The sequence below is a fragment of the Grus americana genome, chromosome Z (assembly GCF_028858705.1).
Source record: "Grus americana isolate bGruAme1 chromosome Z, bGruAme1.mat, whole genome shotgun sequence".
Taxonomy (NCBI): domain Eukaryota; kingdom Metazoa; phylum Chordata; class Aves; order Gruiformes; family Gruidae; genus Grus; species Grus americana.
In genome coordinates this window covers 31,571,775-31,674,303 of record NC_072891.1, presented here as the reverse complement: position 1 = coordinate 31,674,303, position 102,529 = coordinate 31,571,775, and the positions used below count along the sequence as shown (strand labels likewise).

The 102,529-nt window shown below is 44.8% G+C and overlaps 5 protein-coding genes across 5 annotated transcripts; 3 read left to right on the top strand and 2 right to left on the bottom strand.

Moving 5' to 3' along the window:
- The first annotated feature begins 4,431 nt into the window (after positions 1–4,431).
- LOC129199482 (sperm-associated antigen 4 protein-like) lies at positions 4,432–8,179 on the top strand. The gene is made up of 7 exons (XM_054810021.1): positions 4,432–4,555; positions 5,057–5,153; positions 5,362–5,431; positions 5,998–6,098; positions 6,682–6,849; positions 7,217–7,306; positions 7,865–8,179. Exons 2-7 carry the CDS (start codon positions 5,094–5,096, stop codon positions 8,018–8,020), a joined length of 645 nt encoding a protein of 214 aa, XP_054665996.1. The 5' UTR covers positions 4,432–4,555; positions 5,057–5,093; the 3' UTR covers positions 8,021–8,179.
- A 20,424-nt stretch (positions 8,180–28,603) lies between these two features.
- AK3 (adenylate kinase 3) lies at positions 28,604–42,839 on the top strand. Its single transcript, XM_054809932.1, has 5 exons — positions 28,604–28,867; positions 33,190–33,309; positions 36,296–36,468; positions 40,871–40,989; positions 42,320–42,839. Exons 1-5 carry the CDS (start codon positions 28,720–28,722, stop codon positions 42,441–42,443), a joined length of 684 nt encoding a protein of 227 aa, XP_054665907.1. The 5' UTR covers positions 28,604–28,719; the 3' UTR covers positions 42,444–42,839.
- Positions 42,840–45,122: 2,283 nt separating this feature from the next.
- CDC37L1 (cell division cycle 37 like 1, HSP90 cochaperone) lies at positions 45,123–53,585 on the bottom strand. Its single transcript, XM_054809930.1, has 7 exons — positions 53,315–53,585; positions 51,607–51,888; positions 50,119–50,209; positions 47,880–47,995; positions 47,454–47,576; positions 46,821–46,976; positions 45,123–45,919 (listed from the first exon to the last, which is right to left on the bottom strand). The coding sequence occupies exons 1-7, from the start codon at positions 53,417–53,419 to the stop codon at positions 45,818–45,820; spliced, it is 975 nt and encodes a 324-aa protein (XP_054665905.1). The 5' UTR covers positions 53,420–53,585; the 3' UTR covers positions 45,123–45,817.
- Positions 53,586–53,962: 377 nt separating this feature from the next.
- Positions 53,963–72,954, top strand: SPATA6L (spermatogenesis associated 6 like). The gene is made up of 6 exons (XM_054811021.1): positions 53,963–54,164; positions 57,957–58,005; positions 58,895–58,936; positions 62,389–62,513; positions 65,402–65,479; positions 72,758–72,954. Exons 2-6 carry the CDS (start codon positions 57,996–57,998, stop codon positions 72,827–72,829), a joined length of 327 nt encoding a protein of 108 aa, XP_054666996.1. The 5' UTR covers positions 53,963–54,164; positions 57,957–57,995; the 3' UTR covers positions 72,830–72,954.
- Positions 72,955–75,532: 2,578 nt separating this feature from the next.
- On the bottom strand, positions 75,533–93,568 carry LOC129199355 (uncharacterized). The gene is made up of 9 exons (XM_054809689.1): positions 93,497–93,568; positions 91,485–91,592; positions 89,977–90,161; positions 88,412–88,454; positions 86,400–86,507; positions 84,892–85,076; positions 81,365–81,468; positions 77,806–77,999; positions 75,533–75,778 (listed from the first exon to the last, which is right to left on the bottom strand). The coding sequence occupies exons 1-9, from the start codon at positions 93,566–93,568 to the stop codon at positions 75,533–75,535; spliced, it is 1,245 nt and encodes a 414-aa protein (XP_054665664.1).
- Positions 93,569–102,529: the final 8,961 nt, after the last annotated feature.

Genomic DNA, 102,529 nt, shown 5'->3' with positions numbered 1-102,529 from the left:
CCACTACGCAAGGGTATGGCCCTACGCCCATTCGTGGCAGACTGATGTCAGCTTGGAAGCCTCAAGCTGATTGGGTCCGCCGTCACCCCTGTTACCCTGCTAAGTATAGCAAGAGGAGGCCTGAAGACCAGCGTAACGTCCCCCTCCCTCCAGTGGGTGCATCTTTGTGGGGAAAGCTTGGGCACTTCTGCTCTCCTTCCACCTTGCCTTTCCTCGTTTGCCTTTGAAGGTACTGTGGGAATAGGCAAGTTCAGGTGCACAATTACATTGTCGTCAGGCAAATTCACAGGACAGGGTGGGGGAGGTGGGTGGGCTGCTGCCCCGCAGTTCCACTGCCACTGTCCTCTGTTGGCAAGGAAATGGGCACCACATTGGTGCAAACGTCGTTTCCCATGGAAGCCTCTCTCAGAAATGCTTGGAAGAACAGCATCTGCTCAACTGTCTGCAAGAGGATGGCTGTAAGCTTAGAATCCTCGAGTGACTGAGGTTGGAAGAGACCTCTGCAGGCCATCCGGTCCAACGCCCCTGCTCCAGCAGGGCCACCTACAGCCGATTGCCCCGGACTGCGTCCACATGGCTTCTGAATACCTCCTGGCTGTGGTGGGAGACTCTACAACCTCTGGGCAACCTGTGCCAGGGCTCAGTCACCGTCACAGTCAAAAAGTGCTTGCTGATGTTCAGAGGGCACGTCCTGAGTTTCGGTCTGTGCCTCCGGCCCCATCACTGAGCACCACTGAAAAGAGCGTGGCTCTGCCTTTGTTGCACCCTCCCTTTGGGTATTTATGTCTAGGGATGAGGTCCCCGCCCTGTGCCTTCTCCTCCCTCGGCTGAACCGTCCCAGCTGTCTCAGCCTTTCCTCATCGGACGGATGCTCCAGTCCCTTCAACATCTTACTGGCCCTTTGCGGGACTCTCTCCAGTAGGTCCGTGACTGTCTCATACTGGGGAGCCCAGAACTGGGCACAGCACTCCAGATGTGGCCTCAGCAGCGCTGAGGAGAGGGCAAGGATCGCCTCCCTCCACCTGCTAGCACTGATATCTACAAAGTAGAATCTTCCACTTTTGAGGGACAGAAATGTGTTTGGGTTAGTGCTTAGGCACTGCTTAGAGGTAAATGCGGTACCTTGATTTGCTAATGGCTCTACCTTTGAAGAAGAGCCGAAAGACTGATGAAAAGCATGCTTTGCTAAAGAGTATCCTTCAAGAGCTGATAAAAAGGAAACATCCTGCCCCAGAGAGAGCTGGGTGATTGCCAGGGAGGCCTGAAGTCAACAAAAAGCAGCAGTAACTAGGGGAAAGGGAAAGGTGGCTGGGGGAGTTTGGGACCACCCATCCAATTAAAGGACTGTGCAAATTACTGCCCACACACCCTCCAGGAGCACGTTCGCACGGCGGGGAGGACGCTCTCTTTTTCTCCTGTAGGCGCTCACTCTCGTCACACCCCAGAAGGAGCCGTTGTGGTGTCCTGGGTGGTCCTGGGTCTTGTGGAGGATGGAGGCACGCAGCTGCCCCTTGGCACATGCCTGGGGCCGCTTTGGTGGCTGCAGCTCCCCGCGATGATGTGGAGCCAGAGGGGCTGAGCAAGTCAAAGCCCCGTGCAGCCCCAGCCCAGTGTCACCCAGACCCAGTGCCCCCTCCTTCCCCCATGGGGACCCTCAGCCGGCAGCACTGGCCCTGCCCGGGCAAGGGGGAGGGCAGGGGGCCTTGCTCAGGACCCTCCCCAACCCTGTGCTGCCATGCCAGACGCCCAGTGTCCTCACAGCACCCTGTGTCCCCATGCACGTGTCACTGAAACCCGGGAATAAACCTCGTAACACCAATGCGGTGTTAAAAGGCAGGCATTCTTTATTGCAGCGCTGGATGCACGGGGGATAGCTCCACCCAACATGCATGCCAGGTGATCACCAACACGCAGGTTATGTAGGATCAAAACATACATAGTCATTATTTTTCCAGGAAAAGGCAGTCCTATGATAATCATTTCTTAGAAGCCATTTCCATATTCTCCTCCCCGTCACGCATGCTCAGTGATTTGAGTCGGTGGTCCTCAAGGGGTCTCTGGTGGTCGCCAGTGGTCACGCACCCGTGTCCGCTGGGTGACCCTCTTCTTGCAGGCACGCGCAGTATCATTGCTGTAGGTGCACCTGTCCATAGCAATTTACTTCATAAGATTAATATTCCCGAACCCATTGTCCGTTTGGGTAGGGACTGTACATGGAACATAGCAGCATTGTACATTGCCGTGGTCAGTTAGCTTCATTACCTATTACCTTGGTTACACACTAATTATCTCAAACTGATTCTATAGTTTCTGTTTCACGGCCCCTATCCCACGGTTACACGTGGACCTCCCTGGTCCCCCCGACAGCTACAAAACATGCAGCAAACACCCTCCCTTCTCCAAACAGGCTGTGGTGGGTTGGCCCCAGCAGACCGACACCCAGCCAGTCCCCAAGCAATGGCTACTTTGGAAAGACTGTCTAGTCACAAATGCAAAACACAGCGCCTAGTGGGCGACGGGGTCTCTCCTCTGCCCCCCCCCCCCCCCGTAGCTCCGTCTGTGATGTCACAGCCACAACCTCACACCGTGCGGGGCCTGGCCTCTGTGAAGTCAGGGCTGGCCGCCCTGCCCCACGGCACTTTGGGCCACAACCTCCCGCCTGGAAGGAGCTCGCCGTGTCCTGGTGGCTTTGTGCCTGTGGCAGGCGTTCTCCTCCCGGCAATCGGTTTGGGGCTCTTGCCCAGGTGGCCTCCCCTGGACAGGCAACGCTCCTGTGGCGGAAGGAGGACACACGAACGTGCAGGGAAGCTTGATTTCTCCCCAAGATGAGGAGGACAAAGGCTCGTACAAGAGCGCAGGGCACTGCCCTGCCAAGGACGAGGGCCAGCTGCAACATGGACAGATGTGCAGCTGGGCCCACACAGGTCCTACGGAACAGGTACGAGGGTTTGTTCCTCCTGGGGACATCAGCTGGCGGGTAGGACCCACAGAGCCTAAAGGGGGACTGGGGAGACATGATGGAGAAGCTGGTGAGCGCTGTGGGCAGGTTGGCGCTAGGGGGTCCGCGGGTGGGGGAGTCGGGGTAAGAAGGGGCTCTTGCTTCTGCCCTGTCTCACCACGGTGGGGACGGCTCTTGAGAGGCTTCCCAAAGCCTGTCTTCTGGCCAGGGCCTTAGCTCGCGTGGCATGGAGATGGTGCAAAACAGTGCTCCGTCTTTCTCCTCCCATAGGCGCACCCTTTCTCAGGACGACCAGGACACCAGCTGGAAAGGGCCAGCACGCTGCAGCTGCCGTGCTGGAGAAACTGAGCGTAAGTTCAGTGCTGCCTGTCACCCCGTGCTTGCACCAAGCCTGCCTGGCTCCGCCGGGACCCACAGCCCTGCAGAAGCAGCAGCATCCTGCCCTGATGGAGGCCTGGGGCCAGCTCGCCTACATGACCATGGCTGAGCCGGCTACCATGTGCATGTCTTTGTGGGATACTGTAGTAACCACAGGGTACCCCAGTATGGTAGAGAGGCCGAGAGGCCAAAGCCTCGTCCACCCCCCGGCCCCCAGGCACGCCGTCAGAGCCTTGCCTGCGAAGGGATCGTGCCCGGCCCTCCGGCCCCCGCTCCCAGGGTTCAACCAGCACCCCCCTCTCCAGGGCATAACCCTGCCCCTGCCCCACAGGGAGGGAGTGCGTAGGCCAAATGCCCACCTCCCCGCGGGGGTCTAGCAGACGCGCTGACAGGCGTCCTCAAGAAGGGTCCTCAAGCTTTTCTCTGGTTTCTTTGCCCAGGGCTGGTCTTCAGTGTCACTTACAGCCTGGCGGTGGTCGTGCTCTCCCTCCAGAGGTGCCTCAGCACAGGCATCTCCATCCTGTGAGTACAACACGTGTCCGGTGTGGACGTGGAGGCTGGGGGTGCCAGTGGGTAAGGGCAAGCAGGGGGAGGCTGGAGGTGCTCCCCACCAGGAGACCCCCTGGCTCCACTATAAATTGCTGCCTCTCAACTGGTAAGAGAAAATCCCCCTGTGCAGGGCTCTGCCCTTGAGCACTGCTAACACCAGGACTCCCTCTTTTTCAGGAAGGACATCATCACCCTGAAAAAGGACAGGCTCGTCCCACTCCTCGTCTTGATGAGCCTAGCTGCTCTCGGTGAGCATTCGCGTGCTGTCAGCAGAGGCACAGAGGTGCGGGGTGCGAGCTTCAGCTTCAGCGTCAGGCAGAAGCACTGGAGCGCCCGTGGGGCTCTTCCAGCCTCCCGCCTTTGTGGGGCTGGGAGGTCACGAGATGCTCGCTGCACGCGGGGGAAGTGTAGCTGTGGGGTGCAAGGGGCTGTGCAGAGCCCTGAGGCCCAAGGAAAGAGTCCCTGCTTGGAGCTGCAACCTCTCTCTGCACCCTTTCGCCGTGTCCCCAGCCAGCCTCTTGCCACCCTGGTGCGGGAGGAGACAGTGTGACTACAGAGATCGGTAGGAACCCTAGTCAAGTAACTTTCTCGGTGATGTGAATTACAGCTGGTGCTTACTCCGGGACCTTGCTGCTCGTGTGGATGCTGCGGGCAAAGAACGTGCCACAGGTCAGTGGGACAGGAAAGGAGCGCTGCCGGTGGTGAGTGGGTGGGTGAATCACCCAGTCCTCCGCTTCCAGGCAGTGACCCACAGAAGCGGCAGCAGCTTCTGCTGTGCCTCCCCAGAGTTCGCCGGTGCTGGAAAGCCACGGCAGCTCTGGGACTCAGACGGAGAGCCTTTCCCTTTCAGGTGCTGCTGCGGCAGCCTGCAGGCGAGCTGAGGTCCCTGCGGTAAGAGCCCTCTCCTCTCTCCAGACCTGCAGCACGCTCGCTCGGTGGGGTAGCGGCAGGCGTGCCCATGCTATTTGCACTCACTTGCACAGCGCCCAGGGCTCGTGCCTTTGGCTCCTGCCTGGGCCTTTGGCTAAACCTGGAGTGGGAGGGAAGCACTCGCAAACCGGGGAAAGAAAAGGGGGCTCGAGCACCTCTGTCTCTGCTCCTCCCGAGCTTGGAGGCTCTGGCAGGGACTGGGCAGCTCTCTGACAAGATCGGCTTTCCCGGTGTCTGCAGGAACACGCTCGTGGTGTGGGGGCAACAATCCCGAGAGATGCAACAGCTGAGGGATGAAGCGGTGCGCCTGACTGCAGAGATCAGCACTGTGAAGAAGGTGATCCTCCACTTTGGGAAAGAGAGCTGGGACCAGCAGGGCGCTGCACAACAAGGCCATTCCTGGGCCAGTTGGTGGGCTTCTCCTGCTCAGCCCACACGCCCCTCCCTTTGCCAGGAGCTGCTGCTGGAGCTTCTCTGCTGTAAAGCCCCTTCTCCTGGCCAGGTCTGACATGGTCATTTCTTCTGTTCCTTGGTGTCTTTCCCAGGAAGTTCAGCAAATGAGAGAGGTACTGTCAGCGACCATGCGGACATCTGACTGGGCTCTGAAAAGTGCAGGTACGGACACACCTCAGGTCCAGGTGGGCAGGTCTCATCACACTGGGCTCGTGCTTGGCCTTGCCGAAAGCAGGCCCTGCTGCAGACTCTGCTCTCCAAGGCAGAGGGAGGTGGGACCAAATCACGGAGCCCAAGAACATGACTGTGGCCGAGCAGCTGCCTTGGGCTCACCCCAGTCCTGCTGTCAGAGCCCTCGCTGGTGCCCCAGCCAAGACCCTGACAACATTTCTGCCCTCTCCCTCTCTGCTGAGCTTTCCTGGGGAATGAAAGCGAGTGGCCAGGTCGTCCTTTGCTTTCCATGCAGCTGGGCCTTGCCTTGGGTCTGCAGCCCTTCCTGGGGGCGGGTGGGGGGGGGGGCTCGCTGTCTCCCAGCACCCGCAGACCTTCTCTTTGTGCGGCTGGGAGGGAGACGCCGTCACCGGGCACGGGGATCTCCTCGTTGCCGGGCACCTCCGAGGGCGCGGTGCTGCATGCGGGGCTGGCGGGCACCCTTAGAAATCGCCTGCAGCCACCAGGTCCTCCGAGCCTGGGGCCTCTTGCCATCAGCTGCTCTCTTCTCCCTTCAGGGTCTGCCATCGACCTGCAGAGATCGTCCAGCAGCTCGGCATGGCTCTGCAGGGTGTTTTGGTTCCTGTGTGCTCCACCCCATCTGGACACCTTTGTGCAGGTACAGTAGCAGAAACCGCCAGTGCTGCTTCTCTTGCCTCTTCTAAAGTTGGGGGCAAGTCCTGGGGTGTCTCCTGTCAGGCCAGCTGTATTGCTCAAGGCCATGGCACCAGTCCGGTGCCTGACACCTGAGGTCTCACATAAGGCTTGGCTCCCTAGGAATCAGCAGTTGCCATCGGAAAGGGGCTGAGCTGAGCTGAGCTCCCTACCCACCATCCCTGGTCGCTGCTGGGTGAAGAGGCTTCTCCTTTGAGACCCCATTTCCCTGCCACCGCTCTGATTGTCCCTCTCCCGATGGGGCAGTGGAGGGTAGGGGGAGGCTGCAGAGCAGCTGGCCAAAAAGAGAGGTTTCTTGAAAGCCCTGGCTCCAGTGCAGGGTATCAGATGTTTCCCACTGGCTGGCTGTTCTCCTCTTTCCCGGGATGGGAAGGCGGCTGGGCTCTTCCTCCCGCTTCCCAACGTGCCATTAATTTCGAGCACAAGCTCAGCCCGCAGGCGCAGTGCCACCTCTGCTTCTGGCTGCACGGGAGCGCAGCGGGCCCCATCCTGCCCTCGCGTTCATTGCTCTTGCCCTCTGTTTTCAGGCGGATGCTTCCCCAGGATACTGCTGGCCATTCCAAGGGTCTCGGAGCGAGGTGCTAATCCGGTTGCCCGCACCGGTACAACCGATGGCCATCACCATACAGCACGCCTCAAAGACAGCCTCTCCGCTGGGGACTGTCAGTAGTGCTCCCCGAGATTTCACTGTCTCTGTAAGTCTCTGCCGGGCACTGGGGGCTGGGACCTGGCCGCGGGGAAAAGCTGTAACGGGGACTTGCTGCTCTCTGCGCGTCTGCCGAGATTCGTGTGCTGCCAAGCAGTGCCGTTCCCTGAGGGGACATTTCAAGGGACATGTGGGGTGGCGTCACCCCTCCGAAGACTCCCTCAGCATGTTGTGGCCCAGGAGCTACAGGCCCTTGAGCAACACACAAGGAGGAGGCTCAGCCCCACCGCATCCTGCGCCGCCAGACCCTGCTGGAACCGCGGGAGTGGGGTGCAGATCACAGGCCCGGATCTGGCATGAGCGTATCCTCATGGTCGGGTCAAGCCTGACCTGCTCCCCTGTGCTTTATCTCCAAGGGACTGGATGAGGAAGGCGAGGACGAAACGTTGCTGGGGACATTCACCTATGCCATGCAGCAAGAGCCGACCCAGACCTTCCCTCTGCAGGTACAGTGCATGCGGGTGGGCAAGAGGCCAGGGCAGAAACGCTGTTTTGCCAGCAAGTGGCTTGTGGGGGGAGTGCGGACGGTTCCTGCCGGGGCAGGGGCCCAACCCTGCCCGAGAGCAACATTGGTGGGATCGGGAGGGAGAGTGGCATCTGGCAGGGCAGCAAAAGCAGAACAGAGACGGTGTTGGCCACACAGCTGTCTGGGTCCCTGGAGCTGCCTGGCTGCACCCGCCGGGCCAGAGGTGGCAGGGAGGATGCCCAGCACCTTGCCCCAGCAGCAGGACTTTCCCCGGGCCCCGCTTCCCTGGCACCAGCGAGCCTCAGGTTTCCACAGCTGCCCGCCACGCTCTCTGAGGCTGGGCGTTTGCTCTGCAGGGGCACAGGGGTCCCTTGCCACCTGGGTGGGAGAAGGGAAGGAGGGAGAAGCTGCCGCCTCAGCCAGAGTGGGAGCTGGTCCCGGAGCAGGGGCCCGGGATGGCGGAGGAAGACGCGCGGAGCCTGCTGTCTCTCTTTACACGCCAGGAGTGACACTTCTTTTTGCCACGGTTTCTTTGCAGAACGGGATCCCCAGAGCCTTTCAGTTTTTGAAACTTGGCATTCAGAGCAACTGGGGAAAACCAGGATACACGTGCATTCGTCGGGTGCAGGTGTATGGGAAGATTGCGGGAACGAATGCCATCAGCCAGACGCATGTGCAGACCTCCCCTAATTAATAAGAATTAAACAGGAAAATGGAGAAACAGAGCAGAGAGATGTGGCTGTTAGTCGGGTGCAGAGCAATGTCATTGCAGAGGCCCTCTCAAAGCTGCCAAGTTCTTCCTTTCGCAGGCTGAGGACTTCCTCAGGCTTTCCACTTTCTCTCCCCCACGGGGATGTTTCCTAACCGAGCAAGAGGAGACAATGCTCCCGTAGCCTTTCCTTGCCTAAGTGCCTTGACAAAATCCTTTGGCGTGAGGGCTGCCCCCCATATCTCGTCCCGGCAAAGAGTCATCAGAGCCTGGCAGCGATTTGGGGTCATGATCCCCACAGCACGGGCCCATTCCATTCAGGGGGCACCTTGGCACTGGGGATGGGGTCTAGTGGGGGCCCACATGGGGTGCAGCTATGTCTGGGACCCGTGAAGGATGTCTGAGGTGCGTGAGGAGGCCTGAGCCCTTCTGCTCTTTAAGAGAGGCACCGTTCCCCTGCCCTGAAACTCCCAACACGCAGCCAGCGGCCAGCTGAACGCTGTACACGCACACATCTGTCTTTGTCACGGGGAGATTTGCCCAGTTCGATTCTACGTCTTCGGCAGCCACTACGCAAGGGTATGGCCCTACGCCCATTCGTGGCAGACTGATGTCAGCTTGGAAGCCTCAAGCTGATTGGGTCCGCCGTCACCCCTGTTACCCTGCTAAGTATAGCAAGAGGAGGCCTGAAGACCAGCGTAACGTCCCCCTCCCTCCAGTGGGTGCATCTTTGTGGGGAAAGCTTGGGCACTTCTGCTCTCCTTCCACCTTGCCTTTCCTCGTTTGCCTTTGAAGGTACTGTGGGAATAGGCAAGTTCAGGTGCACAATTACATTGTCGTCAGGCAAATTCACAGGACAGGGTGGGGGAGGTGGGTGGGCTGCTGCCCCGCAGTTCCACTGCCACTGTCCTCTGTTGGCAAGGAAATGGGCACCACATTGGTGCAAACGTCGTTTCCCATGGAAGCCTCTCTCAGAAATGCTTGGAAGAACAGCATCTGCTCAACTGTCTGCAAGAGGATGGCTGTAAGCTTAGAATCCTCGAGTGACTGAGGTTGGAAGAGACCTCTGCAGGCCATCCGGTCCAACGCCCCTGCTCCAGCAGGGCCACCTACAGCCGATTGCCCCGGACTGCGTCCACATGGCTTCTGAATACCTCCTGGCTGTGGTGGGAGACTCTACAACCTCTGGGCAACCTGTGCCAGGGCTCAGTCACCGTCACAGTCAAAAAGTGCTTGCTGATGTTCAGAGGGCACGTCCTGAGTTTCGGTCTGTGCCTCCGGCCCCATCACTGAGCACCACTGAAAAGAGCGTGGCTCTGCCTTTGTTGCACCCTCCCTTTGGGTATTTATGTCTAGGGATGAGGTCCCCGCCCTGTGCCTTCTCCTCCCTCGGCTGAACCGTCCCAGCTGTCTCAGCCTTTCCTCATCGGACGGATGCTCCAGTCCCTTCAACATCTTACTGGCCCTTTGCGGGACTCTCTCCAGTAGGTCCGTGACTGTCTCATACTGGGGAGCCCAGAACTGGGCACAGCACTCCAGATGTGGCCTCAGCAGCGCTGAGGAGAGGGCAAGGATCGCCTCCCTCCACCTGCTAGCACTGATATCTACAAAGTAGAATCTTCCACTTTTGAGGGACAGAAATGTGTTTGGGTTAGTGCTTAGGCACTGCTTAGAGGTAAGTGCGGTACCTTGATTTGCTAATGGCTCTACCTTTGAAGAAGAGCCGAAAGACTGATGAAAAGCATGCTTTGCTAAAGAGTATCCTTCAAGAGCTGATAAAAAGGAAACATCCTGCCCCAGAGAGAGCTGGGTGATTGCCAGGGAGGCCTGAAGTCAACAAAAAGCAGCAGTAACTAGGGGAAAGGGAAAGGTGGCTGGGGGAGTTTGGGACCACCCATCCAATTAAAGGACTGTGCAAATTACTGCCCACACACCCTCCAGGAGCACGTTCGCACGGCGGGGAGGACGCTCTCTTTTTCTCCTGTAGGCGCTCACTCTCGTCACACCCCAGAAGGAGCCGTTGTGGTGTCCTGGGTGGTCCTGGGTCTTGTGGAGGATGGAGGCACGCAGCTGCCCCTTGGCACATGCCTGGGGCCGCTTTGGTGGCTGCAGCTCCCCGCGATGATGTGGAGCCAGAGGGGCTGAGCAAGTCAAAGCCCCGTGCAGCCCCAGCCCAGTGTCACCCAGACCCAGTGCCCCCTCCTTCCCCCATGGGGACCCTCAGCCGGCAGCACTGGCCCTGCCCGGGCAAGGGGGAGGGCAGGGGGCCTTGCTCAGGACCCTCCCCAACCCTGTGCTGCCATGCCAGACGCCCAGTGTCCTCACAGCACCCTGTGTCCCCATGCACGTGTCACTGAAACCCGGGAATAAACCTCGTAACACCAATGCGGTGTTAAAAGGCAGGCATTCTTTATTGCAGCGCTGGATGCACGGGGGATAGCTCCACCCAACATGCATGCCAGGTGATCACCAACACGCAGGTTATGTAGGATCAAAACATACATAGTCATTATTTTTCCAGGAAAAGGCAGTCCTATGATAATCATTTCTTAGAAGCCATTTCCATATTCTCCTCCCCGTCACGCATGCTCAGTGATTTGAGTCGGTGGTCCTCAAGGGGTCTCTGGTGGTCGCCAGTGGTCACGCACCCGTGTCCGCTGGGTGACCCTCTTCTTGCAGGCACGCGCAGTATCATTGCTGTAGGTGCACCTGTCCATAGCAATTTACTTCATAAGATTAATATTCCCGAACCCATTGTCCGTTTGGGTAGGGACTGTACATGGAACATAGCAGCATTGTACATTGCCGTGGTCAGTTAGCTTCATTACCTATTACCTTGGTTACACACTAATTATCTCAAACTGATTCTATAGTTTCTGTTTCACGGCCCCTATCCCACGGTTACACGTGGACCTCCCTGGTCCCCCCGACAGCTACAAAACATGCAGCAAACACCCTCCCTTCTCCAAACAGGCTGTGGTGGGTTGGCCCCAGCAGACCGACACCCAGCCAGTCCCCAAGCAATGGCTACTTTGGAAAGACTGTCTAGTCACAAATGCAAAACACAGCGCCTAGTGGGCGACGGGGTCTCTCCTCTGCCCCCCCCCCCCCCCGTAGCTCCGTCTGTGATGTCACAGCCACAACCTCACACCGTGCGGGGCCTGGCCTCTGTGAAGTCAGGGCTGGCCGCCCTGCCCCACGGCACTTTGGGCCACAACCTCCCGCCTGGAAGGAGCTCGCCGTGTCCTGGTGGCTTTGTGCCTGTGGCAGGCGTTCTCCTCCCGGCAATCGGTTTGGGGCTCTTGCCCAGGTGGCCTCCCCTGGACAGGCAACGCTCCTGTGGCGGAAGGAGGACACACGAACGTGCAGGGAAGCTTGATTTCTCCCCAAGATGAGGAGGACAAAGGCTCGTACAAGAGCGCAGGGCACTGCCCTGCCAAGGACGAGGGCCAGCTGCAACATGGACAGATGTGCAGCTGGGCCCACACAGGTCCTACGGAACAGGTACGAGGGTTTGTTCCTCCTGGGGACATCAGCTGGCGGGTAGGACCCACAGAGCCTAAAGGGGGACTGGGGAGACATGATGGAGAAGCTGGTGAGCGCTGTGGGCAGGTTGGCGCTAGGGGGTCCGCGGGTGGGGGAGTCGGGGTAAGAAGGGGCTCTTGCTTCTGCCCTGTCTCACCACGGTGGGGACGGCTCTTGAGAGGCTTCCCAAAGCCTGTCTTCTGGCCAGGGCCTTAGCTCGCGTGGCATGGAGATGGTGCAAAACAGTGCTCCGTCTTTCTCCTCCCATAGGCGCACCCTTTCTCAGGACGACCAGGACACCAGCTGGAAAGGGCCAGCACGCTGCAGCTGCCGTGCTGGAGAAACTGAGCGTAAGTTCAGCGCTGCCTGTCACCCCGTGCTTGCACCAAGCCTGCCTGGCTCCGCCGGGACCCACAGCCCTGCAGAAGCAGCAGCATCCTGCCCTGATGGAGGCCTGGGGCCAGCTCGCCTACGTGACCATGGCTGAGCCGGCTACCATGTGCATGTCTTTGTGGGATACTGTAGTAACCACAGGGTACCCCAGTATGGTAGAGAGGCCGAGAGGCCAAAGCCTCGTCGACCGTCCCCGCCAGACACACCATCAGAGCCTTGCCTGCAAGGGGATCCTGTCCATCCCCTGCTCCCAGGGCATAACCAGCATTTTTTTGTTTATGCAGTGAATTGTGGTTTACAGTTTCAGTCATGGGTCACCTCTATAGGCCATCTAACATGAAATGTCAGCTAATATGTCTCAGTTATATGTGGTGTATGAGAAAAAACCCTAAGTAATCGCAATGAAAATGGCTGGAGAGCAGATTACTTTTATTTATAGTTTCCAGAACTGCAGTTGTAGTATATGTGAAATGACTGGCACTCTTTGCTTCTGAGTAAATGCAGTATTTTATGAGTCTCTCAGCTGAGCCTCAGGGGATGTCTGTTCCATGGGTTCATACTCTGGTGGGTGAAAATCAGTATGTGGGTTTGATTTGTGGATTTAAATTATGGAACTTTTAAATGTCTTTGTACTCAATGTGAGATCAGTGAATGCATATTTAGGACTTTATGTTGAAAATAAAGTTATTCTGACAGTCTTAAAATCTCTAGCTACTCTAAGTTGTTCAAAGCTGGAATGCTAGTTAAAAAAGTCGATCAAACTGAAACCTGAGATGTATTTGCAATTTTCAAAAAGCTATTGAAGGAATGAGTTGCCTACAGCAATAAAACTTCTCCTTTCTGTAGGCCTAAAATACAACTTGTTTGGATTTCAATACAAAATTTCAGTGCTGTGACATAGTTTTGAACTTCTTTTTTCTTTTCTTTTCTTTTCTTTTTTCTTTTCTTTTCTTTTCTTTTCTTTTCTTTTCGTTTCTTTTCTTTTCTTTTCTTTTCTTTTCTTTTCTTTTCTTTTCTTTTCTTTTGTTTTCTTTTCTTTTCTTTTCTTTTCTTTTCTTTTTTCTCTTTTCAAATATTGCTGTCAGGTCAAGAGATCTGAGAAGTTTACAATCGATTATTATTCTTAATGAAGATTAAATCTGTTTCAGGTATATCTGTAGTATCTTGATGACACCCTATTTTTCTATAATAATCATATGCTTCTCAGAAATTTTTTCTTTGATGTGCCTTAAGTGCTAATGGCTGCACTTTCTACATATATTTTCCTGCTCTTCATGAATTGTCTCTATTAGCAGTGAAGAATGACTAGAACTTGCAATACTGGACAGAAACTCTTCATTCTTTGTCATAGCTATCACCTTCTATAAATAAATTACAGCTTCTTTGAAAGGAGTTGTAATAGAAACGAAAAGCCTGTCATTATATCATACAAAGTCTGTTAAGAGATGTTAATGCTGAGAAGGTTGATAGTTCAGAAAATAAGCATCTAACACAGTACTTTAATACTGGTGTAGGTTTGAAAGATGAGAAAATAAGGCAGTATGTTTTATACACAGTTTTGGTGCAGGTACTTTCCTTTAAGTTCAGTCCACTATAATTTGGTTGCTCCAATCAGCTGTTCAACTGTCTGGATAGCTGTCTTTTGAAATAAGTAGTAAATGATGCTCACTGTAAAGCACATTAAATGAGCATTTGAGAATTTTGAGAAAGTTTTACACAGCAGTCTGTCAAAGTCTTTAAAGTCATTAACATATAAGGGAGGAATACTGAAAATAAAGTTTTTGAGATTTTTATGCAAAAAAGTTGTATACTAGTGCAAATTGCCTAAACTACAGTCACGGGCATCCTCACATGTATACTGACCCTTGCTGTGTGATCCTCAGAGGAACACCTGACTAATACAGCTGTACATATTTGCTACTTACAGTAACAAACTCTAGGGAAGCAGAAAGGAAGGACATCTTGGACAGCAGAAAATTCAGAAAGGTGTATGAAAATGCATAGTTTTACAAAAGAGAATGGACCACAGTTTGACTTGAACTAGGGTATACTCAAGGTAAGTCATCTACCTAAAATTTAAGTTTAAAAGTCAGTTTCCCCAAAATGTAAGCAGATGATTCTGGAGAATCCATGCAATCCCCAGTCTGAAGTACTAAATTGATTTTCCTCAGTTCTGTGACAAGCTTATGAAATATGCCTTCTAAAAGGGACTTAACTGTATGGCTTTGACAGTTCCTGGAAAAATCTCGTTCTTACTAAGGATATGAAAAAGATATCAAAAGCATAGGGATCAGAGATACAGTCTTCATGTAGCTGAGTCACAAATTATTCCTGATATTCTGTGCATTGTTATAGGTTAAAATAATAAGGTGTAATTTAAAACATTTGGGAGCTATGCATGTATGTATCTCATAGGTTGATACATAGGTCTTCATCAGCATCTCATTCAGACCTGTTATTACAGACTGTGCCATACTTCTGTGATGATACAAAAAGAGTAAGTCGTATCAGCCAGAATTCCTCCTCCAGTTCTGGTTCATATTTCTTAAAGTCCCTGAATCAGAACACTCTAATTCCACCCAAGGCATTAATGGAGAGAGGGTTATAACTGTTGTTCTAAAAAACTGTCTTCGAAAAGACATAAAGTGATTTGAAATGAGTTAAAGCCCTCCTCTCTCTACAAGTACATGAGCTTGATACTAAAAATGTACTTCTGTATTATTTTTATAACAAAGCTCAAGAATGGTAGGAGATACAAAATGCTGTGACTTAGCACTGGCTCTGACATTATCTGCCAAGAAAGCTGTTATTGCGATCTGGGTTTAGGGAGCCGTTACTGGTGATGGTGAGAAGTGGACATCCAACCAGCTAGGAAAATAGCACTGGCTCCTATACCTCCCAGAGGTATACCTGCTGAGGCACGGACATTCCCGTGGCCACAGAGGCTTCAAGATGTACCTACTCTGGTGTGGATCTCTTCACGACCACAGACACTTCGGGGTGTCCTGCTCCCACATGGACTCATCCACAGGTCACAGTCCCTTCGACTCAAGTTCACACAGGAGTTCCAGCCTGTCCAGTACAGCAGCACAGAAACAGCAGCAATGCCCTGGCCATCTGCCAGGCCAGGCACATCGCCATTACTGTTATCGAAGTATTCCCAGGCACAGCACAGTAAGATGATAAGCAGCACAGCAGTACAGCGAGCAGCAAAAGCAAAAAGCAGCCACTAACAAGCATGAGACTCAAATATACAGTGAAGTAAGCAAGCCCCATCGCAAGGACAGGAACCTGCCAATTAATAGCTGAACAGCAATAACAGCTATAAACTTCATCTGGCACATTCCAATCAAATCTGTTGTCATTTCGAACTCATTGAGCCCCACATTGGGTGCCAAAAGGTACTGTTGTGGTTTAACCCCAGCTGGCAACTAAGCACCACACTGCTGCTCACTCACTTTCATCTGGTGGGATGGGTGAGAGCATTGGAAGAGTAAAAGTGCGAAAACTTGTGGTCTGAGATAAAAACAGTTTAATAGGTAAAGCAAAAGCTGTGGACAAGCAAAGCAAACCAAGGAATTCATTCCCCACTTCCCATGGGCAGGCAGGTTCCTATCTCCAGGAAAGCAGGGCTCCATCGGGCCTAATGGTTACTTGGGAAGACAAACACCATCACTCTGAACACCTCCACCTTCCTCCTTCTTCCTCCAGACTTATATGCTGAGCATGACGTCATATGGTATGGATTATCCCTTTAGTTGGTTTGGGTCAGTTGGCTCGGCTGTGTCCCCTCCCAGCTCCTTGTGCACCCCCAGCCTCCTCGCTGGTGGGGTGGGGTGAGAAGCAGCAAAGGCCTTGGCTCTGTGTAAGCACTGCTCAGCAGTAACGGAAACATCTCTGCATTATGAACACCGTTTTCAGCACAAATCCAAAACACAGCCCCACACTAGCTACTATGAAGAAAATTAACTCTATCCCAGCCAAAACCAGCACAGATTCTATGAAATATTTCAAGAACTGAATATAAAACAGAAAAACAGCAACCAAAGCTTGGAGCTATAAAAAAGAATATATTCAGCATTTGGAAGAAGAAGGATTGGATTTCCATTCGAATCTGATTTGAAATTACCTTTTGCTTGTAACAAACTCTTAAATTTGCTTTCCTGCTTTTTTGAAAATTCTGAAAATTTTTGCCCTGTTGTTTCTTGAATTCATAAAAAACACCTTCCTGCTTAGTTGCTTTGATCACGGTTCTTTTCTTAACATGGTAGATTTTTCACTTACATTCCCTCATCGAAAATTTTATTTTTCTTCTTTATGTAAACTCAGAGCAATCTCCCTTCATTTTATTGTCGGTACCTTCTTTTCCAAAGGATCTACATGCTAATGACTGGTAATCTACTGCATGAATCTGTTGAATTGTTGAATTCAGAACAATCGTGCATGGCAGGAGCAGTACTAATAAGGCATGCAATTTGCAAAACTGCTGTTACACACACAAGAGAAGGATCTTAACACTTGTCATCCTCCAAGCTTCATAGAGGCCACATAGAAGGAGCTTTGGTGAGGTTTAGCTGTCATGAAACCAAGATGATCCAATTTTATCTGCTCTAAATAGTTGATTAAAAAGTGAACAAGAACATGTATTATTAGCAATTAGGTTGGGGTGGATTAAAGTAAGTAATCCTAGTAAGATTTTTTTTTTTTTCCTGGAACATGATCAGTTAACATTGATCCTCTTGTTTACACGCAGTGCATTTGGAGGCAGAGGAGAGAAATGAAAATATAATCTGCAAGTGGTGCAGAGTCTAGTTGGAGGCCTGTAGCTAGTGGTGTGCCTCAAGGGTCAGTACTTGGTCCAGTCTTATTCAACATATTCACCAGTGACCTGAACAAGGGGACAGAGTGTAACCTCAGCAAGTTTGCTGACAATACAAAATGGAGAGGAGTGGCCGACACATCAGAAGGCTGCGCTACCATTCAACGAGACATGGACAGGCTAGAGAGCTGGGCAGAGAGGAACCTAATAAAGGTCAACAAAGGTAAGTGCAGGCAGGGTCTTGCACCTAGGGAGAAATAAGACCAAACACCAGTACAGGTTAGGGGTTGGCCTGCTGGGAAGCAGCGCTGCGGAGAAGGACCTGGGAGTCCTGGTAGACAACAAGCTCTCCATGAGCCAGCAATGTGCCCTCATGGCCAAGAAGGCCAATGGTATCCTGGGCTGCATTAAGAAGAGCATGGCCAGCAGGTCGAGGGAGGTTCTTCTCCCCATCTACTCTGCCCTGGTGAGGCCACACCTGGAGTTCTGCGTCCAGTTCTGGGCACCCCAGTTCAAGAAAGACAGGGAACTCCTGGAGAGAGTCCCGTGGAGGGCTGCAAGGATGATTAGGGGCCTGGAGCATCTCTTGTATGAGGAAAGGCTGAGAGAGCTGGGTCTGTTTAGTCTGGAGAAGAGAAGACTGAGAGGGGATCTCATCAATGGTTATAAATATCTAAAGGGTGGATGTCAAGAGGATGGGGCCAGACTCTTCTCTGTGGTGCCCAGTGACAGGACAAGGGGCAATGGGCACGAATTGGAACACAGGAAGTTCCATCTCAGTATGAGGAAAAACTTCTTCACTGTGAGGGTGACCGAGCACTGGAACAGGTTGCCCAGAGAGGTTGTGGAGTTTCCTTCTCTGGAGATATTCAAAACCAGCCTGGATGCCACCCTGTGCAACCTGCTGCAGGTGATCCTGCTCTAGCAGGGGGGTTGCACTAAATGATCTCTAGAGGTCCCTTCCAACCCCTACCAATCTGTGATTCCGTGACTCATTGTGGAGTTGTATGTTTCCTCATTTTAGCAAATATTGGACAATGTTAGATGTTTTAAGTGGATTGGATGGCACGCATCACGCCTGCAGCTCAAATACAAGACTACGGCCTAGGAAGCAAGCCTCTGTTAAATGAATACCGCAGTGAGACGGTGAAAGCACCGAGCGTCCGTACGGAGCAACAGCGATGTGGCTGTAGGGACATCTACAGACGGAAAGTGTTACAGCAGCTCTTAAACTGCCACTTCGTTCTGGCCACATTAAGGCTAACGGAGTTTCTTACGGGTACGGAACAAGCAAGTAGTGTGTGAACTCTGTGGAGATGTTCTGTGGTTCTGGCTGAATCCGTTAAGGACTCCTATTAAAAAAGAACAGAGTTACGAGTCACTGCTTTTTGAATATTATTTCACTTATGATGGCTATAGCAAATCTTCATTTTTAGCATGCAACCTATGTTCAAGTGTTGAAAGACAGACCCATGATTAGGTTTAGCTCTGATTGTTCTTGCTTATCCAGGTTAGAGTGACATGCATCATTTGCCATTCATGTAGTTTTATTCCTTCTCAATATCTTTCATATTAAATCTGATATTAGGTGAATTATACTGTTACATGCTTTGATAAACATGGATACTTTGCAGAGATTGGACACATGCCAGAGGAAACAGCATGAATTTGGAACTCCAACACCAGTATTCTGTGGGGTTTTTTTCCATTATTGGTAGTCCATTGGGATTGTGGAAACGTTATGTCATGATAACGATGCAAAGGATAATTCTACATACGTGCAAACTCTTAGTTTTCAGTTCATATGCACCCCTGAAGTTAGGTATCTTACTACTCAAGAAAATTCTATACTACTATTAGACCTGACCACAGTATGTTTTTTTTGGAAAACATGTTGAATCTAAGTGTAACAACTCCCTGTGTTCCTGAATTTCTATGCAGAATGATAGAATAGTTTGTGTTGGAAGGGAGCTTTAAAGGTCATCTAATCCACCCCCCCCTGCAATGAGCAGGGACATCTTCCACTAGTTCACATTGCTCAAAGCCCCATCCAACCTGGCCTTGAATGTTTCCAGGGATGGAGCATCTGCCACCTCTCTGGGCAACCTGTTCCAGTGCCTCACCACCCTTATTGTAAAAAGGTTCTTCCTTATATCCAATCTAAACCTACTCTCTTTCAGTTTAAAACCATTGCCCCTTGTCCTGTCACTAGAGGCCCTGGTAAGAAGTCTCCCTCTGTTGCCAGTTGCAGCCCTGTTCTAGAATATGACAAGAAAAGAGAGTGGGTCTTGTGCAGCTAGAATTCTGTTCTGTGATACGCTGAGCAGAACTAAGGGAAAACTGTGAGTGGGAGGAGGGTAAAGAACATATCTCATCATATCCGCTCTCACCTAATAAATCTATGTCCAGACTTGTCTGCACAAAAATTCTTAAAACATTCTTGATAAACTGGTCATTTGTTTTCCTGCTTGCAAACAAATAAATTCAGCCAATTCTCTGCATAGTTCCTTTGAGTTTCAGAATTTGGAGGGTATTTTGGAATTCCAGAGCAAACGGTGCCCAATTAACGATAATATTTAATGGAAAAGAAATCTGACACTTATTGTTCCCTATTTTCAGGGAACAATTTTGTCTCTTTTAATTTCCTTCATTTCCAGGCCTTTTAGACATAATTACAGCATAGTAGTTCAATAACAGTTTGCTATGAGGTTGTGGATATGGGACATGATAGAGGATGCACACTCCCACCGAAATCAAGAGGGTCGTCTTCTGTGAAGACCACTGCGTAAATTGCTTCCAGGTGCTGTTACTGGAGCTATGGAAGTTTTCCACTGCATTGTCTGAACTCCGTATCAGTAAACCCTTCGATTTGCGCAGAAAATGTCCAGTCCAGTACATCTAGTTCAAATGAGCTCTCTGCTCTGCTTCTTTTCTTGTCCTTTGTGTACTCCCCTGCTCTCCCCATACATATATTTTTAGTTCTGTCCATCTCATCCTTCTGCTGTAACTTCCAATGACTTGCTATCATCTGTTAACAATTTGCAAGTGTCTGTTTCATGTCAAGGCATGTGAAAACAAAATTGGGAAAACAGTCTTTCTCAAAACTGACTCACTCCACTGGCAAGCAGAATGTCCTCATGTAACTGAGGTAAGATACTTCTGAAAACAATCACTGGCAGGTAGACTGAAAAAACCACTCATCAGCTCGTATAACAAGTATACCTGTAATGAGCTATATCTGTCATAAAAGTATCTAATGACATAGAAGAGGGATTTCCTTCCCCTGAGAATGCCAGTAGCTTGTTGTCCTAGGAGTTCAAGGATTTCTGGAGTCAGGACAAAGGTTTTTATAAAATGCCCAGAGGTGCCACAGAGAGGCTGAATGGCAGGCCATAAATGTATAAATGTTGTGATCTGGACAGTCATTACAATTTAATCTTAGAATATTAAGCTATTACTGGTTTGCCTTTAATACTTAGGAAAGATGTCTATTTTCATGGAAGTAATGGTTGGAGAACATGACAATCTCCTGATGTTTTAATTGCTTGTTGAGATAAATAATACATAAAAGGTCATTACAGAAATTTTTAAGAGTGCTCTGCTTTCTGCCAATGTATAAGGCCTCCAAGCGTCCAAAAAGATAATGCTGTTTTCCAAATTTCTGGTGGTTCATGTATCTCCCAAGTGCTTTCACACAGGGTCAGAAACACAGCTATGTAACCTTTGTTTAATTTACTATCTTTTCCTATTAGCTGTATTTTGAAGGATGTCTAAACAATCTCTGATGAATGCTTTTTATAAGATTCAAGCAAGACTCCTTCATTACAAACTAGAAATATATCTCAAAAGAAAGACTGGGAAGACACAAATGTTTTGCAAACAATTAAAATAATGTAATTTGATCATTATCAGCTTGTAACTGTGTAGCCCTGTATTGCCATTTATGGCTTATAACAGGCCATATGCCTTGTACTGAGTTTCTAAGGCCTCAGGACTGAAGCTTGTCAGACTTGCTCCATCTGAACATTTTTTGGTCTGCTTGCAGCTTTGCTTTGGTTTGCTTCATTCAACTGTGACAGCAGTTTGCCCAGTTGGTGAGTTCTCTATGGCTAATTTATTTTTCTTTGCATCGTATGATGATACTTTGAAATAGGTTATAGTAACAAGCAGTTACACTGTCTGGAATGATATTTATTACTCTAATATGATGAATTAATGTAGAGAAATGCAGATCTGGTACAATACCGGAGCCTTGAGAAGAGCAGACATGGGATACATCTTACATAGGTTGACAAGAGATGGAGCACAGAGTTGGCACTGGAGACCTCACAGCTACAAACAATTCACCAGTGATCAGTTAGAGAAATGCAGACCTGGAACTGGACACAACTGTTTCTAGGGGTAGCAAAGAAGACAAACTATCTAATAGTATATGTGGAAGGCACTGTATATATTAAACTCAGATGTAATGTGGAGCTGCAGACTAGTGAAGAAAAAGCAAGGTGTAAAACTGTGTTAGCAAACGTACAAAAATAACTCCAAGTGGACCCTCAAGGGAGGAAGAAGAAACTGTCAGCATGAACATCATGTTCCTCCATTCCTCCTGGTGGAGGACTCCAGAGGCTGATCACTCACTGTAACACCCACCCCCTCACCTGAATGAGACCACTGACCTTGGGGTCTAGGGAAGGAGGGGAGAAGGGTGAACTGTAGAAACTAAGAAGTATGTGGAATGATTTTAACTGTATTATTATTATTGTTATTTTTATTATTATTATTGAAACTTTTCAGCAAAGACATATCCTTTCTCATTCTGTAATAATTACATCTGGACTAACAATAATTTTTTAATTAGGATGTTAAGGTTTCAATTATGCTAACAATAAATTTTTTACTTTATAAGTAAGATGTGTTTCATCTTTGTCATAAGTAAAGTTTTGAGTGTAACAGACCGTAAATTTCTGTCTCAAGAACATCAATTTCCTATGGAACTTAGAGTTTTGGGACAACGCTTGTTATGGGTAAGTGTTAATTTGCCATTCAGTTGTCTAAAATCAAGCCAACAAGTAAGGACTTGTCCTGGACATTCAGGGCAGTCAAGGGGAGGGTCTCTTATCTTTCTGCGAGCAATCTGTCTTCAGAACTATTTGCTCCTGAAGCTTGACTGGTTGGTCACAGATAACATCGAGAGGGATGGTAAGCAGAGGAATGTGATCATCTGTTAGATTAAATGAGCAACCTGTTGAATGTGGAATATCCTTAATGGTGTTTCTACAAAACCACTTTAAGGTACCCATTTAAGCAAGTATATCACTTAAGGAATTTTGAATTAATCCATAAGATTCTTCATGGCCCAGAGGCTCTGATATGTGAAATATAACAAGGTACAAAAATGAAATGTTTTTTATTAGAATGATCATCTTGTTCTGAGATAGTTTTGTAAGGTATTAAGTTAGCAGTATCTAGTTTATTGCCATCTCAATAAGGTATGTTCTGAATATCCTTAGTGATATGCATATAATAAGGGAAAGGAGACAGAAATAAGAACACTGAGTTCTGTTTCCAAGAATTAAGCTTTCTTTGATGAAACCTTTTAGCGAGTGCACTGCTGACTATTACTGCTAAACATTAGAGTACGTCAAACAAATCTCACAACCTGTATTGGCATATGTCCTGTATGAAAGATAACCCCTTAGAAGTTACTATGAAATGGTGGAGAAAGAATAGAAACAAGTCAGGTGTTTGCTTTCTGATCAGCAAAATTATGTATTTTAAATGAGGTACTAATGAACCAAACAGCTCAGTAGTAAAAAAAACCCATAGCAAAGAGTTTTTCTTCTATAGATGAAGAAGCCTGGCTTTGCATGATTTCAGCCTGGTCTGCTGTGCCATTGGTAAACAACAATGAACTCCTGACATCCTCCTCCTATTAGATTGTCAAGTAACTTTTTCCTTCTTTTTTTGTATTTTTGGAGAGGGAGACAGTGAGAAAATTAGGACCATGAAGATCCACTTGCAAGGTACGAAAATATAATCTGAAAAGTAAGCTCTTCGGCCTTCTCATGCATTTGAATACTTAGCATTAGGTAAATACTTTCTGGTGGGTATGTAAGTTCTCTGGATTAATTCTGCTATAGAGCAAGATGGAGATAGCAAGGAACTCGTTCTTTTTTCCAAGAAGTGATTGTGCATCATGTAGGTGCTATTCTGAGTTAACTCCCTAGCAGCTTCCTGTCCTCTTGGGGCTTTATTTTCTTCGTCTGTAGCTTGGCCATAATGGCTACTTATGTAGAACTATAAACATGAAGACTGCTCAGGTATGTCTACTTCATAGAATCATAGAATCATAGAATGGTTTGGGTTGGAAGGGACCTTAAAGATCATCTAGTTCCAACCCCCGCTGTGGGCAGGGACACCCTACACTAGACCAGGTTGCCCAAAGCATCATCCAACCCGGTCTTAAGCACTTCCAGGGAGGGGGCCTCCACAACCTCTCTGGGCAATCTGTTCCAGTGCCTCACCACCTTCACAGTACAGAATTTCTTCCAAATATCTAATCTAAACCTACCTTGCTTCAGCTTAAGGCCATTACCTCTTGTCCTATCACTCCATGCCCTTGTCAACAGTCCCTCTCCAGCTTTCTTGTAGGCCCCCTTTAGGTACTGGAAGGCTGCTATAAGCTCTGCCTAGAGCCTTCTCTTCTCCAGGCTGAACAAGCCCAACTCTCTCAGCCTGTCCTCATAGGAGAGGTGCTCCGGCCCTCTGATCATTTTTGGGGCCCTCCTCTGGACTCGTTCCAACAGCTCCATTTCTTTCTTGTACTGAGGACCCCAGAGCTGGATGCAGTACTCCAGGTGGGCTCTCATGAGAGCGCAGTAGAGGGGCAGGATCACCTCCCTCGACCTGCTGGTCATACCTCTTTTGATGCAGCCCAGGACACGGTTGGCTTTCTGGGCTGCAAGCGCACACTGCTGGCTCATGTTGAGCTTCTTGTCCACCAACTCACCCAAGTCCTTCTCCTCAGGGCTGCCTCAATCCATTCTCCACCCAGCCTGTAGCTGTGCTTGGGATTGCCCCGACCCATGTGCAGGACCTTGCACTTGGCCTTGTTGAACTTCATGCAGTTTGCACAGGCCCACCTCTCCAGCCTGTCCAGGTCCCTCTGGATGGCATCCCTTCCCTCTACACTATCAACTGCACCACTCAGCTTGGTGTTGTCGGCAAACCTGCTGAGGGTGCACTTGATCCCGCTGTCCATGATGCCAATAAAAATGTTAAACAGTCCCAGTACCGACCCCTGAGGAACGCCACTTGTCACTGGTGTCTAATTGGACATTGAGCTGTTGACCGCAACTCTGAGTGTGACCATCCAGCCAATTCCTTATCCCCTGCGTGGTCCATCCGTCAAATCCATGTCTCTCCATTTTAGACATAATAATGTCGTGTAGGACAGTGTCAAATGCTTTGCACAGCTCCAGGTGGATGACATCAGTTGCTCTCCCCTTATCCACCAATGCTGTAACCCCATCGTAGAAGGCCAACAAATTTGTCAGGCAGGATTTGCCCTTAGTGAAGCCATGTTCACTACATATTTCAACCTATATCCAATTAAAAAATGAGAATTTGCCCCTCAAATGTTTTTGATGGTATACATTTTTGAGGAAGAATTTGCAACTATAGTGTGTATATATGCTAGCCATCATTGGATATGTACTTTATGCCTATTTTTAAGCATGATTAATGAGGTATCTTGTTTAAATTGATATCTCTAGTCCAACCTATGGCCCAAAACAGGGCCAGACGGGGTTGCCTAAGGCTTTATCCAGTTGGGTCTTAAAAAAGCTTAAAGGGCTGAAACTTCCACTACTTTGGCTCCACTGCCTGGCTCTATGAATCCTGCCGCACCCCTTAGTAAAGAACCTGGCCCTGCCTTCTCAGTAACCTCCCCATTAGGTGTTAGAAGGCTGCTATTAGGTGCCCCTGAACCCTTCTCGTCTCCAGGCTGAACAAGCGTGGTTCCTTCAGCCTCTGGCAGTGCCTCTCTCCAGCCCCTGACCATCTTGGCCACTTCCTGCCAAACCTGCTCCAACTAATCAATGCCTGTCTTGTACTGGAGGGTCCAAAACTGGCCACAGCATCCAGATGTGGTCTAAGGAATGCCTAATAAAGGCGGATAATTGTTTCCCTGATGTAATGGCTGTGTTCCTGATAGTACAGCCCAGGACGTCACTGGCCTTCTTTGGTGCCAGGGCATGCACTGGCCTGTGCTTAGGTTGCTGACTTCCAGTGCCCCTCAGGCTTTTTCAGCAGAGCTGCTACCTCACTGGTCAGTCCCCAGCCTGTACTGTTGCAAGCGGTTAGTGCATCCTGGGTGCAGGACTTCGCACCTGCCTTTGTCGAATTTTGTCAGGATCCTGCTTGGCCTGTTTCTCCACCTGATCCTGCAGAACTGCAGTCCTGCCCTTGGGCCTGCCCACTAAGGTGTCATGGTTTGGTGTTACCTGCAAAGTTGCTGAGGGTGCACTCTGTCTCCTCCCCGGGATTATTTACAGATACTAATGAAGGCAGACCCTGACAAACTACACTCGTTAGCAGCTTTTCAGTAGGGTACAAAACTTTAGCTGTCACACTTTGACCTTGATTCTGCCAGTTTTTTACCCATCTAATTTCTATCCATCCACCCAGATGAGGTACAGAACTTATGTGAGTGACCATGTCAGAAGCCCTACCAAAGTCAGTATACTACTGTAGCTTCTTTCTTATGTAAGAAACCATTTTGGTGTAAAATAGAACACTTGGGAAGTAGTTACCTGACAGTACTAAATGAATTCTGTATCAAACTCAGAAGAAAGGATTTAGATCTCTAAGGAGAAGACATGACAGGAACTCTTCTGACAATTTAAGTCTTAACAAGCCTCTTCAAAGAATTTCTTATGCTTGAAAAAAATGCTGAGAGATTTGAAAGGCTGTCTATTGGAAAGAACATTTGGACTGGTTTAAAACAAGATTTCGATCACTGTTCAGCCACCATGACAACAACTTCAATAAGATCACTGAGCAAGAGTCAGGATTTTAACTTATACCTATATGCTACATATGTGAATAAGGCATCTGGTCTGTAAGCAGAAAAAGGTTAAATCAGAATACAACACAAGTTGTGTTAATTAATCATTGGTTACTGTGCTAATATAAGAATAATTAATATAAATATGATATGAATTAAGTCTGAATGAAGATGAACAAATGACATGTTCCAAACATCTAAATGATGGCTGCAGACAAATCACATGCATGTTTTAAAATACAGAATAGCTGTGTAAAACATTGTATATGAACTAATGAACCGATGACCTATTTCAATACTACAAATCCTCCCATGATTTCCTTTTCCACTTCTGAATATGTCACAACTGTTGCACAAAAGCACTAGCACAAGGTTTGGACTCTGGCAAATATAGCCAAACTCATTTATTTTACTACATTCTTTTAATTATATAAGTATCCTTTTTTTCCTGCAGGGGCCACATGTTAGTTAGAGTATGTGTGTGTGAGAAGTGCCTTTCTATCCACTTCCACCCCTTCTTTGTGTATCCTTTAGGAAGTTCAGACAAGTTTCTAAGTAGTCTTTAACAGTGAGGTTATTTTAGTGGTCCTCTTGTCACTGAAACCCGGGAATAAACCTCGTAACACCAATGCGGTGTTAAAAGGCAGGCATTCTTTATTGCAGCGCTGGATGCACGGGGGATAGCTCCACCCAACATGCATGCCAGGTGATCACCAACACGCAGGTTATGTAGGATCAAAACATACATAGTCATTATTTTTCCAGGAAAAGGCAGTCCTATGATAATCATTTCTTAGAAGCCATTTCCATATTCTCCTCCCCGTCACGCATGCTCAGTGATTTGAGTCGGTGGTCCTCAAGGGGTCTCTGGTGGTCGCCAGTGGTCACGCACCCGTGTCCGCTGGGTGACCCTCTTCTTGCAGGCACGCGCAGTATCATTGCTGTAGGTGCACCTGTCCATAGCAATTTACTTCATAAGATTAATATTCCCGAACCCATTGTCCGTTTGGGTAGGGACTGTACATGGAACATAGCAGCCTTGTACATTGCCGTGGTCAGTTAGCTTCATTACCTATTACCTTGGTTACACACTAATTATCTCAAACTGATTCTATAGTTTCTGTTTCACAGTCCCTATCCCATGGTTACACTGTGGATTTTTTCTGAGTTGCTCAGTAGTGTCTGTAGAGAGGCTGAACCTCAGAGTCCCTCTTTAAGAGGCAGATAAATTATTTCTGCTTTTTTGTACATGGTGACTTTGGAGATAAGGGTTAATGATCACTCTGACAAATCCAGTTATTTGTTGCATATTTATTTCATATACTACTTTCCATTTTCCCACAGATTTGTTTTAGAAACACTCAGATGGTATCTACACATTTTGTGGACTCGCATCTTTCAGAAGTCTGTGAAGTGTGGTGCTTAAAACAAACAGCATGGCTTCTAACATTTAAATGGCTTTTTATTGCCAAATTTTTTTAAGACTGTGGTGCTTTGGCAGACTGAGATGTTGCCCTGGGAACATTCATAAAGCCCTGAATGTTTCACTCTCTCCTACTGCATTCTAGAATAAAAGTATTACTAGGTTCAGTTATGGAGGTTCACGTTGCTCAGTGTAATAAGATTTATGCTCGTACTAAGATTTCAGTGCCTATTTAATTGTTAAGGTAATTTATTTTGGCAACTGGGCAGTTTTTGGGCTATCTACCCATTTTCATACTGTGGTTAAGTACCACATGTCCATTTGAATGTTTTCCTGTTGCTGTTGCAAATCTCTTGAAAAAGCATTGAAATTAAACAAGATTTTAAAATGGAAAGCTGAATTTCATTAATGTTTTGGCTTTAGTTCTGCTTTCTGTGAGACCACTTTTTCACGGTGGCCCTTCTGGCTCACAGAGGTTGAGATCCATCAGCATCTCCAGAACCTTTATCAGGAAGGCTCATTCCTCCTGCTGTGGACATGACAGTGAATACTCAGTAAGTAAGTGGTACAATTTTCTGTTTTGGTGAAAACACTGTGTTCTGCTGTAGCTGAGAATCACTGAATCGTACCTGTGGGAAGGGACCTCTGGATGTCATTTCAAAGAACACTCCTCAAAACAAGGCCAACCTCCAGCAGTTCACATTCAAGTATCTTAAAGAAAGCTCAGACCTGGCTTTTTCAAAATGCGGCTGCCTGCTACCATGCAGCTGGAACTTATTTGTCAGAGACTAGGAAGAGCAGGGCTGCTGCACAGGGGTGGATGAGCCGGGAGCTGAGCACAGCAGAGTCAACGCCTTCACCCGACAGCGGCATAGCACTTGAGCAGGGCGCTGACAACAACAGGATGTGTCAACAGCCCAGCAGTCATCAGGTGACAGCCAGGTAACAGCGCTGTCCCAGGTCAGTCTGGGAAATCCTCACGATAGTTCAGGATCGAGAGTGGGAACAGGCTGGGGCAGAGGCTGAAGGATCTGGGGGCAGCCGAAATGGGGTTCCTCGGCAGAGGGGTGTGGAGAGATTGGTCAGGGCCAGTTAGGGCAGTGATGCCCAAATGCTCTCTGATGCTTTACTTTCTAAAATGAGATTTGCTTTAGTTATCTTTGTTGTTGGTTTGGGTTTTTTTTTTTTTTTTTTTTACCTTCCCCCTTCCCGCTGCTTTTACGCAAAGGATCTTTCCTTCCTGCCCCTGATTGACAGCCAGAAAAGCTGCCATCGCTTTTCCTTGGGACGACCGGCCTCGGGTCTCCCAATCCCATCCCCCCTCCTCAATCCTCCCCCTCCCCTTCCCCGGTCCTACGGAGGGCGGCCGAGGCGGCGCTCCCCGGGAAGGCGGTGCTCCTTCCCGAGCCGCGCTCCGCCCGGCGCTCAGCGGTGCGCAGCCCCTTCCCGCAACAGCAAGCATGGTGGTACCGCCGCTGCTACGAGCCGTCATTATGGGGCCCCCGGGCTCCGGGAAAGGCACCATCTCCTCTCGGATTATCAAACACTTCGGGATGAAGCACCTCTCCAGCGGAGATCTGCTGAGGGACAACATGCAGAAGAAGACAGGTGGGAACGGGGACGGTCTGGGGAGGGGTAAAGGCGGGGGGGGGGGGGGGGGGGGGCGGCGGGGACGATCCGGGGCGGGCGGCTGCCCGCCCCGGATCGTCCCCGCCGCCTCCCCCCCCCTCCCGCGGGAATCGGCCCCACGCAGCGCGACAGGAAGCTCCCGCGTGACACAGCTTCGCTCCGCCGGGAGGGGGAAGGTCTTTCCCCCGCCCCACTCCTTCCCTTTCTCCCACGCACCCACGGCGCCCCGTCCGGGAAACCCCCGGGGTTTTCTTGAAGGGGGTTTGCTGCGCCCCGGTCCTACTTCTGTGTGTCCCCCCCGCCCCGAGGCCGAGGTTGGACGTCTTCACGCAGCTCTTCCTGGAGGCCAGAGGCCACCGAAGTGGGCCTCAAGGCTTCGGCAGATGATCGTCTAAAAGCTGTCACTTGGCATCCTCTTTGTAAGAGTGAACCGGGCGTATCGGGGGTTTATCCCGTTTTCTTTGTTTTGTAACACCTAATTGCTTCCTCATCTCGGTACTTTTCCTAAGCACCCAGAAGGCTTTTTTTGTAGGTGTTTCTGATAGCATTCCAGCTGAAACATCTTGAAAGGGAAAAATATTCATATTTTTGACAGACAGGATTCTGGGGAATCAGACTTTTCCAGATGTCCAATAAATAGCTAAAAGTGGAGGCACCTAGAATTACCAGCTCTTGCAAAATTAGAAGGCCTTGTCCCGAACTGGCAGGCATAACTATAGTGGCGCTTTCCAAAAACAATGGACAAAATTTTCAGACTGCTTACCTTGTGCCTTTTAAATTATTATTATCTTACAACAAGTTCCTATTGTGCTTAGGTTTTAGCATGGTCCGTGTTTGCATACAGAGTTGCTTGTATTAGATAATGATGTGAATTATACTTACTATATAGTCCTAGCTTGACCTCTGGCTCTCTGTTGAGGTGCCACAACCCCTCTCTCTGGTGGATTTCTGCAATGATGAAAGGTCCCCTCCTGACTTTGGCATCTGCTTTTCTTCATGGTGGGGTTAAAACCTTGTAAGAACCATTTCAGGTTGCATGTGATGAAGTGAGAGTATTGTTAGTTCCAGCATTTTGAAGCTGCAGAGAACTACATTCACTTGTAAGTGTCACTGCAATATTATGGTTAGGTAACCGGCAGTCTTGGGTTTTGGAAGCTTATGAGCATGTTTGAAGGTGAAAAATTATCTGTATTATGAAACCAGTTGTGATGTGATGTGATTTCCACATCTCTTTTCACACAAATTCTGTTTGCTCTGTAAGAAAATGACTTTGGCTAAGTTGACTGACTTTAGGACAGCTGATATCTACAAGTTAAACATTTGCTAGGAGCACCACCTGTGCAGGCATATCTGATCACATTCATGCTTCTGTTTGGTTGCACAAGTGTAAATTTTTATTTACAGAGGGTGACAAGACCAAAATTGTTGTTGTTATGAACTTTCAGTGTAAGAAAGACCTAGTGAGAAAGGAAGGTGTTCCAGAAGATGAAGGAAACATGTTATTTACTAAATACTTCAGGTTTTGTTCAGTATGTCTTGGAAGCAAGATCAAAGAGCACCAGAATCAAGCTGAAGGGTGTAAGAGAAGTGGAAACACCACATTGCTTGATTTAAGGAGGGAGCCATGAAGTAGTGGAAAGAAAAGTGATTCAGCAAAGTGTTCTAGGTGGGTTGGACAGATGAAAGAATGTGAAGGAGAACCAAGATGTGAAATGAAAGTGTAGCAGACACGTTAAAACCCTGAATGTGAGGAGAGAAGCCAGTGGAAGGTGTAAGAGATGATGAAGCTTGCTCTGAATTAGCTAGTGTAGAACTTACAGGAATCTGCTACAGAGGTTTTCATTCACTAATTAAGTCAGATGAAGCTGTCTTTTAATTTTATTGAAAGTGAGTCACTCATTGCAGAAATAGCCTCCAAAGGACTGAGATGAATACTAAGGTAGAAGGAGGAAGGAGGACTGAGAAGCAACTCAGAGAGCTTTGACAAGTGTAGTCAAGGTGATGAGTTTATGAGTTTTGATTATAATAAAAGTATCCTGCAATTTCCAGTTCTTTGGGAACTGTGTTAGGCCAAGTTGGACAGTTAAAACACTTGGAAAATTAAATACAATTAACAGTAATTATACAGTGCCATTTTTGGCATTTGCTGTCTTGTGAAAATGAACTTTGTCTGCTGAAAAGTCTGTTGAACATGTGAGCATCCTTAGCAATTTGCAAATATTACCATGTTCTGCTGCTTTGGAGAGTGGAGAGTCTGTGACCACCTCTCTTGTGCTTAGCAACCTGTTGTCTGAGTATAGCTAGAGGTTGTTTACCGTAATGTGGTTAGGACATGCCAGTCTTCTGCAAAACCATGAAACATGGATACCTGTTATCACCTAGACAGGAAAGAAACCTGTGTTGCCTTTAATTCCAAAGATTGCCATGCATGTAGTGGTTTCAGACCCAAGCTGAAAAAAACAGAACAAAATAAAACCAACAAAACTTCACAAAATCCTACCCCCAACAACAGGGGACAAAAAAAAAAAAAAAAAGCAGCTATGGTCTTGTAGACAAGCTTTTTGTCCTAACATATAACTATTCAGATACAGTTGTGCCTATTTTTTTCTTCTGTAATAGTGGTTTTCTAAACAACCTGAGGTTTGCAGAGAGAGGCAGCATGTTTCCAGCTCTGTTGATCTAATAATAGGACCTTACAGCTTGCTGTACTCTAAACCTCTCTGGGCCCAAAAGCTCATCTGTCTTTCCAAAGTACGTTGGTACCATTTTCTATCAACCTTGCCTTGTGTATATTCTTAGATCATTGTGGCTAGAGCAATGCTGCAGTGTAAATCAGTAACAGATCCAAGCATCAAGAACATGTTAAACTATCTAGATGTAATTTATTCCTCCTCCCAGCTTACTTTTGCAGGGTACGTAGTTCAAAGTGCACTAGAATAATAAAAGAGGTATGACTTGCTGACCTTGAAGAAGGGAGGTAGGGAAAAGAAGAGACACTTTGTACCCAGGTAGACTGTCACCTTGTTTCCAGTTTGGGGGTCTGACTCTTTTCCACCTTGTGAGAATTATTTGAAGCCTGACCAAGGTGCATAGTGCCTGTTTCTAAATGGTGTTCAAACTTTTCAAAGCCTGGCTATACATGTGAACATGCAGTAAGGGGAAATTGTCCCTTTATTACTTTTTTTTTTTTTTCCCCAGCACCAAATCTACTGTTTGCATTTCTTGAGGGCATCTATTACTTTTCAGTTGCCTTGTCTGAAGAAGGGCCTCTGTACTGTTGCACGTTCCAATACTGCACCAAGTGATGGGACTGGCATTCTTCATTCCTTTCTGCTCTAAGTGGTTATATCTTGTGTTGGTATGTCAGTCCACCCCATTTTCTCTTCTGTTTAGTTTACTGTAACTAGATCTGAATTGGCTGCGAGTAAAGACTTCTGCAGATCCACAATAAAATGAATCTAGCTGCTATTCTGGGTGACTTATGTAATTGGGTAATTATTTTATAAATGAAGGCCACAGAGACTTTGTGTGTAGGACACAGCCTAGGCGAATTAATTTCTTCCTGGCTGTGCCCATGGTTGGGGTGAACTGCAGCATGCTACTGCCTGTCATGTAGGAGCATGGTGCGATATCCGGAACTGTGATGTGTGGATGGCATTTTAGTGAGCCCATGGGCTAAATGACTGGCATTAAAGGTTAGTCAGTTCCATGGGAAAATACTAGTGTCTGTGTGCTCCCATAAATAGTTTACAACCTCTATAAACATCCTCTTGTAACTCTAGTAATCATAAAGATACATATCTGGCAAGCGTGTCCCACTGCATACAGCTCTCTTAAATGCCAAAGGCGTTTCTCTTTGTAGTGAAGTCATAAGTTAATAACTAGTCACTAAACTGAGAAAATAACTTCCTTGGCAGGAAATCTGAGGGCTGATATCTTAATGAACTCATATGCTTTACATTTATTCTTTTGAAGATTCTTTTAACTTTTAGTTTTTGGAACCTAATATTTCAAATACTTGCTAGTAAAATTATTTGGAGGGTGTGAGGATAGAGGTGTGCTGAATGCCACCTGTGTTGCCACCTGTGGAACTACAGACCAATCAAATTAATCTGATACATATTTGCATGATCAGATCCTAACTGATCGTCTGTTTTTGAATTTCAGCAAGCATACTGTCTTGTTTACAGTTTTACTGTTCTGCACCATCCTGATCAAAACAAAATTTTGCAGGCTTGTGGGCTTTTTTTCACTTGCTGGAAGTCAGAGATAGTGTAATGTGGCTTCTCTTACTTTCACAGAAGTTGGAATCCTTGCCAAGTCCTACATTGATCAAGGGCGTCTTATTCCAGATGACATCATGACACGACTAATGCTGAATGAGCTAAAAGGTCTAGATCAGTACAACTGGCTACTGGATGGTAAGTTAGCATATTGGATATCACTGTATATGGAGAGAAAATCTGCACTGGAAAGCTTAGAATGCTTTGGCCACTTTGTGGGTAGCCACACTCCAGTAGCCATCCTCAAGTCATAGTAACTGGACAGAATCTGTTGCCAGCTTGTTGTGAAACCTTCAGCAGCCAGCCTGCCCCAGTTTCTTTGGCTGTAAAATGCTTTCGGTGCATCCCGCCTTCAGAGCATTACAAGGATGTTTAATTCATGTTGAAAAGGGTAGTTCAACACTCCAGTAAAATTTCAAAACTAGCAATTCTGGTAATTCTTCTGTTTTATTTCTCCTTTAAAATATGCATTGAGAAGTTTCTATTTTCAAAGCCTTTTCTTGTTAAAATCCTTGGGGAATGCAACACTTCTGAAGAATGGGGTTGAGGGATTATTTAAATACAAAGGTAGGTATGTAGTGTAGCAACAAGGTAAGTATGCAAAGCAAGTACTGCAGCAGTGCAGCTTGTAATAAATCGCTAGTAAAAACACTGCTTAAGTGCTCTAAAAGGTCTCTTTCATATGCTCTTTGGTCCTGTTGTCTAGAGTGAATTGTTCTGCAATTCTGCAGCATAAGCTTATTGCTTCAAGCATTCACAGTAGAGAGAAAATGCATTTGCTACTGTCTTCATAAACTGAATGGTTCTTGTTACCCCAGCCCATGGGAGTACAGTTGAATGCGCAGCACAAAGATAGTGCTGGATGTGTGTGTTTTTGGATTCTAGTCACAACCTTTCTCAGTAGATAAAACTAAAAAGTTGTTGGTGTGACTTTTTATTTAGAGGGATTGAAAAATCCACACTGCTCTCTGCCCATTAGTGCTTTATTTTAATTGCTTCTAGTACAGTGATCTGTTCTGGTGGCTTTAGTCACAGTTACGTTCCTCCTTAGTGAAGACAAAGGGTTAATTCCCGCAGTGAACAGCACAATGAAAGCTAATCAATAAAGGAAAGAGCTGCAGATGGTTTTTTTCTTTAGTTCCAGGTCCTGTGTACACGTAGCTCCAGCCTTGTGGATCTGGATGTGTAGCAGTATAGCTGGGCACACTGGCAACTCTTAACAGGAGGATGGTGTGGAGACTGTAAGAGAATAAATAAATTTCTGCTGCATGTTAATGTGCTGCCTTCTTTAAACTTTTGGAGCAGAAATTTTGTTTGCATCAGCATTTGTAAATGAGACTCAGTGGATTACACTAGGGATAGCTCTGGCATAATCGGCTCTGTAGGAACAATGCTGTTTGGTTGAAATATGTTAACCAGAAAGTCTTCAGTTTGATAACTGCAACTCAGAACATAATAGCTGAGGTCAGCTAGGTCAAACTAAATAGAGTTGCTAAGCTGCTTGTGTGTGCACTTAGCCAAACAACCATTTCCACTGCTTTACCATAGGTGGCTTCCAGAGTCAGAGCAGATGTAGCAGTCCGAGTCGTGTGTGTGTGGGTATGATCTGCTTAGATTTATGTCCTGTATAATTAGGGCACTTTTCTGTATGTTCCTGGATTCTTCATAATTCATCACATCTTGTAGATTATTTTTTCTGTATCAAGAAAACACTCTATGTGGCAAACGCTGGTTCAATTTCAGTGAAATGCTTTTGTAAAGGCACTTTAATTTGTTGAGGAAGTTTCTCATTACTAAGTCCCAAAGCAAATTCCTTTTCCAGTTGCATAACTAAGATGTGTAGTGGCTGACTAGCTTGTCAATAGTAAGAAAGAACAGCAGTGCTGGAGTCCTGGCTGTCCCTCTGCTCTTAACATTTAGAAGCACTTCCATGAGGTAATGTGAATGAGAGAGAAATAGGATGAGGGCAGTTGATGACTATGATGTAAACCAGGTGCATCAGACTTAATGCACAAGCAAGACCTTGGTCTGAGTTAATCAACTCTTTCCTTTCGTGATGTGTTAGACAAGACACAGTAGCCTTAAGACTTTTTTTTTTTTCTTTTCTGTTGTAAGGCTGGTTCTTGGCTGGTTCCTTAGTCAGGCAATGGACTCGTCAGCCAATGTTATGCAAAGAAGAATTTCTTAAGTGTGTACTTATCAGTACTTGCCTTTATGGACAAGCGTTCTTGTATAGTATGACAAAAATTACAAGCTACTGAAGAAAATGAGACTGTGCATGAGCTTTGTGGGTGGAGGTATTATTCCTGTGAATCTCCAGAGCAATACCATGCTCTGCACTATCTTTGACTGCTAATGTGGTCAATTTTTCATTTTAAATTCTTTGTGGAGACCTTGATTTTCTTGTTCTCTGTTTCACCCCCTGACCCTCACGTACTTAAGCTTCACTAGATTTCTCTAGTAGTAACATGCGCCTGTGAAGGCATGCTACCGAAGCCATAGAGTTCATGGGGCAAAATGCAGTGTCTTTTAAGAGACAGATTCCTGTTCAGCCTCAGTGTTCTCACAGTCATCATCCCCAAGGATAGTTTGATGCACTAGACTTTCCAGAACTCTTTCTAAAGCTACTCTTTCATCTAAAATTAATCCTGGACTGCCTCTGGTAGATATATTTGGCTTACTGCAACCGAACAAAAAAAGGTTTGTAATGATCACCTCCTTAAGCCAGACTTACACAACTGTGGAAGTGAGAGTTGTCACAAATGTCTCTAGGTTGTTCCAGACTTCTGAGTGAACTGTCTGTAGCTTTTATGGTTCAAAATGTGTGTACAATGCTTTCATTCAATATAGTGGTATATAGTACCTATGAGTATGGGGTCCTTCTGCATTTATTTGTTACGCTTTTGGGAAGATGATTAACTTCTGAGGAAATGGAAGCTGGGAGGCATTTAACAAGTTAAAGAGCCATGACATACTGAAAAATACTTGGAAAATCTTATGTCTCTTCAACCAGTATGACAATGCTTTTTTTTTTTTTTTTCCTGTCTGATCATGATTTTCCCTAATGACTGAATCCAGGTAATTCTCACCTTTGGATTTTTATGGAGTTGTTTCCTTTAAAAAGGTTTCCCCAGAACGGTTGCTCAGGCAGAGGCCCTGGATAAAGAATGTCAAATAGACACTGTGATTGACCTAGATGTGCCATTTGAGACCATAAAATGTCGTCTCACAGCACGCTGGATCCACCCTGCTAGTGGCAGAGTTTACAATCTTGAATTCAGTCCTCCCAAAGTGCAGGTAAGCAATACACAATGATGTTGGCCCTAAATAAATGTTGCATTGCATTTGGTAATTGCAGTACAATATTGTTTATGTATGTTATTGCAAAACACAGTAGCTCAGAAGAAAAAGGCTTGTTTCACCTCTGAGGAGCGCAGAACCTTTCTGGTAACATCCTACCTCTCTTAGTGACCTGGCAGAAGCTCAAGCTGATGGACAACGTGTTTGTCCCCTGCAGAATGAAACACCACGGTGTTTTGTAAGTTGTTGTTAAAGCTGTTCACTGATTTGGAGTACTCTCAGTCTTGCACACTGGCATAGGAGTTGGGCATGTTCTTAGCCTGTTCTGTAAGTTTGCAGCCTCTGCAGTCCAAAATGTAGTTTCCTTTTCCTTCCTCCAGAGGACTCATTCTTTCTATCTAGGAAGTGCACTGAATCATCAGTCAGAGGAATCCACTTAACGCTTTCCCTGCATTTAATCAGGATGGGTTTTTTCAAAGGAACAGTTGTCATATTGCAAAATTAGACCTGCCAGTCAGGGAAGCATCTCAACAGATCAAAGAGGTTATGTCTTGAGATATCCTGAAGAAGAATAGTAAACTTGAAAATAATGATTGTGTATTGTTAACTTAAGATTTTTGAGGAACTCAGATTACAGATTCACAGATGGTAGGGGTTGGAAGGGACCTCTAGAGATCATTTAGTCCAACCCCCCTGCTAGAGCAGGATCACCTGCAGCAGGTTGCACAGGGTGGCATCCAGGCTGGTTTTGAATATCTCCAGAGAAGGAAACTCCACAACCTCTCTGGGCAACCTGTTCCAGTGCTCGGTCACCCTCACAGTGAAGAAGTTTTTCCTCATACTGAGATGGAACTTCCTGTGTTCCAATTCGTGCCCATTGCCCCTTGTCCTGTCACTGGGCACCACAGAGAAGAGTCTGGCCCCATCCTCTTGACATCCACCCTTTAGATATTTATAACCATTGATGAGATCCCCTCTCAGTCTTCTCTTCTGCAGGCTAAACAGACCCAGCTCACTCAGCCTTTCCTCATACAAGAGATGCTCCAGTCCCCTAATCATCCTTGCAGCCCTCCACGGGACTCTCTCCGGTAGTTCTCTGTCTTTCTTGAACTGGGGAGCCCAGAACTGGATGCAGAACTCCAGATGTGGCCTCATCAGAGCAAAGTAGAGGGGGAGGAGAACCTCCCTCGACCTGCTGGCCATGCTCTTCTTAATGCAGCCCAGGATACCATTGGCCTTCTTGGCCACAAGGTCACATTGTTGGCTCATACCCAACTTGCTGTCCACCAGGACTCTCAGGTCCTTCTCCGCAGTCCTGCTTCCCAGCAGGTCAACCCCTAACCTGTACTGGTGCTCGGGGTTGTTCTTCCCTAGGTGGAGGACCCTGCACTTGCCCTTAGTGAATTTCATATGGTTCCTCTTTGCCCAATCCTCTAGTCTGTCAAGATCTCACTGAATGGCAGCACAGCCTTCTGGTGTGTTGGCCACTCCTCTCAGTTTAGTATCATCAGCAAACTTGCTGAGGTTACACTCTGTCCCCTTGTCCAGGTCATTGACAAATATATCGAATAAGACTGGACCAAGCACTGACCCTTGAGGCACACCACTAGCTACAGGCCTCCAACTAGACTCTGCGCCGCTTATCACAACCCTCTGGGCTCTGCCATTCAGTCAGTTCTCAACCCATGTCACTGTCCACTCATCCAACCCACGCTTCCTAAGCTTGCTAGCGAGGATGTTATGAGACATGGTGTCACAAGCCTTGCTGAAGCCAAGGTATACAACACCCACTGCTCTCCCTTCATCCACCCAGCTGGTCACACCATCATAGAAGGCTACCAGATTGATCAGGCATCACTTCCCCTTGGCAAATCCATGCTGACCGCTCCCAGTAACCTTCTTTTCCTCCACATGCTTATTGATGACCCTCAGAATGAGCTGTTCCATCATCTTTCCAGGGATGGAGGCGAGGCTGACTGGCTTGTAGTTTCCTGGGTCCTCCTTCTTGCCCTTTTTGAAGACCAGAGTGACACTGGCTTTCCTCCAGTTTTCAGGCACCTCTCCTGTTCTCCATGACCTTTCAAAGATGATTGAGAGTTGCCTAGCAATAACATCTGCCAGCTCCCTGGGCACTCGGTGCATCCTATCAGGGCCCATGGATTTGTGGATGTCAAGGTCACCTAGATGTTCTCTAACCTGATCCTCCTCGACCAAGGGAAGGTCTTCCTTTCGCAAGACTCTCTCTCCTACCTCCATGGTCTGAGATTCCTGAGGGATGGCCTTAGCAGTTAAGAATGAAGCAAAGAAGGCATTCAGTAACTCCACCTTCTCTATATCCTCCATCACCAGGGCACCCACCTCATTCAGCAGCGGGCCCAGATTTTCCCTAGTCTTTCTTTTGCTGCCAATGTATTTGAAAAAGCCCTTCTTGTTGTCCTTGACATCCCGTGCCAGTTTTAATTCCAGGTGGGCCTTAGCCTTTCTCATTGCATCCCTACATTCTCTGACTACATTCCTATATTCCTCCCAAGTAGATAGTCCCTTTGTCCACATTCTGTAAACTTCCTTCTTCCCTTTGAGTTCTTCCAGGAGCTCCTTACTCATCCATGCAGGTCTCCTGCCTCCTTTGCTTGATTTCCTATTGTTCGGGATGCACCGATCTTGAGGTCAGAGGAAGTGGTGCTTGAATACTGACCAGCTCTGTTGGGCCCCCTTACCTTCTAGAGCACTCCCAAGCAGGTCTTTGAAAAAGCCAAAGATTAGCCTTAGTGCAACTCAGCTTAAGCTGCTTTTCATCCTTAACTAAATAACTTACCTGTCGTGTCATCACGTTTCACCTGGAAGCTCTATTAAGTTACATCAGAAACATAGCAGGCCTTGCAGTTTTTGGATTTCAGTGCTGCAGGAAAAGAGGCCTGCTGAAATAGCAGGCAAGCACTGGAAGCGAGCAACTGGAAACACTGTCTTTGTATCATTTAAAATGTGGCATTTTAAGTCATGGATATTTTAATTGCAGAAGAGCATAGACAAGCTGCAACAGAGAATTATCAGACCTACCAAAGAGTGCGCTTCAGCTGCAACAGCTTTGCTACTTGGCCACCCTATCTTCAACTAATCAGCACATAATAGATTGCACTATTTAAGTGAAACCACGGAATGGAGCTGAACAGCTGAAAGACAGTTGTCTCTCTTATCTAATAGACCTGCAAAATGTTTACACTCAACAGACCTAAAAGATTATAGCTATAGAGTTAATACAAGGCTGAAGGCTCCATATTTGATAGGTACAATCAAGGCACCAGTATGGCTGCCTGCACAGATGGTAGAAAGAAACATCTGAATGTTTAAATTATTGCATTATGTAAACATAATAAATAGGTAAATTTGACCATATAAATCCATCTCTAATATGATACAGATATTCTGGAACAGATTTTCTTCACACCTTCATGAACAGAGTAGCTTACTGAAGATTGACAGTTACTGAGTTTCTGAAACTGACTGACAGAATGCAAGCAGGAAAGGAAAACATTTTTGTGGTCTAATTGGCTTTGTACTTGCAAGATTACTCATGTTTCCACTCCAAATGTCAGCTTAAACTTGTATTTTGGGAAAATTCTTGAGGATGTAATTAGTACGGACGAAGGAGCAAAGAGTCCCTTTTATTTGTGGTGGGTCATATTCTGTCACAATGATTCAATGCATCTAAGTAGCAGCCAACTTTTATGCTACTGCCTAGTCCTTTGTAAGATACGCCAGTGATCAATAATTTCTTCACTCATTGCTGGTCTCAGGGCTTAAAAGCCTCGTAATCACTTAAAGCACTTCAATAAATTGGACATGAAATGTGCAGTAAAGTAGGAGCTGTCATAGGCACATTACGTCCCTACCTCTGTTTACTGAATCCTAGAAAAACTTCAGCTGGCTTTTATGTCATTTTCTGTACAGCTGTTGCTAAATGATAGCTCTTCAGTTTTGCAACTTAAAATCAAAGGGCCTTTAACTCCTTTCCTCCTTTCAGTATTGTCAAACAAAGGTCCAATTAGTCTCTTGCTTGTTTCCTGTTATGCAGGAATGTATTACCAACAATATTGTTTTCCTTCATATATGAAGGTTTTGTCTGTATATTTCCCATATTCAACGAATGTTCCAGAGGACAAATTAGTCAAGTTACCATGACCTGATGTTCATTGCCAATATGAAAATATTTTTAATTGATGAACTGGTTTACTGGAAAGTCAACGTCTTATATTCCAGATAAAATATGGGCAGTAGCCTTTCTCTTTATAAGCAGAAGACTAACTGGAAACTGATGATAATTTAAATAGAAAATTACACAAAACATACTTAAAACAGAAATAGGAAATATACACCAGTGTTTGCTTTTAATCGTGATTAGGGCATTGATGATATTACTGGAGAGCCACTTGTTCAGCGTGATGATGATAAGCCAGAGACAGTTACCAAGAGGCTGCAGGCTTATGATGCACAAACAAAACCTGTTCTAGAATACTATCGGTAAGTAGTAAAATCTATTCTCCTACATTAGCATAGTGAGGACCAGATCTCTTGAGTTACAGAGATACTGCAACAGTGAATGTGGTATGAGTAGCAGTGTATCCTTCATCAATTCAATAAGAAATCTACCTAGCAAAATGAGTATGTTTCTCACTGTTGAATGAAACCTATTCAGGAGTCTGCTTAGCAAAAGAGCCTTTCACTGCAGCCATATCTAGCTTTATGGAGTGCTATGCATTATTCAATACATTGCAGTACTGTTCTGAGCAACAGCTCTGGTTAGTAGGGTGACAGAAACAGTTCTTTTTCTGGGGAGATTTAACAGTATTTTCTCTTCCGGATGTATAAGTAGAAGCCCTCCTAACAAGGCCAAGGGGTCAAGAAGTGATACACAAATGGAAAAAACATTAATCAGGATTTAAAAGTGGCTGTTCTAAGACCAGGACTGTGATGGGCACAGCTAGCAAGACTCATTGGGAATAAGCAGCTATTTGAGAATACTGCTATTTGCCCTGCGGAACGATAAATTATTAGTTCTTTTAAGAGCCAAAATTATACACCAAGTTTCTCTTAATATAAAGCTGCAAATACCACATTGCTAATAATAGATAATAGTAGGTCATCATGTAGAGCTTTGTAGTCTTATCTTGCCTAGACAAAGAAATCAGACTCTCTTTGACAACATCCTGAAGTGACTGCCCTTCCTCTGTCTCCATATCCACCACCCTTCATTATGCTTTACCAAAACTGTTGAGAGGAAGCTGCTCCATCTTTGGGGTGGTTAATTTTTAAAGAAGGAGTTTTTCTGGACTGACAATGATTTACTTGACTCTGGTAGCTTTCTGAAGTGAAAATGCCTCAAAGCAGCACAGTAAGACATAGGCCTAAGCTATTGTTATTATTACCGATAACATACTTCACAGATAAAACTAGCTACTAGAACTAATTCAGAATAACTTGATTGTGCCTGGTTCACTTGCTTGTTCTGACGCACCTTCTTTGATCCTTGAGGTGTAACTTTACAATACCTGGGTTAGTCACAGCTGTTTGAATGACTGCTGTATAGCGTGTGCTATACAACTGCATTGCTGCTTCTTATTTTTACCCTTCGTAGTTTGTTACTCTGTGGACACCTGTCAGTTTTATGAACTGATGTGGCCAATAGCTCACTGTTTGAGGAAGAGAGTAATGCATGTCCAGCCTGCATTCCCAATGTTATGGCTGTTCTTGGTGTTAAATCACATGCCAGGACAATCCTAGAGTGAGGTGGAGATCCTGGAAGAATTAAACAATTTGACTTCTGTAATGCTTTGTTCTTTTTCTTCCTTAGGGAAAAAGGGTTATTGAAATCATTCTCTGGAACAGAAACCAATAAGATCTGGCCACATATCTATGCTTTCCTCCAAACCAAGTTGCCAGATGTGAGCCAGAAAGATGCTGCCACTCCCAGGTGAAAATAGGTGTAACTTCTACTCATCTGTCATAGCTCACACTTGATTACATGAGATTCAGCAATCAAGGATTTCTCTAAGTAGTCTACCAGACTGATCAATAATTAAAGTCTAACGTTGTCCTTAACTTACATTATGATAAAACTTTGTTGCCTGTGGTTGTCACTTTAATGCTGTATTTTTTTATATTAAATATACCTAATTTTTATAATATAGTAACTAACTTTAACAAAAGCAGCTACTCTTGTGTCTCTTATTCAGGAAATACTTGTTTCCAAATATTGACTGATGAAGGAAACACATTTCAGAACACAGCTTAATTATAAAGCACATTGATTGATTTACTCACTCATGAGATGTAGTGTGAAGCAATAAGGACATGAAAGCATGTTTCTTGAATGTGTGATTAGCTGGAGCCAGCCAGAAGCTGTAGGGAACCATGACCACCATTCTGCAAAAAGCCATTTCAGACCAGAACGGGCATATGTATAGGCTGATGTCATGGAAGACAGTCACCTTCTTTTAGCTTTGCTTGCACAGATGTTAGCTGATTTTGCTGGGCTTCAATGGGCTTGGATGATTGGCCTTATTACTATGTTTATATTTCTGCCCTCAGAGCAGCTATCTTGCAGGCATGAGAAACAAAGTTTCAATGATGTATTACACATTTGGTAAAGGCTCTGTCTTTGTGCAGCTGCACAAAGACTTTATTAGTAAAAAGACAGTGGATACTGAACAGATTCAGCATAATCTGGTAAGCCTGTAGCTAGATGATCTTGACTAGTGAATGCATCTTTTCTACTATCTTTGAAAAAACTTCTCATTGATGCCAGTGCCAGGATTCCCAGTGGTCAAATTATTAACTTTATCATACTACTGTAGGAAGTTTTACTGGACTGGTTTTCACGAGTTCATACTACTAATCATGCCTCTGACCAGCTCTTGTATTTATTTATTCACTAGATAACTAGAGTTAGAAAGCGTGACCTGTGGAGGTTTGTAACAGTCCAGCTAATGCACATTGCTGTTCTTCAGTGAACTCTCCTCGCTCTTTTCTCATGCTCACCAGATTGAGAGTTTCAAGAAGAGTCAGCAAAACCTGAGCAACAAACAACTCTGTCTAGGCAATGTCTGAAGTAGCTGTATCCTACTACTGCGGGTCCCAATCTCCTTTTGCAGCAACTGTAAACAACTGCGGAGCTGTGGTGCTAATGTACCTTGGATTACATTTGCATGTCCAACATTAGCATTATCAATATCAAGGCATATTTAAGTCTAAAAAAAACTGGTCACTGTAGAATTTCTAAAGCTTTCCCATTACTATAAATGAACAATATGGGCAGCAGCTATCACTGCAAGCACCACTTGTACTTTCATCTTCAGAAATGTCTATATGGAAGTTGTAGAGTGAGTGAGTTTAGAGATTCACTTGCTTAAAAAAAGTCATGGTTACAAAACAGTAGCTATCACATTACAATGAGAAACCCTTATGTGCTGCTTACTTCTATTTATGCATTTTTATTTCAATAAAAAGCACTATGCTTTTTTTTTTCCCAACCTATTTAAGTTTCAGTTAGCCGTAAGGAGAAGGGGGAGGGAATCTCCTTATGATTTAACACTTATTCCCATACTATCCAATTTTAGCCCCTTAGAAACTTAAAAAACTTTCAGTGTATCACAGGTTGCTAGATCAATGTGCTCCACTACTAATGGTTGCAATTGCAAGTCACTGTGCTACACTGCCCTTACTACCCTTGTACAAAACATTCAGTTAAACAACTTGAAGTTACTAGTTTCCCTTAGTTTCCCTTAACAATTAACTAATTATTAAGGAGGAGGCAGTGTTTACTTCATCCTCTCTGGACTATCTGTCAAACTTAAAAAAAATTACTACTGAAGCTGGTTATCTCTAATTTGCATGTGGGACAGAGCTGCTGCTTGCTCTTTATCCTCAGTCTGTCTGCAAAAGAACTGCTAGAGAACACAAGGTACACAAAAAGCTACTTCTGTCAGAGGATCTGGAGTTCTTACTTTTGCTACTGTGCACTAATACTCATGGTGGTATATAGTGCAGACTTAGACTTTTCCCTATCTCTGCCAAAGCTGAAAATTACTGGATCTCAGCACGGCTTTTGCCTAAATTAGCAACTGCAGGTAGACTGTGTTCATCAAACTATTGAAATCTAGATACCTTCCAGGCCTTACCTACAATCAGAACAATACAGTAAAGAGCCAAGAGTGTATACTGATACCATGATTTGAGATAACGAGCTGTCTTCACTGAAGTCTTCCAACTGCAGTATACATTTTTATAGATGTAACTGCTGTAAAAGCAGCAAGTTAGAAAAGCGTAGTAGAATCTTGTATTGCAGGGGTTTGGTAGAAAGCCTTTTCTAGAAATAGTATTTAGATTTCCAGCTCCTCAAACATGAGGCTTTTAATGATTTTCCGCTTTAATAGAGTTGGCAATGTCAGAAGTTAGTTTAGTAGCATATGAAATACCTTTCAAACCCCATGTGACACCTTACTCTATATGAACTGCAACAAAGCTTTTTTGCTTAAACTGAAACCTAGTTAGCCTAACCCTTGTACCTCATGTTCCCTCCATCTACTTCTCCCCATAATGAGATTTTGTTTAAAAAAAAAAGTGGTTAGCCTTATGAACAAGAAGAGTCAGACTCTTAGAAATTGTACAACCCAGCACTCTTACGTAGACAAGCATTGCTTACATTTTAGGACAAAACCAAGTTATGTTTAATGAAAGCACAATGTAACATTTAAATCCCCTTAACAGAGGTAGAAAGCCAGTGTTTTAATCTAATCCATTCAGATCTGAAATACTGATACCAGATATTGATTTATTGCTATTAGTGATAATGAAATTTGAGAGCTTATAATGTCAGCAAGGTAGCATGAATACAATTGTGATCTCCAATATTCATAGAGTAAAACATGTCCACATCTGTAGTAAGACAATAGCAGATTCTACCAAGAATCTACCGCTTCTTGTAAACATTGTATTTGTGCAGATTTTTTTCATACTTTAATTTCTAAAGTCATGAAAGGCAAGGTTAGTAGCAGAAAACACATCCAGTTTCACATTCGGCAATATGAGAACCCTGCTCTTCAAGGACAACCAAAAACCTAGCAGCACATTTTCAAACATTATTACAAGTTTTTCTGAATTACCCACCCTTCAAAATCCCTTCCCCACTAAAACCAAACAACAACAACAACAAAAATCTGACACCAAAAATAAAGTGCAGTACCCAGAAAAATAAGTGTCAAGAAAATAGCCATGTTTGTTTCTTTGAAAAAAAAAAAAAAGAAAAAAGAAAAAAGAGAAAACAGAGTACTTGGCCTCAGTCTTAAGAGTACTATACTGTGTCCATCATTTTGGATTCTTCTTCATCTCTTTGTATCACACAGTTTAAGCTGCAGGCATCTGTCTTTATGGAACCTTGTAGATCACCTGTATTCTGCAACAGATGAAAAACTGACAGCTTAAGTCTCCGAGGGAGGAGAGGGAGGAGAGGGAGGAGAGGGAGGAGAGGGAGGAGAGGGAGGAGAGGGAGGAGAGGGAGGAGAGGGAGGAGAGGGAGGAGAGGGAGGAGAGGGAGGAGAGGGAGGAGAGGTATTTTAGCTTAAGCTGGACTCTTCATGTTGTCTACCTTAAGATGACAAGAAATTGCTACAGTAAGGAAATAAGCTCTGAAAAAAAATAAATCAACCAGTATTATTTCACTGTGTCAAGAATTCTTTAAATTTGCTGGCATAGCTTGTATTTGGTCTCAATATTTCTAGCAACTGACTGCACTTAAAACTCAGCTGTTGGATCTTGCTTGAGAGATACTTATTTCAAGTAGTTTCAATTCTGTGCCCTTCCCCAATACCTAATTTTTATAGTCTTTCAAGTTGCTTCTTCATTCCAGGATGTGGCCATCACTAGTACTGTAACAAAAGACTTAAGTACCCTCAATTTGTTTTTATCATAACAAGAGATTTTCCTTAGGCTTGACTCACCTGAATGATCCCATGAATAGGATTAGTCCTTTTACACTGAAAGCTCATTTCACTGCTTGTGGTAAAAGCTGTGAATACAATTCTAGCATCTGATCAGTTTTATGATATAGTGTTTACTTTAGGCATGCAAATGCAAGGGCACTGAACTAACACATGCTTTTGACCTTATGCTGATACTTGCTGAATTCCAGCAAGTAAAAAGAAAGCCCATATATGCCTTGCATATTGCTAATGCTGCACGTTATATCCTGAGCTCTAGCAGTTCTGGAGCTCTTCATATTTCAGAAAGGCACAGCTTCTCAAGGCAGGATCTAATCCTACTTCAGTTAAATTAATTTATAGAAATAATGAACCTACCTGTGAAAAAGATGTCAGCTCTCCTACAAGACCAGGATTGACACTGAGATCATGTAGTAACATAGTTTGAAAGCCATGTGATTGTGAACAGATTCTCACTCTTGTCTTGAATGCCTCAAGTTCGTTTTTAAAAGCCTCAAAATAGCCTTCTCCTGTCTGCAAAGAGATAAATGAAATATTTGCACTTCCGTCTTCCCACATTTCTCCTGCATAGCTCTGGATTGCTCTATTTCAGTAACAAGAAAGGGACACTATTTTGGCCCTCGCTGTGAACTGCAGATGAAATGGATAGTTGTGACAATACATAGGTACACTGTGAAAACACAGGTGTAATCAGCCAAAAATCAGTCCTGAAACTGGTCTATGTTTACTGTGGTTATTACTTGTCTGTAACACCCCTGTTGTCCCGCTGCTGTACCTTGCTTCCTCTCTGGGATAAGCAAAATCCACTAAACTTTCATTTTCAGAATTATAATTACATCAAAATATTCCATCTAGAAAAGAATTGCTAACAAAGCACTTTCTCTTAAGCCTAAGACAGTCAATGAAATATTTAGCTTCTGATATGTTAGCAAGAAACCTTCCCTCGTACAGCATCAAGAGTTTCTCCCACCATTACCAAAGTTGACTTACTTTGGCTTTTTGGAAAAAGAGACGAAAACAGCCTCTTGGATCCACATTGCAGCTTCTGGCAATTTCTATAATAAACTGCATTACAACTGCTTGGTGTGCTACTTGCTCCATCAGAGCTCTTTTCTGGCAGGGAAAGAAAAAAGTTAAAGTTAGGATTTAAAGATATTTCCTGTGATTATATTTCTAAAACTCAGCAAAATATCCCTTTGTTCTAGTTTCTAAATAGATGAGAACTGACGCTCACAGAAGCAAGGGGACGGATAATTAGCTGTGACTAGACATATGTGACAATGCACTGTAGAATTTTTCTTCATCAGAGTGCAGAGCAGGTGGGTAAAACAGTTAAACAGCTAATCAAGTTGGTCAGCTTTTCTATAGTGCAAGTGGGAAACTGTATGCTTTCAAAGGATTTAAACATTTTCATACCTGTTCAGCTTCTAGATGAAAACACCACAACATGAGATATCTAGATGTTTCTTCACATACAAGATATGGGTGATCAGACAAAAATCTTTGACTATCATCCCATCTGCTCAGCATACCTAATAAGAGAAACATAGTTAAGACATTCTAAATTGATAAATTACTTAATGCAGCAAGGAAATCACTTGCATTAATTCCCCAGTGTATACAACATCTTTGCAACTCACTAACCTCAGAATGACAGCATGCAGCTAAATTTGGGGTGTTTACTTATATCTCTAACCAACGCTGAAACAGCATTACCAGAAGGTATAATCAGACTTTGAAGATACAAAAAGTAGATTTCTAACAGTCACCATTTCCTGTATTTTAATGCATCTCTAGCATCATTGGTAAGTTATTTTTAATCAGTTCTCATACATGCTAACAAAGTGGTATAGGTATCTTATTAGTTACATCAAGTAGTTTAAAGAGTTTATGGACAGTGATTTACATTTGGTGATTCTGACAAACACAAATCCTCTAAATGTTTGCAAATAAGAATGCAAAGAAAAGAACGTGTAATCTGTCAAAAATGAAAGTGCTTCTACCACAATTTGCCAGGTTTTTAGGAAATTTGAATTTGATTCCAGGAACAGCTTGATCTCAAAGAGCAAAGTCACATTAGTCTTGGAAAGTTAACTAGAAGATTGAATTGTGATAGCATGAAACTACCTTCATGTAAAGAGCTGAGTTTAAAAATCAGAACTCAATACTCAGAGCACTTCTTAAAATTGTCCTTCATGTATCACTGACAGTCAAGTCATTACTGGCAACAGGTACCAGATGTACAGCTTTACCCGTCTATCAGTGTATAATTATAACTGGGCTAAAGATAATTCAGTGGTAATGACCTAAGCTAATCTTAATTCTAGCAAACAAATGCCTAAAGAGAAGGCAATTGTTAATATTTCTTTTGGCTGTTTCAAGAGAGCTATTCCAATTAAGTTCTTTATTGCTTGGAAGCCAGAGCAGAATCCAGAAACAGGACTCATGCAATATGGCTAGCGAAGTCCACACTACTCCTAGCCAGCAGCTAGCACAGAACAAGAGACTTAAAAGAACATTAACGTACTGTCACTTTTTACAATGGACTTACATATTTTTAATTAAAGTAACAACATGGCTTTGAATTTAGTAGGTAAGAAAAGGACTGATGACATTCTGTAATACGGTTGTTTCTGTAACAGCTTAATCTGAATTCAGACAATAAAGTAATTTTGCCCAACTTTTAGCTAAGAAGCCTGCAAGAAAGCCCCTTTCTTTCTGCTGAAATGCACAGCAGGGGAGACCTCTCCTGATTCTGCTACCATTACACTTAGTAGTTAAGGTATTTGAGAGAACCTGTGCCTATCACTACTATTTGCATACTCTGACAGCGTGGTGCCTCAACTTGGTACACGCAAGGCTTGCTAAGGCTACCAGGGCTAGAAACCCTTTGAGACAGTCTAAGATCCCTAGAAGCCAAATAACTTAGTAAAAAATTAGTTTGTACAGACAATTGAATTTTTCCAACTCAGTCCTGTTTTTGATTGTTCTGGAATTCCAAATATGGCTATATTATACCATAGGCTGAAACCAACCTGTAACTAAGAATGGAAAGCACTTCAGAGAACCATCAAAATTTCACATTACTTTACAAGATCAGCTTTGTGCTTAATTGGGTTCAACAATTCTAACAGTGCTAAAGTGACACCTAGTGGATAATTAAATATTATTTTAAGAAAAGCACAATTCCATGCACACATACTCTCAGTGGGTGTTTACAGACATTTCTCTTTAATCAGTCATTACACTTCTAGCTTAATAGCCACCAGAAAAACGTTTATTAAAAGGAGATAGCTATGGACAATCCCAGATGCTTTTATACACACAACTTATACTTCCATGAAAGTCCCTGCTTTTTCCCACTAAGAGCAGAAAACGTTGCTAGAACTTTAGTTTTCAGGGCTTAAGCTCATTTAAGTATTAGCTTTTACATTTTATTTTTAATTTAAGTTCTTATTGGTCACAGGAACTAACAAGCTTCTACAGTTTACACCTTATTGTGTTTTGAAATTATTGTCTGTCCTGATAAAATAAAGCTGAACAGCCTGTTAGCCAGGTCTTTCATTTGTTAGCATTCATTCTGTACCATAAGGAGCAAACCTACACAAATTCTGTAGAAGTTTGAACCGCAAAATGTTGGAAAAAGCACACTCACCAAAGTGTCTAATCTTTTGTTCGTGTTTTTGCATAAGTGGTTCAGACACATCTTCATCTTCTATTTCTTTTCTTTTTTGATTAATAAAACTCTGAGGAAAAGAAAAATTGTACTGTCACAGAAACTCCAGACATACCTTTTTGTGATATATAGGAATATTATATTTTAATATGTTACTATTTAAAAGGCTATATTCTAATTTTAGAGTCATGTCAAACACTTGAGAAGGTTTTGTTTTAAAAAGTGCATTACCAAATAGTAGAGTTTACAAGTCTCATTATAGTCTACTGACCTAAGAACTCTCAGAAACTTCTGTCCTCAGGTAGGAACTTACTGATCTATCAACAATGACAATCACGTATGTTGCAGCCTGGGTGAAGCTAAATCAGTGAAACTATGAGAGGTGCTAGCTGTTCAAATTAAATTGTAAAATCAAAGCTGAGATTCTTCCATAAAAAAAAAGTTTGTTCTGAATAATCTGTATTACAGTAATTATTATTAGAGGCAAATGAACAGTTTCACATTTTAAGAATTTTGCATAGAGAAGCACACTCTTCAATTGAAGAAGCTATTGTTCAGCCCATTTGGCAACACTTGCAGTACATAGAATCTTAGAGCGGTTTGGGTTGGAAGGGACATTTAAAGATCATCTAGTTCCACCCCCCACTGCCATGGGCCTGGACACATTCCACTAGATCATGTTGCTCAAAGCCCCATCCAGTCTGGCCTATATTGCTTCCAGGGAGGGGGCAGCCACAACTTCTCTGGGCAACCTGTTCCAGTGTTTCACCACCCTCATCATAAAAAATTTCTTCCTTATATCCAAACTAAACCTACCCTCTTTCAGTTAAAAACCATTGCCCCTTGTTCTATCACTACAGGCTGTGATAAAAAGAAAAAAATCTCTCTCCTTAAGCAGTGAAAGGCCACAATAAAGTCAATAAGGGCTCCCCAGCCCCTTCCCCTCTCCAGGCTGAACGAGCCCAACTGTCTTAGCCTGTCTTCACAGGAGAGGTACTCCAGCCCTCTGATCATTTTTGGGGCCCTCCTCTGGACTCGCTCCAACAGCTCCATGTCTTTCTTGTACTGGGGACCCCAGAGCTGGATGCAGTACTCCCGGTGGGGGTCTCACGAGAGCAGAGTGGAGGGGGAGAATCAGCTCCCTTGACCTGCTGGTCACACTGCTTTTGATGTGGCCCAGGACATGGTTGGCTTTCTGGGCTGCAAGTGTGCATCGACGGTTCATTTCTAATACCTAGATGACCCATGCAAATTCTGACCCACACTTCTGGTAGAGAAGTGTCATCCAGATTTGTAGTATGAGTACAGCACGCTCCCTTTCATGAGGTAAAGTAAGAAAAAAAACCATTAACACATACTGTGGTTTTGTGCTGTACTGGACACAGAAGACACTCAAGACTAGTAACAAGCGGAACTAAAAAAAAAGAGGCTAACACTTGTTTTCATGCACACTGATATGAGTCATACCTTATTAAAAACCTCCTTACTAATAGGATCTGTGTTCCATAGATTTTGTCTTTCCCTCTGGTTTAGTGCTTCTTCTTTTCTTCTCCACTCCTCCTCTCTCCATCTCAACTCTGCAGCTTCAGTCTTTGCTTGAGCAAATTCCTGATCGCAGGATTCTGAATTATGCAGCGCTAAGCTACCAAGTTTTTGCTGGGCTTCTGCTAGGTTCCACGTGCATTCTACAGAATGTTTCACAAACTCTCTTTCTTTTTGGCAGGCTAATTCGATCCCTTGGCTGTATGTCTGTGAGGAAAATCAGACATTCTATTTATGAGGGAAAAATTGACAGTTTACAGTTTGTATAGGAGCAGACAGGCCTAAATCCCAAAGATAATGCACCTAGAAGGCACCTTAGATATGCAGCATTATATTCACAGGAGTGATGAAGCATGGTATTGTACAGCTAGCTGTTTTTTTAGAAAGAGATGGCTAATTAAAGCTGTCTTAACTTTGTTAAGTGCATTTGCAAAATCATGGATCATGTACTGCTATAAGTAATAGTCTCCAGACTGTAAAAATACTTTTGACACAGCTGAAACCCCTCTGGCTATCTTTGGGCTGCAATGCTAACAACAGCTAAAAGTAAGAATACTCTGAATATATACTTCTGAGAAAGAAGTATCAGTTTTGTGATGTCAGATCACAACAGTAAAGTAACTGCTGCTGCCTGCATTCCGATATGGATTAGTACCCAACAGATGGCCAACACCTTCCCTTGAATGGACAGTGAAAGTGGAATTTAAGTTACAAAGTGGCTGTGGTCCAGCACTAGCATATACTCCTTTTGGTCAAATCTATTGAGGAGATCACCATTCACATCTAGGAGAGAAAAGTGATCTCTTCGGCAGCAACATTTATATTACTTCCATGTATACACTGGGAATCCGCACTCAGTAACGTAAAAAATTATCCTCTAAAACATATGCCATGCCTTCCCACCAAGAGTGGAGAAAAACCATTCATACGCACTAGTTCCTCAGCCTTCCAGTGCCACATTACAAAATTTGTAGTGCTGGTAACCTCTGCCAGAGGGACATGAAGGACAACACAAGTTGTGGAAGATTATTTGAAGGAAACTTTAATGCAGGTACATCAAAGATCTTGTACCAACTTTGTTTGCAAATTGCAGCATTTTAAATTTTTTTATGACAAGATGAAAATATCACTGTTTGGAAAACTAATGTAATGGCAGCTTATTGCAAGAACACACAGAAATCCTGACAACGTATTTATAAAATGCCAACTTGCCCTAGCCAACAGAGAAACACACCGCCTATGTATCTGCTTTTTAGACATAATGATGGGATAACTTCAGCCCAGCTCCTTCCACATCACTTGTCAAACGTGCAACTGTTACTCACGGGTGCTGGCAGACACCAGACCCTCCCCCGCGGCGACAGCGCATCTGCCCCTCCTGGCGGAGCGGCCCCGGAGGCGAGGGGACACTTCCGCGCACCCCCGACCCGACACGCACCGAGCTCCGTGATGACCCACGTCCCACCGCTGTCCCTTCCGCGCGGCGGGCTCAGGCTGCGGCCGCGGGGCAGCCGAGACGCCCCCAGCATCGACTCGCTCCGCTCCGCGCCGGCCGGGACGGGGGAGCTGCGCCACCGGGGACGGGAAGCGGCGCGAGGTGCCGGGCGGCAAGGGGTAGGGGGCACGGATGTACCTGCACTTCCGACAGGCGCTGAGGAGAGGTGGGAGCCAGCCCCCGCTCCTCGTCCTCCTCCGACGAAGGGCCGCCGTCCCGGGAGCGCGGGAGCCACAGCGCCATCCGAGCCGCCGCCGATCGCCGTCCCCAGCCGCCCGCGGCTCTTACACACCTCACCGGAAGTGAGGCAGCTCACCACTTCCGGCAATCTAAGTGGACCGCCGCGCTCCCGCCCCCGGCGTCGTGGGGCGGGGCCTGCGCCAGCCGCGCAGGGCGGGGGCGAGGCGGCCCGTCCCCGGCCGTGCCGGCAGACATGCCTATGCCCATGCTCGTGCCTGTGCCCGTGCCAGTGCCCCGCGGTAAAACCGCCGCCGCAGCCCCCCGCGAGGCCTGGCTGCCGGTAGCGCGCGGTGGCCAGCGGTTATACCGCCGAGGCGCTGCCGCATGTCCCGAGTACCGTGTGTCGGGCCTCTTCCGCGTCGGCGGACGTCCGGGCACCTCCCTGGAGGCCACTGCAGGACGCTGACAAATTATACGTGTATATATATATATAAAAATATATATAATATACGTATTTTTTAAAAAATAAACACCACGCGCCGGCGGGTGCGTGCGCAGGAGCCGGCGCGCGCCCGGGCCTGCCAGGCGTTGCCGTGAAGGGCGCCGCCGGGCGCGCGGCCACCGAGAACGCCGCCGCCCGAGGGGGCGGGGCGGGGCCGCGCGCCGCGACCGTTGGGGCGCCACGGTTGCCGTGGCAACACTGGCCAGGTCGGGCCGGGCAGTCGTCCAGCCTAGTCCCGCCGCCGCCCGCGCGGGCCCACCGGCCCAGGTGCCGCTACCGGTGGTCGTCGAGCTGCAGGTCGACGCGGTGAGGCTGCGGCAGACCCGGGTGTCCGGGGCGGCAGGAAGGGATGGAAGGAGGGAGGGAGTAGCGGCGGGTCGCCACAGACAGCCGGTGCGGGAGGGCGGCGGGGGGGGCGATAAGGTAGAAACTTCTCATCGCAGTTATTCTGGGACTCTGAGGTGCCGCACAACAAAGCTACACATACATGAACAGATGTACATCTGTGAATGCACCTTTAGTTCTAGGAGCTCCTGGGAAGCTGTCTGGTTTTAATAGCTTGGTTCTCATCTGGGAATGGAAGTTAACGTAAAATGACGCCATACCTTTGTAGCGATAATACCACTGTGAAGATCAGAACGTGCCCTCGTTTTAGCCGTAGTTTCTCATCTGTGGGCTCTTCCTCCAAACAGAAGGCACTGACTAGTTCTTTGGGGTTGCAGGTATAAAGTCTGCTAGAAAGATTGTTAGGTTAGATTAAATGTGGAGGTTTTCTTGCTGTGAGACATTTATTTAATGAAGGGGACTACTGCTGTTGTGCAAATGGATAATGCGAATATGTTCATAGAATCATAGAATATCCTGAGTTGGAAGAGACCCATAAGGATCATCGAGTCCAACTCCTGGCTCCACACAGGACCAGCCGAATCACAGCACATGACTGAGAGCGTTGTCCAGACCCTTCCTGAACTCAGTCAAGCTTGGTGCTGTGACCACTTCCCTGGGGAGCCTGTTCCAGTGCCTGACCACCCTCTCGGTGAAGAACCTTTTCCTGATATCCAACCTAAACCTCCCCCGTCGCAGCTTCATTCTGTTCCCATGGGTTCTGTCACTGGTCACCAGAGGGAGGAGATCAACACCTGCCCCTTCGCTCCCCCTCATGAGGAAGCTGTAGGCCGTGATGAGGTCTCTCCTCAGTCTCCTCTTCTCTAGGCTGAACAATCCAAGGGACTTCAGCCTCTCCTCATACATCTTCCCCTCTAGACCCTTCACCATCTTTGTTGCCCTCCTTTGGACACTCTCCAATAGTTTTATGCCCTTTTTGTACTGTGGCACCCAAAACTGCACGCAGTACTCGAGGTGAGGCTGCACCAGCGCAGTGTAGAGTGGGACGATCACTTCCCTAGACCGGCTAGCAATGCCGTGCTTGATGCACCCCAGTATACGGTTGGTCTTCCTGGCAGCCTGGACGCGTTGTTGACTCATGTTCAACTTGCTGTCAACCAAGACCCCCAAGTCCCTTTCAGCATGGCTGGTCTCCAGCATCTCATCGCCCAATCTGTACGTATAGCCAGGGTTGCCCCTTCCCAGGTGCAGAGTCTGGCACTTGCCCTTGTTACACCTCATGTGGCTGGTGATTGCCCAGTTCTCCAATCTATTCAGATCTCTCTGCATGTTATGTTGTTCATAACAGGTCTTCTCATCATATGTAAGAAAAAAAAATGGTGGTTTTCACTAATTCATTTCCTTGTAGGTATCAAATGTTTCTCGTGTGTAATGCTAAGGTCTATGAAATCAGTCCCTGTTATATGAGATGATAAAAAAGGAAAGTGCAAAATACAAAATGAGAGAACTCCCAATGATAGATCTTAATCTGGGAACCTTTTGACGTTGACAGTAATAAAGCCAATGGCCTGCTGAGTCCCTTCTGAGATAGAGTCCTGCAGACTTGGACTGATGCCTATGTGTAAGACTGGACTAAGGAGTCTCATGTGAACATATTTTTTTCTTTCCTAAGGTTACATGTCCTGGTGTGTTTCTGCCTGAGAAACACATTTTTCTCAGTGTATGCATCTTGGGTAAACACAAAGAGACAGAATGCCTTCCTCCTGTTTTCCCTCTCTTATTTCATAAGACAATGTGCTTTGAAAAGACGATTTTCACTTGTTAGATGCCTTGGGCTAGAAAGTCTAATGTCTCAAGCCTTGTACAAGCAGTAATTCATGTATAATCTTATTTTTCTTTGCAATTAGTAGGTTATTCTTGTTTTGCATGTATTTCAACATAGTAAGATGAAGTATCAGGCCCATTCCTGGAATTTTAACATTTCTGTGAGATTTCAAGGTTAGTGGTTATGAGAGGTCATCTCTCACATGGACAGTTCTTACCTAATCTCAGTAATGGCAACAGTGTATATGAGGGTAGTTGAATTTATTCTGTTTCAGATGATTGTTCTGGAAGCAATATGATACCTCAATTCTAATATGGCTATTGTCTATCCAAGATTTTTGTCATTACAGCAGATGTGATATAAATGAAGATCCAAATAAATAATAGACAAATGGTTTTGCTGCCATTTTGCATGCCACACTAACACCTGGAACTAGAGAGAACAGGAATTTTCAGTGTGTTTTTCCTGTGCTTTACTGTATGCTCATTGGTTATGGTTCTGGTGAATAGTATTTTGTGTTTGAAAATTGTTTTTAAAAAAATGGTGTGAGACAGAAGGGCTATGTCTATTGACAAGCAAAACTACGCTGAAGCCATTGCAAACCAGGAACAGACCGTGTTTAGAGGAACAGTATCTTTCTTACCTATTTCTTTGAAATTTTTCTCCATTCTTTTCCAAACCACTCTTTCTACCTGTCTATTTCTCTAAAATTCTTTGCATCTGGTTCACAAGAGGCCTTCCTTGAGGGACATGATTACTTTCCCTTTCCATCTATGGCTATTATTGATACAAGTGAAAAACTATATAGTTAATACATCTGAAAGCTACAAAGTGTAATTTTCATTAAGGCCCGTACCCTTTACCTAGTCATAAGAGGAGCATCAAAGTAATATCATGAAGTAGATATTGTTAAATAAGTTCATCTTTTTTCTTGCCTCACAGTAATGTGTTTCTGTGCCTGTGACTTTCATTAGTAGGTGTTAAATAGCATGAAGCAACATATTTTCTCAGGGAAAACATGACTTTGCACAGCCCTCCTAAAAAAGGCTATTGCTAAAATACTGTCTGAAACCACTGATATCATTTAAAGAAGGATGTTGGCATATTTGAAAGAAACAAAAAAGCAAATATTGATAAAATAAGTGGGATGCAGCTGAGGACATTTCTTTAGATAGGTAGAATGTCCAGCATGAATGCCCAAGTAAAATCAGTGGTAAAGTTCCTGTTTACTTCAAAAGGGTCAGAATTTCAGTCCAAGGCGTGAGAAGAGTATCTTTGAGTAAGACATGTCATTGTAATAAAACACACAAGAATAGGCAAGTGCATTTGAATTTGTTTCTTAAAAGACATTTCATAGATGATATCTTAATTATTTAAAATTTTATAAGATATTAGGACAATCTTTACATAATGCATGAAACATACAGGAAGACTTCTTCACATGTTCTCATTTGTCTGTCATCCCTGTGGAAGATTACCCATGCTTTAAGATGCTTGCAGTTAGGACTTTTAATTTTTTTTTTTTTTTTGTGATCTGTTCTGTAGGATTAGCCAAGAATTCAAATGTTTTCCAAACATAAATTTCCTAATTGTAGTTGTGGTTCTGCTGTTTTACAGTTCATAAATTACACACAGAGTACTGTGAACATGATAATTTTTCCTACAAAGTTCTGAAGTTGATGCAGACATGGATGAATATGCAATTTCAGCTTTAAAGTACTTTTTCCAATACATCACATAACTTTAAGAATGTAAAGGACATCTTAAAGTACACAAACATAGATATATAGTATCAGTTAAGTTTGATTTCACTTAGTGGCAGCTTGACAAAGAATAGGGAAATTATTTTGAATATTGTTCCTATGAATGTTAGATTGTTAAGTTAACTGGTGTTACAATGAATTTGTCTACTTAATATTTTCCTGAAGGTGTCTGAAAGTGCTGTAGATCCTGCTGCAGTAGCTGAAATGCTTGAAAGTAAGTATGATTTTTAAAATGCTTGTATAATTTAATATCTAAAAATGATGAAGTAGGTCCATGTGTTCATGTAGTCTGCTTGTCTGCTTGTCCTTCTACAGTACGTGATCTAGTACACATTGTTCCCCTTATACATTGCTCTGAATTGAGCCATTTGAATGTCAGCCTCTAGTACCTCCTCTTGAGCCAATTACATGATTTTTCCATTCTTAGGCCGGGCTGTGTTCTGACACCTAGGCTAACCTGACACGGGCTAACCTGACAGATCTGCTTTTTATTTTTTCTGTCAGCAATTCTTTATTTTGAAGTCTGTGACAAGTCATGAATTTAATGACTAGGCAGTCTTTTAAAAGCCCAAATCTTATTTATTGTTTGTAAGGGGGGGATGGGGCAGAGAAAAAAAAATTGTAACAATGGTCTGTCTAAACTCAGTTTCATCATCGCAAGTACCCTTTGGACAGACTTTTTCAGTCATACCTACAGGAGCAGGTGTTGTATTAATTTAAAAGTTTTCATCCCTTAGCTTTAATTCAGTTGGCATTCATTTGTCCTTGCTGGGTCTCAGGTTTTTGTCCTTCTGGAGCAAGCCACTCATGTAAAGTCAACAGAAGGTCAAGTCAGAAGCCACTGACTGTCCTATTGTCCTATAAATCCATCACATGTCAACCACAGAGAGTTACCTTGTGCCGATATTTCTTTCCTGTGTGTTTCTATTCTGATATTAATAACACTAGAATAAACATTCCGTGAACCAAAGTAGAATATTGTTAATTATAATGGACTAGCTCTACATCTATCTTCTTTCTCTTCTGTCTTTTGTCCAGTCTTCCTTTGCTGTCCTTCCTCCAACCCTTCCTGTATATATTTTAATTTATTTTTCATCTTCCAGGTCATGTAATGAAGTTTGAATTAACTCAGCTCGTGTCTTCAGGTAATAGGCAAGTAAATGTTTTTCCACATGCTAGTTAATTTGAGACTGGAAAGTATATTAATGGGTGTTAGTTTTATGTCATGTCCTCCAGCTTTCTCTCTCTCATAAATTTCAGGACCTCCTCCAATTCTATTTCCTTCTACTCCATCATTTCCTATATATTCTTGGGTACGCATCTGAGGAGAAAAGAAATCCCTCTTCTGACTAGATGCATTGAAAAATTTGTTAGGATCAGTCATGTTGCTTTACTTTCTTTACTCTGATTTTCTTATTTCTAATAGTCTAGTTTGCTAGACTATTTAAATAGAACACAAATAATAATGTAGAGTTCATCTTGGCAGATAGTACTGTTGGTCTTCTACAGACTTCATATTGTGTGTTTTTATAAGATGGGAAAAAAGGCAAGTAGACACTGGGTGACAGATGAGTGCTGTTGTTAAGGTCTCTGATTATGGATCATTCTAAAACTGCAGGTAACTTGATAAAATTGGTTATGGTTTTATAATGGAAAATTCAAAATATACTTTATGTTCTTTGTGTAATAAATATTGCTTGCACATTTTGTATTTATTTCTCAAAATGTTTTGTTTTGGATATTCATCTTTCTCTTTCTTCTTTGCTTTTTGCTTATAAGGGTTGCTGATATAATAAAGGGTTATTTGTGATGTCATTCCAGGTTCAAAACCGTTCAGTGATACTGGAAAAAAGAGATACAAACACTCAAATGAGAAAATCTGTTGTTATCTCTACATCAAAGCCTAAACAAGGCCCCCAAAAAAGTGTGATCTGTGTTAGTCCAGAGAGTGTTCATCTTCTCATATGATTACTTTCATGCAAGCTTTGTGGGTATCACGTTGTCATGTAGTTAGGTGTAGTAATGCTTGTTTGTCCCCTGGGCATAGCAGATTTTCTGTGTGTGTGTTAGGACAGAAAAGACTCTTCAGTGATAACTTTAAAAGGAATGAGGCTGTTTTAAAAAGTGCTAAAGGATTTAATGGTCCTCTCAGCATATTCTGGCCCTGTAGAACACCTTTTCTTTGTTTTGTATAGTACCTACAGTTCTTTCATGACTCAAACTTCAGGTGTGTTCCCTTTTTTTTGGCTCTGCAAAAATATGTATCTTCGAGATTTTGTTTACTTTTTGTACAGTGGGATGTGTTGTCCTCTTTCAACTTTCTAAATTAAAAAATTATACAGAAAAACTAAGTATATTCCTCATGAGAGGAACCGGTGCCTGCCTATGTCCTTACAACATCAGAAGCCAGACCTCATTGGCAAAATTGACTATTTCCTTTCTTTTTGTAGTGTCAAAAGGTGACAAAAGAGTCTTTTCTGGTGATTTTAAAGCTGGGATCCATTAGCAAGACAGACCTTACAAGCAAAGATGAAACTTTGAATAGGATCAAAAGTATTGCTCTTATTATTAACTTTTTCTGAAAATTTTCTTCCTTTTGCCATTGTTTTGTCTAGAAATCCCCAAATTGCAGGGTTTGTTTTCAGTCTGATTAGAAGTGAACATGTGTCCTTGCCCCTGTAAAGACACAGCACCCATCCAAGTGAAGGCAGTAGCAGCTTTTATAGCATTGTATCCATTGTGGGCAGCTTAGTGTCTCATTTCCTTACCAGTATACCTTGTAGCTTGCCTCCTGTGGTGGGAGCTTATGAAAGTATCTTCTGTCTCTGGCTATGCTACCTATACAGAGCAGTGCTGACCTTCTCCATTCACTCAGAACACAGTTAATGGGGTTCTGAAGGAAGAGAAGACCTGGGGAAAAGTGTGTTGTAGGGCACAAGAAGATTGTGTTACGGTAACCCAGGATAGTTCATCTCCCCTATCCAAGTACGCACAGTCCCAAACACATCTTATCTTGTTGTCATGGTAACCTGGGATAGTTTGCTTCTTCCCATCTGACTCTGTAGACTCCCAAGCACATCGTATCTTGTTACAGTAACCTGGGATAGTTCACTTCTTCCTATACGAATATGCAGAGTCCCAAGCATGTTTTATCTCATCGTGATGGTAACCCAGGGTAGTTCACTCCCCCTGTCATCTGTGCCCACCTTTGCATAGGTGCCAATGTGATGGCCAGCTGCAGATCTCAGAATTCAGACACCAGCACCTGCATTACATCAGCGAGCTCACTAGTGAGCAAAACAGGATATTGCGTATGTATGATAGGTTAATCAGTGCAAGTTTTATTATCCACCCCTGGAGTGATTTTCTTTGAGCTTCACTCACAAGCAGGGTTCCACTGCATCAGGTCCCCATTTTGACTAGCATCGGTGTACTGGGGCTCCTACCGTGGTAATGCCACACTTTCATTAAAGCCAAAGCTTTCACTTGCTGAGTGTTGTGCCTTGTCCCTGAGGGATCTGCACCTGGTTTTCACTTGTAACATGGGTACTTACCCTCTCAGTTAGTAGGACATTGGTCTCATGCTGTGTGGTTGGATGGCCAAATTAGATGATGTTCATTTACTACATGCTGGCTCTCTGGAGGGAATACCTTTCAAAAGTAATGGTGACTATCTTTGCTGAACAAACATTCAAATGTTATAATCTCATATCAACCTTTTTTATTTTATTCCTGCAGGCAACTGATTAGAATAATTAGTTGTTTGCCCAGTGAGGTGGCTCCTGGTCATACTGAAAGCACTGAGAAATCAGCTGGGCCAAGATTTAGCATGCTGTATATAAACATGGGCATTATATATACTTTGTAAAACATGCATTATACATCATCTGTATATATCCTCTGTCATAGCTTTGGACATTCTCTATACTGTAACTAGGTAGTCTGCTGTCAAGCCTTGCAGTCATCTCCATCCCCAAAATGTTTCAGGGTACTGATGGCTGGAAAGTTAATGACAGCATCAAACTCCAGTGCTGCCATGCTAAGCCAAGTCTTTCAAAACTAATGAAAATGTAAATGGTTTCCCTCCCTTTTGCCCTCTTCATTTCATGTTCAGAAGACAAAGTAATCAGATGCAGCATAGTCAGAGCACTGGAGATAAAGTGAATAAGCCATTTGCTGGAGAAGCAGTTATTCTCAGTCAAGCAGGCAAAAATAAAATCTGATGTTGCTGTGTTCTTTCTTGTATACAAATACAGAACCAAATGGTTGGGTTTTCTGTTTTTCTGTGGTTTTGTTTGCTGTGACCCTCAGGAATGTGAACTGAAAGGTTTGCTGACACAGAGGAGGACAGTATACTAAAAAGGAACTGCTGTCTTAAACATTTCCAACATCAAATAATTCTACGTCATGCTGAGCGTGTGCCATTCCTGTACCGCTCTAGGCCTGCTAATGTCCGAACCACCGCCTATTACTGTATGTATGAGAGGGGCAGTATTCTGTCAAGGACATTTGAAGTTTCATTGCACAGCTGTTAATGAAAATTCCATGTAGCAACCTTGAAAGCTATTTTTCTATGGGTGTTTCTTTATTCTTTCAGTCGGGGATGACCTTGCAGTTTATGAAGAAATTGCACAAAACTGTCTATTCCCAAAGTGCAAACTGACTCCTACATATCCTGGTGTGGATAGAGAATTACTGATGAAAACTTCTCCTCATTTCCCAGTAAGTTGCCCAAAGCTGGTACTTATTGTATGTGTCTGAAGAAGGAAGGAATTTAGCTACTTAGTAGCAACTTTGTGAGTACTGGAGTTTGACTATTCCTTTGGTCCTCCTGAGTAGAGGGAGATGCTTATATGCTCTTTTGAATATGGAAGTGCCTCAGAGAATATACTGAGTACGTGCTATCCTAACAATTAATTTGTTAGTCACAGACAGTGAAAATGATCTCTCTGCATAGGCAGGTTAGAAGCCATAATAGCAAAATTTTGTGTTCAATTATGTACCTCCATCCAAAGGTTATGTGAAAGGGCCAGGTGCTTTAAAGATTTTCAAGTTTCTTTGTACAAATTGCCTTTGAGGATGCCAGCTTTCTATCCATTTTCTTTCCCTCTTGTACAGGCCTTGGTTTTTCACTCTGCCTGTTCTCACTCATCTCTTGGGAGTCTTTCATTTTCATAGCTTTGTAAATCCTTCCACTGCCCATTCTTGCTGAGGTTCATTGTTTCCTGAAGCAGCAATAGCAGCCTAAAATGATTATGTTTTCATCCCTGTCAATGTTTTGCCCGTTACCTCTTCCAATTACTATCCTTATCTCGATTTTTCTCGAGCCCCACGTTGGGCGCCAAAAAGGACTGTGGTGGGTTGACCCTGGCTGGAGGCCAGGTGCCCACCAGAGCCGCTCTCTCACTCCCCTCATTCACTAAACAGGGGAGAAAAGGCATAACGAAATGCTTGTAGGTCGAGATAGGGACAGGGAGAGATCACTCACTAATTGTTGTCACGAGCAAAACAGACCGAACTTAGAGAGGGAATTCATCTAATTTATTACTAGGCAAAACAGAGTAGAGGAATGAGAAAATAAAATCAACTCTTAAAACACCTCCCCCCACCCCTCCCATCTTCCCGGGCTCAACTTCACTCCCGGCTTCAACCTTCCCCCCCTCAGCGGCACAGGGGGACGGGGAGTGGGGGTTACGGTCAGTTCATCTCACAGTGTTTCTGCCGCTTCTTCATCCTCAGGGGGAGGACTCCTCTCATCGTTCCCCTGCTCCAGCATGGAGTCCCTCTCACGGGGTGCAGACCTTCAGGAGCAAACTGCTCCAGCGTGGGGTCCCCCACGGGGTCACAAGTCCTGCCAGCAAACCTGCCCTGGCGTGGGCTCCCCTCTTCACGGGTCCACCGGTCCTGCCAGGAACTTGCTCCAGCGTGGGCTTCCCAGAGGCCACAGCCTCCTTCAGGTGCCTCCACCTGCTTCGGCGTGGGGTCCTCCATGGGCTGCAGGTGGAATCTCTACACCCCCTCATCCTTCCTCCATGGGCTGCAGGGGGACAGCCTGCTTCACCATGGCCTTCACCACGGGCTGCAGGGGGATCTCTGCTCCGGCGCCTGGAGCACCTCCTCCCCCTCCTTCTGTACTGACCTTGGTGTCTGCAGAGTTTCTTACATCTTCTCACTCCTCTCTCCGGCTGCAAAAGCTCTCCCTCTCTAAGTGTTTTTCTTCTTCTTAAATATGTTATCACAGAGGCACTGATTGGCTTGGCCTTGGCCAGCAGCAGGCCCGTCTTGGAGCCGGCTGGCATTGGCTCTGTCAGACACAGGGGGAGCTTCTAGCAGCTTCTCACAGAAGCCACCCCTGTAGCCCCCCCGCTACCAAAACCTTGCCACGCAAACCCAACACAATCCCTCTCCCTGCATTATGGATTGGGTTATGCAAAAGAAGCAATGCAAATTACTTGAATTTTATTAACCTGAGTCCATCGCAGCTTAGAATAGAACACGGAGGAGCATCCTTCCTGCAGACTCAATGTTGCATTGATTCATTCAGAAAGTTCTTGTAATTACTCTACAAACTAGGAATGCCACTATTTCACATGAAAAGCTGGGGTTTTGTGCATAAATTGCAGGTATAGAAAATACTAGACTCAAGAACAACTAACTGTTAGAAAGTTCTGCCTAATACAAGAGTACTTTCTATAAATTTAAAACAGAAATTTAGAAGAAATACATGTTCTGGTTAACCAAATGTTACATTGTATGATTCTTTAACTTGGTCCTTAAGAATGGCAGTATCATATCATTTCTCTGGCTGGATCTGAGCCAGTCAGATGCTGTCCTCAAATCACCTATTCCTTTACCAATATGTCATCACCTTCTTTCCCTTCATATAGAGTGCTCATTTCTTTGCTTCTTCATTGCCACTGCTTCTGTTTGCTCCTCCTCTTTGCATAAGAGTAAGGGCAAATATAGTTTGAAGGTACTGTACTGTGATTTCTCTGTCACTCTTGTAGAAGAAAGAGGAACTGCTAGAAATGCACAATTCAGAGTTGAAGGCAAGTGAACAGATTTCTATTTTTTATTTTTAGTTAGAGATCATTAGTGTCTTTTACAGTATTTGTCATAGCATTACCTGCCTTGAAAGGCAAACCAGAATTTCTATTTCACACCATTTTGGAAAGTGTCCTGTGGGCCACCCTGATCCACCAGGAAGACTAATGTGCAAATGGAGCTGCTAATCAAATGGTAGAGAGCTGTGTATCTTCTCTGTAGTTCAAAGGATTCTACTCACCTTTCTTCACAATATTAGCTTTATGAGGAAATGCTCTGGGGCAGTGCTAGTGCCACAAGCATATGTTTTGATCTTGCTGGCCTTGTGCCTCATGCTGCCCTTCTTGCATGGTTTATGCCTATTAAGAGAGCAGACTAAAATCTAATTACTGCTTTGCATAGCAAAATTGCTTTACAACTGTTCTTTGCTTGTGAGTTTTTTAGCTGCAGTGCCTCTTTTAGTCACTGCAGTTGCAATGAAGGACTTGAAGTGTTCTGATTATAAGGGGGGATGTATATGCAGTGATTATGTTTTTAATCCTTTCCCCTTAACTGTTATTTTTAAGGGAATAGTACCAAAAATAGAGTTCTCCACAAGAACAACCATTACGGAGATTCCACTTCAGTACAGAAGGAAGAATTATGTAAGTATTTATGACAAGGATGCAGACCTGGCTGCAATTTTATAACCTTTGACTGAGTCAATTTGAGTCTAGCTTTTCTGTTGGTATCTAGATACCTTAGGCAGCAATGGTATGTAAGATTTAAGGCCATGCCAGGGGCCCTAGATTTTGCTGTAACAACAAAAAATCTGACTGAGTGAACCAAAGCCATCCATTTCTCAGTTTGTTATCTGCTATCCCAGATGCACTCATTTCCTAATTATTAAGGAATTTGTTCCAGGGAACGCCCACAAAACCAAATAATCCTTGCATTGCGTTCTATTGAAGGTAAGGTTTGAGCAGATAATGATCTCTTGATTTGACGGCATTTCACTGCCTCCTGTCTTTTGCTGACAGTGGTTTATATCTAGTTTTTACAAGTGCTTCTTTTTGCATGCTTTTACTTAGTGAATGCATGCTTCCCCTGTTTACCATTGCATCCTCTGATTCAGACTGAATTGCAACCAGTTAGTCCTCTTCTGAGAAAGTGCTAACAATGTTTTCTGTGCTTTGTTTAGTGGCTATATATTTAGCAGGTTATCTGTTGGATAATATCTTGCAGGGACAGAATTCTGTCTTCCCTGCTGGAACAAAACACTCATGGCACATGAAGTACTTTTGTACGAGTAACAGCTGCTGAATTTGGCCCCCATATTCAGGTCTCTTGACCTGAGAAACTTGCAAGGTTTACTTGAATAAGCTCCCACAGAAGTCAGGATTTCAAGATTTTAACCAAAGTTCTGAACGTTCTATGCTCACAAGTGCTTTTCTGAAATACTTCATCTTTTTCTGAGCTCTGTGACAGCCAGGGAACAATCTTTTCGGATTGAGCCCTAGTTGAGATGTTATACAACTGAGATAATGTGGAAGGAGATAGCATATATAACCCCATGCTGACTTCTTTCTGTTTTTTACTTTGCCACACACCAACACAGAATCACAGAGTCTTCCATTTGGTACATACAGAGATACAAATACTGGAATTTCTGCTTAGATCTTCATCTTTTTTGCAGGGAGTTGCAAATGGCTTGTCCCTGGTTTTACTTAGGTAATTGTACAACAGTGAATTACTCTGCCAGGACAAAACAGAACAAGGAATCAAAGATCTGCATCACCAAAACAAAGGAACCGATCACTAACACAATGCAAGGCATCAGTGAAAAGGGATAAAAGCTATGGAAGGCGTACAAGGTCCTTACAATCACAAGCTCCTTCTCTAAACACTAGGGACCACTTCTGTGAACTCTGCAGAGAAAATCAGCAGTAGCCATCAAGATGGAGCCTAGGGTCTACTGAGTGCAAATCAGAAAATGAGAACAAGCCACCATTTGTAGTCAGACATGTAAGTTCTAAAACTGCTGTGCTGCATTAAAAAGGTGAACTTTTGACAGTATTAATTTTAAAATTTTTGTCTGTCCTGTCTTGAACTACTAGATCACCAGAAGACTGAAGAAATTTAGCAACAAATTTGAAAATATAAACAGAAATGGTTTTTTGTTCAGTATGTAATTGGCCTGTCAAACTCACTGGCAGCTGGTGGAAATTAGGTCAGTCAGTTAACAATATTCAAGAAAGGAAAAGATACTACAAAGAATTCAAAGACATATGTAGATACTATAAAAATATAATACGTATTAACCCTCCCCTTTTCTTTTGGATATAAACCAATCTGTACATTTCTGTACTTGGTAAGGAATCAAGTGGGCAGTTTATTTCATATTTTTGACATAGTCCTTCTGCTTCCTTCTGAAATCTCTGGGACTGGTTGTACTTACTGACACGCCAGTAAACTGAGGTCCCTGATGGTATGGCAGTGATTGTCAGTCTCCATGGTTCTACTTATATCCATCGAAGTCTTTTGTTAGTCACTGAAGTTAGTGGAAAGTGTTTCTGGGGTTTCATCAATAAACCTTTGACATTAGTCAGTAGGGTGTTGCAGCTGAATGCTTTAAAGCACTAATAATTACTAGGGCAGTTTTTCTGACTGCCTGGTTTAGAGAGAAGGAAACAATGTTTCCCAGATGATCAATACTTCCAGGCTAAAGTGACAGCTATCTAGAGTAACTTAGGTTTGCTTAGGTCCTGATTTGTGTTCCACAGTCCTATTCCAGTGCTGCACCAGCCCTATATTTAACAGTCGTGTATTTTAAGTGTTTCCACAAATATGTTAATCTGGGACAGGTTACATTCTTTAAATCCAGCTTTGCATGAGAATCATGAAATCATTCCACTTGAGATGGACCTCTGCAGTTGTCCCAACCCCACTTGAAGCAGGTCCAAATAGATTAAGCTGCTTAAGGCCTTGTGCAGTTGAGTCTTGAATATTTCCAAGGACAGAGATTTCATGGCCTCTCTGGGCTGACCATGCTCATGGTAAAAAAAGTTGTTCTTGTATTTAATTGGAACTTACGTAATTTGTTCTCGTCCTTCCACTGTGTATCTCTGAATAGAGCCTGGCTCGGTCTTCTCTACATCCTTGCATTAGATGGTCACAGACAACAATAGAATCTCAGAATCACAGAATTGTTTTGGTTGGAAAAGATCTCATGAAACCATCTAATGCAATCCCCCTGCTCAAGCAAGGGCAGCTAGAACATGTTGCACAGGACCATGTCCAGTTGGGGGGTTGAATATCTCTGTGGATGGAGACTCCTCAACCTCCCTAGGCAGTGGTTTGACCAGCCTCACAGCAGAACAGTGTTTTCCTGTGTTCAGAAGGAATTTCATGGGTTTTAATTTGTACCCATTGCCTTTTGTTTTGTCTCTGAGCATGACTGTGAAGAGCCTGGCTCTGTCTTCTTGATTCCCACCCATCAGGTATTTATACACGTGAATAAGATACCCCCCGAGCCTTCTCTTTTCCAGGCTGAACAGTCCCAGCTCTTTCAGCCTTTCCTCATGTGAAAGATCCTCCAGTCCCCTAATCATCTTTGTGTCCCTTCACTGGACTTGGTCCAGTAAGTCCATCTCTTTCTTGTACTGGGGAACGCAGAACTGGACACAGTACTCCAGTTATGGCTTTACCAGTGCTGAGTAGAGAGATCACCTCCCACCACATGCTTGCAATGCCTTTCCTAATGCAGCCCAGGAGGCTGTTGGCCACCTTTGCCATGAGGTTACATTGCTGGCTCATGGTCAGCTTGTTGTCCACCAGAACCCTGAGGTCCTCCTCTGCAGAGCTGATGTGTAGCCAGTCAGTCCACAGCATGTACTGGTGCCCGGCGATATTTCTCCCCAGACGCAGGACTTTGCATTCATCTTTGTTAACCTTCATGAGATTTCTCTTAGACATCGTTTTGTCTGTCTGAGTCCCTCTGAATAGCTGTACAACCATCTTATGGATCAGCTACTCCTCCCAGTTTTGTACTGTCTCTGTACTTGCTGAGGGTGCACTCTGGGTCATTGGTAAAGATGTTAAACAGTATTGGCCCCAGCATTGACTCCTGGGATACACCACTAATGACTTGCCTCTAAGCCACTGATCACAACCCTCTAGGCCTGGCTGTTCAGGCTACTTTAATTCACTTCACTGTCTGCTTATCTAACCTGTACTTTGTCAGCTTTTCTGTGAGGATGCTATGGGAGATGGTGTCAAAATCTCAACTGAAGTTAAGGTAAACAACATCCACTGCTCTCCTTTCATCCACCAAGCCAGTCACCTCATTGTAGAAAGTTATCAGGTTGGTTAAGCATGGCTTCCTCTTTGTAAATCCATGCTGACTATTCCTGACTACCATCTTGTGCTTTACATGTTTGGAAAAATGGCTTCCAGGATTAGTTGCTCTATTATCTTCCCAGGAATTCTGGTTAGGCTGGCCAGCCTGTAGTTCCCTGGATCTTTCTTCTTGCCCTTCTTGAAGATAGGAGTGACATTTGCTTTCCTCCAGTCTTCAGAAACCTCTCCCAGTTGCCATGACCTTTCAAAGATAATCAGGAGTGAACTTGCAATGACATCATGCAGCTCCCTCGGCACTTGTGGGTGCAACTTCTTATGCCCCATGAATGTCGAGTTTAAGTTCTCTTTAATCTGGTCTTCCTACCATTGGGGTAGGTCTCGTTCCAGACTTTCCCTCTGGCTTCTGGGGCTTGGGATTGCTCAAGGACAGTTTTACTGGTAAAGATGGAGGCAAAGAAGGCATTGAGTATCTCAGACTTCTCCATATCCTTTGGTATCAGCACACCTACCTCAAACATGATAAAAAAGAATCACAGAATATCTCAAGTTGGAAGGGGCCCATAGGGATCATCGAGTTCAACTCCCTGCTCCTCGCAGGACTACTTAAAACTAAACCATATGATTTATAGCATCGTCCAGACGCTCCTTGAACAGTGCTGACAGGCTTGGTGCCGTGACCACTTCCTTGGGGAGCCTGTTCCAGTGACCGACCACCACCTCAGTGGAGAACCTGTTCCTAATGCCCACTCTGACCTTCCCCTGACGCAGCTTCATCCCATCTCCTCGTGTCCTATCGCTGGTCAGCAGAGAGAGAGCAGCACCTCCCCTCCGCTGCCCACCATGAGGAAATGGGCAGTGAGACTTGCTGAGACACACGAAAGCTCCAGCCCGTATCTGGCACTGGGGAACACCACCAGTCCTTTGAGGGGATTTATGTTGTAGCGTGGAAAGCAGAGGAAGTGTAGTGACTGGCTATTGGGACTATTGGTCTAGCACTAATGGGCTGCCTATTGAAGTAATCAGTGCTTGGAGAGGGAAAGAGGAGTCTGTGTCCTGCTTGGGAGCCGGGATCAAGCCAACAGGAATTGGGAGCCGAGGACGTGTTTCTCTGAGGAAGTCTTACTCCAGCTGGTTGGTGTAAAGGTCCTCATCCAAAGTCCCTTCGCATGAACAGAAATACTTACGGGGGGTGGGGGGGTGGGGGATAGCCGAATCCCAGTGTCAGTATGACACCATACCAATTTTCATGTGTCATCTGTTCTTTCTGCCCCTTGCAATATGCAAACTATTCATAATCCAGTCAGTGGAAAAGAATGTTTCCTCCTCATGTGTATTATTCTTGGTCATTCTCTGCCTGTCGTTCAAGTTATTTCTCAGAACAGAAGTGCACAGGTCTTCCTGGACTGCATGACTTTTTTGTCAATATGCTGATTGCAATATGAATAGTTTGCAATGCTGAAATCCTTTTTTTTTTTTTTTTTTTTTTTTTTTTGGCTTCATCGTTTGATAACTGTGAAGCGTCCAATATCTCAGTTAAGGTAATTAAAAAATATCTAGTGGAGAATTGTTTCTCTTCTGTTACTCTGTATTCTAATGGAGCAGTTCCACGAGGAGGGTTGATGGCTTAGAAAACAATAATTCTAGTTCTCTGTCATGGAGAAAATGTGAGGGTCACCATACTTTGGCATAAGGAAGATGAAAGCCCCACAGAAGTAAGCAAAGGTATAAAAAGAAAAATAATTCACCCCAAATCCTTAATTTTGCAAAACAATGGTGATAGACTATACTGAAGTTTCCCTGCCCAACTTTACAACTTTTTCAACTGTTTACAACTTTACAGACCACCTTTTAATAAAAACCGTAGAGAAGTCTGGCTTCTAAGTGGCCTACAACTAGGCCAAAATGGAGAAGACCGAATGGCTCTTTGCCAATGCCTGCCTTTTGCTTGGAGGTGTAGCAAGTAAAAACATACTCGTGTCAGCACTAGTCTAACTTGCTTGACTATTAGCAGCAGCAAAACCAGCATAATCTGATCTTGAATGGGAGTTTCCTGTGCAAATACAACCTTTGGTCTAGGATTCCTTGTACAGGTGCTCAAGAAAGCCACTGCTAGCACACTAGAAGACTTGAACTGACTTGACACCAGGTCAGCATTTTGTCATACGCTGCATTGCTACATCAGACTACCCGGCACTCGTACCCAAGAAGTTGTAGCTGTCTCAAATGTGCAAAAGTCTTTCACGCAAAAGCTGTAGCTGGGACACATCCTTATAGCAATGTGATTGAGGGTTGCTTCGCTCCCAGTCATGAATTCAAACCTACCTTAGATTAGCAATAGCAGAAAGTAATTAGTATTGATAAGAAAAGACTCTAGAGCCGTTGCTCTACATGAGCAGGTACAGCCATGTGCTGAAAGGTTTTCTGCCCTGGCGTTCTCTGACGAGTACTGCTCAACCAAAGTACCAAACCTCTAGCGGAAAACAATGTTTGCTCTTCATGTGTATTAGTCTTGGTCATTATCTGCCTGTCATTCACTGACTGTCCTGGGGTTCAGTCAGACTCCAGCCTTTGTAGCAAGGGACTGGTAGAGCCAAATATAATGGTATTTCATCTGGTTTTAATGCCTGTTCATTAATAATTGAACGGGCTTCTGCAGTAACATCGGAAAGAATGCTGAACAGACACGAGTGAAGTAGCAATCATCTAAGGTAATTACAGCCAGAGAAAGGTTTGACATCTAGTCTGAGCTAAACATCTCTGCTCTTTCCATAGCCGGTGGAAAGATGGTGATTTGTTCTTTCATATAGCCACCATCTAAGGCATCTGGGGTGTGTCATATACCAGCAGTTCTTGCCTCTCTTCTTTGATTATCTAAAACGGACAACTAGTCAAGACTGGATGCCAAGCTTTCACGTGGCCAACGTAAAGTGAGAAGAACAGTGCACGTACTAACCTGCAGTCAGTCTTATCAGAGGAGCCAGATTAATTTGGAAGTGAACCATACCCCATCTCATCACCTGTTCTAGACACTAGAATTTGCCTTCAGCCATTTTGTTTATCCTCCTCTGAGTAAGGGATCCTTGAAAGGTGTAAGAAAGATATGTGTCTGATGAGGGGCAGGTTTGCCATAGTAGTTGCGGAGACACAGTTTTAGGCCCTATCAATTAATGCCGTTGTTTCTCTCTCAAATATCAGGCATGCTGCTAATGAGGTCTGATATCAAAGATGCTCACGATCGGCTTGCTCATGTTTCCTGTGGTGTCCTACCCTTTTACAAGTGAGATAGTATCTGGCTAAAATTATGAGTTTGATCAGCTTTTGTCAGCAGCGTGAGGAATTCTGCATATTTTTGTTGAATATGGGCCATAGTTTTAAGGGCTTCCACTTCACGCGCCTCACAGTGGGTCTGGGTACCTGGTTTACGTTTGGCATTGCCAGTTTTCAGCTTACCTCTAATATCCCCTTTATTCTTCCTTTCCATTCAGTGGGTGACAACTTCTCCCTTCCTTTCTTTCCCCAGTCGCTTTCTTCTGCTATGTCATGTGTCAATTCTAGTTACGGAAATTTGCTTCTGTATTCACCAGATGATAAGGAACCATCTGAAGAGGGTACTTCTGAACATGATTCATCACCTCTTGGAACAGATGGACCTGTGAGTTACTTGCATTATCCTCCCAGTCAGAGGGATTCAGCTTTTCACCATGCAGTTTCCTCTGCTACCTCAAGTCACCAAGTCCTGTTGGGAGTCCCTCTGCTTTTCAAAACAGGTTACTAATTTTTAATCAAGTCAGTTACCCAAGTGACTTTGTGCTGTGAGAATGCAAGCTGAATGACAAGAAAGTTTACTTTCTGACTTCTTGGGCAAAGCGAACTTAGGATTCTCAGATAAACTCCAGTAGAAGAATTGTGACAACTCTTGAGGAAATGCTTTCTTTGTACGGATATATAGAAAAGCCGTGGTTCGCCTAGAAGTCTCCGTCAGTGGCTAGCACTAGACATTTCAGAAGGAGTGTGTGAAAACTCACGTCGAATACAACTGCGTGAAGAAATACCCCGAGGAAAGTTCTTGTCACCCCTGTCAATTGGTAGTTGCCTTTATGCCCTGAAATGTGAGATTGATGTTCTGTGCAAGTTCTTTATTTCTCTTTATGATACATTTTCATTATCATGAAATAATTTTCCACAGTCCCCTGGAGAGTTCCACAGTTGAATGATGCCTCAGGTAGACAGATACAACGGATGTACTCCCTTCCATTGGTTTCACATTTATTGCTTCTGAATTTCACAGTGCATGCTCATGATCCTTATCCGGAGAGGAACTGAGATTCAGTTGCCCTCCTCTCTAGCGTACAGCCGCCTGCACCCTTCTGTTTGAGGTGGGTGACGCTCCCCTTCAATTTGCGTAGGAAGAACCCCACGCGCTCCGTCCGTGAATGCTCATTTAGGCCAGGAGTGTTTTGTGGGATGAACTTACGGAGTTACGATTAGTTTCTGAGAAGCGTGAGCAGCCGTTCTTGGTGTTTGGAGAGGCACCCCCTAGCTTAGGGTTGGATAATGCCCAGCATCTATGCTGTACCCTCCCTCAGGCCCGGCTCGCAAGCCAGACAGAGTCACTCTGAGCAGTGAAATACTAGACACGATTGACCGTCAACTTTGGGGAGGAAAAATAGGCAGACTCCCACTTCCTCACAGAGTCACTTCCTTCCCATGTAAGGAGGGCAACTCCGTTTTGCTATTTCCTTGCAGGACCTTTGGAGATCAGTGTGCAGTGGTATGCTGTGGAATGCAAGTTTACACCAATTTCTCTGAGCAAAGGTTCAGGTCAGGTATCCATGTTCTACCCGTGTCACTGAGTGAGAGAGAGCTTTTTGCTCTGGCAGGTCTTGCTTAATAGACTGACAGATATACTAATGTTGCTGACTTTCTGCAACCGTATTCTGTCCTTTCCAGTTCTGCACCTGCCATCTACCCTCATCGTGACTCAGGTGGAGTGGGTCTGATCTAAAATTACTCGCTCCCCAAGAGAAGAAAACAGCAACTGCGCAGACAGTTCAGCTTCGAGGCAGGCCACATAAACAAGCCTCAAATGTAGTCTGACCCTGGAGGATACAGCTTGGAAAAGTGCTGCGGGAGCTGCACCCATATACATCCCTCGCCTTGCTGCTGCTTTGCACAAGGCAGAGTTTTGCTGTGCCTTCATTATTCTGAAGCAGGATCTGCTTGTGCTAGGCTCTGAGTAGCTAGGTTTTGGCCCACAAACATGCTGTCTTTAAGGGACCGTTTTGTTTCCCTTTATGTACTAAGCATACTGGGGATGCCTATTTCCTTCTGCACCCACCACGCATCTGCGTACAAACACTCACATAGGCCTACCAGGACAGAGTATTTTTTCTATCCAGCAAAGCTACTTTTTGTCACTACTCCTTGAGACCCCAGTTCAGCGCTGAAACACAGGTAATTGCAATTTCACTATAGTGAAATAGCAAGACGACTCATGGGACTAAGCACGAGAAGTGCTTTGCCCAGGGAGGAGTCCCTTGGTCAGGAATGATTTCTTGCTGACCGTTCTGTACGTGCCTGGGACCTGATTTCCACATCCTAAGCAGAGTCTGTTGGACATGAGGGCTCGTTGGGAATTTGGGAAAATGACGGCTAGACTAGAGTGGGCTGGGCTGCCTTGGCAACTTGGGGAAATTTCCCTCTCATGTGGAGAGAGCCCCAAGAATACAGTGTTACTGTTCAGCCTTATGAATGGCCTTTGCACGACAATTTTACAGACATTGAGAGCAGATTTCTGTTATTCCCTAACTTGCAAGAGCAAATGCAGAGGAGTAATAAGAATTGTGTTGTTTTGTGCTGTTTTGTTTTACTTAAGTGAAGGGGCCTTCTTTTCTAAATGTGATGCTTTTTATTCAAAAATACGAGCCCTCCTCATACGTGTCGCTATTTTACCTGGGAGCCTGCTTTATCATATCTTTGAGCAAATGAATTACTCTGCCTTGTCACAACGTGATGTTGAATCACGGAGTCACAGAATGGTTGAGGTTGGAAAGAGCCTCCGGAGCTCACCTGGTCCAAGCCCCCTGTTCTTCCCTTAGGCCTTGATGTTTACTTTTTGCTTGGGCTTTCTGATGCTTTGATTGAGCCACAAGGATGCCCTGGGTTGTCCTGCGTGGGCTGCTGCTGCCGCCTGAGAGGAACATGAGCCTCCTGTCGGTCTTCCCTCACATCTCCCTGCTCTGCATGGGATTTTGGGTGCTCTTTCACATCTCAAATGTCAGAAACGTTGCCTGTATTTAGGCCCTGGAATCTTAACCTCCTGGCAGGAAGGTACTGCACTTCAGTCTGACCCTGTATCTTCATTTGTTTCCTGTTTGTGCGTTGGTACTGGTTCCCATGGCAGTGGAAGTCTTAACACGGCCTATGTGCCGAGACTGCACGGAGATGATGGCAATAACATTAACTTTGCTTTGAGACGCCTGGCAGACGTGTCTGTCTTGTGTCCTCTCAAAGGTGTAGAGCCTGCAGTTTGCGCAGGAGGGCAGGGCTGGTGGGGTGGAAGCACTGCCTTTGCCCCCTGGAACCTTTGCTTTGGGCAGGGGCAGCTAGCAGGAGAAGAGAGGAGGGAAGGAGAAAAGAGTGTCCAAGGAGAAAGAGGGGAAACAGAGGCAGGGGCGTGGGCGAAAAGACTTCATGGAATACGTGGAGGAGCAGAGAGGAAAGGATGAGGTAGGGAAGCATGGCTATACAGGGAAGAGTGCGTTGAATGCAGTGGAAAATAGGACGAGTCTGGAGGGCAGTAATGGAACAGGAGCGGGGGATAAAGGAGAGGGTGTGAGAGCTTCACTGGGAATGTAAAACCTAAAGAAAATGGCAGGCAGGAATAAGTAGCCTGAAGGGGAAAAGGGACAAAAGAAGAATTATTTGTGTACGTCCCTATTCAGAGACTTGATATGAGGGGATGAAGGGATCATCGTGATTTTTTATGATGGTTTGAAAGGACGTGACAAATGAGGCATTAGAAGTCATGTAGTCAAAGGGATCAAATGATGTCACTCCAGAGGGGACCTGAGGTGTGGCTGTTGGATCCCTTTTCGTAGGTTAAATTCCAGTTTGGACCTCAGCTGGGAGAAAATCAACAAGAGGGTGCGGAATCTCCTCACCTCAGCACAGGCCAAGCAGTGGCTTGCTTCTGGGTGTAAACATTACAGGTCAAGGGCCGCCAGTGCTGACCTGACAGCGTCCCGTGGTTATTGACCCTTTCCGACAGGTCAGGATTTTTGCCCATTTACCTGCCATTCTACCCTTGGTCCATACATGTGCCTGTTCACTTTTCCACATGTCTCTTTTCTCCCTGTTTTCCAAAAAGGCTACTGCAACCCTGCTGTTCCGCATTGTAAAACAGCCTAAACCAGAAGACTGTAATGATTAAGAACCTCGTAGGAGTTAGATGGTAACAGATCTTGTATGGGTCAGGCTTTGAGGATAAGGCCCTTCATGTCACTGAGGTAATTTCCCATTGTTTGCCTAATTAGTAGCGTCTGTTCATGGTTTGGAGTTACACAAACGTCGCAAGTCTTGGTTAGCCTTGCACTAGCCCGAAGGAATCACCCTAGAGGAAAGAAGGGGAACGTATGAACGAGGATGAATGAATCAGTGTCGCTAGCCCAGTGCAAGCCACAGAAGTCGAATTAACGTTTCCTTTTGCTTTCTAGTTCTGCAGGCGACGGTATTTAACACACCTTGCCGTTGCTGTAAAGAGGCACGTGGCTCACAGCTCCCTAATCAGTTACAAGGTAAAAGTGTTTACAGGGATAGGGTCAGATGCTTTGTTTGGGGAAGTTTACATCACCAAACCCCAAGGCCTCGGATGATATTTTCCCCAAAATTTATCCAAATTTATCTGGTATTTCCACTAAATTGGCCTGTAGCATGATTGCCCATGGGGTTTTTTCAGCACCTGAAATGGCATTTGCTAATCTCTTTGCATTACAGTACAGCAGTGGGAAAATTCAATATCCAGTCATAAACCTGTTTAGCAAGAATTTGAGAATGAAGGCAGGTGGAAAACTGCACAACCAATACTTCAGGCACAGCATCACAAAAGTATTTTCTGTAATACACAGTGCTTACTGTGTCATAGATACTTAGCTTCCCCTCTGAACTGCAAGCCCTAGTTTTTCCCTGAGCAGCGTTGTGTGCCAATCCCCTTAAGAACGTAAGAGTTTATTTTCACTCTCCACTATGAAGCAGAGGAGGGAGAGCAATAAAACCTATGAACCTACTATTAGAAAGTGCTACACGTAAAAGACAGTGAGCAGAAGCAATGGTTTATCTATTTGTGAGTGTGACAGCAGCTGCTGTTGTCCTGTCTTCCTACTGTATCTGGCCTCAGACACTGAAGAGCAAAATTCTTGATGAACTCGAACAGTGGGTTTTTTTCTCAGCAGCATGGATGTTTTCTAACGAGGAAGTCCGTTTTCTGCAGTCATCCTAAGCAGACTAATACTCTGTGCAGTTATGTCTCCTTTGGTGGAGTTTATGCAGCAATGGCTTTGAGATGGAGAATGGACGCTGTAGCATATGAGAAACATATAGGAATGGGTTCCTAGGTTGTCTTCTGTCCTCTGACTCTCAGCAGCCCTTTGGAACGTTGATGGCTACTTCCCTCAGCAGATAAACACTTCTCTGATGATAAAAAGGTTGTAATCCCAAAGAATCCCGTTATATAGTCACTGTAGAGGTTCTGGCAGTCAGAGATGTTTTCGTCACAACCTTTAGATAGTGAATGAGGTCCAGTGAATTTCTTTGGCATTTCTTTTGGTCCTGAATTGCAAAAATGAGGTTTAAGTCCTACACCAGCAATTAATTATCCAAGCATTAGCAAGCAAGGTGTGCTCCTCTGTCTTTCTGATAGCCATGTTGGATTTGAAAGAACAGGCACAGAGCAACAAAAAAGAAAAGCCCTTCATTCATACAGCTCCCATACTATTAACGATCCATTCAAATTGGACTAAAAGACAGAGTTTCAGTCTCCAATGAGATACAGAGGATTGTTAACACTATACAAGCTGAAAATAAATTCAACCAGTGTCATAGCACAAAGGCAATAAAATTCCCCCAAGTTATTATATTACACTGAAAATGCAGCCAAGTCCTATATTTTGTATCAAACGATTACACAATGGATAAGCAGATATTATATATTTTGTATTAGCCAGTGTTTAACTCTCTACATTGCTGGAGAAAGCATTCCATGCTTTTTATTTGAAAGTGCATCTTTTGTGACAGATGAAACTTACTTGCATTCTCTGAGAATGCAAGACCCTGCAGGGGAGGCAATGCTCCAGATTTTTTGCAGGCAAGATTCTCTCAAACCAACACAGCAGAAAGGAACTTAGAGCTTCGGTCTTCCTTGGATAGGGATAATCAAGGGTCTGGAAGTTCAAAAGAACTATTTAAGATTGTTGTAAAGTTAAAGAATGTAATATTTCCAAAATTAGTGAGGTGATAAGTATACATACTCCATCTTGAGAGTAAACCAAATGAAAATCAGTCAGCCAAATGTAGTATGAAATTAGTGTAAAGTTTTCTAGCTATTGAAGTGAAATTCTGAGATTGAACTAGATAGATCTTCTACCTCCGCAGTTCAAAGATGGGTGTTTATACTTCTTTGTATAGGATTTTCATTCATTGTTATTTGCGTAACAGGTGCTGGACTCCCTACACCAGGAATGAAACGGGTGAACTGGTTACCCAGGATATGGAGAGGACTGAAGTACTCAATGACTTCTTTGCCTCAGTCTTCACTGGCAAATCCTTGAGCCACACTGCCTAGGCCACACAAGGCAGGGACTGGGAGAATGCAGAACCGCCCACTGTAGGAGAAGATCAGGTTCAAGAATATCTAAGGAACCTGAAGGTGCACAAGTTCATGGGACCTGATGAGATGCATCCGCGGGTCTTGAGGGAATGGGCGGATGAAGTGCCCAGGCCACTCGCCATCATATTTGAGAAGTCCTGGCAGTCTGGTGAAGTTCCCACTGACTGGAAAAGGGGAAGCATAAGCCTCATTTTTAAAAAGGGGAAAAAAGAAGACCTGGAGAACTACAGGCCGGCCAGTCTCATCTCTGTGCCCGGCAAGATCATGGAGCAGACCCTCCTGGAAACTATGCTCAGGCACATGGAAAACAAGGAGGTGATTGGTGACAGCCAGCACGGCTTCACTAGGGGCAAATCGTGCCTGACAAACTTGGTGGCCTTCTATGATGGGGTTACAGCGTCTGTGGATAAGGGAAGGGCAACTGACGTCATCTACCTGGACTTGTGCAAAGCATTTGACACCATCCCGCACAACATCCTGGTCTCTAAATCGGAGAGACATGGATTTGATGGATGGACCACTCAGTGGATAAGGAATTGGCTGGATGGTCACACTCAAAGAGTTGTGGTCAACGGCTCAATGTCCAAGTGGAGAACAGTGACGAGTAGCATTCCTCAGGGGTCAGTACTGGGACCAGCACTGTTTAACATCTTTGTCGGCGACATGGGCAGTGGGATCGAGTGCACCCTCAACAAGTTTGCTGACAACACCAAGCTGTGTGGTGTGGTCGACACGCTGGAGGGAAGGGATGCCATCCAGAGGGACCTGGACAGGCTGGAGAGGTGGGCCTGTGCAAACTGCATGAAGTTCAACAAGGCCTAGTGCAAGGTCCTGCACATGGGTTGGCGCAATCCCAAGCACAATGACAGGCTGGGCGAGGAATGGATTGAAAGCAGCCCCGAGGAGAAGGACTTGGGTGTGTTGGTGGACAAGAAGCTCAACATGAGCCGGTAGTGTGCGCTTGTAGCCCAGAAAGCCAACCGTGTCCTGGGCTGCATCAAAAGAGGTGTGACCAGCAGGTCGAGGGAGGTGATCCTGCCCCTCTACTGCGCTCTCATGAGAGCCCACCTGGAGTACTGCGTCCAGCTCTGGGGGCCCCAGTACAGGAGAGGCATTGAGGTGTTGGAGCAAGTCCAGAGGAAGGCCACGAAGCTGATCAGAGGGCTGGAGCACCTCTCCTATGAGGACAGGCTGAGAGAGTTGGGCTTGTTCAGCCTGGAGAAAAGGCGGCTCCGGGGAGATCTAATTGCGGCTTACCAGTACCTGAGGGGGCCTACAGGAAAGCTGGAGAGGGACTGTTTATGAGGGAGTGCAGTGACAGGACACGGGGTAATGGGTTTAAGCTGAAGGAGGGTAGATTTAGATTAGATGTTAGAAAGAAATTCTTTACTGTTAGAGTGGTGAGGCATGGGAACAGGTTGTCCAGAGAGGTTGTGGATGACCCATCCCTGGAAGTGTTCAAGGCCAGGTTGGATGGGGCTTTGGGCAACTTGGTCTAGTGGAGGGTGTCCCTGCCCATGGCAGGGGGGGTTGGAACTAGATGATCTTTGAGGTCCCTTCCAACCCTGACCATTGTATGATTCTATGATTCTATGAAATGTCTTCCCATGTAGCAGACAGTGCTCTACAATGATCAAAGGAGTGCTTGAGCCTACTACAGCCAGCACTGGTTGATAACTTGACCCAGCAGGTTCATAAGTAGAGATACATCAGCTTTCAGAAGTTCCTTCTTTTCTCCTTACTCAGTCCTCCATACCTTTTGAGAGCAAACTAGTATTCTCAGCCACAAAACAACTTCTGATCATGCATGAGAAGAGCAGAGTTCAGATTTATTTTTCAGTGCCTGCCCTTAGCAAGATTTATATTATGACTGGGTTTTAACTTTTAATCCAAATGACACTCTCTCTCTACGCTAACATGTAAATGTAAATTTTGCAATGCAAAGACATAAATAATCAAAGAACAATGGCGTTTCAAGTTAGTTTTTCTGGCTCACAAACACAAAAATGATGAAGTGAAAGTGTGTGGTCTTTGAAGTTTGTTTCTATAATGAGAAATGAAAATGGCCTCTGGAGAGGAGAAAAAAAAATTGTGGTGATGGGACTTCTCTTTATAGTGATGCTTATGCAAGATCTCAGCTTCACAAGACATATGGAAGCAATATGCTAACTCTCCCAGATGGAACTAATAACAAATTAGGAGCCTGTATCCCTCTGAAAAAGTGAGAATGCAGAATATTTGATTGATCATTTTGAGTTTCCCCATCATTAAAATATTTCTGAGGAGTGAATGAGTGACTGCACATTACCTTCAGGCATGTGCTGAACCAAGACATCAAACAATTTGGGACAATGAGAAGCTCCAGCGTCCAAAGCAGGGATCAGCCATAGCTGACAGTCTCTGTAAAACATCCTGCAGTAGCACAGCACTGAATTATAATTTTCATTTAAATGCTCTTTTGAAGGCAAGCTGTCATCCTTTTCAGACAGTCATGAAAAGAGTATCTCTGCTGCACTGCATTAGGTAGATATCAGTTTAAGTATTTTCCCTGTTGCTGTCATTGGTCTGAGTTAGAGTAATGTAATCATGTTAAGAAACAGATAATTTTTTAAAAAAATGGAAATACCAGTATAGATATCTATCCTGAAGTCTGTACCAACCCATGCTAAACCATGTCAACAAGGAAAGTTTTAATTAAAATTCACAAAGCGCACATTTACATATGATACCGCCTGTATTCTATGGAATCTCTGTACAATAGTCTAAAGAAATATTACACTATTCCTCTAATAAAGTTAGAAATAAGTACTATACAAATAGGTAAGTGCTAAGTGTTAATTTCTGATTTTCTGCTAAATTGATATCACTGAAACTTCTCAGTCCACCTGTGTTTTTCTAGCTCTGTCAGACAAATAGAGAACTGATCTTTGGGGGAGAGAACATTTCTTACTTATTTATTTGTACAACACTTAGCAAAGGAATCCAGTCCTTTACTGATTTTCCTCTGCACTGCTTTAATATAAACAGTAAAGGCAGCATGTGCCTCAGTAGACTGCTCCATGCTCTAACAATGATACTTGCGTCATTTAGACTACACATCCTTTCCTCTCACAGAAATAGAATGGAAGTATTTTCTCACTGTATCATACGTCATTGTGGAAGTGCAATTAGAAAACAAACAATTTGCACTAAAAAGTTCATATACAGATTCTCTTCTTCAGCAGTGACTGCAGTGCACAAATAGATGAAAAACACAGTACTTCCACTCAGTCCCCAATACAGTAGCATTTTAAACTGACCTCAAGTATATGCTGGCACAAAGGTTTTCCTATGTACTTTTATAAGCTACCAGCTTCAAAACAGATCATGAATGGAGTTTTTTAGAAACAGATGGAATAAGACACAGCCTAAAGTCTTTAATATCTGTGACATACTTTTTTTAGAGAACTGGAGGGCAGCAATGTTGAGTGGAACAGGCGGGACACAGTCCATAAATGCATGGCTCCATGGCTTGTGTCAATGCCACAACTTTGGGTTCTTTGACAATGGGGCAGCCTACACAGCACCAGGCCTGATGAACCCTGATGGGATTAATCTGTCTCGAAGGGGGAAGAGGATCTTTGCCCAGGAACTAGTGGGGCTCATTGACAGAGCTTTAAACTAGGCTCAAAGGCTCGAAGGGAGAGGGGGATAACATCAGGCTTGCCAGGGACATGTTGTGGGATGATGTGCCCAGGTTGGAGGGATGGGGCGCTGGCGACGGCCCTCGGCCTACTGCTCAAAGATGTGCTGGATGCACTACAGCATGCTTGAAGCCTAGAGGAGACAAGCCAGGGGCTCCAGATGCAACAGGAACCAACAGGGTAACACTGGGAAGATACATCAAAAGAATTCCAGCCACCCCAGCCAATGTCAGCCTCATTGGGGGCACAACTAAAATGCCTCTACGCGAACGCACGGAGCACGGGGAATAAACAAGTGGAGCTGGAGACATGTGTGCGCCTGCAAGGCTATGACCTTATTGGCATTACAGAGACGTGGTGGGATAGCTCCTATGACTGGAGTGTTGGGATGGAAAGGTACAGGTTCTTTAGGAAGGACAGGCAGATGAGGAGACAGATGAGGAGGGGGCATCGCCTTCTATGTCAATGACCATCTGGAGTGCATGGAGCTCCACATGGGGATGGATGAGGAGCAGACAGAGAGCCTATGTATCAGGATTAAAGGGAGGGCTGGGGCAGGGGACATCATAGCGGGGGTCTACTACAGGCCACCTGACCAGGGGGACCGAGCAGATGAAGCCCTCTATAGGCAGACAGGAGCAGCCTCACACTCACAAGCCCTGGTCCTTATGGGGGACTTCAACCACCCCATCTGTTGGAGGGACAACGCAGCAGAGCACAAGCAATCCAGGAATTTCCTGGAATGTGTCAATGACAACTTTCTCCTCCAAGTGATAAAGGAGCCAATGAGGAGAGGTGCCATGCTGGACCTTGTTCTCTCCACAGTGAAGGGCTGGTGGGGAATGTGAAGCTCAAGGTCAGCCTTGGCTGCAGTGACCATGAAATGGTGGAGTTCCAGATCCTCAGGACAGCAAGGAGGGTGCACAGAAAAGCTCACTACCCTGGACTTCAGGAGAGCAGATACTGGCATCTTCAGGGATCTGCTTGGTAGAGTACCATGGGACAAAGCCCTGGAGGGAAGAGGGGCCCAAGAAAGCTGGTTAGTATTCAGGGATCACCTCCCCCCAAGCTCAGGAGCGATGCATCCCAACAAAGAGGAAGTCAGGTAAAAACACCCAGAGGCCTGCATGGATGAACAAGGAGCTCCTGGACAAACTCAAACAAAAAAAGGAAGCCTACAGAGGGTGGAAGCAAGGGCACGTAGCCTGGGAGGAATACAGGGAGGGTGTCCGAGCAGCCAGGGATCAGGTTAGGAAAGCCAAAGCCGTGATAGAATTAAATCTGGCCAGGGACATCAAGGGCAACAAGAAAAACTTCTATAGGTACGTCAGAGATAAAAGGAAGACTGGGGAAAATGTGGGCCCTCTCTGGAAGGAATCAGGAGACCTGGGATATGGAGAAGACCGAGGTACTCAATGACTTTTTTGCCTCAGTCTTCACTGGCAAGGCCTCTAGCCACACTGCCCAAGTTGCAGAAGGCAAAGGCAGGGACTGGGATAATGAAGAACCACCCACTGTAGGAGAAGATCAGGTTTGAGAATATCTAAGGAACCTGAAGGTGCACAAGTTCATGGGACCCGATGAGATGCATCCGCGGGTCCCGAGTTAACCGGCAGATGAAGTGGCTAAGCCACTCTCCATCATATTTGAGAAGCTTTGGCAGTCTGGTGAAGTTCCCACTGACTGGAAAAGGGGAAGCATAAGCCTCATTTTTAAAAAGGGGAAAAAAGAAGACCTGGAGAACTACAGGCCGGTCAGTCTCACCTCTGTGCCCGGCAAGGTCATGGAGCAGACCCTCCTGGAAACTATGCTCAGGCACATGGAAAACAAGGAGGTGATTGGTGACAGCCAACATGGCTTCACTAAGGGCAAATCATCCCTGAACAAATCTGGTGACTTTCTACAACAGGGTTACAGCATTGGTGAATGAGGGAAGAGCAACTGATGTCATCTACCTGGACCTGTGTAAAGCATTTGACACCGTCCTGCACAACATCCTTGTCTCTCAATTGGAGAGACACGGATTTGATGGATGGACCACTTGATGGATAAGGAATTGGCTGAATGGTCGCACTCAAAGGGTTGCGGTCAACAGCTCAATGTCCAGGTGGAGACCAGAAATGAGAAAATGCCAGTATGTCCTTGGACTTACCACATAATTATCTGAACTATTCTCATTGTAGCTTCATTCAGTGCATTGAAAAAATCCACCAGCACTTGTCCTTTCTCTCCCATTTTCCCAATAACCATTCCAAAAACAAGACAAAAGACGATCAACCCCAGCACATTGATGCCGTCAGAATATATGCCCACGATTTTATATTCTTGGGTTTTGTTCTATAGATTAGATTCAAGAGAAAAAAGTTACTATCAGAAAACACTGAATTTATTTTAGAGAGTTCTAAAATGAAAACACATTTAGATCTTTCTTTGAAAAGACATGAAACTCTATTCCCTTTCTGGCAGTGCCAAGTGGGCAAGTTCAGGAATGAAGGTAGAACTAAATTGTCTTTGAAAGCTTTGTATTGTATGCAAGGATCTGACCAAACCCTAGCAGGGGATAAAGCACCCCTTAATTCATGTTGCCCTGTCTGACACAAAAGTATGGCAGAGTCTAGGTATCCACAGTCATGCCATCAATATAATCAAGCCTTATTATATGTTATTTCTAAGCAACTCAAGGGTTTGTGTCTGGATTTAAGAAAAATAGTCCACTGCATAAGAACTGAGACAATAGTGTCCAATTTTGCCCCAAGTTTAAAATCTATTGTTCAGCTGAAATCAGTGAAATTGAATAATTTATAGCACAATTGGATGCACATAACATAAAAATCCTGCTAAATAGGCAGGGATTCACACTTTCCTCTGTGTTTGTGCAGTATGAACATATGAAGGGAAGGGTGCAATTCTTCACTACATCCTGCTTCAGGATTTAATTCATGTCTTTTCATATAGCTCATGTTCCCATGCTCTCATTGCTATGAGATGAAATTTGGAAGGAGTATAATAAAATGCATATTGATTTGGTACCGTTTGTAGTTCTGTGTTCATATTCCATCGAATTCCGTTCTCCCTCTCCTCCACTGTAAGTCTAGGCTTTATAAACCATCAACACCCAAAAGTTTTCAACACCTCTAATCAGAGGCTTGTTAAACATCTTGTTCACTTTTGTCTCTTTACTTTCTTTTTTCAGAGTAACAAACAATTAACAAATGCCTTCCATTGTTTTACTTTCCACTAAAAAAAAAATGGTGATTTTCCGTCCCTTCTTTCTGCAGTGCTTACAGTTATCTCATTGCTGCTCAGACATCTTGTGCTGATATACATCTAGCCTTTCCCAGTGACTGTTTTCTTTAATTTTTCAACAAATTGACAATTCATTGGCATATACATTTAATGGAGTATATTAATGGATTATTTTCTCACATCATGTATCTTTGGACTGCTTAATTACCAGTGGAGTCCTCTTAAACCTACTTGAAGATCCTCATAATCACCTCTACAATTTACTTATTAAGCTTTGTGCTCTTGCTAAAATCTATGCATGTACCATTTCCTTCCTTTTCTCAGTCACTAACCACATCAACTAAACCAAATTTATTCTACGTTCTTTCTCCCCATTTCATATATTATGAAGAAATACAACAATAAAGGTCATACCTGTGAAGCCTCTGCTGTCGTAGCAGTTGTAACAGGTTCTTCTGTAAATGTGGAGCCATTTTTATCCACACCAGTTGTAGCTTCAATTTTTTCACGTTTGGTTTTATACTGGAAAATTAAAAAAAAACCAACCAAAACCAAAAACCCCCAAAAAAACTTAGAAACATGAGGGAAATGAAGAATGGACAAAAGCATAGCCTTTGCCCAGTAAAAATAAAGGGGGGAAAATAACCAATCTGACTTGAAGGTAGCAAACATAGATAAACATGTTATTTCCCAGTTCATGTGAGCCATCACGGTTCTGTACTTCAGATGCTGTAGATCAAACAAGTGATTCACAGATAACATGCTACGAATTCTGCTCCCCAGGCTCTTGGGTGCCCTGTGGATCTGGTGCAGTGTTGTGGGGATGAGATACAGCTCCTGACCATGACAAGGGGACTTTTTGCTGGGACCAATAGTCTAGAGAGAATTGCTGACAGCCACCCCAGGAGACGACTGTAGAGCAGATGCATCTGACAGAATCAGACCCTTGGTAATGTAGTTAGCATGACTAATATAAAGCAAACAGCCATTCTCTGTGGCTGAGCTGGTCACTTATTAGTCCCCTTTCCCCTTATTATCAGGCCCTGAAGGTCCTGTGCAGCAAGTAGACAATCCAAACAGATTTTTTCTTCCCCTCCCTACCAGCCTCAAGACAGATTCCTGGGTGCCACGCTGACTATTCCTTTTCTTATCAGTCTTGAAGGTCCCAGGCACCTGGTCAGACAGGGGTTGATGACCCTGCCACAGAACAAGGAAGCATAACAGCACCCAGAGCACTGTCCATAAAACCAAGCAGTTACAAGTCCTAAGGGGGAACGTGGACTGCAGCTCCTGCTGGACACTGAGACCCAGGAATCCCTGGTGGCCAGGGATGCCTTCACCATTGTCTGCTTCCTCCGAGGACTGAGGGACTGACTCGTATTCTATGTTTTTCAAGTCTAGATTATCATTGTTATGTTGATACAAAACCATGTATTAAGATTTGACCCAATCTGCAGAAGGTCCATGTGATTAGTAAGCATAAGCTAAGTGGTGCTATTATAAAATTATACTACACTGATTCTGCTTATAGAAATCCTGTGCTATTCTGATTATAAATTCTGTGCTATACTAATCATAATATCCTGTTAAGATATTATTGTATTGCTTTAATTGTAACTATGATTTAGGGCTGTCATCATTCTGCCAAGGATCCCTAAAAGAACCTCTGTCTCCTTAGCGCTGGGTGACAGTAATTAACATATGAAAAATGACACAAAGAAGTTTTATAAACTGGAAACACATTCAGTGCTGTGAACAGCAGGACAGTTAACACAATTTACTGGGAAAGGTTAACTACCTCACATACAAACCTCAGATAAACTGCTAGGCAGCTGCTGGGGAAGACAAAAAAGGGAAGCAGAGAGCTTCACAAAAACCAGTTGATATATTTACAGATAAAGATGACTGAATCTCAAGTAAATCTGATATGTAGATAGCAGTTTTCTCTTTCATCTTGTAAATCTCATTTTTTCTGAAAGATGTCTCAAATAGACTCTACCAATTGGTTGTCTTTTCCTTAAGATGGATCATCAGGTCTGGTAATGGACATTAGATGTGAAACACATCAGGCAAGGGCTAAGTTATACAGATCTCAACTAGGAAATAGATCCTCATGACACGCTTCTTCTAACTCTCTGCCCCAAAAGGAAAAAATCTTGTCTTATACACTGCTTAGTTTCTGCACCCAGCTCCTAAAGAATGTCTTTTTGCAAGGGATGATCAAGGACTTAATAGCTGATAACAGTGTGTTTATCATTATGGAAATGAAACCAAGATACATTCAAAAAAGTCTTTTTATGGGAGATTAAGATACTCCTGGACTTCTCAGAAATAATTGTGACATAGTTTTTGGGGAGATAAAACTTAAGAACAATTCGTAGTTAGCAATGAAAACTACAGTAGCAAAAAGGAATGTTCAAACTTACTTGTTGAAAACAGGCCTGGACAAGATTTTCTGGGAACATATTCCTGTTAAAAAAGTAGAGGCATTTCAACATTATAGCATACTAAGAAGAATTTGTTTATATAAACAAAATGATAAAATCTGCTGCTTGAAAAACAGATCAGGTTGTGTTCCTTTATCCAGAATGCAGTTTATTTAGCACCATCAGATATAAAATCCAAAGAAATTAAGGCTTCAGTACTCCCAACGATCAGTTGGCTGTTTTCCTACTGTTGAATTTTCAGGCTTATTTCTCAGTATTTGACATTACTGCTGGTAAGCTAATAAACCCAGTGGTTTTCTACCCTGCTGCTTCACATCAATCCAGCTCACTACCCTAGATTTCAGGAGAGCAGATACTGGCATCTTCAGGGATCTGCTTGGCAGAGTACCATGGGACAAAGCCCTGGGGGGAAGAGGGGCCCAAGAAAGCTGGTTCGTATTCAGGGATCACCTCCCCCCAAGCTCAGGAGCGATGCATCCCAACAAAGAGGAAGTCAGGCAAAAACGCCCAGAGGCCTGCATGGATGAACAAGGAGCTCCTGGACAAACTCAAACAAAAAAAGGAAGCCTACAGAGGGTGGAAGCAAGGGCACGTAGCCTGGGAGGAATACAGGGAAAGTGTCCGAGCAGCCAGGGATCAGGTTAGGAAAGCCAAAGCCGTGATAGAATTAAATCTGGCCAGGGACATCAAGGGCAACAAGAAAAACTTCTATAGGTACGTCAGAGATAAAAGGAAGACTGGGGAAAATGTGGGCCCTCTCTGGAAGGAATCAGGAGACCTGGGATATGGAGAAGACCGAGGTACTCAATGACTTTTTTGCCTCAGTCTTCACTGGCAAGGCCTCTAGCCACACTGCCCAAGTTGCAGAAGGCAAAGGCAGGGACTGGGATAATGAAGAACCACCCACTGTAGGAGAAGATCAGGTTTGAGAATATCTAAGGAACCTGAAGGTGCACAAGTTCATGGGACCCGATGAGATGCATCCGCGGGTCCCGAGTTAACCGGCAGATGAAGTGGCTAAGCCACTCTCCATCATATTTGAGAAGCTTTGGCAGTCTGGTGAAGTTCCCACTGACTGGAAAAGGGGAAGCATAAGCCTCATTTTTAAAAAGGGGAAAAAAGAAGACCTGGAGAACTACAGGCCGGTCAGTCTCACCTCTGTGCCCGGCAAGGTCATGGAGCAGACCCTCCTGGAAACTATGCTCAGGCACATGGAAAACAAGGAGGTGATTGGTGACAGCCAACATGGCTTCACTAAGGGCAAATCATCCCTGAACAAATCTGGTGACTTTCTACAACAGGGTTACAGCATTGGTGAATGAGGGAAGAGCAACTGATGTCATCTACCTGGACCTGTGTAAAGCATTTGACACCGTCCTGCACAACATCCTTGTCTCTCAATTGGAGAGACACGGATTTGATGGATGGACCACTTGATGGATAAGGAATTGGCTGAATGGTCGCACTCAAAGGGTTGCGGTCAACAGCTCAATGTCCAGGTGGAGACCAGAAATGAGAAAATGCCAGTATGTCCTTGGACTTACCACATAATTATCTGAACTATTCTCATTGTAGCTTCATTCAGTGCATTGAAAAAATCCACCAGCACTTGTCCTTTCTCTCCCATTTTCCCAATAACCATTCCAAAAACAAGACAAAAGACGATCAACCCCAGCACATTGATGCCGTCAGAATATATGCCCACGATTTTATATTCTTGGGTTTTGTTCTATAGATTAGATTCAAGAGAAAAAAGTTACTATCAGAAAACACTGAATTTATTTTAGAGAGTTCTAAAATGAAAACACATTTAGATCTTTCTTTGAAAAGACATGAAACTCTATTCCCTTTCTGGCAGTGCCAAGTGGGCAAGTTCAGGAATGAAGGTAGAACTAAATTGTCTTTGAAAGCTTTGTATTGTATGCAAGGATCTGACCAAACCCTAGCAGGGGATAAAGCACCCCTTAATTCATGTTGCCCTGTCTGACACAAAAGTATGGCAGAGTCTAGGTATCCACAGTCATGCCATCAATATAATCAAGCCTTATTATATGTTATTTCTAAGCAACTCAAGGGTTTGTGTCTGGATTTAAGAAAAATAGTCCACTGCATAAGAACTGAGACAATAGTGTCCAATTTTGCCCCAAGTTTAAAATCTATTGTTCAGCTGAAATCAGTGAAATTGAATAATTTATAGCACAATTGGATGCACATAACATAAAAATCCTGCTAAATAGGCAGGGATTCACACTTTCCTCTGTGTTTGTGCAGTATGAACATATGAAGGGAAGGGTGCAATTCTTCACTACATCCTGCTTCAGGATTTAATTCATGTCTTTTCATATAGCTCATGTTCCCATGCTCTCATTGCTATGAGATGAAATTTGGAAGGAGTATAATAAAATGCATATTGATTTGGTACCGTTTGTAGTTCTGTGTTCATATTCCATCGAATTCCGTTCTCCCTCTCCTCCACTGTAAGTCTAGGCTTTATAAACCATCAACACCCAAAAGTTTTCAACACCTCTAATCAGAGGCTTGTTAAACATCTTGTTCACTTTTGTCTCTTTACTTTCTTTTTTCAGAGTAACAAACAATTAACAAATGCCTTCCATTGTTTTACTTTCCACTAAAAAAAAAATGGTGATTTTCCGTCCCTTCTTTCTGCAGTGCTTACAGTTATCTCATTGCTGCTCAGACATCTTGTGCTGATATACATCTAGCCTTTCCCAGTGACTGTTTTCTTTAATTTTTCAACAAATTGACAATTCATTGGCATATACATTTAATGGAGTATATTAATGGATTATTTTCTCACATCATGTATCTTTGGACTGCTTAATTACCAGTGGAGTCCTCTTAAACCTACTTGAAGATCCTCATAATCACCTCTACAATTTACTTATTAAGCTTTGTGCTCTTGCTAAAATCTATGCATGTACCATTTCCTTCCTTTTCTCAGTCACTAACCACATCAACTAAACCAAATTTATTCTACGTTCTTTCTCCCCATTTCATATATTATGAAGAAATACAACAATAAAGGTCATACCTGTGAAGCCTCTGCTGTCGTAGCAGTTGTAACAGGTTCTTCTGTAAATGTGGAGCCATTTTTATCCACACCAGTTGTAGCTTCAATTTTTTCACGTTTGGTTTTATACTGGAAAATTAAAAAAAAACCAACCAAAACCAAAAACCCCCAAAAAAACTTAGAAACATGAGGGAAATGAAGAATGGACAAAAGCATAGCCTTTGCCCAGTAAAAATAAAGGGGGGAAAATAACCAATCTGACTTGAAGGTAGCAAACATAGATAAACATGTTATTTCCCAGTTCATGTGAGCCATCACGGTTCTGTACTTCAGATGCTGTAGATCAAACAAGTGATTCACAGATAACATGCTACGAATTCTGCTCCCCAGGCTCTTGGGTGCCCTGTGGATCTGGTGCAGTGTTGTGGGGATGAGATACAGCTCCTGACCATGACAAGGGGACTTTTTGCTGGGACCAATAGTCTAGAGAGAATTGCTGACAGCCACCCCAGGAGACGACTGTAGAGCAGATGCATCTGACAGAATCAGACCCTTGGTAATGTAGTTAGCATGACTAATATAAAGCAAACAGCCATTCTCTGTGGCTGAGCTGGTCACTTATTAGTCCCCTTTCCCCTTATTATCAGGCCCTGAAGGTCCTGTGCAGCAAGTAGACAATCCAAACAGATTTTTTCTTCCCCTCCCTACCAGCCTCAAGACAGATTCCTGGGTGCCACGCTGACTATTCCTTTTCTTATCAGTCTTGAAGGTCCCAGGCACCTGGTCAGACAGGGGTTGATGACCCTGCCACAGAACAAGGAAGCATAACAGCACCCAGAGCACTGTCCATAAAACCAAGCAGTTACAAGTCCTAAGGGGGAACGTGGACTGCAGCTCCTGCTGGACACTGAGACCCAGGAATCCCTGGTGGCCAGGGATGCCTTCACCATTGTCTGCTTCCTCCGAGGACTGAGGGACTGACTCGTATTCTATGTTTTTCAAGTCTAGATTATCATTGTTATGTTGATACAAAACCATGTATTAAGATTTGACCCAATCTGCAGAAGGTCCATGTGATTAGTAAGCATAAGCTAAGTGGTGCTATTATAAAATTATACTACACTGATTCTGCTTATAGAAATCCTGTGCTATTCTGATTATAAATTCTGTGCTATACTAATCATAATATCCTGTTAAGATATTATTGTATTGCTTTAATTGTAACTATGATTTAGGGCTGTCATCATTCTGCCAAGGATCCCTAAAAGAACCTCTGTCTCCTTAGCGCTGGGTGACAGTAATTAACATATGAAAAATGACACAAAGAAGTTTTATAAACTGGAAACACATTCAGTGCTGTGAACAGCAGGACAGTTAACACAATTTACTGGGAAAGGTTAACTACCTCACATACAAACCTCAGATAAACTGCTAGGCAGCTGCTGGGGAAGACAAAAAAGGGAAGCAGAGAGCTTCACAAAAACCAGTTGATATATTTACAGATAAAGATGACTGAATCTCAAGTAAATCTGATATGTAGATAGCAGTTTTCTCTTTCATCTTGTAAATCTCATTTTTTCTGAAAGATGTCTCAAATAGACTCTACCAATTGGTTGTCTTTTCCTTAAGATGGATCATCAGGTCTGGTAATGGACATTAGATGTGAAACACATCAGGCAAGGGCTAAGTTATACAGATCTCAACTAGGAAATAGATCCTCATGACACGCTTCTTCTAACTCTCTGCCCCAAAAGGAAAAAATCTTGTCTTATACACTGCTTAGTTTCTGCACCCAGCTCCTAAAGAATGTCTTTTTGCAAGGGATGATCAAGGACTTAATAGCTGATAACAGTGTGTTTATCATTATGGAAATGAAACCAAGATACATTCAAAAAAGTCTTTTTATGGGAGATTAAGATACTCCTGGACTTCTCAGAAATAATTGTGACATAGTTTTTGGGGAGATAAAACTTAAGAACAATTCGTAGTTAGCAATGAAAACTACAGTAGCAAAAAGGAATGTTCAAACTTACTTGTTGAAAACAGGCCTGGACAAGATTTTCTGGGAACATATTCCTGTTAAAAAAGTAGAGGCATTTCAACATTATAGCATACTAAGAAGAATTTGTTTATATAAACAAAATGATAAAATCTGCTGCTTGAAAAACAGATCAGGTTGTGTTCCTTTATCCAGAATGCAGTTTATTTAGCACCATCAGATATAAAATCCAAAGAAATTAAGGCTTCAGTACTCCCAACGATCAGTTGGCTGTTTTCCTACTGTTGAATTTTCAGGCTTATTTCTCAGTATTTGACATTACTGCTGGTAAGCTAATAAACCCAGTGGTTTTCTACCCTGCTGCTTCACATCAATCCAGCTCACTACCCTAGATTTCAGGAGAGCAGATACTGGCATCTTCAGGGATCTGCTTGGCAGAGTACCATGGGACAAAGCCCTGGGGGGAAGAGGGGCCCAAGAAAGCTGGTTCGTATTCAGGGATCACCTCCCCCCAAGCTCAGGAGCGATGCATCCCAACAAAGAGGAAGTCAGGCAAAAACGCCCAGAGGCCTGCATGGATGAACAAGGAGCTCCTGGACAAACTCAAACAAAAAAAGGAAGCCTACAGAGGGTGGAAGCAAGGGCACGTAGCCTGGGAGGAATACAGGGAAAGTGTCCGAGCAGCCAGGGATCAGGTTAGGAAAGCCAAAGCCGTGATAGAATTAAATCTGGCCAGGGACATCAAGGGCAACAAGAAAAACTTCTATAGGTACGTCAGAGATAAAAGGAAGACTGGGGAAAATGTGGGCCCTCTCTGGAAGGAATCAGGAGACCTGGGATATGGAGAAGACCGAGGTACTCAATGACTTTTTTGCCTCAGTCTTCACTGGCAAGGCCTCTAGCCACACTGCCCAAGTTGCAGAAGGCAAAGGCAGGGACTGGGATAATGAAGAACCACCCACTGTAGGAGAAGATCAGGTTTGAGAATATCTAAGGAACCTGAAGGTGCACAAGTTCATGGGACCCGATGAGATGCATCCGCGGGTCCCGAGTTAACCGGCAGATGAAGTGGCTAAGCCACTCTCCATCATATTTGAGAAGCTTTGGCAGTCTGGTGAAGTTCCCACTGACTGGAAAAGGGGAAGCATAAGCCTCATTTTTAAAAAGGGGAAAAAAGAAGACCTGGAGAACTACAGGCCGGTCAGTCTCACCTCTGTGCCCGGCAAGGTCATGGAGCAGACCCTCCTGGAAACTATGCTCAGGCACATGGAAAACAAGGAGGTGATTGGTGACAGCCAACATGGCTTCACTAAGGGCAAATCATCCCTGAACAAATCTGGTGACTTTCTACAACAGGGTTACAGCATTGGTGAATGAGGGAAGAGCAACTGATGTCATCTACCTGGACCTGTGTAAAGCATTTGACACCGTCCTGCACAACATCCTTGTCTCTCAATTGGAGAGACACGGATTTGATGGATGGACCACTTGATGGATAAGGAATTGGCTGAATGGTCGCACTCAAAGGGTTGCGGTCAACAGCTCAATGTCCAGGTGGAGACCAGAAATGAGTGCTGTTCTTCTGCAGTTGTTATTGGGGCTGGCGCTGTTTAACATCTTTGTTGGCGACACAGACAGTGGGATTGAGTGCTCCCTCAGCAAGTTTGCTGATGACACCAAGCTGAGTGGTGCAGTTGATAGTGTAGAGGGAAGGGATGCCATCCAGAGGGACCTGGACAGGCTGGAGAGGTGGGCCTGTGCAAACTGCATGAAGTTCAACAAGGCCAAGTGCAAGGTCCTGCACATGGGTTGGGGCAATCCCAAGCACAACTACAGGCTGGGTGGAGAATGGACTGAGGACAAGGACTTGGGTGTGTTGGTGGACAAGAAGCTCAACATGAGCCAGTAAATGGCTCAGAAAGCCAACCGTGTCCTGGGCTGCATCCAAAGAAGCGTGACAAACAGGTTGAGGGGGGTGATTCTGCCACCCTGCTGCGCTCTCGTGAGACCCCACCTGGAGTACTGCGTCCAGCTCTGGAGTCCCCAGTACAAGAAAGACATGGAGCTGTTGGAGAGAGTCCAGAGCAGGGCTTTGAAGATGGTCAGAGGGCTGGAGCACCTCTCCTGTGAGGACAGGCTGAGAGAGTTGGGCTTGCTCAGCCTGGAGAAGAGAAGGCTCCAGGCAGATCCTATAGCAGCCTTCCAGTGCCTAAAGGGGGCCTGTAAGAAAGCTGGAGAGGGACTGTTGACAAGGGCTTGTAGTGACAGGAGAAAGGGTAATGGCCTTAAGCTGAAGGAGGGTAGATTTAGATTAGATATTCAGAAGAAATTCTTCTCTATGTGGGTGGTGAGGCACTGGAACAAGCTGCCCAGAGAAGGTGTGGATGCCCCCTCCCTGGAAGTGTTCAAGGCCAGGTTGGATGGGTCTCGTCCAGTGGAGGGTGTCCCTGCTCGTGACAGGGGTGTTGGAACTAGATGATCTTTAAGATTTATTCCAACCCAAACAATTCCATGACTATGCTTCTATGATCTTCAAGAGAACCGATGAAAGTATCTTGTCCAAATTAATCTTCCACTTGTTTCCAAAAGTGTCGAATGAGTTCAGGGCAACAGACGCTGTCCTCTGTTCCTTGTAGCCTTCTCAAGAGTCAGATGCATCATTAGGAAACCTCATTTTTGCAATTCAGGACCAAAAGAAATGCCAAAGAAATTCACTGGACCTCATTCACTATCTAAAGGTTGTGACGAAAACATCTCTGACTGCCAGAACCTCTACAGTGACTATATAACGGGATTCTTTGGGATTACAACCTTTTTATCATCAGAGAAGTGTTTATCTGCTGAGGGAAGTAGCCATCAACGTTCCAAAGGGCTGCTGAGAGTCAGAGGACAGAAGACAACCTAGGAACCCATTCCTATATGTTTCTCATATGCTACAGCGTCCATTCTCCATCTCAAAGCCATTGCTGCATAAACTCCACCAAAGGAGACATAACTGCACAGAGTATTAGTCTGCTTAGGATGACTGCAGAAAACGGACTTCCTCGTTAGAAAACATCCATGCTGCTGAGAAAAAAACCCACTGTTCGAGTTCATCAAGAATTTTGCTCTTCAGTGTCTGAGGCCAGATACAGTAGGAAGACAGGACAACAGCAGCTGCTGTCACACTCACAAATAGATAAACCATTGCTTCTGCTCACTGTCTTTTACGTGTAGCACTTTCTAATAGTAGGTTCATAGGTTTTATTGCTCTCCCTCCTCTGCTTCATAGTGGAGAGTGAAAATAAACTCTTACGTTCTTAAGGGGATTGGCACACAACGCTGCTCAGGGAAAAACTAGGGCTTGCAGTTCAGAGGGGAAGCTAAGTATCTATGACACAGTAAGCACTGTGTATTACAGAAAATACTTTTGTGATGCTGTGCCTGAAGTATTGGTTGTGCAGTTTTCCACCTGCCTTCATTCTCAAATTCTTGCTAAACAGGTTTATGACTGGATATTGAATTTTCCCACTGCTGTACTGTAATGCAAAGAGATTAGCAAATGCCATTTCAGGTGCTGAAAAAACCCCATGGGCAATCATGCTACAGGCCAATTTAGTGGAAATACCAGATAAATTTGGATAAATTTTGGGGAAAATATCATCCGAGGCCTTGGGGTTTGGTGATGTAAACTTCCCCAAACAAAGCATCTGACCCTATCCCTGTAAACACTTTTACCTTGTAACTGATTAGGGAGCTGTGAGCCACGTGCCTCTTTACAGCAACGGCAAGGTGTGTTAAATACCGTCGCCTGCAGAACTAGAAAGCAAAAGGAAACGTTAATTCGACTTCTGTGGCTTGCACTGGGCTAGCGACACTGATTCATTCATCCTCGTTCATACGTTCCCCTTCTTTCCTCTAGGGTGATTCCTTCGGGCTAGTGCAAGGCTAACCAAGACTTGCGACGTTTGTGTAACTCCAAACCATGAACAGACGCTACTAATTAGGCAAACAATGGGAAATTACCTCAGTGACATGAAGGGCCTTATCCTCAAAGCCTGACCCATACAAGATCTGTTACCATCTAACTCCTACGAGGTTCTTAATCATTACAGTCTTCTGGTTTAGGCTGTTTTACAATGCGGAACAGCAGGGTTGCAGTAGCCTTTTTGGAAAACAGGGAGAAAAGAGACATGTGGAAAAGTGAACAGGCACATGTATGGACCAAGGGTAGAATGGCAGGTAAATGGGCAAAAATCCTGACCTGTCGGAAAGGGTCAATAACCACGGGACGCTGTCAGGTCAGCACTGGCGGCCCTTGACCTGTAATGTTTACACCCAGAAGCAAGCCACTGCTTGGCCTGTGCTGAGGTGAGGAGATTCCGCACCCTCTTGTTGATTTTCTCCCAGCTGAGGTCCAAACTGGAATTTAACCTACGAAAAGGGATCCAACAGCCACACCTCAGGTCCCCTCTGGAGTGACATCATTTGATCCCTTTGACTACATGACTTCTAATGCCTCATTTGTCACGTCCTTTCAAACCATCATAAAAAATCACGATGATCCCTTCATCCCCTCATATCAAGTCTCTGAATAGGGACGTACACAAATAATTCTTCTTTTGTCCCTTTTCCCCTTCAGGCTACTTATTCCTGCCTGCCATTTTCTTTAGGTTTTACATTCCCAGTGAAGCTCTCACACCCTCTCCTTTATCCCCCGCTCCTGTTCCATTACTGCCCTCCAGACTCGTCCTATTTTCCACTGCATTCAACGCACTCTTCCCTGTATAGCCATGCTTCCCTACCTCATCCTTTCCTCTCTGCTCCTCCACGTATTCCATGAAGTCTTTTCGCCCACGCCCCTGCCTCTGTTTCCCCTCTTTCTCCTTGGACACTCTTTTCTCCTTCCCTCCTCTCTTCTCCTGCTAGCTGCCCCTGCCCAAAGCAAAGGTTCCAGGGGGCAAAGGCAGTGCTTCCACCCCACCAGCCCTGCCCTCCTGCGCAAACTGCAGGCTCTACACCTTTGAGAGGACACAAGACAGACACGTCTGCCAGGCGTCTCAAAGCAAAGTTAATGTTATTGCCATCATCTCCGTGCAGTCTCGGCACATAGGCCGTGTTAAGACTTCCACTGCCATGGGAACCAGTACCAACGCACAAACAGGAAACAAATGAAGATACAGGGTCAGACTGAAGTGCAGTACCTTCCTGCCAGGAGGTTAAGATTCCAGGGCCTAAATACAGGCAACGTTTCTGACATTTGAGATGTGAAAGAGCACCCAAAATCCCATGCAGAGCAGGGAGATGTGAGGGAAGACCGACAGGAGGCTCATGTTCCTCTCAGGCGGCAGCAGCAGCCCACGCAGGACAACCCAGGGCATCCTTGTGGCTCAATCAAAGCATCAGAAAGCCCAAGCAAAAAGTAAACATCAAGGCCTAAGGGAAGAACAGGGGGCTTGGACCAGGTGAGCTCCGGAGGCTCTTTCCAACCTCAACCATTCTGTGACTCCGTGATTCAACATCACGTTGTGACAAGGCAGAGTAATTCATTTGCTCAAAGATATGATAAAGCAGGCTCCCAGGTAAAATAGCGACACGTATGAGGAGGGCTCGTATTTTTGAATAAAAAGCATCACATTTAGAAAAGAAGGCCCCTTCACTTAAGTAAAACAAAACAGCACAAAACAACACAATTCTTATTACTCCTCTGCATTTGCTCTTGCAAGTTAGGGAATAACAGAAATCTGCTCTCAATGTCTGTAAAATTGTCGTGCAAAGGCCATTCATAAGGCTGAACAGTAACACTGTATTCTTGGGGCTCTCTCCACATGAGAGGGAAATTTCCCCAAGTTGCCAAGGCAGCCCAGCCCACTCTAGTCTAGCCGTCATTTTCCCAAATTCCCAACGAGCCCTCATGTCCAACAGACTCTGCTTAGGATGTGGAAATCAGGTCCCAGGCACGTACAGAACGGTCAGCAAGAAATCATTCCTGACCAAGGGACTCCTCCCTGGGCAAAGCACTTCTCGTGCTTAGTCCCATGAGTCGTCTTGCTATTTCACTATAGTGAAATTGCAATTACCTGTGTTTCAGCGCTGAACTGGGGTCTCAAGGAGTAGTGACAAAAAGTAGCTTTGCTGGATAGAAAAAATACTCTGTCCTGGTAGGCCTATGTGAGTGTTTGTACGCAGATGCGTGGTGGGTGCAGAAGGAAATAGGCATCCCCAGTATGCTTAGTACATAAAGGGAAACAAAACGGTCCCTTAAAGACAGCATGTTTGTGGGCCAAAACCTAGCTACTCAGAGCCTAGCACAAGCAGATCCTGCTTCAGAATAATGAAGGCACAGCAAAACTCTGCCTTGTGCAAAGCAGCAGCAAGGCGAGGGATGTATATGGGTGCAGCTCCCGCAGCACTTTTCCAAGCTGTATCCTCCAGGGTCAGACTACATTTGAGGCTTGTTTATGTGGCCTGCCTCGAAGCTGAACTGTCTGCGCAGTTGCTGTTTTCTTCTCTTGGGGAGCGAGTAATTTTAGATCAGACCCACTCCACCTGAGTCACGATGAGGGTAGATGGCAGGTGCAGAACTGGAAAGGACAGAATACGGTTGCAGAAAGTCAGCAACATTAGTATATCTGTCAGTCTATTAAGCAAGACCTGCCAGAGCAAAAAGCTCTCTCTCACTCAGTGACACGGGTAGAACATGGATACCTGACCTGAACCTTTGCTCAGAGAAATTGGTGTAAACTTGCATTCCACAGCATACCACTGCACACTGATCTCCAAAGGTCCTGCAAGGAAATAGCAAAACGGAGTTGCCCTCCTTACATGGGAAGGAAGTGACTCTGTGAGGAAGTGGGAGTCTGCCTATTTTTCCTCCCCAAAGTTGACGGTCAATCGTGTCTAGTATTTCACTGCTCAGAGTGACTCTGTCTGGCTTGCGAGCCGGGCCTGAGGGAGGGTACAGCATAGATGCTGGGCATTATCCAACCCTAAGCTAGGGGGTGCCTCTCCAAACACCAAGAACGGCTGCTCACGCTTCTCAGAAACTAATCGTAACTCCGTAAGTTCATCCCACAAAACACTCCTGGCCTAAATGAGCATTCACGGACGGAGCGCGTGGGGTTCTTCCTACGCAAATTGAAGGGGAGCGTCACCCACCTCAAACAGAAGGGTGCAGGCGGCTGTACGCTAGAGAGGAGGGCAACTGAATCTCAGTTCCTCTCCGGATAAGGATCATGAGCATGCACTGTGAAATTCAGAAGCAATAAATGTGAAACCAATGGAAGGGAGTACATCCGTTGTATCTGTCTACCTGAGGCATCATTCAACTGTGGAACTCTCCAGGGGACTGTGGAAAATTATTTCATGATAATGAAAATGTATCATAAAGAGAAATAAAGAACTTGCACAGAACATCAATCTCACATTTCAGGGCATAAAGGCAACTACCAATTGACAGGGGTGACAAGAACTTTCCTCGGGGTATTTCTTCACGCAGTTGTATTCGACGTGAGTTTTCACACACTCCTTCTGAAATGTCTAGTGCTAGCCACTGACGGAGACTTCTAGGCGAACCACGGCTTTTCTATATATCCGTACAAAGAAAGCATTTCCTCAAGAGTTGTCACAATTCTTCTACTGGAGTTTATCTGAGAATCCTAAGTTCGCTTTGCCCAAGAAGTCAGAAAGTAAACTTTCTTGTCATTCAGCTTGCATTCTCACAGCACAAAGTCACTTGGGTAACTGACTTGATTAAAAATTAGTAACCTGTTTTGAAAAGCAGAGGGACTCCCAACAGGACTTGGTGACTTGAGGTAGCAGAGGAAACTGCATGGTGAAAAGCTGAATCCCTCTGACTGGGAGGATAATGCAAGTAACTCACAGGTCCATCTGTTCCAAGAGGTGATGAATCATGTTCAGAAGTACCCTCTTCAGATGGTTCCTTATCATCTGGTGAATACAGAAGCAAATTTCCGTAACTAGAATTGACACATGACATAGCAGAAGAAAGCGACTGGGGAAAGAAAGGAAGGGAGAAGTTGTCACCCACTGAATGGAAAGGAAGAATAAAGGGGATATTAGAGGTAAGCTGAAAACTGGCAATGCCAAACGTAAACCAGGTACCCAGACCCACTGTGAGGCGCGTGAAGTGGAAGCCCTTAAAACTATGGCCCATATTCAACAAAAATATGCAGAATTCCTCACGCTGCTGACAAAAGCTGATCAAACTCATAATTTTAGCCAGATACTATCTCACTTGTAAAAGGGTAGGACACCACAGGAAACATGAGCAAGCCGATCGTGAGCATCTTTGATATCAGACCTCATTAGCAGCATGCCTGATATTTGAGAGAGAAACAACGGCATTAATTGATAGGGCCTAAAACTGTGTCTCCGCAACTACTATGGCAAACCTGCCCCTCATCAGACACATATCTTTCTTACACCTTTCAAGGATCCCTTACTCAGAGGAGGATAAACAAAATGGCTGAAGGCAAATTCTAGTGTCTAGAACAGGTGATGAGATGGGGTATGGTTCACTTCCAAATTAATCTGGCTCCTCTGATAAGACTGACTGCAGGTTAGTACGTGCACTGTTCTTCTCACTTTACGTTGGCCACGTGAAAGCTTGGCATCCAGTCTTGACTAGTTGTCCGTTTTAGATAATCAAAGAAGAGAGGCAAGAACTGCTGGTATATGACACACCCCAGATGCCTTAGATGGTGGCTATATGAAAGAACAAATCACCATCTTTCCACCGGCTATGGAAAGAGCAGAGATGTTTAGCTCAGACTAGATGTCAAACCTTTCTCTGGCTGTAATTACCTTAGATGATTGCTACTTCACTCGTGTCTGTTCAGCATTCTTTCCGATGTTACTGCAGAAGCCCGTTCAATTATTAATGAACAGGCATTAAAACCAGATGAAATACCATTATATTTGGCTCTACCAGTCCCTTGCTACAAAGGCTGGAGTCTGACTGAACCCCAGGACAGTCAGTGAATGACAGGCAGATAATGACCAAGACTAATACACATGAAGAGCAAACATTGTTTTCCGCTAGAGGTTTGGTACTTTGGTTGAGCAG

Coding starts and splice junctions, on each gene's coding strand:
- LOC129199482 (XM_054810021.1), top strand. CDS start 5,094: ATGCAACAGCTGAGGGATGAAGCGGTGCGCCTGACTGCAGAGATCAGC. Junction 6,099..6,681: donor ATCTGGACACCTTTGTGCAG/GTACAGTAGCAG, acceptor CTCTGTTTTCAG/GCGGATGCTTCCCCAGGATA. Junction 6,850..7,216: donor CCCGAGATTTCACTGTCTCT/GTAAGTCTCTGC, acceptor TTTATCTCCAAG/GGACTGGATGAGGAAGGCGA.
- CDC37L1 (XM_054809930.1), bottom strand. CDS start 53,419: ATGGCGCTGTGGCTCCCGCGCTCCCGGGACGGCGGCCCTTCGTCGGAG. Junction 51,889..53,314: donor AGCGCCTGTCGGAAGTGCAG/GTACATCCGTGC, acceptor TTTTCCTCACAG/ACATACAGCCAAGGGATCGA. Junction 47,996..50,118: donor ACAAAAGATTAGACACTTTG/GTGAGTGTGCTT, acceptor TTCTCTTATTAG/GTATGCTGAGCAGATGGGAT.
- LOC129199355 (XM_054809689.1), bottom strand. CDS start 93,568: ATGTTGAAATGCCTCTACTTTTTTAACAGGAATATGTTCCCAGAAAAT. Junction 88,455..89,976: donor ATAGTTCAGATAATTATGTG/GTAAGTCCAAGG, acceptor CTTTTTTAACAG/GAATATGTTCCCAGAAAATC. Junction 81,469..84,891: donor ATAGTTCAGATAATTATGTG/GTAAGTCCAAGG, acceptor GTGCTACTGCAG/GATGTTTTACAGAGACTGTC.
- AK3 (XM_054809932.1), top strand. CDS start 28,720: ATGGTGGTACCGCCGCTGCTACGAGCCGTCATTATGGGGCCCCCGGGC. Junction 33,310..36,295: donor GTACAACTGGCTACTGGATG/GTAAGTTAGCAT, acceptor TCCTTTAAAAAG/GTTTCCCCAGAACGGTTGCT. Junction 36,469..40,870: donor TCAGTCCTCCCAAAGTGCAG/GTAAGCAATACA, acceptor AATCGTGATTAG/GGCATTGATGATATTACTGG.
- SPATA6L (XM_054811021.1), top strand. Junction 58,937..62,388: donor AACTCAGCTCGTGTCTTCAG/GTAATAGGCAAG, acceptor TTATTCTTTCAG/TCGGGGATGACCTTGCAGTT. Junction 62,514..65,401: donor AAACTTCTCCTCATTTCCCA/GTAAGTTGCCCA, acceptor GTTATTTTTAAG/GGAATAGTACCAAAAATAGA.